Genomic DNA, 144,179 nt, shown 5'->3' on the forward strand with positions numbered 1-144,179 from the left:
TGTACTAATCAACACTGCCCTTTGCTTCTCTGGTCAAAAAAGTCTATAGAGGAAAAACACTTTAAATTGTATTCTAATATAAATTTGTTGCACAATTAAACTTCAACTTACTCAAAGAGTTACTGTACAGTAAACTGCAGAAAATAGAGTAGGCATTCAATAATCCGCTCACAATTAACAATTAAGCAATAGACATGAATAAAATATAGCATGTATTACTTATTTGTTAAACCTCACATTTATAATGAGCAGATGATTTGTCATTAGTAGTGTCTGGTTTCTTACGTTTTAGGAGACACCAGATCCAGGAACAGAAGTTGGAAGTAAATTAATGAAAGTTGATTCTAGAAAACATCTCCTTGGGTCTGAGCCAATATGGTATTTCTTCCATACTTGGGCCAGTTTCAACAGTCTAAAAACGTAGGTATTAACAAACTGTATTCTTCAGGGGGAGAACAAAGAGACACCACTTTCTAGAGCAATATGTTTTGTTTACATCTCTAGGTAGTACGACAGAACTAGGACATAGCAAAACAGAGATTTATAATATAATGAATGATCTGTTTTAATCTAATACTATAAGGGTAGTCCTATCACTTGCACTAATAAAGAGCAATTTCGAAACATGTTTAAAATGAAGAATTGGCAAGTCCTGATCACATATACACTAGATTTAAACAGAAGGATCTTCTCTGACATTCTGTGCTTCGTGATCCCCAACCGCAACCTAGCATTGAGTATTCAGGAATGGAAAAACTGGTAAACCTTTCCTTGAAAAACTGTTTTAAGTGACCTGTAATGCAGGGAAAATAAGGCAATTAACTGGAAGTCTGGCTGTACTTTACATGCCTAGTTGGTAAAACTGTGAAAATAATTTTTGCCCCCTCTCTATAAAAAATATTACCCCATTTGCTACCCGGTGTGTGCTAGAGACAGACAAGCCTGCCACGTGTGTTTAAAAAAAAAAAAAAAAAAAAAAAAATGGTAACAGGCCCTGGGGGAGAGAAAATATATTGAAACATTCTCCTGTCCTTTTCTGGACACCCCACTCTAATTCTTTAAATATACACCTTTCTTCCTTGACTTATAGTAGCTTAACCCCTCAGGAGGCGCTGTGTCAGTCTTATGTTCTCTATGAAACACTGGGTTTTTCATTAAGAATTTTTTTAAAAAAGACGGAAAGCTACAGCAGAGTCTCGACAGCTGCCACACTTTGCTCAGTCAACCACAGACACCATAAAATCACATTTTACAGAAGTTAGAGGAGAGCAGAACCACGGTTCAGCAGTCTTCAACCTGGCAAGGAATAGATCATATCCTATTTTCCTTTCAGGACTTCATACAATCCCAGGATAGCACCTTTGTATGAGCTGATCCATTAACTAAACCAAAGCTAACATTCAACACTGCCGTTCAAGCTACCATCACTCAGTTTTTCCTCTGCACTGTGTCAGTAACACGCATCCTGCAAAGGGTACAGGAAGAGTTTGAAAGAAGACGTCATCTTCAGGTTACAGAACACAGACTATAAGGAGCAACAAAACCCCTCAGTCTCACTTCCGGAGGCAAGTCAACTGCTGCTGCAGGTGACTCTCGAGCATGATGTGCCTGACTTCCTTTCCTTATTTGTGCCACTCGGCCATTAAGACATCTTAGTTTAACGGCCTGTCTTAAACTGCTATTCAAAACATTGTAATTAACAGCTATTATTACAAACCATTTAGTCTCTTTAGTTATATCACACAGAATGATGCTGGCTTGATGTGACTCCCCCTCAAAGTGAAGCAGTTTTTTCAATAACCACTAGTAAGACTAACAAAAATACGGTTGATATCTATTTTCAAATCTGTCCTTAAAAAAAGTAGAACTCTCTCCACTCACTTCCACAGCCCCCAAGAAACAGATACATGTACTGGTGTTAAAAACGAACAAGCAAACATCAGAATATTAAAAGACAGGCTCCCCATTGCCTACCTGCTCCGCATTCTAGTACTAAGTGGCCAAGAACTTTTAAAATGCCATTTTGATGCAACAGATTTTGCTAATTGTCATGAAAGACATTTACAAGTTAGGAATTACTGTGCAGGACCCAGTAAACAATGACTCCTCTGGGTTACCGATTTCCTTCTACGAAACAGTAGTAAGTTACAACTAAAAGTCAGACTAGTTTAAAACGCTTTGGAGTAAAGAACTGAGCTGTCTATTAAATTGCCACAATGTCACGGGGGCTCATCTTGGAACTGCAAATAGACCGTGTGTCTTTCAGGAGGGCTGGGCTGTTCCATGGAACAGCCTCATCATTTCCCATCACAATCGTGCTGGTGGCTGGGTTTTCCATTAGTCATCACCAACTGCAATGAGAGAAAGTCAGGCGGCTGGCTGAGCCCTGTGATAACAGCACCATAGAGCACATGTGGGGGAGAAGGAAGCGCGTGGACTGCCTTGGTCATTAGCGCAGAAACTGCACAGTTCACTTAGTAACAACCGTGAAGGTTCGCCCCCTGGCACGCTGGCTGGGACGACAAACGACGGAAGTGAGCCACAGGCTAAGTGTGGCAAGTGACGGCACTACCTGGAGAGGAGCTTGTCGATGACTATGGGCACAGAATATTCACAGACTGCCAGCAGGCGGGCAGGATCTCTGGTCCTGGGTCCCACTGCACCCCCGAGAGAGAGAACCGGTCTGCCCCCCACTGCTGCTCTGACAGCAGAGAAGCACGGAGTGGGGGGCTGTGGGCCCAGCAAGTCTGTGGGAAAGTGTGTTTGTACTTGCAACTGCTTGAAGAAAGGCCTAGGCATTAACTCTTTTGTTCAGTATCTTTCCTCCGAAAGTCTCACGTGCTAAATTACCGTCTCGGTAACGCGTCAGCTCACCAATCGTGAGGATGTCTCGCTGGACTCACTCCACTCCTTGGGGACCCACGACGTCAGTCCCCACGGGTAGCTCCACAAACGCCCAAAAACACACCTTGACTTTTTTTTCTTTATAAAAATGTTGCTTTGTTTTTTTTTAGTGGCCGCTGTCCATTCACATGACAGCGACTGCGGAGCTACGGGGAAGCATCGCATGTGGTGAAGGCGGCTGCTGGGAAGGCGCAGACCCCGTCAGGCTCCCGGATCAATGTGGAGAGAAGCCGGTCGCCAGGCTGCAGCCCACCACGGGCGTCATGTCCCAAATCTGCAAGAGAGGGAGGAGGCCTGGAGCGGCAGCACTGGTCACGGGGTCCGACAGGAGGCATGGGCACGGAGACAGACTTCGCGAGCTGTGACACTTGCAAAGGGGTCAAAATAACTCATTCTCCTTTTACTACAAAACCTTCTCAAAGTAGAGAGTGCCTAAGCAACACAGTTGGCTAAAACATGAAAAAAGCTTATAAGCAGTACTTCTCTTGACCCTTGCAAATTAAATCATCGTAAATGTTTTACTATAAATTTAATTTTGTTTTTAATAAAGAGCCCACAGGGAAAAAAACTCATTTTTTTTTTTTTATCGTGAAATAAACTGCCTTAGTTTCACAACTCAGAGTGGTACGAAGTATAAAACACCCACTTTTAGTTTCTGTGTTAGTGACTCAGGGATTTAATGGAAAAACGCTTAGTTATTTCTTTCAAGTGGGAAGCCTTCTGCCCAGGAGGAAAGAAGCATTAGCAAGGGATGGAGTGACCAGAGAAAGGGGTCAGCTGAGGCCGGGCAGTGGGAGGGAGAACCCTGGGGCTGGCACAGCGTGGAGAGTGATGGAGGGGTGCCAGGCCCTCACCAATGCCACAGAGGGAGACGCCATGGGAATGAGCCACCGCTGAGGGCGCAGAAACTCACCACCACGCGGGGTTTCCAGCTGGCTATTGGCTAGCTGCTTATGAAAAGGGAAGGTGAGCCTGCCAACTGGAAAGCGAGACTGGACCAGCAATGCCTCACACACATTCACAGCACGACAGTGGAGCATCCTACAGCAAGGAGCTAACTGGGACAACGAGCGGGTTACCTTCACCACGCGGTCGGTCCCGCAGGTCACCATCAGGCCCCTAGCGACGTCCATGGACATGTGGGAGATGTTATGTTTTCCTTCATGAAAGGTTGCTAGAGAAGTCCGACTAACAGAGAGAAAATAGACCATTTAAAGTCACATGACCGTTTCCAGAGCTAAGGGATGAGGGGTTTTTTTGAGGAATATAAAGGAAATACTTATGGTAATAGTGTCAAAATTTGCTCCTAAAAAAGTGACTGCAGTTTTGAAATCTAAGTATAATTAAAGGATGACAGAGAGCATAAGTTGCTATACATACTACTATACATAAAAGAGATAACCAATAAGGACTTACTATATAGCTCAGGGAACTATACTCGATATTGTATAATAAGGGAAAGGATTCTGAAAAAAGAATATACATATTATATAACTGGTGATAAATCACTAGGCCATAAACCTGAAACTTGATATTGTAAATCAACTACTTCAATTTAAAACATTTTTTTAAAAAAGAAAGTGTAAGTTGCAAGACTGTTTTATAAAAGACTTTATAAAACTCTAGCAACTGATTTTTTTTTTTTTTTAGTGGAAAGGCTGATATACTTCTAGACCTAAGAACATGACCCTTTAACAGAGAAGAGGAACTACACTGCATGAGATCACAGGCTACAGGCTCCCCCAGGAACCCCTGGTGTCAGAAGCCACATCCCCCGGGTGGCGCTGGTGCTGCCCCTGCTCTGAAGCCTGCATCCCAGGCCCCAGCACCAGCTCGCAGACCAACACCAATGGTGCCGCACTCGCTTTCTCACTTGGGCCTCGGCAGGGTGTGCCAGTCTACTGCTTTCGAAGATGATTCAAAAAGAAACGAAAGATAACGCCGGTTCTGCCCTAATGGACCTGCCTGAGTCAGGCAGAAAGGGGGAGAGACAGATTTGTCTTACACGCGGTCATTTAAGAACAGATTTCAGGCGTTTGTGGAAGAGAGAACACAGGTCTCTAGAATTTCCCCACAAATAATTTCCATGCATGTGTGGGTAAAGGTCGCAGCCAGGATGCTTTTGGGAAGGCCAGTGCAGGTGTGGCATCCTTGTGCATGAGGCCTTGACCCTCACAGCATCCTGAGCGGCGTGGGCTCGGAACGTCACTCAACTGCCGGCCTGGTCTTAGCAGCATCAGTCCTCACAGTGTTTGGGTGAGACTTGAGTCTTAAACTCAGGGCAGAATTCTCTCTTTAGAAACTGTTCACAAAACTGAGAAGAGTGGGGAGAGATACTGCTGACCCTCTAACTACATGGGCCCTCTTACTCCAGATTTTTTTCTGACAGTAAATACCAAGATGCTACATGATCCGCAGTTGGTTGAATCCTCGGATGTGGAGCAACCGCGAAAGGGAAGGGCCAACTCTCTAAATTAAACCCAGATTTTCAACTGAGAGGAGGGTGGTGCCCCAACCCCCTAATCGTTTAAAGGCCTTCTGTGTACCCTATGCCACTTCGCAGGTTCTCCCACTGCGGAAGACAAAGGTAAGCAAAGACTCACTCCTCGTCCTTGATGGAGTCGTAGCAAGAATCACACACGCGGACCTGGAACTCGAAGCCCATGACAGGGTAGCTGGAGCGCTTGCTGCTGCACTTCCCACAGACAGCCTGCCCGCACTTCCTGCAGTGATGCTGGGGGGAGCGGCGAGGGAAAGGGAGAGCTTACCTTCTGCTTCAATCCACGTGGTCTCGCTTCAGAGTAGGGGAGTGGGGTTGGGACATGCGCCTTGAATTATAATCACCCCCAAGTTAATGTGTCAATTAACACACATAAGGCAGACGATTTCAACACCTGTCAGGGATTTCCAAATGTCCCCGCCTTGTTGGTGGCCAAATACTGCTTTTGATTTATTCATATAATCTATCCAGATGACAACAGACAATACTAAAACCAGGCTCGAGCTAATTTAGGAGTCTCCAATGGCTAGAGACTACAGGAAGGAAAAATTTATTCCTGTAAGAGAGAAAAGGTTTTTGGGTTTGGTTTTGTTTTGTTTTTTGTCTTGTCTTTTTCTAGGGGCACACCCACGGCATATGGAGGTTCCCAGGCTAGGGGTCCAATCGGACCTATAGTTACTGGTCTACGCCAGAGCCAGAGCAACGCAGGATCCAAGCCGAGTCTGCAACGTACACCACAGCTCAAGGCAACACCAGATCCTTAACCCACTGAGCAAGGCAAGGGATCGAACCCACAACCTCATGGTTCCTAGTCGGGTTCATTAACCACTAAGCCACGATGGGAACTCCAAGAAAAGTTCTGAAATAAAGTTTTACATGTAATCTGCCCTCATTAAGAAATAAATATCCATAATTATGTTTTGCTATTTTATTCTTTCAAATCGTGATTCTGCAAATAAGCTTCAAAAACATTCCAAAATAGTCCAGTTTTTATTACTACCTGTGACATACACTTTTTCTGTTAACCACTGTAAGCTTTGTGACCTCCTTACTTCTATTAGTTGTTAACCCCTAAGATTAAAATTCATTGTTCACGTTTCCTTCAGAAGTAGGGATGGCTTCACCCATCAGTTACCAACACACATGCATTGAGAGAACTAGGCTAAGGATAGAATTTAGGTGCTATTTCCAAGCATTAGAAAGTTATGAATGCTAAAATAATTCCTTCATGGCCTGCCAGTCTCATATCTGACCTGCTGTAGAACAGCTTTGTAAGTAAAATCAAAGAAAGTTTATTGACACACACACAACTTTTGGCCAATCCCTCAGGGAAGTACAAGGAATAAAATCAGCATTATTTTCTACTTACCTGCACAAATTCATATTCAATCTGAGTGAGTGGCTACCTCCATGGCTGTTGCAGAAATATGTTTTTTTTGCAGAACTTTAGTATTATATGAATACCTAGTGATCAGTGCGTCTTTCAAAGCTTTGACTATTTGGGGCATGCATCTTTAATTAATTAAAAAAAATAAAAAACAGTTCATACTTGAAACATGCTTAATAGAAATGCTCCAGGTACACATACATAGAATAATTTAGGAACAATCTAAATTTCTTCTGTGTCAGAGTATTGCAGGAAGGGCTAACCTGTTACTTTTTATCTGTTTGGGAAAGCATAAGGCTTAGACACCCCCCCCGCCCCCGAGTTCATTCTAATTTTGTGCTGGGCTAGGATAAACACTGACTTTGAACAAGTGACAGCTCTGGACACAAAGCTCTGTCATCTATTTACAAACAGGCTCTCAGGGGACTCTGTGCATCTCTGCTTTTCCAGTGCAGGTCAAGCGATGGCACAGCTTGGTGACAGCCTCACCACTGTGACCACAGGAAAAGGTCTTACTCATTATCAGTCACACAGTGATGGCGATACCACAGATGTAGGAATTAACAGTATTTACAGAGAAAAGTGTGATTCCAAACAAAAGAACAGATTTATCACACAAATAACAAGATACATGATTAAGAAAGGATGATGCAAAGTTGGCCACTCACCTGTCTCAACCCCAGTGTCTTCGTGTCCCACATCTGCTTTATATTCCAGAAAAAGGGCTGCTCACACTTCTGACAAGAATCACTTTCTAACCACTGAGGAGCCTGGAGGGAAAAATTCAAACCCAACATCAGAGCATCTGCCTGTTTACAGTGAGTTTTCAGGTATTAATACAACAATTCTAGACCTTCTTGGGGTTATCCTTTTTTTTTTTTTAATTCGTCAATATATTAGAGCTGTTGTCATATCCAATATTATGTTTGTGTTTTGAGTAATCTTTACCATTTAAGCAATGTTTACAGGATTGCTCAGGAGGGAGTAATCTGATTTGCATTATGAACTCTCTTTTTTTTTTCTTTTCTTTAGGGTTCTACCTGCAGCATATGGAAGTTTCCGGGCTAGGGGTTCAATCGGAGCTGCAGCTCCTGGCATACGCCGCAGCCACAGCAACATCAGATCCAAGCCACATGTGCAACTTGCACCACAGCTGGTGGCAATGCTGGATCCTTAACTTACTGAGCGAGGCCAGGGATTGAACTCAAATCCTCATGGATACGAGTCAGGTTCTTAACCCACTGAGCGACAACAGGAGCTCTGCATTATGAATGCTTATGAGTTGTCTTTACTTCTTTCTCTCTCTCTTTTTTCGCCTGGCACCATTTTTTTTTTTTTTTTATTAGCTTCTCAACCACCATCTGGCAAGAAAACATTCTAGAATAACGTCATTAAAAATGGCTCTGATAAAGCACAGTCACTGCTACATATCATAAAGCAGGTACAAGATATGTCACATTCTCAGAGGTATGAAACAGTACTGTCCTACGTCTATAATACTAGAGGATATACTTAAAAAGGGATTATTCGAGACTTGATTCTACTTTTCCAGCAGAGAGCCCAAAGGATGCTTATGACACAGCTCTGTACAGAAATGCATCTTCTTAGATAGAATTTCCTTTCTTTAGTGGCACAGCTCTAGGTACTCACTGCTCTTCATGAACATCAGCTAAAAACCGTTTTAAAAATAAACAAAAACCCACCATTGGATGCGTACAAAGATGACTCTGTAGAGGCAAGCAAGGCTCAGGTAACCTAACTAGTATTTGCCCAGCTCTGTTGTTTCTGAATCTTTCTTTTTTTAATGCCAAACTTGTTTGATACGTATATCAGTTGAGTAAAAAACCCTTTCTTGCAGAATCCGGTGAACGATGAGCACTTGGAAAGGCCTGTAGGGTCACGAGGTGACCAACAGGAGTTGTTCTGGGTGGGCATCCTGTCAGATAGACTTGCCACCCACCACGTTTCCAGCTATTGGGAGTGGGTCCCTCCCTCCCTCCCTGCGCTCGCAGAGCAGCCTGGAGCACCCTATGCTAGCAGTGTTCTTTCCACACATTAATTCTTTTTATTTATTTATTTATTTTGTCTTTTGTCCTTTTAGGGCCACACCCGTGGCATATGGAGGTACCCAGGCTAGGGGTCTAATCAGAGCTGCTGGCCTACACCACAGCCACAGCAACACCAGATTCAAGGTGCATCTTCGACCTACACCACAGCTCACGGCAACGCCGGACCCTTAACCCACTGAGCGAGGCCAGGACTCGAACCCACAACCTTGTGGTTCCTAGTCGGATTCGTTTCCAATGCACCATGACAGGAAGTCCCTCTGCATGTTACTTCTTGATACACATCACTTCCTCCCAACCCCCTTAACTACCCTATGAGTTATTCATTGACCTTTTCATCTTTAAACATGTTCAGCCTGTCACAGGGTAGGTTCTCAATGAATTTTTGTTGAAACAGGGCAATTAGGACTCAAAATTATTTTATTGAGAACTTGAAAAACATTTCTTTTGTTTGTTTGTTTGTTTTTTGTCTTTTTGCTATTTCTTGGGCTGCTCCCGCGGCATATGGAGGTTCCCAGGCTAGGGGTCGAATCGGAGCTGTAGCTGCCCGCCTACGCCAGAGCCACAGCAACGCGGGATCCGAGCCGCGTCTGCAACCTACACCACAGCTCACGGCAACGACGGATCGTTAACCCACTGAGCAAGGGCAGGGACCGAACCCGCAACCTCATGGTTCCTAGTCGGATTCATTAACCACTGCGCCACGACGGGAACTTGAAAAAACATTTCTCTAAGAAAAACATTACAAATTGTACTGCATTACAAGATGAATCTGTTAAACGCCTATCTAACCTCAATTACTTTTCATCATATGCACGCAATAAAAATAGAAAATACTTATTTCCATCAAATTAAACCAAAGATTATAAAGTTAGAAATAATCTTGTTTTGATCTTGAAAGCTAACACCTGAGAAAAATTTATCTGATAAGAGGAAACAGTGATGGGAGAATCATGGAAACCCAATGACAATGACCCTTATAAAATATGCAATGAAGGCGGACAGCTTTACAGAGATTCCAAAGGGGACTTCTGGTGGTTTAAAGAATGAGTGTCCCTTTTTTTTTTTTTTTTTTTGGTTCCTATTGCATCAAAACCTCTGGCTTTCCTATTTCTTCTTATATATATGGTATTAGAAATATGTCCATATAGACAGCCCCCACAATGGCCTTTCTTTTGAGGGTGGGTTAAGGTGCTCGCCAAGAGGATGGAGTGGCCTGAGACAGAGGAGCGCTTTCTTTAAGTAACTGGGGCCACACTGGAAATGGGAAGGGACGACAGAAAGGCTAGAGAGACGTGTGCCCACGTGAGGAGGAGTACTCCTCGATGCAGAGTTACTCCTTTGCTTCTGTGAGTGAGGGAGAGAGAAGGTGGTTTGAGAACCCTGCCTGTGAACAAGGTCCCCGAAGGAGAAATGATGACCCAGTGACACGGCTGCCCACAGTGTGGGGACGTTTACTCGCGGGGGAAGGAGAGCAGGCACCACTGCTTAGTCTTATGCTTGAGACACACGCCAGTCTAACTCCTGCAACACCACACACATGGGGGACAGGCAGGTGGAACAAAAGAGCACAGAAACCTTTTCAAAATGGTATACACCGAACAAGACTGTGAGGGTGCAGTTCCTGCTGTGGTGCAGTGGGTTAGGAATCCGACTGCAGCGGCCTGGGTGACCGCAGAGGTGTGGGTTTTATCCCCAGCCCAGCACAATGGGTTACAGGATCTGGTGGTGCTGCAGCTGTGGCTCAGATTCAGTCCCTGGCCCGGGAACTTCCAAATGCTATGGGTGTGGCCATTTAGAAAAAAAAAAAAAAAAAAGATGTGAGAACTAAATAATATTTGCAAAGTACTTTGCATAGTGCCTGGAATACAGCAAGTGCCAAATAAGTCCAGCAGCGTGCCAAGGGTTTTACAGGCCTTGTTTTGCTTAATTTTTTAATACCACCCTAGGAGACACAGAGCAACATTCTCTGAATTTTACAGGCAAAGAAACTGGCTCAGATCCTGAAGCCACTGTCCATGGTGGGTCAGCAGGTGGACCTCCCAGGAGACACAAGAGTCCAGCTCACATCCCTGCACTTGTCCACTGCGCTCCATAAAGCCTCTGGCCATGGTCCTATTCATTTCAACATGGGAGGGTCTCCCGACGGGCCTGGAGTATGACAACCAATGAGACTGAGCTCCGGTCTAAGGGAGCATAACCCTGTCTAAGGGTTAGGAAAAACTCCTTGTGCTGAGCTGGACGGAGAGGGGCACAAGAAAAAAAAAATATGCTGAAAATAATCTGAGATAACAAACTAAAGCACAAACTCAGAAATAAACAGACTTTCCTGGAACATATTTTAACATAAGGAAGAGCCTCACCTTTGTTTCTTTTAATAGGATTAAGTGTTATGCTCCATAAGCTATTAAAAACCATCCTTTTAAATGCTTATTCTCCAAGGAGAAAAAGTTTTCTTTTATGCTGGGAACAAAAGAGCAAAAGAGAACACTGGTCAAGTACTCCAGTTCACTCTCTCTTCTACATCTTGTTCCATCTGCACAACCTGGACAATGACGATATAACAAGAATAACCCCAAATGTACTGCTGCTGCTAATGGTACACTAACGTATAAAACAGTATCCACTCTGTGATCCAGTAGCTTCGAATAAAGTTCTCACTTCCAAAGGATTCATCCTAATCATTGTTACTGGCTCGTTTATTTTTTATGCCTACTTCCAAAAGGAGTCCCTCTGATTACAATCTGTCAGGGAGGCAGATCTGCAAGATCCAAACTTGCCAGTGTGGTGGCCAACAGCCACTGTGGGCTGGAAATGCTCTGGTCAGTGTTTCCAGGTGACTGAGAAAGAAATTCCAGGCACGCACTGTGGGGCGGGAAAATCTAGGATCAACCCTCTACACGTGTCCCTAGGGAAGAGCTACAACTTCACAAAGCCCTAACACAAGAGTCAGAATCTACAGACAGATCAGAGGCTTCCTACTTTTGCATGAATACTTACTCAGCTGGTTTTAAAAACTAAAAACGAAGCATCTTTTTGACACTAATTTTTTTTCCCACCAATACTGCCAACCACTGAGACAGATAAGCTAGCAGGGGCAAAACGTGTTACCCAGCCGGTGTGCACAGGATTTGGGGTAATCGTCCCTAAGTCACCAAAAGGAAAAGGGTGGCCCCCACAGGAAGCACCCTGAATGACCAGACTGTCTCTTCTTTCCCTAGAGATACAAATAAAGTCCACTCTCACATCACCTCGAAGGTGAGGACTTTTTACTTCTTCTAAAAGAACTTACAAAGTATGAGAACAGTGGATTGAAATCCAAGTGGTGAAGCCTCTGCAAGAGCCACTAGTAGCTTCGGGCCCAGTGGTGTCCTTCCTCACAATCCAGGGAACACAAACTCTCTCCAAGCTTCCTGACCTTTCAGAAGAAGACTGAGAGCAACAGGCCAAAAGTCCAGGAAAGAGGACGGTGCACTAGCTGCTGCTGTTGCATATAACTAGCAGTTGATAAATACAAGATGCAGTGCAAATAAATCTTTGCAAAGAAAGTGACATATTCTGTAATACTGAACCAATGCTACATATGTTTAATAACAAATTTCTCTAAGCCTTACCAAAAGATTTTTAGAAAATTCAAAAAGAGAAATTAACCAGTAGACATGCAATCAAGATTTGCTCTATGTGACCTATCTTACAAAGTCACTAAAAAACTAGCATCAGTACTTCTCCAGATTATGGACTGAACTTTATTATTTATAGGGTAATCTAATTCCTTCATTAGATTACAAGCTTCTTGCAGGCAAGAACATTTGGTAATCCATAAAGTCTGGAAGTGAGTTATTGTCACTTTTTTTTTTTTTAATAGACTGAACCCTTTGATTAGATCCCCTAGGGTATGCTAAAGATGCAACTTTATTCAATGAGAATCAGACCCACAAGTAATCCGATGCAACACAGAGCAGGGGTTGCAGGGGATGCAGGAGTTGTACCGATTGGTGGGAATGCTGCATTCACACCTGGCATCCCACGCAGTGGTGAGCAGCATGCTGGCCCAAGCATTATATAAAAGACAGCACGTGGAACACATCACGCGATGTCACACAACACAGTATGTACTGCAATGTAGTATCATTTGAAAGGCACATTTGGGAGTTCCCGTCGTGGCTCAGTGGTTAACGAATCTGACTAGGAACCATGAGATTGTGGGTTTGATCCCTGTACTCACTCAGTGGGTTAAGGATCCAGCGTTGCCGTGAGCTGTGGTGTAGGTCGAAGACATGGCTCAGATCTGGTGTTGCTGTGGCTGTGGTATAGGCCAGCAGCTGCAGCTCTGATTCGACCCCTAGCCTGGGAACTTCCATATGCCACCGGTGCGGCCCTAAAAAGCAAAAAAAATAAAATAATTTTAAGTTTCCAGATTCTATCGCCACCCTTCAGGTGCTCGTTAAATGTTTCTGAAGTTAAACTATATGTCTTTAACACCCCCACATACTCTAAAACCTTCTCTGGAATCAACTCCCCTGTATACATCACAGGTTGGAGACACTACTTGGAAAAGACAGATAACAACACCTGCACTGGCAGAGACGAGAATGGAAATTGTCTGACGACATCTCTAAAAAGCCTTGAGAATGTATATACCCTTGACCCACAGGGTCTATTTCCAAAAATTTGTCTGAAATAACTAAACAATCACAAAATGACAAGGTCAGAAATGTCTGCTGCAGCACTATTTAAAATAGAAAAAAGGAGAGACTGTTTAGACAGAGTGTCTGAAGAGCTGGAAGAGACTTCAGAAGTCATCTCATTCAACGATTTCACTTTATGGAAGAAGGAGGAGGAGTTCCCATCATGGCACAGTGGAAACAAATCTGACTAGGAACCATGAGGTTGCAGGTTCAATCCCTGGCCTTGCTCAGTGGGTTAAGGATCTGGCATTGCTGTGAGATGTGGTGTAGGTCGCAGACGTGGCTCAGACCCCAAGTTGCTGTGGCTGTGGGGTAGGCTGGCAGCTGTAGCTCCGACTGGACTCCTACCTAGCCTGGGAACCTCCATATGCCACAAAAAGCAAAAAAAAAAAAAAAAAAAAAAAAAGGAAGAGACTCAGGGAAATTCAGAACTCAGGTATCCTGAAAAGAAGACTATGTGACATGGATGCAGTGGAAAATAAAAGAGAAAAGAAGTATATTGTCTCAGCTACCTCCCTGGTGCGTCTCAGGGATCCCAGGATAGGTGTGCCTGGGGCCCCCCTCAGAGCGCCTCCACGCAGGGCACTCCTTGGACGCACTGGAGACCGTCTCCAGTGTCATCGCCACGTACTTCTCTGTGAAAATCAGCCGACACACTACGCAGTCTGTGTGTGCTGCCTGTCACTGTGGAAATTCCCCAGAGAGTAGAGAATGCAGTGCAACGTGACACACAGGACACCCTCAGACAGTAACCAGTAAGCACAGCAGTGAGGACCCGGGACTGCCTGCCCCGCCACTGGCATCTCCAGGGAACAGGTGGAAAACGGAGAGGCACGTCTGAGGGTCTCTCCAGGTCCGTGTGCCTTGCTCGCTCTCTCTCTCACCTCCTCTCTGCTAACGTCCATGTTCCACACCGCGATTCCGCCGTCCGAGGAACAGGAGACCAGCTGCCTCGTGAGCTGAAGGTAACACAGCGACTGCACCCTGTCACTGCAAAGAGCACAAACACCAGTCACGTGTCTCAATGAGGGCAACACAGAAACTGTCTTTGTGCTGATTCCCTGCAATCAGCAACTGGCATGTCATCGCTGATTATTCGGTACAGTAACGGGGACCCCAGTATAAACTTCAATTGGCATTCTACAACTCACTAGACGGAAAAAGAGTTTCTAAGAAGTAAATACCACTGCTTTCAAATCAGCCATTAAGAACTGCGGGTCAGAGATGACATGATGACTGTGCTTTTCCAGACCGATCACCCTTCCTTCCCGGGTGGCACAAGACTGTTTCTGAACCAGGAGGTGAATCCTACAGGAGGGCTAACCCCCTGACTGGAACAAAATCCGTAAGAGCAAGTAATCAAACACTGTGGAGATGACTGGTGCACGTGCGCAGGTGCACACACGCGCACGCACACACACACACACACACACACACACACACACACACACACGGATGGGGAGAAGCCCTGCATGCGTGTCAGCGACGCCCCTGGACGCCCTGCAGGCCTGTGTGGAGACGCTTTCCTTGGCTACTTTTCCACCCGATTCAGCTGACAGCTGACAGCACAGTCTAGTCGCCACCAAGGAGAAAAGGGTTCCCTGTCCTTCCAAAGCCTGAGTACCAAAACATCATAGCTTCTTCTGTGGTTCAAGTCCTCACCTGTGCTCTCTAACCCAAGTCTGCCTGAAGGAGATGTTTCAGGGGCATGACTCCCTGGGAGAAAAAGGTGGGAAGTGGAATTCCCACATGGCTCAGTGGTTAACGAATCCGACTAGGAACCATGAGGTTGCAGGTTCGATCCCTGGCCTCGCTCAGTCGGTTGAGGATCTGGCGTTGCCGGGAGCTGTGGTGTAGGTCGCAGACGTGGCTCGGATCCCGCGTTGCTGTAGCTGTGGTGTAGGCCGGCAGCTACAGCTCGGATTAGACTCCTAGCCTGGGAACCTCCACATGCCGAGGGAGCGGCCCTAGAAAAGGCAAAAAGACAAAAAAAAAAGGTGGGAAGTGCTCTCTGGTCTGAGCAGAAAGAAAACCCTGGCCTCCATTTTTGCTAGAGCGCACCTGACACTCACGCAGGACTAACAGAGAAGCGGTGAGAGGGAGACTGCACGAGCCCCCACACACGGCCAGCTTAGAAGGTGGGGCTTGGAGGAAGGAGCCTCACGATACGAAAGGCTTCCCCGCCACCTCGCCCTGCCTCGGATTCTTTCCCCACCCACGCCAACAGCCACGCACTGATGTCCCTGGAGCAAGAGCGTGCGGCCTTTCCTTCCTCCGATGTCCCACATGATGATGCTGTTGTCAGAGGCTCCCGAGAAGAGCAACCGCTGAATGGGCTCCCACCAGAGGCAGGCGATGCCACCTAGGAGGGAGAGAGGGCGCTTGACGTCACTCTCCAGCAGGGTACACACACACCTTTGAGAAGAGAAGAGGCAACCAGGACCAGGTGAGTCTTTAAGTTGAAACCTGTCTTCGTTGTGCAAAGAGGGGCTCCACCCGTTACCACGAGTCCCAGAGAAGACACGGCTCATCCAGGACCCCCAGCTCCCAGACTAGGATTTTCAGTGGTACATCAAACTACTCTGAACATAAACATGCTTAAAAATGATCTTCTTCATCTGTACCTAAATGTTTTTAAATAGCTATCTATGAGGTGAGAAAAAGCTTTTGAAGAAAAAAAAAATAGCTACTACTATTTAATGAGAAAAGACAGTGAAATTTTTCTGTGGTTATCGTATGCAAGATAAAAATCTAGATTATTCCAGGGCTCTGGGACCTTGTAAGTGTTTTATCCCAGAATGCCTATGTTTAAGAAAATTAAGTCTCAGGGAAAAAAAAAAAAAAAAAAAAAGACCTGTAGGTGTACCACACACAATTATGCCAAGAATTTAGGTTAAAAATGCAAACCCTATTTTTTACACTCTATTTTGGCTAAACGAGCAAATTTGATACCCTTGGGAAAATCTTTCTACAGATTTCTCTTTCAACAGATCTATTCATTGTTCCACTGATTGCTACTTGCCTAAAAAAAAAAAAAAAGAAAGAAAAAAGAAAATTGAACCAGTCACACAAGCTAATAATATTTTTGGTGGATATACAGAAAATAAAGCCATAGTCAAAAGCAAACAACAGAGACTAGTTTCTCACAGAAGCTTAACAAAAGTGAAGAAAGAAGTATTGTGCAAAACTGGCTTCAGGGATCAGTTCTGCAGAAACCCTGACCCTGTCTGATCATATGCCCCACGCACTTCAGCCAGAGGCCTAACAGCAGACAAGCAAGGTCTTTCTACAGGAGTCCTGCTAAGTAGTTATCAGTGCCCATTCTGTCCTTAGCAACTCGGGGACTACCTAAGAGCCTGGGGATCATGAGACCATTAGTCATAAACAGGAGGTGGTTTCTGCAGGGCCTGTGCTTTCCTGCCCAAATCTATTCTAACATATTGTCCTTCTGTCTCCCTTTACCTCTACAAGGTCCCTTGATCTGAAAGACTCAGTTTCACCTAAATGGGTCAGTTACAGAGGACATTTAATTGGTTAGACTTAAAAACACTATTGTGGGGAGTCCTTTTCATGGCTCGGTGGTTAACGAACCCAACTAGGATCCACGAGGATGCAGATTCGATCTCTGGCCTCACTCAGTGGGTCAGCGATCTGGTATTGCCGTGAGCTGTGGTGTAGGTCAGAGACTCGGCTTGGATGCCGTGTTGCTGTGGCTGTGGTGCAGACTGGCAGCTGCAGCGCTGATTCGACCCCTAGCCTGGGAATTTCCTCAGGCCATAGGTGTGGCCCTAAAAAGCAAAACAAACAAAAAAACCCACTATTTTCATAAATAAGACCTTTTTTTTTTTGTCTTTTTAGGGTTGCACCTGTGGCATATGGAGGTTCCCAGGGTAGGGAGTGAATTGGAGCTACAGCTGTGGGCCCACGTCACAACCACAGCAGTGCAGGATCCAATCCAAATCTACGACCTACACCACAGCTCACGGCAATGCCAGATCCTGAACCCACTGAGCAAAGCCAGGGATCAAACCCACAACCTCATGGTTCCTAGTCGGATTCGTTTCTGCTGTGCTATGATGGGAACTCCAACAAGACCACTATTAATTCCTTCAACAAACCTCCAATTCCTCAACCTGAACCAGATGGCCTCAGAGCTTCTCATTTGTTACTCAATATAGCCAACTGAGTTTTAAAACCTTTCTACGAAGCCCTGCCAATTCACCAACACTACAGAAATAATAAAATTCTACCCAGTTGTTCCTTTCCCTCGGCCCCTCCCAGGGGAAGTTTCCCACATAAGATACCAGCCCCAACATTTCTCCTACTTGTACTGACTTACCAAGTCTTGTTCGGTGTCCTAGAAAGTGGCAAATTTAAAACAGTAATAATAACATTCTTCCAAAGGTCTTAACATTTATAAGAAATTTTAACAGGTCTTCTGAAGATAATTTAAGAAGGTAAATAAAACAGAAAGTATTACCCACAATCTAGAAGGGATTCTGACAACAATGAAACTCAGCCCAACAGTTTGCCTTCACTTAGTTTCCACACTTTGAGATCTCTTTGAGACTTAAATCCCTTATCTGGCCGTTCAAGCTGAAATCTGACGGATTATAGACAGATCATTTGTGAAACCACAGAGCTGGGAATTAAATCTCGATGGCCAAATTAGGTGAAAAACAGCAGCGATTACACAGCCTACCTTCATGTCCTTTAAGGGTTGTAATAACTGAACAGGTGTTCTGTTCGAGCTTCAGCAAGGTGATCTGTCCAGAATAGTCACCAACAAAAGCATACTGAGTATCAAAATCATATCTGTGAAGAAGCAGTCAAGGATATTCAACACAATCCATCTCAAAGGGATGAAACAGAAAATGCACATTCTAAAGAGAATAAGCACGAACCTAAACGATGAGAAAAGCAATACCCAACTGAAAATCATACATGTAAATATTGAAGACAAACATGTTTTAAGCTAGAGTTATCAGGAAAATTAATATTCATTCATTCAACAAGAATTGACCAAGTCCCTGTTACTTACTATTCCAACCAATATCCTAGGAACCAGCAATAAAAAAGAGTTAATAAAGACAGACATGAAAACAAGTAATTAAAATGAAATTATAATAAAATACTCAAGGAGTTCCCGTCATAGCACAGCAGAAATGAATCCCACTAGGAACCATGAGGTTGCGGGTTCGGTCCCTGCCCTTGCTCAGTGGGTTAACGATCCGGCATTGCCGTGAGCTGTGGTGTAGGTCGCAAACTCAGCTCAGATCTGGCGTTGCTGTGGCTCTGGAGAAGGCCAGCAGCAACAACTCCGATTAGACCCCTTAGCCTGGGAACCTTCTTACGCCGTGGGTGCGGCCCTAAAAAGGCAAAAAAAGGAGTTCCTATTGTGGCGCAGTGGTTAACGAATCCGACTAGGAACCATGAGGTTGCGGGTTCGGTCCCTGCCCTTGCTCAGTGGGTTAAGGATCCGGTGCTGCCGTGAGCTGTGGTATGGGTCACAGACGCGGCTCGGATCCGGCGTTGCTGTGGCTCTGGCATAGGCCGGCAGCTACAGCTCTGATTAGACCCCTGGCCTGGGAACCTCCATATGCTGCGGGAGTGGCCCAAGAAATGGCAAAAAGACAAAAAATAAATAAATAAATAATAAAAATAATAGTAAAAAGGCAAAAAAAAAATAATAACACTGAAAGCAGTAAGAAAGAATGGGAAGAAAATTGCTTCTTGTGAAACTTCTCTGGAAATAATGTGAAACTAACAGCAAATACGGACGTGAACCCATCTTTCTTTGCGGCCTCGATGATTTCACTTTAAGTGAAGAGGGTGGTTTACTTCAAATTGCTGTGGAGAGTTTAATCATCCAAAAGCAGTTACTTGGGGTAGCAGTAAATTTATGATTTAAAGATATATTAACTACCAGAAAGCATTCATCACTTTCTTGGTCATTTTACGGCTGGAGAAATTCTTGGCAAATCAACTCGCATACAAGGGTTAACTATTATTTCAATTCCAAGACAAGGACCGTAGGAGGGCCCTGATTATGTGATTCTATGCCCTTTTCTATCAACCCATATGAAAGCTTAATATACAACAGAAAAGCCTATTCAGCACACAACACATCTGAGTATTTTTCCCTTATTTGATCCTAAAGTGTATGAACTATTTCAAATATCTCATGATGTGCATTCGTTCACAGCAAACATGTTCAATAATGACTTTCAGTGGAAAAAAAGAATTGTACTACACCAAAGGTCAGCCCTGAAACAAGCCACGATGGGCATTTGCCTGCAGCTGACAGCTGTGATCCTGCCATCAACAGATACACAGCTACACACCCAGCCCCGAGCAAGAGAGTGCTACGTGAGACAAATACCACGTAGCAGCAGAAAAATCTCCAAATGGCAATTTCGTAACATTTTGGGGATCCCGAGGCACCTCTGGGAGTATTATAAGGATTATTAACTTTCTCTAAACACACAAAAGACTACAAAACTCCTTGTAGCCCACTTCTGAATTCCAGAGCCACCCACCCTTATTATACTCTCTTATAGGGTCTACAAATAACTAATTACTAGAAGATTTATTCCTTTTTTATTTATACAACAAAAACTCTTTTCTTTCACTTTGGAGAGGAAAAGAGTGAGGAGAGGGGTTTGCATTAACGAGGTTTAGGTTTTCCGAGATTTTGTATTAAAATACATATGTATAGCACTTCCCAGCAGAGAACGGCAAGTCATTTGATTATTTTGTCTTGTTTTGTTTTTTAGGGCCACACCTGTGGCGCATGGAAGTTCTTAGGCTAGGGGTCAAATCAGAGCTGCAGCTGCCAACCGTGCCACAGCCACAGCCACATCAGATCGGAGCCGCATCTGTGACCTACACCACAGCTCACGGCAACGTCGGATCCCCAACCCACTGAGAGAGGCCAGGGATCGAACCTGCATCGTCATGGATACTAGTCAGTTTCATAACCTGCTGAGCCACAACAGGAATTCTCTAATTATTTATTATATTTAATAAACCAATTTTATACCAAAGAAAAGTAGAGACGGAAAGTCTCGGATTTTATGTGAAACATTTAGGCATCACCCAGTCTTGGGATCCCAATTGGCAACCCATGATCAAGACAAGGAGGTAGGGGCAGGAGCTGGTCAGCCCTAGGAAGGATACTGTAAACACGAAGCCCAGGAAGTGAAGAAGTGCTTCCCGAGCATGTTTCCACTGCGGGTGCACATCCAGCTGACACACTTGTCGTGGCCAGTGCTGATCACCCACTCCGCAGCCAGGCTGAAGATAATCGCAGACACCCGGTTCTGATGAGCTGTGGGAACAGAAAGGGAACATCTGCGCCTTTTGGGAAGAAATGTCACCTCTGGCCTTCAGTGTCTAACGGGTGAGAAGTGAGCCCGCCCTGCCCTCCTCAACCTGGTCCGCCCGCAGACTCAGAGGCGAAGCAGTCCTATCCTGAAAACACCTGCACTCTGAACAAGTCTTCAGAGAACCTGCCTTCCCCCAACCCATAATCGCCCTGCCTGTGCCTCTCTACAGAGAGGACAACCAAAAGCTAGAAATCATTGAAGAGAAACTCTCAAGAGAGATTCAAATAACATATAAGAGAACCGATTAAACACACACACACGCACACACCCCACACTTGACTATCAGTGAGTTCCATATGGAAAGCAGCAATCTTTTCTTTCTTACATTTTCTTACAGTATGCAGAAGTTCCCAGGCCAGGGACTGAACCTACACCACAGCAGTGACCCAAGTCACGGCAGTGGCAATGCTGGATTCTTAACTCACTAAGCCACCAGGGAACTCCACAGCAATCTTTTCTTAACAGAAGTTTTCCTACTGTCTATAGCTTTAGTGTTTTGACCTTTTAGAAAACACTGGCACTATAAAAAGAGAAACTAAAATGTTCTGAAATTTAAAAATAATGTAAGCATTTTGTTTCTGGAATAATCTGTCTGTAACTTTTAATTATTTGTAAAATGAAGCATTTTGATTATTGGTAAAACAAAGTTCCGTATTCCAAAGTAATAGCTGAGAATGAGGAAGGTGGTTCCATGACCTAACTTCTGGAACATTTGTATTTTCAGGTCAATTTCAAGTCACACCAGGGCAGTAACCTATCTATTCCGCCATATATGACCATGCGTGCAACAAGTGTTTAATAAATGTCCACTCTGGTGAATGAGGGCAAAGGCTAAACAGAGCTCTCTCTCACCTTGTTCTCAACTGTTTAGGCAGGTTTAAAAAAAATGGAGGGACATTTTCTTATAAATTAATTAGGAAACACTACAACTCCCTGGGAATATAGGCAAATTCACCAACAGGTATTCATAAAATGCAACAAATGGCCAACATGAAATAAAGCTTAAATAACTGTAAAACTGAGAACTATTTTTACTATCAAACTGGCAATAAATAAGAGTTCCCATCATAGCTCAGTGGTAATGAATCCAACTAGTATCCATGAGGACTCAGGTTTGACCCCTGGCCTCAATCAGTGGGTTAGGCATCCGGTGTTGCCAGTGAGCAGTGATATAGGTCACAGATGCAGCTTGGATCTAGCGTGGCTGTGGCTGTGGCATAGGCTGACAGCTACAGCTCCAATTCAACCCCTAGCTTGGGACCCGCCATATGCCACAGGTGCAGCCCTAAAAAGATGAAAAAAAAAAAATGACAATAAACACATAAAAAGAGCAATGAAGACTTAATCAACAGGCACTCTCAACCATCACTCATTAAAAAATTTACACTATTGCTGGAAAGAACTGTGCAAAATAAATCTAGAGTATTAAAAAAAAGGTTTTAAAGTTTGGCCCAGGAGTTCCCGTCGTGGCTCAGTGGTTAATGAATCTGACCAGGAACCATGAGGTTGAGGGTTCAATTCCTGGCCTCGATCAGTGGGTTAAGGATCCGGCATTGCCGTGAGCCATGGTATAGGTCACAGGCGCAGCTCGGATCTGGTGTTGCTGTGGCTGTGGCGTAGAACAGCGGCTACAGCTCCGATTAGCCCCCTAGCCTGGGAACCTCCATATGCCGCAGGAGCAGCCCTAGAAAAGGCAAAAAGACAAAAAATAAATAAATAAAAATAAATAAATAAAGTTGGGCCCAGTTATTCCACTTTTAGGAATCTCTCTTAAACAGAAGTGATCAAAGTTACAGGATCAGAGTCAGAGTAAACATCAAGGACACACACACACACACACACACACACACACACACACGTATGTATAAACACATATAGAGAAATACACACACTCACTGATATACATACACACCATCATATATGTTAATATGTTATCAAAAAAATGGAAGCAGTAGACGTTTTCAAAAATAGAAGAATGGTTAAATTAAATCTGATACATGCACCCAACGGAACAGTATACAAAAGCTTAAATGTTAATAAGCAGGAAAAAGATCATAAATAAACTCTAAAGAGCTAACAGCCTCTCACATAACTGGGGGTAACAAAACTTCCAAAAGGTTAAAGTGGAAACCTAATTTTGAACAGAAGCCATGGTGTTCTAGTTTTGTGTGTGCACATCTATGTGTATATGTATACGAGTAAATATCACAATTACCTGGGTAGGTCTTGATAAAGTTCATTTTATTAAAATCTTCAGAAATATGAAATTCCTAAAAGCAAACACATGCAATAAGAAAAGAGTTATGGTTCTGGAGTTCCTGTCGTGGCGCAGTGGTTAACACATCTGACTAGGAACCATGAGGTTGCCGGTTTGATCCCTGGCCTTGCTCAGTGGGTTAAGGATCCAGCGTTGCCGTGAGCTGCGGTGTAGCTTGCAGATGTGGCTTGGATCCCCAGTTGCCGTGGCTCTGGTGTAGGCCAGCGGGATACAGCTCCAATTAGACCTCAGCCTGGGAACCTCCATATTCTGCGGGTGCGGCCCTAGAAAAGGCAAAAATACAAAACAAAAAAAAAAAAAAAAAAAAGGAAAAAAAAAAGAAAGAAAACAATTATGGTTTTAAAAACAACAGAAACTTAACTTTCAAAAGGAAGTAAAATCCAAAATTGGTCAACACCAGCCTTGAGACTAGTTACATCAGAACACTATGAATTGCTTCTTTCGTCAGAGCTGTCCGCAGGACACCATTTCTTTTGGCACCAGACAAATAAAGGAAGTGCTGCTGAGCAGCACAGCATTTTTGTCCAATTCTTCCTTTACAAATGAGTGCTCTGCATTTCCTCTTCCTCTAACTGCAAAGGAGCCACTCTGTTAACTGTGCTCCCTTGTCTTCACTAAAATTCCCTCAAGATGATACATATAAAGCAAAACTACAAAGATTCATTAACAGCAGTTCTCAGCCCCAGTGAAAATAAGGCATTGGGTATCTGAAGCAACACAAGGGGCAACATACAAACACACACACAAAAAGGTAAATTTAGAGACTGTGGATGGTTTTCTTTTTTTATATACACTTGTATTTTCCAAAATTTTTAGAGACTATGTAATACTTTATAACTAAGGAAAAAATTAAGGCGCTCCCACTGTGGTGCAACAGGATGGGCGGTGTCCATGGAGCGCTGGGATGCAGATTCAATCCCAGGCCTGGCACAGTGGGTTAAGGACCCCTCACTGCTGCAGCTGCCTGCTCTGGAAACTCCCTATGCCCTGGGGTGGCCACAAAAAAATTAGAAGTATATACTTCTTAATGAAAAAGTTAGCCTTAGTATGACAGAAGTTCCCGCTGTGGCTCATTACTAGTGGTTATGAACTCGTCTAGTATCCATGAGCATGAGGGTTTGATCCCTGGCCTCGCTCAGTGGTTAAGGATCCAGTATCGCCATGACCTGTGGTGTAGGTCACAGACGCGGCTCAGATCTGGTATTGCTGTGGCTGTGGTGTAGGCCGGCAGCTGCAGTTTGGGTTCAACCCCTAGCCTGGGAACCTCCATATGCCACAAGTGCAGCCCTAAAAAGAAAAAGAAAAAAAAAAAAAGCCTTAGCATGAAATCGAGAAGATAAAACTCTGAAGAAAAAGCATTAATTAAAATTTCTACTGATAAATGTTAAATTGATAAGTTCTTAAGGGTCTAGATAATGTGGACATCATGAATTATTGATTGGTCAGAATTAAAAGAGAAAACCTGCAAAGGAATTACCAACTCCTTGTTCTCCATCTTGGTTTTACAAAGTACAAAAATGTATCAGCATTTTACATACATTAATCTCTGTTGGGGCAAAAAAATCAATAGATCAATACTAACTAATGACAAATTGAATTGACACTGCCTCTTTCCACTGAAGAGCTGTAAGAGTTTTAATACGCTCTCCTACAACCGCAGAGCGTACCCCTGTACCAGGAGCTACAAGAAGAGGCCCTGTGGAAACAGCTGTGTGACCACTGCCACCACTAGAGAGGCTATTTGAGGCTAGCACTCATTGCTTCTTGTTATATCTGAGTATGCACATCACCATACTATTCCCAGAGAACCTTCCGAAGGAGAAAAACAACACCACTGGCATTTATTACTACACAATGTATTTACAGCAGCTCCAAGCTGGTGGGCACTGACTCCCCAACCCCAGAGCCCCCCAGCCCTCGACACCTGCCTACTGTTGAGTGAATTGCTTAAGCAGACAGCCTGTCCTTTCTCCTGGCTCTTTCCTTCTTGGCCCTTAAACACAGTCAGGGCTCCTTCTCCTTTAATTTAAAAAGCAAAAGCAACAAAACCCTCTCGGCAATACTACAACCTTCCTGGTCCCCTCCTCAGCCAAAATCTTCTCTACAGATCATCCCGCTCTCGAAACATTCATGCTCTCTAGCTCCTCACCCCGTCACTCATCAATCCTCCACACCCCAGGGCACCATCCCCACAGCATGGAAAGGGCTCTCCCTGCAACACCAGCTGCTAACCGCCACCCCCAAGGTCATGTTCCAGCCCTGATCTCATCCCCTCTCTGCCCTCCCTGAAACTTACTGCCTCTCCGGCCTCTACGACCACACTGTCCTGGCTGGCCTTCCTCCCACTCTGCCTATTATTCTGTCTCCCCTGTGGGTTCCCAACCCCTGGACTGACATGCCCCAGTGACTGTGACCTTGGCCCTCCGTTCTTCTCAACCTACCTGCTATCCCTAACTGACGCCAGCGACCAGTGTAGCCTCCACTGAGACTTAAATCAGAGGACTCCCAACCCCGGCCCACACCAAGCCCTTGAGATTCAGGCCCATGAACCCAACTGTTAAAACTGAGCCCATCACGTTTCCCCTCAAGATCAGTATCTTTTCTGTCTCCGGGAGCAGCTAATTATTTGCCACCATCCAGGCTAGAAGTCTGGAATCTGTCCTACACGTACTGCTCTCAATTAAACACCTCCGCCTAATCAAACATTGATTGTCTGTTACCCAGACAGTTCTAACAGCCATCATTTCATCTCCATCACCATCCCCGTGTTCACAGTCTCATACTGGGGTCCTCTTCCGCTTCCCAAATGGCACCCCACTTTCAGCCTGGACTTCCCAAACCCACTTTCCACATATCAGGACTCTAAGCTAACAAGACAGACACCTGGCCCTTCCACAGCCCTGCCTGGTGCTCTTCACTGGCTCCTATCGTGCAGTGACTCCCTAGTGCACTCGATCCGAAGGGTCACCAAAAGGACTTGCTAGAATACAGATTCCCAGGCCCCTCCCCACTGGTTCTGAAGCTGCGGGTCTGGCATGGAGCCAGAGAATGCGTATTTTAATAAGTTCCCTAAATGATGCATAGGACTGACTATGCGAGTTTGGGAAGCTCAGCTTACAGGATGCAGTCTACACTCCTTAAACGCACTCAGGATCATTTCCCCTTCCTCCCTGGCAGGCCTCCCCATCAACCCCACTCCTAAGTCAGAGTCATTCAGGACTCAGGCCCGCGTCCTGTCTGCTCTCCCCTGGTGATAGCAGCTCTTCTTACAGCTTGAAAGATACCTTATGTGCAAATGACTCCCCAGCCCAGGCTCCCCCTGGGCTCCAGGCCTGCAAATCCAACGCCAACTCCACATGGCCACTGGGCATCTCACTGTACATCGAAACTGTACAGGTGGCCCCCCGTGGTCCTCTTTCCCTCCACGGCCCTTCTCCCCACACACCCCCACGCCTTTCTCTTCTCAATAAATGATACCACTGTCCATCAGTTACTCAAGCCAGAAAGCTCTCTGTCACCTGACTTGCTTCTCTTCCTCCCTCCCCGCAGCCCATCCCTGACAGATGCATCTCGAGCCACCTGCTTCTATCCATCCTCACTGCCACCACCCTCTCCTGCCTGTACTGCCATGACACCTGATGTTCCCGCCTCCACTCTAATTGCCCCTCATCCGCTGGGCAACCAGAGGGATCTTTCACAAATACAAATTACATCACACCATCCCTCTGCTGAAAACTCTGTCAGAGTTCCCAGCAGTGTTTACAAAACTTAAAACTCCACCCAGACCTGCGAGGGCCTGCATGACTTGGCCTCAGCCCACATGCCCCATCGCACCTTGGGCCTGCCCCGTCACTCAGCACCATGCAGCCAAGAACCACCCTCTGGTCCTCAGGCCCAGAGATCTTCCTGCCTCGAGCCTTCACGCATATCCTCACTTCTGGAAAACTTACTCTGGCCCTGCCTGGCTGTCTCTTGCCCAGCCTTCAGGCATTAGCTGAGTGTCACAGCCCTAGAGCAGCCCTCCTTCCAGAGGATGCTATCCGAGAGGGGGTGGGGGGTGGGGTGCACACCCCTGTGCGGGCCTGTTCTCACTGCACCTGTTCATTTCTTCATAGCATCTACCACCACTTGTGATTTGATGTTTACCTGCGTATTACCTATCCCTCCCAATAGGCCACAGAGCCCTGAGAACAGGGCCCTTGTCTACTCTCTTCCTAAATGATCACTCTGCACCACACCTAGAGCGGAACAGGACCTGAACGCAAGGCTCTCTAGGACCTGCTCCAGCCGCCCCTTCAGTCTCCAGTGTTTAATGCTGCAAAGCTGCTTCATTCTCCTTCCCTGCATACACTCTGACTTTAAAACTTCTTGGAGTTCCCGTCTTGGCGCAGCAGAAACGAATCTGACTAGGAACCATGAGGTTGCAGGTTTGATTCCTGGCCTCGTTTCAGTGGGTTAAGGATCTGGTGTTGCCCTGAGCTATGGTGTAGGTCACAGATGCGGCTTGGCTCTGACGTTGCTGTGGCTCTGGCACAGGCCGGCAGCAACAGCTCCAGTTCCATCCCTAGCCTGGGAACCTCCATATGCCGCAGGTGCGGCCCTAAAAAGACAAAAAAAAAAAAACTTCTCTGTCTCTGCTCACACTGTCCTGTCTGAGGTCCTCTGCCTCCCCCTGCGACTCAGCATAGCAACAGGCCAGCTGAGAGCTCCCGCCAGGGGTAGGCACCATGGCAAGTTCTCACGGCTCCCGTGTGCACTCACTATGGCTCTACTTACTACACCACTTTACACGTAATAGAACGTCACTAGCTAAATCTTGTTTATTGTTCCCACTGCCAGTTCCATAAAGCAGTACAACTCAAAGTGCGGTCTTCAGACCACCGGTCCTGGTGAAAGGAGGAGAGAAACAGAGAATGAGTGTTCAGAAACCTGTTTTTTACTTTCAACACAGTATGCCATCAACTACTTAGATATTCAATACTTGCTATTACAAAATAGACTTTGTGTTAAGTGATTTTGCCCAACTGTAGGCTAATGTGAGTGTTCTGAACACTTTAAGATAGGCCAGGCTAAGCTATGACATTCAGAAGATTAGGTGATTCAAAATATATTTTAAACTTATGACAGGTTTATCAGGATATAACCCCATCATAAGCCAAGATCTTAAATCAGGGAAGATCTACAGTTTACAATTAAGCACTAACTAAAAGCAATCCACTTTTAGGTCTAACTACCTTTTTTTTTTTTTAGGGCTGCATTGCAGCATATGGAGGTCCCAGGCTAGGTGTGGAATTGGAGCTGTTGCCACTGGCCTACTCCACAGCCACAAGCAACTCGAGATTCAAGCCAAGTCTGCAACCTACACCACAGCTCATGGCAACACCAGATCCTTAACCCACTGAGCAAGGCCAGGGATCGAACCCTCAACCTCATGGTTCCTAGTTGGATTCGCTTCTGCTGAGCCACGACGGGAACTCCTGGTCTAACCATCTTGATGAAACATTTTCTAACGCCAAACAATCAGGCATTTATTGTTAACTTTATTTAAACTGTCAACACGAAGGAACATGGGGAAGTCAGCACAATAAATGAATACATTCTGGAAGCTACCTACCATCACGGCTCCGTTATCCTGGCCCACAAATATCCGTCTGCTATCATGATGGTAAGCCATAGCAGAGCAAGGAGCTGCCAGAGAGACAAAGACCACATTACCAGCAAAGCTAATGTTAATTCACTGTTCAAGGTACATTATTAAAAAGAGCTACACAACTTAGGTTAAAAAAAAAGTGGGCAATTCTCTCTCACCTGAGACCTTCCACATTCTGTCTATGGAATGGGTATCTCTCTAAATAAACTTGCTTTCACTTTAAAAAAAAGAGAGAAAGGGCAAAAATGTTGTATAAAAAATGCCCTTAAAGTTCTTTCTGTTGCTTTAGTTTAAAATTTTAATCTCAACCATCTTCCAAGTTACTTTAACTTTGGGTGAAGTGAGCCAGCATGAAGTTTCATCTGACTGAAACTTGTACCTGTTTCTGGAAAGGTCTGGGGACCTGTGCTTCCAGTGGGTGATTTGCTACTCAAAGGTGGCAGGTCGTCTTGCCCCTCCCCCACTTCCCCAGCACAGGTAAAACAGCGGCTGGCATCTGTGGCAAGAGGGGGTCCCGGCACCACAATTTCCACTCTATGGCATGTGAGCAAGCTGGGGAAACCACTTGTCTCTTTTGGGATTACTTGTCTCTTTTCCAATGGCCAAAAAAAATTCCGTTTTGCAGTGACACACACAACCCCAGTTTGTGGTAACTGGAGTTGCAAGAGTAGATGTGCTTCTCCATCCACAGCAGTACTGTGTGACTGGAACAGCCCTTGACTCGTCTCAGATACACACCTCTTCCAGGTTCTACCTATTCTTCCAGAAAGCATGGGTCAGAGAATGAGTTTCAGAAAGGAGAAACTCTAAATCATCTCCTTCTGCTAAGAATCAGAATTAAAGTGATTTATAAAGTGGAACATTTGGAAAAAGAAACGTTTGGGTTCACTTCAGCCTTAGGAATCTTAATTGACCATGGAAAGAAACGCACGCCAGGAAAAAAGCAAACGAACTTGAGTTTACTTTTCAAATAAAGCTTCTTATAAAAAAGTAAAAGGAAAAAAAAAATCTTATAAATGAAGTTACCATTTGAAAATAGCTTAAAGTTCTCTGTCCACAATGGCTGATATTCTGTACCAAAGCAAGAAACTAAACTACAATACTGGATTGTACTCAAAGGCAGAAACATGATCCAAAGATTAAAGACTACTTCAGCTGCATTCAAAGGACTATCGACTTGAAATGCAGATTCCAAAATTGTCTATACAAGAAACAACTAGAATTGAATACAAGTTTGTATACTTCTATCTGCCATATTGATGTTTGAAACTACAAAAAAAAGATCATGTTTAAGAATTATAACCACAGGAGTTTCCTAGTGGCCTAGTGGTTAAGGATCCAGTGTTGTCGCTGCAGTGGGGTGGGTTCAATCCCTGGTCTGGGAATTTCCACATGGGTGTGACCGGGAAAAAAAAAAAAAAAAACTATAACCATAAATATATATGTATCTTCATACAAAGTGCTCTTTAGTAATCATGCATAAAATTATCCGACAAATCAAATCTTTAATGATTTTAAAGTTTCGCTGTCATCATTTTTAATTGCTTTTCTGTTGGTACTAAATCTTTATGCTTTAGCTTTAAGGTTCTTTCAATTCTTTTTATGCCCAACCCTACAATTAACTGTACATAAACATGTAACAGCTCTCTTCTGTGTAAAAATTATAATGTGCTGAGTAATTTTATAAGGCTAGAGAATTCTCACATTTAAAAAAGAAAAAAGGAGTTCCTGCTGTGGCACAGTGTGTTAAGAATCCTACTACATAGTGGTTGTACCAGCTTACATTCCCACCAACAGTGAAGGAAGGTTCCCTTTTCTCCACACGCCCCTCCAGCATTTGTTATTTGTGGACTTATTAATGATGGCCATTCTGACTGGAGTGAGGTCAATTATGATGGAACACGTAACGTGAGAAAAAGGAATGTATACATGTATGTGTAACTGGGTCACCATGCTATACAGTAGAAAAAAATATATATATATAAATAAATGATATTTAAAAAAAAAAAAAAAAGAATCCTACTGCAGCAGCTCAGGTCACTTCAGAGGCACAGATCTGATCCCCAGTCTGGCAGAGTGGGTTAATGTATCCAGTGTTGCCACAGCTGTGGCACAGGTCACAGCTGCAGCTCAGAGTCAATCCCTGGCCTGGAAACGTCATATGCCATGAATATGACCTTAAACCACAAACCCACCGCCCCCCAAAAAAAGAAAAAAGGAAAAAAAACAACTTCTGTAATTTATTTGGTTTGTATCTAAAAATGTTGTGGCTTTTTTCCTAGAAGGGAAGCTTCTAGTGAGATAAATAATATACTTTTTCTTTTAAACACAGGGTTTTATGGAACCTCTTTCATTTATGTATTCTTTATGGATGCTTTCACACTGCAATGGCAGAGGTGAGTCGTTGCCACAGAGACTATTCAGCCAACAAAGTCTAGTATCTTTGCAGAAAGAAGTTGGTAGGCCCCCCCACCCCACCCAGCCCCGCAGCACTGTGGTGAGCCGGAGTCTGATGGGTATGAATTAGAATTCCAATCTCTGGCCTGTTTCCTTGTCTACTAAACGGTGAAAATATCACCTACCTTGTATAGCTCTTGTGCTGATTTCATAAAACAGTGCCCCCCCCAAAACGCATGAGGCATATAGCAGATACAGAAACTGAGAGTTACTTTTCTTCAGCTAAAGCAGATTTTGAAAGTTATTTCTGTTATGTGAGGTAATGTTATAAATCATAGTTGGTCCATGTAGAGCAATATTCTAAGGTCTCTCTTATTGATCACCTCTGTTAGGCCATAGGAAATAGTTTAAATTGGTGGATGACCACTAAAATGTCTTCAGCTGGGCAAACTGCAGATAGTTTTTAAAACATGGCACTTTTCTTCTCATATTTCGAATTTACTTTTAAAATAAAAGTCGTCCTAAAACACAGTTATTTCTCAAAATTAATTCATTCTGTTTTCTTCCGGCAGTGTCCTTGTGGTTTTATCAGCAGACTGTGCTCCAGATGGAGGCAATAAAGAAGCATCTGGAATCATTCGTGTAGCTACACGAGGGTGTCAGTCACCCACAGCAGAGATGCTGTGCCTGCTCTTTCCTGGTTTTACTGGTCTTTGCAACTGAAGCATTCTGGGAGCTACTTCCAGAGGGTCCTGTTAGGCCAAGATAGGAATGGCTGGCAAGAGAGAAAGCAAAGCCACGTGCCCAAGCCCTAAAAGCCAAGGAAGCATGTGCACTGTTCCTGCTGGGTTCTGGTGCCCTGGGAGAGAAAACAATTACAAAGTGAACTAAACATTTGGGGAAATGCAAGCCGAGGAGTCACTGAACTAAATACTGGACAAAAACCTATCTCCGTTTCTCTCTATTCTGAAGAGCATGAACTCCAGGGCTGAGGACTCAAGGAGATTAAGCTGTGGCCAAAATCTAAAGTGTGGGGGATGGGAGCGGAGGGAGGAATAACCGCAGTAGCATTAACAGATCTGTCCGTCCACAAAGATGGCAAGACATTCCCCAGCACTGGCAGCGGGTCCCCAGGCTGTTGCTATTCTGAGCTCTCAGATCTATCAATGGCTCTTGGATGTAAGGAGCTACCTGTGTCAGAGAAGCCGGTTTCTGCCCCCCACTGGTAAGGGGTAAGCGCCGAAGCCCAGGGCATCTCACCTACCTCTGCCCTGCTCTCCAAAAATCCCAAAGTAAATTTATCAAATGGGCTCTATAAGTGCATTTACTAAAATGTAGGTCACTTCACATTTTGCACTGAGTAAGCAAGGTTACCCGTCCACAAATACCCGCAGACCCAGGATAGGAGATATGACTGCTTGGCACAATAAACCATGATTAGGGTTTCAGGTAGTCTTAACATACTACGCATTATAAAGTTTTATGGTTCTTTTTATAATAGTTATCTTTATACCAGTATTCCAAAAGGTCTACTTCATTTTCACTGAATGGTTATCAAGACAGAAAAGGTGACCAGCCAGCCCAGGCTGTCTGTGGAAGGTAGGTTAAATGAAAATCCTAATCATTCTTCGTGAGAGTCTTTACAGGAACTAAATCGTGCGTGTACTCTGGATTATATGGGCAAAGGAGAAAGTGCCAGCCAAGAAAGCAGGTGCTTAGAAGATGACCCAAGCTGATTATAGGGAATTTACTGAATAACGCTGCTCTGTGTTTGTAACAAACCCCACAGGCCCTGGAATAACTCTTCAGGAGGCTGTGAGCAGTGTCAGTAAGTGTCTAGAACTGGCAAGCACTCTTCTTTGGAGAACTTCATAACAGTCTTTAGCAACAAACCATCAAGCCTGCCCCAAAGCCTTCTGTCTTTTCCTAGGGGGTCCTCTGATTAATTGAAACCTTAACTAAGGAAAACCCCTCATTAAGGACCAAAACCACAGGAATGTCAGCGGCTATGGATGCCTTCCCTGTGGCTACTGGGGAGCAGACAGGACTCAAGCCCAGCTTGGCTCTGGCTGGTATCTGGGCACTTTTTTTCCAGCAAAGATGAAGACCAGTGGAAACAAAGGATGCAAGGCTGCTTAGGTTTGCAGGACACGCAGAGTGTAAATGCAACGTGACGTCACTACCTCTCGGGGCTGTTCTAAAATCTCCATGCAAAAGCTTTATCTTCTGAATTCATTTTTAAAACATATTTGACTACTGAGAAAATTCTCCATTTAGAGAATTTGTGCTGTGCCTTGGGCCAAATCTCTCAACAGTACTATGAAAACTGAGGCAAAAGGCTTGTTGTAAAGGAGAAGAGTTTTCAGAGCCCTGTTTTAGTGTCAGTATCAGCTATTACTATGTACAGAGTTACTACTAATGTAAATTGGCAAAATTAAGACAAAGAAAAATGGGGAGAGGGTGCCTTTTTCTTTTTTTTTTTCAAGTTTTGCTCAAGTTGGCTTCAGTTAAGCCAAGAGACCCAGCTTCCTTTGCGAGAGAAAGGGAATTTTCCTGAGGTTTAACACAGCCCGTCGGATGTATGAGGCAACTGAGAAGCTCATTTTGAAATCCAGTAGCACTTTCGAACCGGCATTTCGAAACTGAATTTTTCAAAGACATCAGAGACATCTTCCTCGGGGGCAACAGTTCAGCAACTGGAATTCCCATCGTGGCTCAGCGGTAACAAACCCAACTAGTATCCATGAGGATGAGGGTTTGATCCCTGGCCTGGCTCAGTGGATCGGGGATCCAGCATTGCTGTGGCTTTGGTGTAGACCAGCAGCTATAGCTCCAATTCGACCCCTAGCCTGGGAACTTCCATACACCACCGAAGTTAAAGATAAAACAACAACAACAACAACAAGTTAAAAAGATACAACGACAACAAAAAGCAGTTCAGCTACTCACAAGCCATCGTGTGGTAAATGCTGGGCCAGTACTGACCGCTGTCTCTTTTCAGCCATACTCGGATAGTTCTATGGAGAAAAAGAAAAAAAAGAGAGTAGTCTTTCGTAATTTTATCTTCTTTTCTGATTCAGGCAAACCTTTTTATTTTCAATAGTATTTTCCAATTGATTTTAAAACGTTAATCGAATGGACAAATTAGACACATACACACGCAGTGCGTGGCATATTATATTAGTATACGTGTATACATAGATACAAACACATATTATATACGGTTACCTACAATGTGACCACATATGGTAAGCTATGCAATAACTAGGAGTCAGGATTCCAAGTAATTTTAATAACATGGAAAATGCTCATTATATAATGACATACAAAGCAAACTGAGAACCATTAACTGCTTGTCTTGATGAAAACAAACTGCAAACTTGGTCACTTGGCTGTCTCGGCCAAATGAGGAGTGTCGTGGACAAAAACGGCAAGAAAATGCTTCTGGGCAACTGGGCGAGGTGTGCCCACAGGGCAGGGCCCACACCACTGCTCGTCCACCGACGGTTCCCGCTCATCCCAGCCAGGAGGAAAGCCTCCCCCACCAGCCTCCGGGCCTCACCTTTCATCAGGACACACACAGGAACATGAGGAAATCCTGTACATACGCAGGAAAATGACACAGGACCAAAACAGCCAAGGTTTAAAACTGTGGCTTATCACCTCAGAAGACCAGTAAGGAATATCTCTCCTCCAGTCACAGAAGCTCGTGGGAGCTCTGGGCTGGCTCTTCAGAGCAGGACACCGCTGCCTTTCCCAGCACAGCCGGGCTCTGCCTTCCCAATGACTCCTAACTCTCTCATTGTCCCTTACTGTCAGCTCTGTCACAATCACTCTCGTATTTCCAATAGCTACATATATTCTGACACACGGCCAGCACTGAATTAACGTTTATAACTTTGAACTAATTACATTAAGACTTGGGATTTCCTGTGGGATGCAGTGGGTTAAGAATCTGACTGTAGGAGTTTCCCTTGTGGCTCAGCAGTAACAAACCTGACTAGTATCCATGAAGACACAGGTTCGATCCCTAGCCCCGCTCAGTGGGTTAAGGATCTAACATTGCTGTGAGCTGTGGTGTAGGTCACAAATGTGGCTTGGATTGGCATTGCTGTGACTGTGGTGTAGGTGGCAGCTGCAGCTCCAATTTGACCCTTAGCCTGGGAACTTCCATATGCTGCAGGTGCTGCCCTAAAAAGAAAAAAAAAAAAAAAAAAAGAACCTGACTTTAGGGGTATCTGGGAAGGCACGGGTTCAATCTCCAGCCCAGAACAGTAGCTTAAAGGATCCGTACTGCCACAGCTGTGGTTAGGCCTATAGCTGCAGCTCAGATTCAATCTCTGGCCTGGGAACTTCCATATGTTGCAGGGTGTACCCATTTTAAAAAAAATTAAAATTACATTAAGGCTAAATGCTGACACTCTATGTTTCCGTTTTGTTTGAAGTTCAAAACAAATAAGACTGGTCTGTGAGGATAAAAATCAGAAGAGCGGTTGCTTCTGGGGGTGAGAGCAGAATGCAAAGGGATATGCGGGAATTTTCTAGGGTCATGGCAAGGCTCTGGGGAGTTGGTGCTGTGGGTGTATGCATTTTTCAGAACTTGCCCAGCTGGACTTAAGATCGTACAGATTACTATAAATGATTAAACTGTAATTTAAAAAATAAAGACTAGAAGTTCCCGTTGTGGTGCAGTGGAAAGGAATCTGAATAGCAACCATGAGGTTGTGGGTTCAATCCCTGGCCTCGCTCAGCAGGTGAAGGATCCAGCATTGCCGTGAACTGCAACGTAGGCCGGCCGCTATAGCTCCAATTCGATCCCTAGCCTGGGAACCTCCATATGTTGTAGGTGTGGTCCTAAAAAGCAAAAAAAAAAAAAAAAAAAGACCAAATATTGACCTTCGTTCATCCAAGTAAGATAACGCAGCAGCACAGCAGGCACAATGCCATTTTACATGTGAACTGGATACAAGCCTTAGTGTGGCAACAGCCATTTGTACAACATGCCCTGTCATCCGGCCACTGCTTACTGGTCACAACGGAACCTTTTCCAAGTTGAATCACTCAGAATTTTTCTCTACATCCCACCCTGGCTCACAGCTGGCCAGACCAGAAATGGGGTCAGTCAGTTCCTTCCCTGGGAAATGGAAACTGAGAGACAGAAACAGATCAGGGTGCCTCCAGGAGTTGAAACGACTCTTTCTGGTCTCGTGTTTCGCAGTTTGGACGAGAGAATTCCGTACGTCAAAAAAAGGGGGAAGAACGAAGCTGACGCGTGGAGCAAAGCAGGAAGGAGCTGGAGAGCGTCCCTCCTGGTCCACCCCGGGCCTGGTGACCACCAGCCACATCTCCCAAGGAGCCACGCATTTCACTACTCCTGTGCTTAGAGCCCACCAGTGTCTCAAAGCAGGGACTTCCAATTCCCAGACCCAGACCCTCCATCCCAGCAAGCTGTCATCCTCAGGTCCCCAAACATGCCGAGCTCGGGTCAGGTCCTAAGTCTTCCTCCCTCACCAGGAGCTTCTCTCCCCAGGCAGGAGTTCATGCGGGCGGCCGACCACAGGATGGTACCATTTCAGCCTGACCTCCCTCACCTAAAATGATCAACAAAAGCTTATAACGATGACCCTTAGGCTTGAGCTACGAACACACGATTACATTTTGTTGATTATATTTGCTGTGACTCAATACATAGTATTTACAGATACATGTTCATTACTTATGTTCAACATAGGTGACCAAACAGAATGAGTTACACTAAGTTACCAGCCAACTCTCCTCAAAGCGTTCAATCTGCTCAAGGATTTTATTCCACCTGCAAAGACAGGACAGCAAAGGCCAACGCCCTCGATGAGGGCATCAGGCACTGCCATCATTTATACAAAGGTCTCAAAAGGATTAAACCTGCTAGTAACCTGCCTGTCCAGTTTTTCTTGAAGGGTCTAAAGACCAGAATGTTGACATATTCTAAAACCCTCCAGACAGTACTAACTCCTAACACTCTAGCACTCTCAAGAAAATATGCATTAAACAATCGTTATGATTTCTACTAAGTAACACAGAAATTTGTTTTGTGTTGAATTCAGAAAATGTCTCCCTGTTCTAAAAAATAATTGTAAAAACTGGCTTAAGTTGGGCTGTTTTTTTAAAAAAAAAATCAACAAATTCTGGAGTTCCCACTGTGGCGCAATGGAATCGGTGGCATCTGGGCAACACTGGGACTCAGGTTCAATTCCCCCCTCTGCACAGCAGATTGGGGAATCCTCATTGGCATTACTGAGACTGATACTTAGGTCACAGCTGTGGCTCAGACCTGATCCCTGGCCCAGGAATTCCATATGCCACAGGAAAGAAAAGAAAAAAAAAAAAAAAAAAAAAGGAAAAAAGAAATAAAAAAATCAATAAATTCCACAGACTAAAAGAACTCACGATTCAGTAAACTGGAAGCAAAAATCTACTACTCCCAATAATACATAATAGGAACAGGAGCAAACTATTAAAAACTCTAGGTTGATATTAATAAGCCATGTAATCACCAAAATGTCAAGATCAGATGGTTTTATTTTTACAAAAACCACAATAATGTCTAAACCACTCTCTGCACTGAGATAAAATAGCTTAACTATTCCTTCACTGTTTTGACAACTTGACACCCACTCACCTAAACTCATTTTATGTTCTGCTTGCTGCTTATTCTGCTCGTTTTTCTAGCAGAAGGATTTTCTTTGATATTCCAAAACCATGTCAATCTAAAAAAAAACTCTTTCCTTAAAACCAAAACCTTAGAAACACGTGCATCTTTGCCAAGCTCTATTTTTAAGTTATTTTTAAAACAGAAGTCTGCTATTTTTCCAAAAGGTACTTGGAAAGGAAATGTGTCATTTCTTTCAGAGCCTACGTAAGTGTCTCTCAAACTTCCCCATGCTACTGCTGTCCCTGTGGAGGGCTCCACGACCCACTGGTCTCCTCTGCCCTCCTACTTGGAGAGGCCCCGACTCACATAAGGCTGTGGTGTTCTCCTCAGGCAGACAGGAAGCAGGATCTCTCCGTAAGACTGTCAAGTGATACACACGCCACCCCACTGTGTGCACACTGCTACCATCACCTCATATTCATCTCGCTGTTCAGCACAGTGGCGAGTCCACTATATTCAACATAAATGGATTGTATTTTTTTTTACTTTAAATATTTTGGTCTGAAATGTGTTTAAAATGTATTGCCAGGCTGGGCGAAGCCAAGGAAAAACTGAAAACAATAATAATATGCCATTTCTAGGGTTCTCATGACGTTGTGGCAGCACTATACATTTGAACTAATTCTTTGGCAAGAATTTTGTTCCATATAGTGAGAAACACATTTCCTGCCCAATAATAATAATTACAACCACCAGCACTACCATAAATTGACTTAGGAATTCCAGGCTTGGCAACTGATTTTGAAGAAATATTTTAATAGAAGGAAATCAAAAACTATATGTTTTTAAAAGTTCATGTCAGCATTATTCAAAGGAGTAATATTAAATAATAAAAAGGGTTAACGACATATTGGAGTTCCTGGAGGCTCCGTGGGTGAAGGATCAGTGATGTCATCACTACGGCTTGGGTTCAGTCCCTGGCCTGGGAACTTCCACATGCCTTGGGCACAGCCAAAAAAAAAAGGTTAAAGACATATTAATTAAATAGTTTATACTGCCATTAAAGTTAGTTATGAAGACTATGGAGCCATGAAAAAACTGTTTATGATATGCTGGGTTTTTTAAAGGATAATATAAAATGATAGAACTAAATTCCACAACTACGTTGAGCTGGGCTGGGCTGGGCAGGCGGGGAAGCTGATTAGGGGCAGGAAGGAGAGATGGCTACAACGTGCAAGGCCAACAGGCTCCTGGCGGGGGTCTCCAGAGAAAAGATGTGAAGTGGCCCAGAAGCAAGAGACCAGCAGGGCCAACAACCATTAAACACCTCACAGCACACAGCAATAGCTAACCGTTCCTCGCTATCTGTTCCAAAGAGTGTAACTTTAAGAATATTCAGGAACCTGGCCTTTACCGAGTGCCAAGAATTTCAAAGTACTTCACAAACAAATAAGTCTACTTTAACTTTTAACTAAATTCTGGGATCCTCACTTTGCTCGGATTCTAATTCGATTCCCGAGAAACTAAAGAAGTTATTATTGTAAAAGCATAAACAAAGTCATTACTCTTTACTGAACACTGATCCATATTCTCCATCCTGTCTATCTAGAATGGTAATTCGGTATGTTCTTTTACCTTACTACAGTAGATACATAAAAAGCAGACTAAAAACCATGGGTCTGATGAAGTAAGAAGTATTTATTCCAGGGAGATTAATCTGTGATCTGTTCAAAGACTGGCCAAATGATCAGAATAAAGAGGCTCCTTTTAGTTCTTCTGGTCCTTTTGTTTTATTCCCTCAGAGAACTGACTAAAAGCAACTTAATAACGTACTTTAGGAAATCGCCAAGTCTATAAAGGCTCGCCTACAGTACAACAGAGCAGAGCGAAGACAGATTCAAAGCATGATTCCTTTTTTCTGAAAAGCACTGGCTCTTAAACCAGGAGGCATCTCGGGTGAGTCATGATTAACATCATTTTCAAACCTATCAACCCTTGAGAACATACGTTTGGATTCAATACATATATTTTTTCTTTTTTTAGGGTTGCGCCTTCGGCATGTGTACGTTCCCAGGCTAAGAGTCAAACAGGGCTGTAGCTGCCGGCCTACACCACAGTCACAGCAGTGCCAGATCCTTAACCCACTGAGCAAGGCCAGGGATCAAACCTGCGTCCTCAAGGATACTAGTCAGGTTTGTAACCTCACGTGCCACCACGGGAAGTCTGGGTTTCAATACATGTCCTTTTCCAGTATGATTACCTTGAAAATCATGTCCACACTTCGATAAATAGATTCAAATAGCACACAAGTGTTTCTATAAAATCGCAAGGCCAAGTTCTACCTCACCTGACATATCAGCATTTCTGAAACCAGATCTTTTAAAAAAAAATTTCTGGAGTTCCTGTTGTGGCGCAGTGGTTAACGAATCCGACTAGGAACCATGAGGTTGCGGGTTCGATCCCTGCCCTTGCTCAGTGGGTTAACGATCCGGCGTTGCCGTGAGCTGTGGTGTAGGTTGCAGACGCGGCTCGGATCCCGCGTTGCTGTGGCTCTGGTGTAGGCCGGTGGCTACAGCTCCGATTGGACCCCTAACCTGGGAATCTCCATATGCCGCGGGAGCGGCCCAAGACCAAGAAATAGCAAAAAAAAAAAAAAAAAAAAAAAAAAAGAGCAAAAAAAAATTTCTCAAAAAAAACCCCTAATCATCCCAAATAGCTACATTAAGCAACTTAACCATTTTTAAATTGTAAAGTGATATACAGGGATTATTAGTCGATTTCAAAGACTATAGATAGAGTATACCACATGGTACAAATTATACCCCAGGCATGATTTCTTTTAAACTCTACGCAAACAGTAAGGCTGAGGAAATATGATTTTCCAGTCACTCTTAGGATTCCTGATGCTATTTCATATTTTGGTAAGTCACCAAACGCTTCTGTTAACCTGCCACAAAGGATATTTTTTCCTAGTCTGACAGTACCTCCTTGGTTACAGACAAAAAATGTATAATTCTGGTAGCTGGGGTAGTTTCGATAACATTAAGATATTAGCCTAAAAGGGACAGGAAAGGATACGGCACAATCTGCTTTTATCAAATAAATAACAGTTTCCTTCCAGGCATGGCTCCTGAACTCTGCCCTTTTCATTACTGCTGCAGAAAGTAGCCCTTCTCCTTTGATAACAAAGGGAGGAAACACTAGGTTTATATTGAATTGATTATCTAAACTGAAAGGCAGCGAAACCAGCCTCTTGCTATGAGGAGAGTTAGACTGGTCTAGAAAAACAAAAATATCCATCTCCTTCTACAGTCTAGGGAAGGAGACCTGGACACCATTCATGATGAGGGTGACTCTCAGACTTCTAACTTCGTCACAGGCAGATTTTTATCCTGCATGGAAGGCCACTTGTGTGGTACCTGCACCAGCCCTAACTGAACAATGTTGCGCCAGAAGCCAGATGGCTGGTCTTCTACCTGCAGGTATTTTCTATTTCTTTTATGGCCATACCCACAGCATATGGAAGTTCCTGGGCGAGGGACTGAACCCAAGCTGCAGCTGTGACCTACACCTCAGCTGCAGCAACACCGGATCCTTTAACTCACTGCACCAGGCCGGGGTTGAACCTGCACCTCTGTAGTGACCAGAGCCGTTGCAGTTGGATTCTTAACCCACTACACCACAATGGGACTCCCAGGTATGTTTTTTTCCCTTGAGGAAACATTCCTGCTATTATCTTTTCACTAGTAGTGTCAAAATTATTTTTTGTGACCTCTGTGCCACCAAGGAGGGTAAAAGCCATCACAACCTCTGAGGAGCAGGAGCAATCTAGCCAGGATGGAGTCCATCAATGTATGGCCCATGCAACACTGATTCTTGAATTAAAAAAAAAAAAAAAAAAAAAAAAGGAGTTCCCGTCGTGGCGCAGTGGTTAACGAATCCGACTAGGAACCATGAGGTTGTGGGTTCCGTCCCTGCCCTTGCTCAGTGGGTTAACGATCCGGCGTTGCCGTGAGCTGTGGTGTAGGTCGCAGACGCGGCTCGGATCCTGCGTTGCTGTGGCTCAGGTGTAGGCCGGCAGCTATAGCTCCGATTAGACCCCTAGCCTGGGAACCTCCATATGCCGCGGGAGCGGCCCAAGAAATAGCAACAACAACAACAGACAAAAGACAAAAAAAGACCAAAAAAAAAAGTTTCAAACTCCGTTTATAGTTTAGAAGTCTTAAAACCCAAGGTTAAACAAACCCCAAAGAAACACAGTTGGAGGCAGTAAGGAAAGTAGCCTGTTTTTCAATTCCGGTCCATGCTTCTTTATTCCTACTAAGTTTGTTTATTGATTCGCTCTAACAACTGAGGGACCAGTGACACCTGCTTTCCTCCTGGGAGTCTGGGATTTTGGAGCCCTAGAGGCAGAGGCTGCCTTCATGAGGGCCCCCAGTGAAAGCCTTGGGCACGGAGTCGAACCAGCCTGCTGGCAGATAGTACTTGACACAGGTGGTGTAACTCACTGTAGGAGGAAGGAGCACCTCCTGAGCGACTCCTCGGGGCCAGGACTCTGGGAAGCTCACACGGGGTTTCCTCTAGACCTCACCTGTCGGTTTCATTCTGTGTCCTCTCACTGGACTACATCACAGCCGTGAGAATGACCCTAGAGTGGCAGCCCTCCTAGTGAACCAAGGAACCTGGCCGTGGTCTAACAGAGCGAGGATTTTTAATAAGGGGAAACTTATGACTGACTTGATTTGTAAGTGCTCAAATATGGCAATGATGAAAAGGCATGACCTGAAGATAGTTACAAGAACTTCGGTTTTTAAGTGACCCCTAAAATGGTACTGTCCTATTCCGGCAGGAAAAATGTCATTCCATTTAGACACACACACATAAACACACACACAGAGAAACAGAGACAGCTTTAGCTTTTGATGAGATTAAAGCAATTAAATGGAAAATAGATGGGAATGAAAATAAGTATAGCCAAGACCATACGGAACGTTTTTCCTGAGCCAGGCAGTCTTCAAAGCGCTTTGCATCTGAATTTGTCTCATTCTCACAAAACCTTATGAGGTAGGTGCTGTTACTGTTTTCATTTTACAGATGAGAAAACTAGGATACAGAAGAGAATGAGAAATCTGCCCCGACATCACAGGGCTGCATTCAAACTCAGGCATCAGGGATCCAGAATCTATTCTTAACCATGCTATAAAAAATGAAATTCTCTTGTGGTACAGAGGGTTAAGAATCCTGCATTGCCTCTGCAAGGGCTTGGGTCGCTGCTGCAGTGCAGGTTTGATCCCTGGCCCCCAGAGAACTTGCACATGTTGGCATCACACAGCCAAAAAACCCAAACCAAAACAAAAAACTATGCTATAAAAAGAAAATGATCCTAAGAGTGAAAAACTACTCTTTAAGGAGAGAGGAATAAATGCTTTCCCACCCTGGCTTCCTGCCTTCTCACTTCTTCACTTTATTTTATAACACACTGTAACAAAGAGTCTATTTTTAGGCACTGCATGACAACAAAAGCAAAGCAGTCAACATTCTGGTTTTCTATATATACAAGAAACTTCCAGCTAGGCCAGGTCTCCACCTAAGCATAACACTTAAAAATCAAGTTGTTTATGTAAGATTGTTTCCATGTGAACAGTTAATAAACACACTTTTCCTTCATACCATCTTAATGCGCTTAGAAATGTCTAAAAGGAAACAAATATGTTAAAAGTAAGTAGTTTGTATGACCTCCCCCCAAAAAAAGCAAAGCTACCAAAAATATTTTACAAGTCAGTTTTCTATAATCTTTCTTGTTTACCAGCTTAATTGCAACATCCTGCAGATCTTAAAAACACAGGAGATGTCTTTACCAACTTAGGCCAGAAATCAATGATTTTCTGCAGAAATCAATCTTGGTTTACAGGTCCCTGAAACAACAGCATTAGCACACGTCTCTTCAAACACTATTTTGCAGAAATGAAGACAGTAGATTCCCAGCCTTAACTTACTTACAAGGCTTTGTAATAAAGATTTCACTTAAAAAAAAAAAAAATAGATCCTTTTCAACCAACTGACTGTCTAAATGTTTGGTGTAGTCCACAGCAGAGAAGTTCAAACAGCAAATGCATCTAGGTAATCAATTCCTGCTGTCTCACCACATTTCAGTTCTGCTCTGAAAGCAGACTCATTTTCTGTTTCCCCCTACCAGAAAAAAATGACCGTTGTCATTCAAATTCTGAAACGTAATACTGAAGCGATTACTTTCATTTGTACAGTTTCCTGACTAGAAAGAGAGTCATACTCCACTGATTCAGGAATATTCTTAACTCTACAAACGCATTGTTCGTATAATTTGCATGCTCACATATTCTAGTTCCAGAGTGCAGCCAAGAAAACTAAAATTTAAAAATACTAATTAAGGCGTTGCAAAGGCTTAAGTCTAAACAGAAGAGCTTAGGGCCTTTATTACTTCAGCGAAATATAAATGAATGCACAGAGTAGAGTTGTCCTCTGTTAACTCTTTAAAGGCAGAGTAACTGCTGAGAGTTTCTGATTAAATCTCTAAGCCCCAAACCATTACCAGTGACTCCAGGTATGATAGAAGCTGAATATTCCACATTGATTTATTACTCCTTGGTGTAATTAGCTGTATTTAGTGCCATTATATATAGTTTGGTTGTACCGGGAAATAGGTAAGTACATACAAATGACTCCAGGCAAATATGGCCCAGAAGCAGGGAAAAAAAAAAAAGAGGACAAAGTGTAAATAGACTTCTCGCCCAGCAGATCTCCACAGGTAAGCACCATGAGCAATTAACACTCCTTTCGTGACTGCAGCGGTTTTCAAAGTGTAGTTCTTGGACCCAGAGCATCAGCCATGGGCACCACTGGGAACTTGGCAGAAATGCAAACTCTCAGGTCCCACCCTAGATTTACTGATGTCTGGGGTGGCCCCAGCTATCTGTGTTTTAACAAGACCTACCTCCACAGGACTCTGATGTACGTTCACGTTTGAGGACGACTGTCCAGAGAGACCAGAAAAACAAGCACATTAAGCCTGGACCAGGGTTTCTCCACCCCCACACTGCTGACATTTGGGGCTGGATAATCCTTCTCAAGAAGGACCGTATTATGCGCTATAGGATGCTCAGCATCCTGTACCCTCTACATGCCAGGTGTACCCTCCTCCAGTTATGGCAACCAAAGTGCCAAATATCCCATGGGGGGCGGGGAATGGTGGAATTCTAGCATTTTACACTTGCAGTCAGAGTAGTCAACCATTGATACTGCCCAGGCTCAGGTTCTCCAAACGTGTAGAAAAACTAGGTGCTGGCAGAAAGAACGAGGGCCTCGGAGCCAGACTTGGGTTCAAATCTTAGGCCTATCATTTACTGGCTGTGTGACCTTGGGTAATTGCTTCAATGTGTTTTGAGCCCCAGTTTTCTAAATGGTCAAATCCAAATAAGATGCCTGCACCATATGTTCCATAAAACTCCCAGCAGGCCTGGGACACCACCTGCAATTAAATGCACTGCTATTTCTGCAGTAAAACAAATGAATATTCATACCACATGGGATAAATTAAGATTACAAATAGTCTCATCTATGCAGACCAAGTTTTAGCACCAAAGAGTTTTCAGGCCTAACTCCCCAAAATGAACAAACAAAAAACACATCTGATTTTTAAAATACCTTGAATTTTGGAACTGCTAAGAAGAAAAGGTGACTTGTATCCACCTCACCAGGACATGTGAGGACTGGATACAGTCACATACATTGTTCCAATTCTGTACTGAGAGAGGGAAGGGACTTTATTCTTTTTTCTTTTTTTTTTTTTTTCTTTGCTTTTTAGGGCCCCACCTGTGGCATATGCAAGTTCCCAGGCTAGGGGTCAAATCAGAGCTGCAGCTGCTCGACTACACTATGGCTCACGGCAGTGCTGGATCCTTAACTCACTGAGCCAGGTCAGGGATCAAACCTGCATCCTCATGGATACTACTCAGGTTCATAAGCCACTGAGCCACAATGGGAACTCCTGGGAAGGGACTTTTTAAAAGGTTAACTGTTGTTATTTCCAAAGTACAATTTCTTTTTTTTTTTTTTTTTTTTTTTTGCGTTTTAGGGCCACACCCACGGCATATGGAAGTTCCCAGGCTAGGGGTCGAATCAGAACTGCAACTGCTGGCCTACACCATAGCCACAGCAACATGAGATCCGAGCTGCATCTGCAACCTATACCACAGCTCACAGAAACACCGGATCCCTAACCCACTGAGCAGCAAGGCCAGTGATCGAATCTGCACCATCATGGATACTAGTCGGATTCACGTCTTCTGAGCCACAACAGGAAATCCTAAAGTACAATTTCTGATCACGTTGTTTGCTTGCTTTGAACTCTCTGATGGCACCCACCCCCCGCCCCCACTCCGCTGCTTGCAAAGTAAAGTCCAAATCCAAACTCTTAACACTGGCTCACAGAGAAAGCCCTTCTGATATGACACTGTGCCCTCCAGCTCCTAGCACACCTTCTGCTCTTGGGTGCCTAGAAATAACCGTGGTTCTGTACCCCTCGCTAATCCTTCTGTCCTTTCCCTCTGCCTGGACCAGCATCACACAGACCACTCCTCTCTCCACCAACATCTCCTCCAGGAGGCTTTCCTTGAAACTCAGCCCTCGCCCAAGGATCCACCTTCCACTGTGTCTCCCCAGCACCTGAAAAGCTGAAAGCACAGAGCCATCTCTTCTTCACTACACCATCCAGCCCTTTGGAAACAGCAATTGCAGCATCAGTTTTTTCTACCCACAGGTCAGGAACGGGCCCGGCACATAATAAATGTCTAACAAACGTTTGTTTGATGAATAAGAGTGGTCAGTGTTCTGTTTCCTCAACAGGCTGGTTCCACAAGGTCAGGAGCCATTAAAATTAATGAATCAGAAGGTATATAAAGGCAGGTGCTGTGACTTTTGATCCCTGTTGTATCTCTAGGGCCTGGCACTCAATATGCACAGCATCTCTAAATACATAAACAAGTGAGTAAATAAATGAAGACTATGATGCATGTTTATGACAATGTAAAAACCACCACATCCAACATCAACCAAAAAAATCCTTAACCACATGCTTTCATACATCTCATAAAGGGCAGCACCAGCTGAAAAGTGTGTCCTACCTTCCAGGAAGTTCTATGGGCCTGAAACACAAATTAGAAACCCAAAGCCCCAACCTTCATGGATCCAGTCATCTGCCAGGCCCTGCTGTGCCCCAGGGGAAAAAAAATGAGCTGATCTAAGGCTCCCCCAGAACATTTCAGTCCCAGAGCAGCCAAGTAATCACTTTCCATAAAACATTTCTCAGCACTGCTCCTGGCCAGTAATCTTAAATATTCAGCAATTTACCCAACATGCATGAGTCATGAATAAAATACTTTACTGAATAAAGACAGCTAAGATGTATAAAGTGTTGTCTGCATCTACGTGCAAACTATATCATGCAAATATAATTACTCTGTCCTTGGCCTGTTTTTACATTCCCCTCTCTCCCCCTCCCTTCCTGGAGACACACCCACACCTAGGTCATACCAATTACCCCCCACCTGGTCTGAGGTCAGCTACCTGTAAATTGCCCGCTCACAATAAACTCCCTCAAAATCCAAATACAAAGGTCAAGGAGGCATTGGGAGCTTCAGGATTCTCTTCCCATTCAGGATAGGCTCTCAAAGCCACAGGACTTCAAAACACAGGTTACAGAAAGGCTAGATTATGCCTCAGCCTTAAGAGAACATCAGTACCTTCCTTCTTCCAGAAAGCCCTCCCACTTTTGCAGTATCACCGCTGAAGATCACTCATTGTAGCAAAGAAAGTTTCACCCAACGACATCAGTCATTTCCTCTAAATTCCTACAGTAAAGTCATTAACCTTTTAAATTTTTCGGATTTAAAAAATGCTACAGTTTTAAAACAAATAATCTCTGGCAGAGTCTTGGGAAGACCAGAGAGAGCTGGACTGGGGAGTCCTGGGGTGCATTTCTGGCTTCCGTGTCTCTGTGCCTCTCCATGGGCTCCAGTTCCCTCTTGAGTAGAATGGCAAAATCGAATCAGATCAGTTTCCCAAAGTGTGGTAGGCACGACATCTTGTTATAAGATAGAGCTGACTTTTGAGTGCAGACAGACGTTTTAGCTATTAGTTTAACTTTTTATGGCAAGCGATAACTGCTTTTCCATTAATGGTGGAAACCGCAAACATCCTTAAAAAATAAAACTCTTTTACCATTTTTTCCATGAGTCACTTTAAAAAAAAAATTGTAAATAAGAATTCAGGTGGTTCGAGCAGCTGGGGAAAAATAACTGATCTTGGGACCTGGCGTTGCTCGAAAGGGAGGTGTAAACCTCAGCGTGGAGCAAACAGAAGTGTGTGAAAGCTCTGGAGATTTACTGCAAGAAAGGCATCCCCAGCACTCGGTCCCGCGGTAACCCGCCAGCAGTCCCGGCTCCCAGAGCAGGCGGCTAGGAACTGACCGCGGAGGGGATGCTTCCAGCTCTAGGCGAAATCCCACAAAGGAGAGTCGGGAGCGGGGGCCCAGGGATAGAAAGGTACAGAGGGGGTCCAGAACTGGAGCGACACAGCGGAGACCAGGGTAGCGAGAAGGCGGAGCGCAGTGGACGGGGTGGGACAGGTGTCCCGGGCTGGAGCTGCGAAGCAAGGACCTGAGTACCAGGCTGCAGGAGCGAGACCGGGGTCGAGACTGGAGGACCCACGAGCGGGAACCCGGGGCGGGGGGGAAAGGGTCCCAGTGGCCAGAAGAGCCGAAAGGGGCGACAGGCCGCGGGACAAGGGGGCCGTGGACGCCCCCACGCGGAGAGGGAGGAAGCGGCCGCCTCCACGGTCGGTAGCCAGCGGCAGTCCCGGCCACCCCCCGTGGCGCCTCGGCCCCGCGCACGACCCGCCGGCCCTACCTGTCCTCGCTGGCAGTGATCACGCCGTCCTCCTTGGGGATAAGCTGCGCGGCCGTGACAGCGTCCTGGTGCCCCTCGATCTTGCTCAGCAGCACCGGGCGGCTGCTCTGTGGCCTGGAGTGGATCTCGGCCGCCATGTTCGCGCGGCAGCGGCGGCTGCGGCCTCCGCGGCGAGCGGCCCATCAGCTGACGGCCGGGCGGGCGGGGACGCGCGGGTTCCGCTTCGGCTCCCCGGGCCGCGTGGGGGCCGCGCCGCCGTAAGCTCCCGAGTGCTGCCGCCGCTCCCGTATTGGCTGAGGTAGCCGCGCAGCTAAAATTACGTGGCTGGGAGAGAGGCCTGTTAGAGGCTCTCGCGAGAAGTGGAGAAAGTTACACAGCTTGGAAAGTGAGGTCATTCACTCAGGAATGGGTTGAACGGTTAGTGACAAAGAGTAATTGTCACCCAAACGGAGCCTTTCGAAAAGAATGATACTACATTATATCCATTCTAAGAAGCCTTTGGACCACACCTCCGTTTCAGACGAATGGAAGTGTGAAAAAATAAAGTGCAATTTGGAATCTTTGAAAGACACTCTTTGGTGACTATACACCGAGAGCTAGTCTAATTTTACATGGGTTATCTCAATACTGATAACAATCTTAAGAGGTGGAGAGATAAGTGCTCCCTTAGTCTCATTTTGGAGATGAGAAAACTGAACCACAGACAAGTGGAATCACTTGCTTAAGGTCACAAGGCTACAAGGAGAAAAGCAGACCTTGACCTTGACCTTGACCTGGCCTGGCACTGAGCTGGCTAAGTGCCCACAGCTTTTTCCTGTGGAACGCAGGTGTTACGGAACTGAATTTGGGTCCGTTAGCCTGGAGCACCACAAAACCAATCCACTGACACCAGGTTGTGGTGAAGGAAAGTACAGCATTTACTGGCTGAACACCAAGCCAGAAGATCAGCCAGCTCAGGTTCAAAAGACCCAAACTCCTCAATGGCTTTCAGGGAAGGATTTTTAAAGGCAACATTTGATGTGAGGGTTGCAGCTTGTGGACTTTCTTCAGATTGGTTGGTGGTGAGGTAACGGGTTATGTTTCAGCATCATCAGTCTTCTGGTTCCAGCTGGTCTGCCGCTGTTGGTCAGCCTGTAGTCACCATCTTCCACATGGGTGAGGAGGTCTTTGTTTCTGCAGAACAACTCCAAGATATGCCTCAGATAGCTCTGTCTACCCTTGAGGATGGCAGTCCGTCACTAGGCTATTATTTCACCTATCATTACTTTTCTTGCTTGACTGCTTTGCCTTTCTTTCTGCATTCCCTCACTTCCCTAATTAGTAACCAAGTCTACTCTTTGGAACTCAGGAAAGGTTTAGGAGATTAAAGCCTTTTTCTACAAATAAGAAATGGGGGACATGGAGGGGCCCTACTTTTCCTTGCTACTCCTCAATCCTGAAGGGAATGGGGGCAAGGAAGGGAAGAAAGTTTTAGATACAGAGGTTACTCATAAACTTTGCAAGGGAACTAGATTTAGGGGGGGATTTGGTTCCATAAACATCAGATAAGGCCACTTCATATGCATATCTAAACCCAGCCAAAATATAAACATTGTTTAAACCACAAAAGTGACCAAACCTCCCCCATCCTGGCTGATATGAATGGATCCTGTTTCTTTACCAATTAGACCTTTAGCCTCTTCTTGCACCCAGACAAGATTTATAAAGACATCCAGGAGTTCCCACCGTGGTGCAGCAGGTTAAGGATCCAGCCTTGTCTCTGCAGCAGCCTGGGTCACTGCTGAGACGAGGCTCAATCTCTGGCCCTGCACAGTGGGTTAAGGATCCGAGGTTGCTGCAGTTGCAGTGTAGGTTGCAGCTGTGGCTCAGATTCATTCCTGGCCTGGGAACTTCCATATGCTCCAGGGGCAGCCAAAACAAACAAACAAACAAAAGACATCCAATCATAGAATTACCCTGACAGCATTCAATTTAAAGTGAAGCCCTTCCTCTTTAAACCCTCCCCCTCCATCATCTAACACAAACCTAAATCCTATAATAAGTCCTTTCTAGTACCAACTCCCCACAGTTCCCTGGATGTGCTTTCTTCCTCCAACAATCCACCCAACTTGTTCCACTACAGGTATGTTCCTGGTGGCTTTTGGCTGGAGAACATCAACAGCAGGTAAGTTGAAGGATCATGACTGGAACCCAGAAAGTCATTGACTCCAGAGACCTCCCCTCTCCGACCCACAGCCTCCCATACACTATCTCATTCTGCCTGTTGATTGCAGAATTGTACTACAGTTGCACTGTGCACATGGCTATCCAGCACATGAAATGTGACCAATCGGAATTGAGATGTGATGAGTACACACCAGATTTTAAAGAGTTAGTACAGGGAGTTCCCATTGTGGCTCAGCAGATTAAGAATCCAACTATATCCCATGAGGGTGCAGGTTCGATCCCTGGCCTCACTCAGTGGGTTAAGATCTGGTGTTGCCACAAGCTGCAGCATAGATTACCGTTGCAGCTTGGATCTGGCATTGCTGTGGCTGTGGCATAAAGCTGGCGACTGCAGCTCCAACTCGACCCCTAGCTTGGGAACTTTCATATGCCACAGATGTGACCCTAAAAATAATATAAAACAATAAAAATATAAAAATAAATAGTTGAGGGAGTTCCCGTTGTGGCACAGGGGGTTAAGAATCCCACTAGGATCCACGAGGATGTGGGTTTCATCCCTGGTCTCCCTCAGTGGGTTAAGGATCTGGCGTTGCCACAAGCTGTGGCGTAGGTTGTAGGATCAGCTCAGATCTGGCATTTATGCGACTGTAGGGTAAGCAAGCAGCTGCCAACTCCAATTAGACCCCTAGCCTGGGAACTTCCATATACCTTGGTTGTGGCCCTAAAATAAAAAAGTGAAACAGAGACAGAACAAAAAAGTAGGTAAGCTCTTTCATTAATAGTTTTTATACTGATTACATGTTGAAATGATAAAACTGAGATCTATTGAGTTAAATAAGATATTAAAATTAATTTTGCCTGTTTCTTATTTTTTAATATGACTAATCAATTTTACATTACATATGTGGTTCACATGGTTCTTCCATTAGGCAGTACTATACTTGTACTTTCTTATGATGACGTTAATAATATCTGTTCATGGATATATTTATTTATCTATTCAACAAACGCCTAATGTATATCTACTATGGGCGACATGCTGACAAGATGAATAAGACAGTCTTCCTGCAAGACTTGCACAATCTAATTATTAGACAAACAACTGAACGACTTTCTTCGAACAAGAAATATTTATCACATGCCTACTATGAGCCCAGCACAGTCTTAAAAGCAGCCATGCTCAAAAATCACCCCTCTGCTACCATTAGAACGTGTATTCCAGGGAAAGAACCAGAAATAAATAAAATAAATGAGTAAACTACACAGTGTATTAAAAGATATTAAATGCTGCGGAGGAAATAAAGCTGGGGAGAGTGATGGGGATGATGGGGGGGTTGCAGTTTTAGACAGGATAGTGCAGTAGAGCCAGAGACGTACTACTCAGCCCTACCTTCATGGAAGGAGGGCTGTCAGCAGACTAGGTTGAAGATTTCGTCTCCTTCAGAGCCCACCTGAGCTGCAAAAGTCACGGTGGCTGGGCCATGCCCTTCATGAGGGGACAGCCTGAATTCAATAACTGAATGAAGAGTTCCTGTCTTGGCTCAGCTGTAACAAACCCAACTAAGATCCATGAGGATGCGTGTTCAATCCCTGGCCTCCCTCAGTAGGTTAAGGATCCAGTGGGTTAAGGATCCGGCATTGCTGTGACCTGTGGTGTAGGTCGCAGGCAGTTCGATCCTGTGTTGCTGTGGCTATGACATGGGCTGGCAGCTGCAGCTCCAATTGGACCCCTAGCCTGGGAACTTCATATGCCATGCGTGCAGCCCTTAAAAACAAACAGACAAACAAACAAACAAAGAAAAACCTGAATGAGACAGGGATATAAAGGCCAGGCCATTTCGCCCTGACACAGGGCACTTGCTGGGCACTACTTGCTCCAGAGCTCTCTCCTGCTGGGTCAAGGCTTTGTCAGGCAGTGGAATTCTCCAGCCTAATCCTGTTATACCCTCCTCCTTTCACAGCTGCTAATTCCTAATGAGTATAGTGCATGCCAACTTCCGTCTCCTAAGAACACAACTTGAGACAGGTGGCCAGAAATGGCCTCACCAAGAAGGTGACATTTAAACCACGAAGAAAGCAGTGTGGAAACACGGGAGAAGTGCCTCCAGGAAAAGGGAACAGCAGGTGCTAAAGCCCTGAGGTGAGGGCATGCCTAGGGTTGGCTAGGAATGCAGGGCAGCCAGGGCAGCTGGAGGAGCATGAGTGAGGAGGACAGACAGAGGTGAGGACAGTGGGGTCACCAGGCAGCCCGAGCCCTGAGGCCACTGTAAGGACTTCGGTTTTTACCTTATGTGAGAAGAGAGCCACTGGAGGGTTTTGAGCAGAAGACTGGCTTAATCCTTTTTTTTTTTTTTTTTTCTTTTTAAGGCGGCACCTGTGGCATATGGAATTTCCCAGGCCAGGGGTGGAATCATGGCTGCATCTGCACCTATGCCACAGCCACAGCAATGTGGGATCCTTAACGCATTGAGCAAGGCCAGGCATCAAACCCACATCCTCATGGATACTCGTTGGGTTGGAAACTTGTTGAGCCACAACGCAAACTTGCAGAAGACTGGCTTAATCTGTCTTCAATTTTACAAGGATATCCGTCAAGAAGCTAATGAAATAAGGCCTTTGGCAGTGTGTCCTGAGTTGCCCAAGAAGCAGAGAAGATGAATCATCACCCAGCATGGCTCAGTGTATATAACAAGGTCCAGATAACTCTCACCTTCAAGACTGCGGTAGACACAACATTGTAAATCAAAGAAACTTTAATTTAAAAAGTTAAAAATAAATACAAAATAAATATGCAAACCAAAAAAAAGAGACTGCGGTAGACTGACCAAAAGAGATGAGAAATTGGCCCCTTTATTGAAAAAGCTGCTGCTTCTGTGTGATTTCTTCCAAAGATGCTTGTAAAATTATATACACAGCTGTAACATACCTTGCAGGCAACTTACATGAGAAAATTAAAAGTTGAGTTCACCTTCATGTCACATTTTGTAAAATCAGTGTTTAGATACAAAATGACTCTTTAAAAAAGATCAAAAGCAAGAGTTCCTGTTGTGGCACAGGGGAAACAAATCTGACTAGTATCCATGAGGATGTGGATTCGATCCCCGGCCTTGCTTCGTGGGTCAGGGATCCAGCATTGCCATGAGCTGTAGTATAGGTTGTAGGCTTGACTCAGATCCCTCATTGCTGTGGCTGTGGTGTAGGCTGATACAGTTCTGATTTGACCCCTGGCCTAGGAACTTCCATATGCCTCGGGTGTGGTCCTGAAAAGCAAACAAACAAACAAACAAACAAAAACAGATCAAAAGCATATAGACAGCAATTAAATACTGTAAATAAATGACAGTATTTAATGACGAGGGACAAAGACTGAGTCCTTGGAAACATCAACATTGAGAGGCATGCAAGAGAGGGAGGAGCCAGAAAGGAGACTGAGAAGGAGCTATTGGGAAAAGGCGGACCCCTCCAGATTGGTAGATGGCAGTTTTAATAAGCAAGGGACCTTACACATCAGCCTTGTCTTGGATGACCACAGGAAGAGCAGATCTCTTCACCTGCCCCCTATACTGTCTAGATGCTCTCAACAATGCATTTCTCAATGCGGAGTCGCTGAAATGGCTCTTCGTGTGGCAGCAGTGGGTAGCACATACATTCCAAGGATAGCGAAGGGGGCCAGTAGCTTCAGGTTACCTGGGTCCACAGTAGTCCTGCCCTCTTGATACCCTCTTCCAACCCGAGCCACTATAAGCCAGGAAGAAATGGAATCAGTGTGTGCTGTCACGAGGCCAAAGAAGAAAGGTGTTTTCTAAGGCCGAAGGAGGGGATCCTTTAGATTAGTCAATCAAATAACTGGAAGTTTCCATAGAACTGCAGGGGCAAATCCTGATGGGAGTGGGTTCAAGTGGTAATAATAAAAGATCTCTTGTGGAGCAAGGGGTTAAGGATCCGGTGTTTTCACTTCAGTGGCTTGACTGGCTGCTCTGATAGGGGTTCGATCCCTGCCAGGGAACGTTCCCATACCGCAGGCATGGCCAAAAAAAAAAAAAAAACAAAAAAAACATTAACACTGTTCCTCAGAACTGATGGACTCTAGGTCCACAGATAATTGATTTCTGAGCTGCCCTGCCCAGTCAGAAGGCAGAGGCTATTAATACTAATACTGTTCTGCTGTTGACAGCTACAAGCCACATAACCCTAACAATGAACGAATGTGGCCTTTAGAGTCAGAGAACTTCATTGTTTACCAGCAGACAGATCTTTGACAAGCTAGTTAGCGTTTTTACCAATTTTGCATCTCCAAAGTCCGAAACATAATTCCTTTTATTGGTGATGTATAGAAAGCAGAGATTATATATGTACCTATTATTGCTAACTCAGTTTCTTATTTCTTTTTTGTCTTTTTGTCTTTTGAGGGCCGCACCCGCGGTACATGAAGGTTCCCAGGTTAGGGGTGTAATTGGATCTGTTGCTGCCGGCCTACAGGGCCAGAGCCACAGCAACACCAGATCCGAGCCGCATCTGCAACCTATGCCACAGCTCATGGCAACACCAGATCCTTAACCCTCTGGGCGAGGCCAGGGATCGACTCTGCAACCTCATGGTTCCTAGTCAGATTCGTTTCCACTACGCCTTGACGGTAAGTCCTTTAACTCGGGTTCTTTACCTTGGACCTGGTAATCTTTTTTTTTTTTTCTTTTTTTCTTTTTAGGGCTGCACCCGAGGCATATGGAGGTTCCCAGGCTAGGGGTCGAATTGGAGCTACAGTTGCCGGCCTACAACCACAGTCACAGCAAACGCCAGATTGCCAGATCCAAGACAAGTCTTTGACCTACACCACAACTCACTGCAACACTGGATCCTTAACTCACTGAACTAGGCCAGGGATCAAACCCGCAACTGCATTGTTCCTAGTCGGATTCGTTTCCACTCTGCCACAAAGGGAACTCTGACCTGGTCATCTTTAAATGTCTGTCCTGCCATCACCTTCTATTACTATCAGTACCTATATCTTATGCTAAACTTCCTTGACAGGATACTTTATAATTTTATTACAATAATAATAAATAAATATGTATTTCTTTTAACAAAAAGTTTTTACCTTTTCATCAACTAAAGTATGTGTGCTGGAGTTCCCATTATGCCTCAGTGGAAACGAATCTGACCTGTATCCATGAGGACACAGCTTCAATCCCTGGCCTCGCTCAGTGGGTTAAGGATCTGGCATTGCTGTGAGCTGCAGTGTAGGTTGCAGACTCACAGACTCGGCTTGGATGCCCCCACAGCTACAGCTCCGATTTAACTCCTAGTCTGGGAACTTCCACATGCCAAGGGTGCGGCCCTAAAAAGCCAAAAAAAAAGGAACAGTAACCCATTAAGCAAATACAGTTTATTTATTTATTTTTGTCTTTTTAGGGTTGCACCCAAGGCATGTGGTGGTTCCCAGGCTAGGAGTCAAATCAGACCTGTATCTGCCAACCTACGCACAGTCATAGCAATGCCAGATCCAAGCAGCATCTTCAACGTACACCACAGTTCACTGCAATGCTGGATCCTTAACCCTCTGAACAAAAACAGGGATCAAACTAGCATCCTTATGGATCCTAGTTGGGTTCATTACCACTGAGCCACTGTGGGAACTCCATGGACTAGTGTTCTAATTTGTCCTTGACTTTTCCACTCTTCACGCTCTTGATACTTTAAGTGTAATAACCATGCTGGTCCTTTGCCTGTTTGCTCTTAGATCCACGAGCCCTCTGCCCTGCCACACTCACTCTTTATTGCAGGAAGCTGACTTCTGCAAACTACATTTCCCAGACTCCTTTGCCAACTTGCTACCCCAAAAGCTTGCATGTACTCCTGAGCCAATGGTGGGAGATTAACAAGCAGGAAGAAAGCAGAAAACAGGCTATGTATTTTTCCCTCGTTCTCTCTGCTTAGGAGTTGGGTCTCTTCTGTGGTTTCCGTTCCCAGGGATGTAACTTCTCTCTCCTGTCTCAGCTGTCTGCAGGGCAGTCTCTGCGGGGGTTCCAGCCCCATGCTGTGCTCTGGTATCACCTCTTCCTTGTGTCCTGAGGTTGCTAACTCTCCTTTACCCCATGGTCCCTCTTTGGCCTTTTGTTTTTTCTGACACCTTTGTAACTAGTTCTTTGTATTACATTCCCTCCGCTGAACCCTCAGGTGTGAGTTCTGTTTTCTTGATTGGACCTTGGCTAATACAATTGCTGCAATGCTGATGCTTAATGAATAGCATCATGAGGAGCAGATAGCAGAACTCAACAGAAATATAACATTTTATAAGCAAATTATAAGGAAATATTTAGCTAATTAAGTATTACAAATAGATATCAACAGTATGACCAATGTAAGTGATATCGCACAAAGAATAACTTATTCATGTGAAGTATCCAGATTCTTTAATATGCAATTTTAATGACCATAATCTAGTTAACTCTAATCAAAAGGAAATACTTTAAGAAATTATCAGCATCTTTCAACAGATGTTATAGGTAACTAAGCAGCATTTATCTGTTCAAAACATACCAAATCTGTGGAGTAGACTAAAAAATAGAGTCTACAGTGATTTCTTGTTTTGGGACAAGTTCTATCTCCTTGGGCTTTGCCAAAAAACACTGCAGACATGGTTACATCCCTGAGAGATTTGATGATCCTGTCTAGCAGTTTTTCTCAGGATTCTTTTAAACAGTTCTCTGAGTTTTACCCAAGCTGACAGTGTGGTAAGCTTAATAACCTGATGACAAAAAGTTCAAACCACTTCTACAATACTTGATTTATTTTTTTTAAAGGGGGGGTTTTGAAGTTTAAGGATTCTAACTATAAAGGTTGTATATCTTTTTCTTTCTTTCTCTTTCTTTCTTTCTTTCTTTCTTTCTATCTTTCTTTCTTTCTCTCTTTCTCCCCGCCCCCTTTTTTTAGGGCCATACCTGCGGCATATGGAGATTCCCAGACTAGGGGTCCACAGCTAGCCTACCCACAGCTATAGCCATGCCAGATCCAAGCTGCATCTGTGACCTACACCACCGCTCATGGCAATGCTGGATCCTTGACTCACTGAGTGAGACCAGGGATCGAACGTGCATCCTCCTGGATCCTAGTTGGGTTCATTAATTGCTGAGCCACCATGGGAACTCCCAGAGGTCATATCTTTAAAGGGTTATTTTTTAATATCACCATTCAAAATATTCCCCTTCTTATTATAGGTCTCCTCTCCCACTCAAAGTTCTTTTCCCTCCTTAAAGTTTTCTGGGGCTGAGTCTTGGAGCCAAGTAATCCTTTTAGTATGTGTTTATTGAATAAATGAACAAATGCATGCATGAATAAAAATACTGGTTAATTCCTGAGCTCAGTGAGTTAAAACATTAGTAGAAGAAATTTCTTGAGACTCTGCATTTTTGGTCTAAAGATGATATTCCCATTGTTGTATTGTTGAGAAACTTTCAATACAGAGACACTTCATTTACCATTATTGTGCTCCAACTAGTTTATCGAATTATTTATCTCAATAAATATTGCAGATATAACAGTTCCTTGTGCTTTCTTCCATTCATTTGATTGATATCGAATGAATTTTCAGTACTTCACATGCAGTGTTATACAAAGGCCAATCACAGTCCCATCTCTCCTCTTCTTAGAGCACTTGCTTCACCCAGAAATTTCATCAGCTTGTTTGTGATATGAACCAAATTCCCCTTTTCCTCTCTCCCTTCCCACAGGGAATCCTTTTCCAAGCTGGAATGAACTATTCAGATTCTTCCCCTTGAAAAGTTAAGCTAAGAGATCTAAACAGAGTCGAATGACCTGTCAAGGAAAAACCACAGTTGGACAGTAGTTAACAACACATTTTATTCAGGAACTATTGCAATGGGGCAAAGAGACCCCAGCATAGAACTGGGCTCAATCCTTCATAAAGCATGGGCAAGCAGGGATCTATAGTCAAGAAGGAAGCTGGGTGGGGGGTGTCAGTGGGTGGAAAAGTACCAAGAGGAAGCATCAGGGGTAATAGGGCATTCTTGCAAGAATAGTTGACAGAATTCTTGCTGAAGGCAGGCTGGGGTGATCAGACATCACTGGGGGATAGTGAGTAGTAATGAATTTGATTAGATATTGGGCTGGGGGATTCTCTCTAAACTGACCTAACAAGATTCTTGCTGACACTGGGTGATGCAGACATGACAAAGACAGACAGACTGAAGCCTAAGGTCAAAGCCTCCTTGAGAAGAGGGCTTGGAGGAGCCTGACAGAAGTTTGATCAGCTGCTAACATTGGAAATTCTTCCTCTTTTTTTTTTTTTGCCTTTTTTTAGGGCCATACCCTTGGCATATGGAAGTTCCCAGGCTAGGGGTCAAATCCGAGCTGTGGCTGCCAGCCTACACCACAGTCACAGCAATCCTGGATCTGAGCTGCATCTGCAACCTATGCCATAGCTCATGGCAATGCCAGATCCTTGACCCACTGAGCTAGATCAGGGATTGAACCTGTGTCCTCATGGATACTAGTCTGGTTCATTTCCACTGAGCCACAATGGGAACTCCCAACATTGAAAATCCTTGACCTAAGTAGTAACATGCTTGGGTCTGTGTTTCATCTGGGATATGAATGTAGGTGAGATGTGTCCAAGAAAGAGAGTATAAGACACATTACTTTGGAAGCTAATTACAACAACCTGGGAGGGAGGTAGGCTAGCCATCAGGTAGCTGCTTTGGAAATAAACTGAAAAAGAACTTGACAACTGGACAAAAGATTGGAAATAGGAACCACTGAAGACATAAGAACCCAATCTGGGTGTCTATATCGGGGCAAAGAAAACACAGAAGAGTGTCCTTTTGAATGTCCAGATGTTCAGTAGGCAACTCAAAACTAGGAATTCAGACAAGTCTTCCTTTGTGCATTAACGTTAGGTATTTTTTAAAAATCACAGTAAGGTTAGTGGGAAAGCAATATAATCATATTGCTATAGAATGAAAGAAAAAAGACCTATAAGTCCACTGTTATTTATTTATTTATTTATTTTATTTATTTATTGGTCTTTTGTCTTTTTAGGGCTACACCCATAGATATGGAGGTTTCCAGGCTAGGGGTCTAATTGGAATTACAGCCGCCAGCCTACACTACAGCCACGGCAATGCTGGATCCAAGCCTCATCTGTGACCTAAACCACAGCTCACAGCAAGCCAGATCCTTAACCCACTGGGCGAGGCCAGGAATCAAACCCAGAACCTCATGGTTCCTAGTCTGATTCGTTTCCGCTGTGCCATGATGGGAACTCCTATTTTTTTTTTAATCCAATGATTTTTCCCCCCATTATAGCTGGTTTACAGTGTTCTGTCAATTTTCTACTGTACAGCGAGGTGACCCAGTCACACATACACATTCCTTTTTCTCACATTATCATGCTCTATCATAAGTGACTAGATATAGTTCTCAGGGCTATACAGCAGGATCTCATTGCTTATCCATTCCAAAGGCAATAGTTTGCATCTATTAACCCCAAATTTCCAGTCCATCCCACTTCCTTTCTTTGATTAATAAAAACTGGTACTGTTAGATTTTTTTTTTAAGTAACAATTTTAATTTGGGTAAGTCAGTATCTCTTATTCTAGGTCTCTTGAAAGAAAGGCTTTTGGAGATATGCCAGGTAAATATTTGCACATAAACAGTGTTTCGCTTGATGGTCTGGAACTCTAAATAATATGTTGCTAAGAAGTGTTTCCTCCCTTTTGAGAATGTGTTTTCTTTTTCTTTTCTTTTTTTTTTTTTTTTTTATTTTCCCACTGTACAACAAGGGGGTCAGGTTATCCTTACATGTATACATTACAATTGCGTTTTTTCCCCCACTCTTTGTTCTATTGCAACATGAGTATCTAGACATAGTTCTCAATACTATTCAGCAGGATCTCCTTGTAAATCTATTCTAAGTTGTGTCTGATAAGTGAGAATGTGTTTTCTTTAAACGTGAATCTGTTCTTCTGTTTTACATTAATGAAAGGAAGGAACGAGAGCAACCAACAAAACGAAGCAACTTCGAGAAATTTCTGGATCCAAACGGACCTCAAACCAAGTTCACCAGAGTAAAAACCAGGTGAGCAAACAAACCAACCCCACAGAGTGTGCATGCGCAGTAAAACAGCCTCGGCTGTCTGCTGCCCCGCTCTGGCTCCGCTCCACCTTCGCTTTCCACCACCAGTTCCGGGGGGGACGGTGTTACCGGGGACACTGATCCGGCTCTTTTCCTTCCGCCCTCCATTGCTCTCTCCCCTGCGATGGCATCCGGGCTGGTGAGGCTGCTGCAGTGGGGACCTCGCCGCCTCCTGGCACCGGCCGCCCCGACTCTCGCCCCGCCAGTTCGGGGAGCAAAGAAGGGCTTCCGCGCCGCCTACCGCTTCCAGAAGGAGTTGGAGCGGTGGCGCCTCCTCAGGTGCCCTCCGCCGCCCGTGCGCCGGTAGGAGTCGTCTAGGGAAGGGGTCAGGGTGGCTGTCGAGGACCCGGCGAGGTCTCCTCTGCGGCCTCGGCCGGGCGGCGGCGCGGGTTGCTCGTCGTTAGTGCGCCCCTGGCTGGCGACGAGGAGTTTGTGCGGTGGAGGCACCCGCGGGACGGACATGAGTGGCCCGAGGCAAGGGAATGGATTTCTGCCGAGGGGTTCCGACACTTCGGAGCTCCCACTTAGAATCCTGTCAAGTGAGAGTTACGAGAAATAAGGCCGGCTGGGTCACCTTCATCTGGGCTTGGGTGCTGTGGCCCCTGTTTTGTCTTGCCTGAGACTTCTTCGGGATTTGGGGCAAGGAAAAAGATTAAGTGTACAGTCACAAGTCCACTGTCCAGAGTAAAAGGAAAACGGTTTGACGTCTGGTTTTTGCCTTGATTAACCTTGCTCCAGTAGTAGAAGTTCTCGTAGAAAGAGATGCAGATCTTTATAGCTACCCCCCCCCGCCCCCCCAAAAGATCCTATTAGACATGAGGTTTTGCATCTTTTTCTCTTTAATAATGTATCTCTGACACGTAGTTGTGGTCGTATAGGTAAATGAACCTCACTCTTTTATGGCTCCATTTATGGGTGTTCGAATTCCATGTTACTGCTGTCACCACTGATGTAACAGTGAATAGCTTTGAAGTTATTACTCCTTTGGAAATTTAGTATGAAATTTTGATAGGTACTTTAATATTGCCCTCCCCTCTAAAAAAAGTTGATCTGGTTTACATACCTAATTTAGGAATATATGTGATCATAGTTCTGTACTCTTTAAAAGTTCTTTCAAAAACAAAATACTAAGTTCTTTTCCTAAAAAGAATAACAAAATAGTGTTTCTTAGTTCGCATTTCTTTGATTATTGTTGAGATTAGGCTTTTGGAGTTGGAAGAAACTTTACAGATTATATACATTTTGATTTATAATCCAGATCTTTATAGTTTGTTGCCATTTTTTACTTAAAAGAGTTTTCTTTAAGACCTTTTAGTCACTCTTGAGAATGATTATGAACTTTTAACATACTTATAATATTGATACTAGTTTATTTAATTGCTCATTTAAATGGATGCTATCAAAACTTAAATCAGTAAAATACTGGGTAAATAAAATGTGCTTACTGTTTATGGCTTGAACCTATGAAATTATACTTTGTATTTCATGTCTAAGTATAAAGTAGGTCTGTGGTTAGAGCAGAAATAAAGAACCCAAAAGTTAGGATAATGTTTTAGTCTTTGATACTGAAAAACCGTTTCGATGTGGCGGTTGATTTAGGGAAAATTAATCCGGCAAAGAACCACAAATAATCTTCGGACTTGAGTTTTAATTTTCAGAAAATCAGAGTCTGGAATTAAAATGAAAGTCAGTCTTTTAAAATTTCCTTTATATAATGAATAAAATTGCATCACAGTGAAAAATGTTTGCGTCATAATAGCATCTTGTTCTCTTTACCTACTTTTTCTGTCTTCTGTTTTACATTTTCAGTTCAGAGAAGCCCAACTGGGATTACCATGCTGAAATACAAGCATTTGGCCATCGGTTACAGGAAACCTTTTCCCTAGATCTTCTCAAAACTGCATTTGTTAATAGCTGCTATATTAAAAGTGAGGAGGCCAAACGCCAAAAACTTGGAATAGACAAAGAAGCTGCTCTTCTGAACCTTAAAGATAATCAAGAACTATCTGAACAAGGGATATCTTTTTCACAAACTTGCCTCACACAATTTTTTGAGGACGCCTTCCCAGACTTGCCCACTGAAGGCGTTACAAGTCTAGTTGACTTTCTCACCAGTGAGGAAGTTGTGTGTCATGTGGCTAGAAACCTGGCTGTGGAGCAGTTAGCGCTGAGTGCAGAGTTTCCTGTTCCCCCGCCTGTGTTAAGGCAGACTTTCTTTGCAGTGATTGGAGCCCTGTTACAGAGCAGTGGACCAGAGAGGACTGCACTTTTCATCAGGGTAAGTGATTGGTGCTGGGACCTCCTAATTGCAGGTGCTGGGATGTGCTTGAGGTGGACAGAAAGAAAAGTTGTCTTTTATCCTGAATTTCTTGGCAGGTTACCTGTGAAATGTTCTCCCTACCCAAACTGAGAAAGACCTAAAGCTTTTTTATTATGGTAGTGTCTTAATTTTTCCAGTTGTCTCTTACTGAGGACAGCATCAGAGGTGAATATTGAATTTTGGGTTGTGAGTTATAAGGACTGCAAGCCATGTCTTTAGTTTTATATCCATGAGTACAAGGGTAGTGCCTACCCGTAGATGCTCAGTAGAAGTCTGATGAATGAGTGAAGGACACTATTGGAGGGCCAAGTGTGGTTAGGGAGCACCATGCTTAAATACTGGCTCTTGTTCTGCTCTTTTAAGTGATAAAATCTTGGATTTCTGATGCCTGTGACATATACCTAGCTTGTTGTTAGCCAGTAGTTTAGCTAATTAAAATATTTAAATAATTAGTATGGCTTAATTCCACTGTTGTTTTAGAATTTGTTAGCTGGAAGATGTTTTATCCTTTGCTTTTGGATGAAAACATGAGTTTTTGAATTCTTACATAATGGATAGTCAGGCAGTCACTTCAGGTCACAAAAACAGTCTTTTTTTTTTTTTTTTTGGTTTTTATGGGCCACACCCATGGCATATGGAGGTTCTCAGGCTAGGGGTCCAGTTGGAGCTACAGCTGCCACCCTACACCACAGCAACTCGGGATCCAAGCCACATCTGCAGCCTACACCACAGCTCATGGCAAAGCTGGATCCTTAACCCGTTGAGCGAGGCCAGGACTGGAACCTGCAACCTCATGGTTCCTAGTCTGATTTGTTTCTGCTGCTCCACAACAGGAAATCTACAAAAACAGTCTTGATTCAGACCTTGGAACTCAGGTGTTTTGAACCAACATACCTTACTATCGAAATCTATTTATTTAGTTTTGAAACTGAGTTTGATCATTTTGATTAGGAATACCTGTCTTAACCAGCATTTGGACATCATTCCTAGATAAGTCCTGTCTTCCTCCTTCCCCAGCCAGGGCTGATCATAGGTGAACTACCCGTCTGCCTTTGGAGAGCAGGTATGTTAACTGACCCCTCTGGGGTAGGAGCTCAGGGAAACAGAAGGGGAAAGGAAAGCAGAAGATATTGACTTGATGGCTATAAGTTGGTGTAGGGCTTTCTGAGCCTGGTCAGTATTTAAAACAGACTCTCGTGAGCATTTTGTTCCCTGCTGGAACTTTCTAACCATGTTCCTTGACGTGGGTGTTGGCTCTAAACTTCTGCTTTCTTGGATAGGATTCCTTTCAAAATCGCATCCTTTCAGTGAGTTCCACATCAGGTCTTAAGGGTTTTTATACCTTTGACATCAGGTGCAGACTTCTGTCCTACTGCTGCAGGCAGCTCCTGTCAGCCTGTAGCTTTTAAACAAGGACTGTGTCTTGGCTGCCAGTTAACAGAGCGTCCTTTGCCTCAGATTCAGAGGCTAATGGACCCTTTGAAGCTCTCTAGGCTGAGGTGAGAAGGAAGGCCTTCCCTGTCCCCTCCTCCCCCTGCAGTTAAATAGCAGTTTCTAAAGAAATTCTGACAAAATCCCCTCTTGGTTCTCTTCATCACAGTAGCTTAGAACAGTCTAAATAATTTTGGGGCACTTTTTTTTTTGCTGTTGCTTTTTTAGGTCCCCACTCGAGGCATATGGAGGTTCCCAGGCTTTGTCTGCATCCCATACCACTTCTCACGGCAACACTGGATCTCTGGCCCACTGAGTGAGGCCAGGGATTGAACCCACATCCTCATGGATGCTAGTCAGTTTTGTTTCCCCTGAGCCATGACGGGAAGCCCTGGTCACCTTTTTGCATTTTTCACAGGTAGTCATGAGACTGTTTTAGTGCTTCTGTTGACAGTTCCCTTTGTAAATCCCAGTAGAGATAGATAAGTCAAATATCTTTTTTTTTTTTTTTCTTTTTTTTGGCTGGACCCACATCATGGGGAAGTTCCCCAGTGAAGGATCGACCTCGAGCTACAGCTGTAACTAGAGTCACAGCAGTGACAATACTGGATCCTTAACCTGCTGAGCCACAAGGGAACTCCATAAGTATCTATTTCTAAGTTAAGAGCTTTGGTATCTCCCAGAGAAGAACTGACAGGTTGGAATTTTCTTATTTCATTCATTTGTCCACCTAATATTTATTGTCTGCTGTGTGGCAGGCACTGTGCTGAGCACTGGAGCTTAATAGGATGTGATCCTCGTCTTCAGGGTCCTACTCACAGCTCATTAGGCAAACAGAGTGGAATGTGGCAGGTGCTCTCAGGGGTTACAAAGGTGTGGAGGCCACACTTAACTCTAGCAGGTTAGGGAAGTTTTACAGAAGTGACACTTGCCCCAGGAAGGTCGTTCCAGGAAGAAACCTTGAGGATGAGCTTCTGCTTTGGAAACTGCAAATAACTTTGTGGTCAGATCATTTTGAATCTAGGGAAGTGATGGGAGGTGGGTCTGGACCTGTAAGTGCCAGTATGGGGAAGATCTTTTGAACCCGTGCAGCAGTATTAGCATCACTGCGAAATCAGACTCTCAGTTACCACCTCCCACTGCTGATGAGAAGCCCTGAGAGTGGGACTGGGGATCTGGTTTAACTAGGTCTCCACTTCATATTTAAATACGCCCAAATTTGAGCAGCGCTATTCTTAGCCATGCTAGGGAGTCTGTGTATGATGGTCTGGTAAAGGCTAATGTAGTGACGGCTGGAGGGGCTCTAAGTGGGAGATCTCCATGATGAGCTGCGCATTCATTTACTTACTTCCTTATTGAAGGATGGGTGAGTTATGGTGTTATATTAGTTTCAGGTGGACACTATGGTGAGTCAGTGTTTTTATAGACTATATTCCATTTAAAGCTACTATAAAATATTGGCTACATTCTCTGTGCTGTATAGCATATCCTTATAGCTTATTTATTTTATACATAGTAGTTATACATAGTAATGCCTCTTAATCCCATTAAATTTTTAATTTTTGTTAAAACTGTACTTTTGTGTGTGTGTGTCTTTTCTATAGCTGAACCCAATGCATATGGAGGTTCCCTGGCTAGGGGTGTAATTGGAACTGTAGCCACCACACCTACGCCAGAGCCACAGCAGCGTGGAATCCAAGCTGTGTCTGACCTACACCACAGCTCTCAGCAACGCCGGATCCTTAACCCACTGAGCAAGGCCAGGGATCGAACCCACAACCTCATGGTTCCTAGTCGGATTCGTTAACCACTGAACCACGACGGGAACTCCCCTACTTGGATTCTTAACCATGATGGGAACTCCTACAAGTGTACTTTGAATTATGATCCTTATTTTCCTTTTACTAATTTAAATGTATAAATTGTATTTTTATATGCAGGACTTCTTAATTACGCAAATGACTGGAAAAGAACTCTTTGAGATGTGGACGATAACAAATCCCATGGGGTTACTGGTAGAAGAACTGAAGAAAAGGAAGATTTCAGCTCCCGAATCTAGACTTACTAGGCAGTCTGGAAGCACCACAGCTCTCCCTGTATATTTTGTTGGCTTATACTGGTTAGTAAAATTTTAATCTTCATAATATTGATCAGAAACCTTAAAGACAGATTTCTCATGATTCCTTAATATAACCTCTAATTGCATTAAAAGATTTTTTTTTTAAATGTTATATTCCCATTATCATCTAGGCACTACTTCCTTTCCTGCTGGTCATCCTTAGAGGAAGGTAGATAGTCTGTGGTTTGCTAATAGAAGCTTTTGTTAACCAGCTACTCACTGTAGAATTTCAGAGTATCTGCTAATCTAAATATTTTTGTAAAAAATCTTTGACTAGTAAGTATTGCAGATTTAACCCTCATCCACACTTGTAACACCTTCGATTGAGCCTAGAAGTGGAAAAGAAAGGGTTTATTGTCCATCAAAATGTGTAAGCACTTTGACAGAACCTAAAATGCGCACATGGATTTCTTAGGTTTCTTAGTAACAGTTGACTTGCCTCAAACTGATTTCAGGTGGATTGAAGTGTTAATAGTAAACTGAACGTCTAAGATAACTAGAATAAAATTTAGGTAAATATTTTTTCTTTTTTGTCTTTTTAGGGCTGCACTTGCATCATATGGAAGTTCCCAAACTAGGGGTTGAATGGGAGCTGCAGCTTCTGGCCTACACCACAGCCACAGCAACACGGGATCTGAGCCATGTCTGCAACCCACACCACAGCTAACAGCAACGCTGGATCCTTACACCACTGAGCAAGGCCAGGGATCAAACCCACATCCTCATGGATACTAGTCGGATTCGTTTCTGCTGCGCCACAATGGGAACTCCCCCGGTAAACATTTTTCTAATCTTTATATAATGTAAGACTTCATAGGTATAAAAGCAATGGAAGACATCACAAAGGGGAAAATTTATAGTGTTCTAAGAAGTTTCACCTTTAGTTTTAATTGATGTACAAAGCAAAACGAGGTATTCTTGCTCATCAGATTGGCAAGCCTTAAACATCCTTTGTCAGCAGTTCATACACTCTGGTAGAAAGATAAAAATGGCACAATATGTCAGGTACTTCTGGTGAATATTATTGCCAAAATAAGATCACGCATACCAGTCTGTAACTGTGTTTTACGATGTACCATGTAATTTCAGACTATTGTTGGTTTTTTCCCTAGTGATAGAAAGTTGATTGCGGAAGGTCCTGGGGAGACAGTGCTGGTTGCGGAAGAAGAAGCTGCCCGAGTGGCCCTTAGGAAACTCTTTGGGTTCACCGAGAATCGCCGGCCCTGGGACTATTCCAAGCCCAAAGAGCATGTCAGAGCAGAAAAGACCATCACTGCCAGCTAGCCAGCCAAAGAGATGGCAGCCTGAAATTATGAGCAAAATGGTGAGACAGACGTCAGAGATGTTCAAAGTTGGACATTTTTCAAATTGTAAAGAAATGTGTCTCATTCCTCATACTGAGTTCCTAAAATTAAGTATTTATCAGGTCACTTCTTTTTCTTTTTCATTTTTTTTTTGTCAAAAGTCTTTTTTTGATAGTTTTCAATAAATTTTAACTAAAGTCCTTGATTTTATTATTGTATTTAACTTGTACAGTTAGGTGTATTTTATTCCCTTCTAGCTTTAGGTATCATAACTTGAATATATGTTTTACGTGAACTTTGCTATATTACCAATAAAAAGTTATTCTTTAAGTATTTCGTTGTAACTTAACTGGATATACCAGATTAGTGACTTCTGCCTCTTTAGTATGGTTTTAGCTAAAATAGTAATGTCAGAACTTTTAACCTTTGGAAATGTAAGGTGCTGATTATAACAATCAGGTGTTTACATGACCTGTAGATTCTTTCTAGGTTTAAAGTTCTGTATACTGATTAATTTCATAGTTATTCAATTTATATAAAACAAATAAATGGCAGGGAACGTACATTTTATGCTTTTAAAATAAAACATGAAAATCAAAAGCAGCTTAAAATGTTGATGCTAATGGAAAAATAAGTGTGTATTTAGCAATTTGTACTCCATAATCGTAATCCTAGTTACCATGTACCAAGTACTATTCTATTTTACCTCAACACATTTAATTCAGTAGAGGACAAGTCTTTTTTTGTAAATTTTTTTATTTTTTGCTTTTTAGGGCCACGCCCACAGCATATGGAGGTTCCCAAGCTAGGGGTTGAATCAGAGCTACCAGCTGCTGGCCTACACCACAGCCACAGCAACGCAGGATCCAAGCTGCATCTTCGACCTATACCACAGCTCACGGCAATGCCGGATCCTTAAGCCACTGAGTGAGGCCAGGGATTGAACCCACATCGTCATGGATACTAGTCAGGTTCAAAACCCGCTGAGCCACAAAGGGGACTCTGAGGACAAGTCTTAAGTGTGTCCTTCTAGCTCTTTAGTCTTTTGTTTTCAATTCAGTAATTTTCCTACTGCAAATTCCCTTTGATTTATTTCTTTTCAACTTTTTGGCCACCATAACAATTTTTAGTTTCAATCTGCTGGTAATCACTCCTGGAGGTTAATCAGAAAAGTGGGACTTGGGAATTGAGAATTAAAAAGTGGTAAAATGTGGAGTTCCCGTTGTGGCTCAGTGGTTAACGAATCTGACTAGGAACCATGAGGTTGCAGGTTCGATCCCTGCCCTTGCTCAGTGGGTTAAGGATCCAGCATTGCCTGAGCTGTGGTGTAGGTCGCAGATGCGGCTCAGATCCCATGATGCTGTGGCTCTGGCGTAGGCCAGTGGCTACAGCTCCAATTACACCCCTAGCCTGGGAACCTCCATATGCCGTGGGAGCAGCCCAAGCAATGGCAAAAAGACAAAAAAAAAAAAAAAAAAAAAAAGTGGTAAAATTTTTAAACTGACAGCACTTTTGCCATGGAATCTTTTTTTTTTTTTTTTTTTTTTAGCCATGAAATCTTTTTGTAAAGGAAGATGAAGGACCTTTGAGACTTAGATTAGTTAGGAAAGTGGACTTAATGTTATATGTAAGAGGATATGACAGCTAATGCAAAGACTGCTTTCAGAGGGGAAATTGAGAATGACCTAGTTGGCTGAATTGGTAGGTTAAATGTAAACTGTTTCACTTTTCTTTTGAGAGTAACTTCAACTCCTAATAATCAACAGGGAGGCAGAAAACCAGACGCAGTAGTAAAATGCTGCCCTTGTGCAAATCTCCCACAACAAGTCCAACATGATGTGATGAGCATCTCATTGACACCATAGGAGGGAAGATTATAGAAAGTTTCTGAGAAGCAAAAAATGGTACATGTCCTCTCAATACTTTATCAGCATTTGCAAAGTGTCAGATTCTACTTAGAGCACTATTCTAATTTTACGGTAGGAGAATATTCTTTTCAGGTCTCTAGAGAACTTGGTTGCAAACTCAGTAATCCTTTTTTTACCCCCATGAGCCATGCTGATACTTCTCCTGTTCAGAGCAGTTTACAGGACATTAATCTACAAGGTTGGAGAGGAACTAGCCTCACCCTTAGGTTTTCAAGCTTCTAGACTTTGAATGCTTTTAGATTTATAAAAGGAACCAATCTAACTCGAATTCATAAAACTTACTTTTGGAAGCAAAGAGATCCAAATCTTATAAAAGAATGTGATTTCAACACGTTTCTAAATAAAGTCCTAAATTAAGTTGTACCTCTTAAAAGCATCCATGAAAATATGATAGGCTAGAGTGCAGAAAATATACTTTTGCAGTTCCATGTGAAAAAACCTGAAACTTGGAACTATCTTGAACAACTATTTTATTTGCCATCTGAGAATAACTACTGTATAAGTTTGATATGTGGGCAAAAGAAACGTGGGTATGAGGGTGTTGATGAAAAGGGGTGTATACCCAGGGTCATCTGGTGACCATTTGGAGGACTCCTCCACACAGTGGTCATGACTGTAGGAAGTTGAGATAAAAGCACTGATACTTGACCTTGGCACCAGAGAAGGACATTAAAGTCATTTAGTTCCAAATTCCAACACCCTTTCCCACCCTCTGGTTTCCTAAGCCCAAATTATAGCACCAGTGTGCCTTGGTGGTATAGTGGTGAGCATAGCTGCCTTCCAAACTATAGCACCAAAAAAAGTTGGCTTAGTCAAAAAAGATTGTTACATAAGCCTTATTCTTTTTAGTTCACACTATGTTTTCATTATATGCATATATAAAATAGGGCATTTTCTCAGTGTTTTATGTGGTCATGAGAGAAAGTAAACTGTTCCTGGAAACTATTAAACTGTCATCCCAAGTAATAGAACAAATGAGGCTCTCTTGTGTCAATATGTTACAGATTTTGGCTACAAGATGGTGCTCTAACCCTACTTGGCAGTGAAATAGCCCGCAAAATGCCTTTATGGGGAACACTCTTTTCTCCGTCTGCAGGAAAGATTGGTTATATATGATTACAGTGAAACTTGTCTAGCTCCCCCCCCCCCATAGCTCTAATCTAGTAGCTCACCTTTTCTTCCTTCAGGATGTTAAGAATTTCTTGTCTGAACACCTTTGATGCCAAAGTATGGATGTTTCCGTTTTTTCCCTTTGGCCCCTTCTCAAGCTATTCTCTTCTCCTACGTTTCTTTTTATGATGGGAGAAAACGCACTGCAGAGGCCAGGGAGTCGCAGTGTCCAGCTTGACACTTCATAAAACCAGACGTGGATGTTCTTCTCACCAGCGGGGGTTCAGCTCACGACCTTCCCCAGCTGAGGGTGGCTGGTTAAAGGATGTCCAGCTGGCAGCATCTGCATCTTTAAGCCTGCTTTTTCTCCACCTTTGTTCCCTAGGCCCTAGAGCTGTGACTTTAGTTGGTTGGCTGTCAGAGCACTTGAAAGCCATGGTTCTCTCTGTTAGAGACCAAGAACAATTGCTAGATGGAAATGCATCTTGCAAATGGAGAACAGTTTTTTCCTTGAGAAAATTCATGAAGTTAAACATCATAATCTCAGGCACACATGGTCCTGAGTAAAAGCAAGCTGTTGTGGCGTTAGTAGCTCAGAAGAGATGAGTAACAAGGTCACTGGCAGCTAGAGGACTTTTTTTGCCAAAGGAGGAAGGGTTTACCTGATTTTCTTTTCTTTTTTTTTTTTTTTTTCTTTTTAGGGCTGCATCCATGGCATATGGAGGTTCCCGGCTAGGGGTCGAATCAGAACTACAGCCACCAACCTATGCCACAGCCACAGCAACACCAGATCCAAGCCTCGTTTGTGACCTAAACCACAGCTCATGGCAGTGCCGGATCCTTAACCCACTGAACGAGGCCAGGGATTGAACCTGTGTCCTCAGGGATGCTAGTCAGATTTGTTTCTGCTGAGCCACGATGGGAACTCCTACCTGACTTTCCCATAACGCTTCCTCTACATAAATGATTGATACCATGTCAGTGTCTCCACAGCAAGACAACATGTCACTAAGGGCAAGAGATATTTATCAGCAGACAACACAGTTAACAAGTCAAATACAGTCAAATATGAGCTGACCATCCTCAGATCAACTTGACAGTGGTGACTGGTCCTGACAACCGGCCACTAGGACTCAGGTTTTGGTCTTGGAATTGATTTTGTCTAGAAAGGACAAGCAAAGTCTTGCTCCCCTTCTCTTTACCTTTGGTGGCTGGGATTATAAACTTCAGATGAAGGAGATACAGTGTAAGAAATTAAAAACATTTCCATTTTGCTACCTCATTCACAATCATTTAATCTGCCAACAATAATGTACCTGGTATCCTGTGGAGCAGTGGTTTCTCATTTAGTAAATTTCTCCTTTAACTCACAGTATCTGGGAGTTCTCTAGTGCCTCAATAGATTAAGGATCCAGGATTGTCACTGGTGTGGCGAGGGTTCGATCCCTGGCCCAGGAAATTCCCCACTCTATGGGCACAGCCAAAAAAAGAAAAGAAAAGAGACACTAAGTCACAACACAACATCTGCTTCTTTTTTTCTTCAAGGTTTGGGAGAGTCAAAGGGGAAGCTTGGGGAAGCTTGTAGGAAATGGGGTTCTAGAGCCAGTGGTTTCTCCCACTCTTTGGCCGCCTGAAATGGACACTTGGTAGGACACAGTGTCTTTCAGCATTCACGGAGGTCAAAGCCAGAGTTGCTCACCAGCTCACCTAAACCTCCTCTCCCGGGCAGTCACCATCACTCTGTTCTTGCTGCGAGCAAATCCCTGTCCTTCCTCCTTCAGTTTCTTACATCCTTAATGTGGAGCTTGTGTGTCATTCAGGTCTTTATTTTCAGAAAAACAGCTGCTGGTACAAAAGTCACTCTTTTGCATCTTTCTGTAAAGTTTTCTTATGACTGGCGTTTTTTTTTCAGTTGCCTGTCTTCACTTCCTTTTCAGGATAAAGACTCAAAGGCCAACAAGACATAGAGCTTTCAACTTATTTGGGTCAGCGCCTCCCCTTTTTCCACTGTATCTCAGGCAGCACTGAAAGTCCCTCTCTCATCAAGTGTCAAAAGAGTGAGTTTACTGGTTGTTGTCCTCAGTTTCTCCGTAAGTTTAGCATTTTGTTACTTTAGGGAAATTGCAGCCTGTCTCAGTCCAAACTCTGTGACATCTAATCTCGGTGGAAATTGTTTCTTCAGATATCTACAGAGCAAATGAAGATTCAGACACCCAATTCCAGAGTGTGGGTTTTTTCCCCCACACCAGCTGGGTGTCCTGCAGTTCAACTCAATTCGGACATCGTTAACCTGGAGAAAGCATCAGATTCCAAGGGGAAGGGCTCAGGCCCACAAGACTGCCCCCCACTTCGGATGGCACCTGCAAGCCCAGGTTACTCCCCAGGCTTCTTACTGACCTACTGGCTGTAAATCAGAGGTTCCCACAGTCCCCTCCGCAGGTTTGATGACTTTGCTAAAGCGGTTCACAGGATGCAGAAAAACATCTTTTTGTGTGTGTGTGTTGTCTTTTTTGTGTGTCTTTTAGGGCCGCACCCACAGATGTGGAATTCCCAGGCTAGGGGTCCAATTGGAGCTATAGCCGTTGGCCGGGCCAGATCTGGGCCGAGTTTGCAACCTACACCACAGCTCATAGAAACGCTGGATCCTTAACCCACTGAGCGAGGCCAGGGATTGAACCCACGTCCTCATGGATGCTTAGTTGGGTTCGTTAACTGCTGAGTCACAATGGGAATTCCAGAAAAACATCTTATTGACTAGATTCCTGGTTTCTTATAAAAGGGTGTAGCTCGGGAACAGCCAGATGGAAGAGACAATAGGGCAAGGTCTGGGGAAGAGCGAGGGTGAGGGGTCCTTAAGGAGCAGGCCATTTTCCCTGCATCACTGCATGGTCAGCCAGGTCCCCAAGGCAGAAGCTCTGCAAACAGCCGTTTTGTGTTTTCATAAGCATGACTGATTAAATCATTGGCCGTTGGTGACTGACTGGACCTCTGGCCCCCCTCCCCTCCTCAGGAGCAGCAACAGTTACTTCATTAACCTAACAAATGACACTTCTGTGGCTCTCCTCACTTAGGAGATTCCGTGGGTCTTGGGAGTTCTTTGCCGGAAGTGAGAATGAAGACTATATATATATATTTATTATATATATTATATATATTTATTATATATATTATAATATATATATTATATATATATAAAAATTATATATATATAATTTTTAAAAATTATACATCACAGCAGCCCGGCAAACACGATCTTTTACCCCAGGGTCTGTAATTTTTGTGGCAGTCTCCTTATCTTAAATTTATTCCAGTTTCTCTCAATTTTTCATTTTATCATTTTGAAGTACGACGAGGACTTACAGTAGACTCATTAAGTAAATGAAAAGATAGAAGTTGCATTTTAGAAAAAAGATAAGTTGAGAGAAACTTTCCCAAGTCCAGAGATTATAAACAGGGTCTCAGAGTCAGCCAGGGTCAGAATTTGGGTTGTTGACTGAGGAGCAAAAAGAATAAACAAGAACCTCAATTAAATAAAGTCTGGTGACCAGAAGGGGGCGCTCTCACTCCCTGTGAAGACAGCTGAGTCCAACAAGGAAGAGACTTCTTTCCTGGCAAGGACCCAGCCAATGGGAAGCCGTGAACTTGTTTATCAGAGCCTTCCCAACTTCTTTTTCTCCTCTATACAAGCAACTGCCTTCCCTCGCCATGAGGGCGTATTGTAGGTGGTTCCTCATGGCTGTAGACTCTGAACTGTAATTCTCTGCTGATTCCAAATAAACTCATCTTTGCTGGAGAAATCTTGCATTCTACATGTTTTAGGTCAACATGAGGAAGGTCTAAAGAGGAGTTAAGTTGGGAGGATCGAATGAAAAGCAGAATATATAGTCAGAGAACCTTGATATAATGAAGCTTCCACGAGATGTTCCCATTTATATATCAGAAATTTGAAATGTTACAACCTGAAGAGACATTCAGAAATGGGACCAGATGCTTCTCAATTTAATGTGCCCAGTAAAATTTGACTATGTTTACCGGGGAGCAGACTCTGTGCCATGTAAACAGGGCCACTATATTGAAAGGCAAACTCTTCCTGTCCTTTCTGGAATGAGCAGTACTGTCAAGAGCTCAGGGATCTAGTCATGGCCCTACAGCCACTTTTATAGCCTCTCTCCTGAACTAATGACCACTTGGTCATATTTCTCTATCTTGCAAATATACCTGCAATATATTTGATAATTTGCTGGGCTAGAATTCTCTCCCCTACTGCCACCATCAAATCACTTAGGGAAAGAACATCTTTATCTTTGTACACTGGTACTTGGTACCCAGGAGGTGTACAGATGAATGAATGAATCAATCAATGAAATGTGTAATTCGAGAATTACTACTAACACTATTCTTTTTAAAAACTAGTCAAAATCATGTAACTGAATGGGATCAGAAAACTGGAAAACCAGTAAAACTACTTGAAAAAGGATTAGTAACTATTCTAGCATGTTTGCTAGAATACAAGTGGCCAGAGGTAACTCTTCAAAATAATTTTTTGGGGGAGTTCCCGTCGTGGCGCAGTGGTTAACGAATCTGACTAGGAACCATGAGGTTGCGGGTTCGGTCCCTGCCCTTGCTCAGTGGGTTAACGATCCGGCGTTGCCGTGAGCTGTGGTGTAGGTTGCAGACACGGCTCGGATCTCGAGTTGCTGTGGCTCTGGCGTAGTCCGGTGGCTACAGCTCCGATTCACCCCCTAGCCTGGGAACCTCCATAAGCCGCGGGAGCGGCCCAAGAAATAGCAACAACAACAACAACAAGACAAAAATAATAATAATAATAATTTTTTGGCATTTACTCATAAATCAGGAAAACATTTGTCCTCTTTCTCCCTTCTCTCTTGGTTAGCAACCAAGGTATCCATACCTAAACAGCTGGAAACAGCAAGATTCAGCCCATCTGACAAATAAGAATTACCAATGGTAATTTTAAGAGACTTGAATGTGAGGTTTTAATGTATAGAGAGATGGACAGAACTCACAGCTTGCCAAAAAAAAAAAAAAAAAAATTAAAATTTTGGTAAGTATTTTAAACTATTTTGATTTTTTTTTTTTCTGTCTTTTTAGGGCTGCACCTATGTCATATGGAAGTTCCCAGGCTAGGAGGTCGAATCAGATCTGCAGCTGCCGGTCTACACAGCCACAGCGATGATGGATCCTTAACCTATTGAGCCCCACTGAGAAAGGCCAGGGATCGAACCCTCATCCTCACGGATACCAGTCGGGTTCGTTACCACTGAGCCACAACAGGGACTCTACAAACTATACTGATTTAGATAAGACTAACTAAATCTTTACGAAATTAGTAAAAAAAAAAAAAAAAAAAAAAAGGTAAATCAAAAAATGGTAACTAGAATTGTGATGCGTAAAAACCCCCAAAAAACAAAAACTCACAAAGACTTGTCATTTTGAAAAACAAACACTTCAGCCGATCACCGAAAATGAAACAGCCGTTGTTCATCAGGTAACTTCTTTGTGCTCTCGCTACAAAACCCCTACCTTTGCTGAGAAGCTCAAGCCCACACCTGAGGACCTGCAGCTGAGATCAGAGACAGGCTTTTACCTTGATCATGGTTCCCCTGAGTGATCTGTAAACCGAGAAGGGCTGGGCAGGGAATCCTGTAGAGAGCCAGGTTTGGAGGAGAGAGCAGGGGGGAGGAGGGGAGGGGTGGGGATGGGGCTGCAGGCAAAGGAAGGGACGGCCTGGGGTTTCCTGCTCTTTGCCTAAGTGCAAAGGTTTATTAGATGAGGTGGATGTATTTTTAAAAGGCTCTGTTTCTTTTGTTGTGTTTTCAAAGAGCAGAGAAATGGCCTTTTTTTTTTTAAACTACTCATAACACTTTATTTTTACTTTGTACAAAATAACAAAAATGCAAATCCAGAGAGTACAGACCAGTAGTGACAGGCACACTGCACAACAGCAAACCTTGTCTAGCAAGACATTAGTTTTTTAAATTTTATTTTAGTGAATACATGCATTATATAAAACAACAACAACAAAAAACACACAAAGAGGCTAGAGATTTTGCTATTTCTACCCCCAAAATAAGGCTTACTATCAAGACTTTGGATGAGACCAAAAAAAAAAAAAAAAATTTAAAAGGCCAATAATACCTTTTTCATAAAAAAGTAAACGCTACCATAAAATGTCCTTATTTTTTTCCCCAAATCACACTGATTAAAATTTTTTTTCCTGAAAAGCCACACATAGAAACAAAACAAAACAGAACTCCTGAACTGGACAGGAAATACTCAAGAGGGCTGTTAACCTAGGTAACCACTCAGTAGTTTAAAGAATCTCTTAGACATTTTGAAGCCTTTCTATTCATTCTTCAGTACAGTGTTCTGGCCATCCTGCCCCTTTTCCCCCTTAATACCTCCCAGAATAGAAATGCTGCATCACTGATCTCTGTTCCTAAGACCTAGTTTTGAAAAAGAAAGTAACGTACAAAAATATTGAACAGAACTATGAAAGACGTGGGAAAGAGTCTTTTCTTCTGAGCAAAGGAGTCTTTTCTTTGCATGGTTCCTTTTGCTTTACTCTTCAGGGTTGTTTATCTGCCCCATGAATAAAACAGCACCTAGGGAATTAAAAGGAAACAATGTATAACTCCATAAAAAATAATTCTTAAAATAAGAGGAAAGGTATATTTAAGGGGAGGGTTCTGGGCTGTTTAACCCATTGCTCTTAAGCAGTGCTGCCCAACAGAACTTTCCTCAGTCATAGGAATGGTCTGTATTTTCACTGTCCAATATGGTAGCCATTGGTCACACGTGGCTATTGAGCCCTTGAAATGTGGCTAGTGTGATTAAGAAACTGGATTTTCTTCTTCTTTTTTTTCTTTTCAGGGCCACACCTGCAGCATACAGAAGTTTCCGGGCTAGGGGTCGAACTGGAGCTACAGCTCCCAGCCCATACGACAGCCACAGCGATGCAGGAGCCAAGCCATCTACAACCTATGCTGCAGGTTGCGGCAATGCCAGATCCTTAACCCAGTGAATAAGGCCAGGGATTGAACCCAAATCCTCATGGATACTAGCTGGGTTCTTAACCCATTGAACCCACAATGGGGACTCCAAGAAACTGGATTTTTAATTACATTTTAATTAATTAAAGTTAAAAAGCTTAGTATCCACAGTGGCTGGAAGCTCCTGTACTGGACTGTTTGTCTCTGGAGCAAGCTAATTACAACAATGAAGATGCAATGAGATAGAAGGATAAGGAACTAGCTTATGTTATTGATTAAAAGAAGAGTAAAAGCGGAGTTCGCATTGTGGCTCAGCAATAACGAGCCCGACTAGTATCCATGAAGATCCCTGGCCTTGATCACTAGGTTAAGGATCGACCGTTGCCATGAGCTGTGGTGTAGATCGCAGACACGGCTCAGATCTCACGTAGCTGTGGTGTACACCAGCAGCTGTAGCTCCAATTGGACCCGGGGCCTGAGAACCTCCATATGCCACAGGGGCCACCCTAAAAAGAAAAAAAAGGAGTTCCCATCATGGCTCAGCGGTTAACGAACCCAACTAGCACCCATGAGGACTCAGGTTTGATCCCTGGCCTTGCTCAGTGGGTTAAGGATCTGGCATTGCTATGGCTGTGGCTGTGGCTGGCGGCTACAGCTCTGAATGGACCCCTAGCCTGGGAACCTCCATATGTCTCTGGTGTGGCCCTAAAAGACAAAAAAAAAAAAAAAAGAAAGAAAGAAAGAAAGAAGAACATGCTGGAACCATGTTAATTTCTACTTTGTACCAACACAAAGACAACCTCTCCACAGAGACAGTCTTAATTATTTTTCACTGCTGCCCTGGGAGGTAGGAACTACTGTTATCCTAATTTTTTTTTTTTTTTGTCTTTTTGCTATTTCTTGGGCCGCTCCTGCGGCATATGGAGGTTCCCAGGCTAGGGGTCGAATCGGAGCTGTAGCCACCGGCCTACGCCAGAGCCACTGCAACGCGGGATCCGAGCCGCGTCTGCAACCTACACCACAGCTCACGGCAACGCCGGATCGTTAACCCACTGAGCAAGGGCAGGGACCGAACCCGCAACCTCGTGGTTCCTAGTCGGATTTGTTAACCACTGCGCCACGACGGGAACTCCTATCCTAATTTTAAAGATGAAGCCAAAGGATAAAGCCAACTCTGAACCCATGACTCATGAGCAAAGACTGACTGAATTAAAAATTCTCAGGTCCTACCAGCAGGGTGCTCTTGCAAAGGTGGAAGACTTGTATTGTAGCTCCTGGCAAAATTTACCTACTGAATTTATTTAAAAAAACCCCAATATCAAAATGCCCCAAAGAGCTGCAGAGCTCTCTAGATGTTAAAAAACAAACCAAACCTAAAATCCTGTCTTTAAAAGATGCCATCACACTATAAAAGCAGCCTGATTTTTCTCTCTCTGTGAGTGGTTACATGATTCAAAGTGTTGGCACTTGATGCGTGGGGCAAGCGTTCAAAGCAGCGCTGCTGGAGTTAACTAAGAGCTGGTGAACAAGGCATCAGGAGGACCACTTACCTGTAGGATTATGTCGGATGAAAAATAGAAAAGGTCTGTCTACTATAAACCAGGGAGGCGACGACCTTGCAATCAGAATCGCAGCTGCGGGAGGAGAAGGAAGACGCACTGTACACCCAGCCTGCACGAGGCAGCATGTAATTCCAGGCAGGACAGAATTCCTGTCCCATAGGCTGGCCGTGTCCTCACAGTGCCAGCGGTGACCACTGACCTCACACCAGCCATGGACCAGGCCTTTTCCATCCTGCCCCCTTTAGTTCGCACAAGCAGCATTTCCTTTAATAAATGTACTTACTCCTTGCAGGGTTTTTATAAGGATTAAATGAAACGTTACAGGTCTTAGAACAGGGTCTGCCACTAAATAAACACCCAATGAATATTCACTGTTTTATGAGCTGTTTTTCATTCCTGCCATCCGGCTAGTGGATAAAAGGGAACCTGGTCTTTTTAGCCTATCCTTTCTCTGGATCAAGGACTGGCTCACGTCTCACCCGTTTTGTCTGTGCCTTCTTTGGGCACGTCATCTAGATCTCTTCACACTGGCAGTGGAGACTGTTCATCTGGGACTTTCCATCTTAAACTGCTGTTCAACTCATCTGGTGCAGACACTGGACTTAGAAAAGCAAACCTATTTAGGCTTATGGTCTTAGGTATGTTTACCTGCCCCACTTACCAACGGGAGCTTTGATTTAATAAGCCTGCGACAAAGTCTCGCGGGAGGGCAGGTGCCCCCATAGCCACCCCACAGCTGCGGCCATGACCCAGTCTTCTTCCTCAAACCCCTAGGAAGCATGGATGACCTGAGCTTGATGTAATAAGGGAAACACCTGCAGCTATGCTGGGGTAAATCACTCAACCCAGGGCTCTAAGTTTAACTGAGGTCATGGAGGTAGGGCTCTAATCCAGCAGGACTGGTGTCCTTATAAGAAGATAGGGAGACAATACCAGGTACGTGAGCTCATAGAAGAAAGGCCGTGCCAGGACACACTGAGAGGGTGGCCATCTGCAAGCCAAGGAGAGAGGCCTCAGGAGAGACCAACCCTGCCAACACCTTCATCTGGGACGTCTAGCCTCTAGAATGGTGAGAAACTTCTGTGGCTGAAACCTCCTAGTCTGTGGTACCTTGCAGCCTTGCAGACTAATACAGCAGGGCTGGCTTCCAGGACATGTGACCTTGGCTGTCACCGAGAACCCCACATTCACAACAACCTTGCACTTGTGTTAGTGCTCTGCTGTTGCCACCTTGAAATTCTTAGTTAACAAGGGGCTTTATATTTTCATTTCTCACAGGGCCCTGCAAATTATGTAGCTGGTCCTGATAGTTACATTAATTGGCAAAACTGGTCAATAACTTTGGCACAATTTAGATGTCACTTTCTGTGTTTTTAAGCATTATTTTAAAAGAGTAAGAATTAAATGTTTATTGGCAAAAGGCACTAAAATGTCTCTTTTGAGTATAAATGGAACCTTTTATGATAAGAAATAGTTGACCCAGTTATAAGTATAGCTAAGATACTCCTTGTATGAGTTCACAGTTTGGCCAACCCATTCATCCCCTCACATGTGGATAATTAGGGGGGTATAAAAACCAACCTAAGAGTGTTCTATTTTCTCCTTCATTATATAAGCCATTGAGGAGAAAGCAAATGTGGACCGTCTAATTATTACAGAAGGCCGAGCAGCAATCCTGCTGTCATTTAACAGTGGGTTGCTCATTCTTCGCTTCATCCTGGACAGACCTGATTGGCTATTTTCCATTAGGAGATGCTATCATTTCAGGTGTCAATATAAAAGGCTCTGAGCTTTGTGGACGCGTAACCTCCTAAATCTATCACGGTCTCCTGAGGGTCAACCCACAGCCCCTGGCTAGAAAGAGGGCTCAGGACATAACACCTATTTGATGAGGGAACCGGGAGCACTGGCCCCCTCACTAGGGCCAAGCGCTGCCTGGTGACCCAGGGCTTACTTGTTGCTGCGGAAGCTTTCGTTCCGTCTTCGCTGACTTCAATTTTCGCTTTTTGCAAGATGTGAGAAACATGAAGGTTTTCTGATCCTGTTTTCAGAAAATACAAAGAAAACCAGCATTTGTTTGATTTGCAGGCTGTTGGGCTGGTGGGGGTGGGGGGGAGATAACCTCAAGGCCATGGCCAATTCCAATTCTTAAAAGGTGTCAAAGAAATGACCTCTTACAGTCCCGGTGACTGAAGGCTGTAAGGTTCATCTGCAGTGAATTTCAGGCTCTGCTAAGTGAACTGGGACATCACTTCAGAGGAGGTGAGGGGGTCCTGGACCCCAAAGTGTTAGTGCCTCTATCAATTCAGCTCAGCTCTGATCACTAATAATTTTATGAAAAAATAAAGAGTTGGGAGTTCCCTGGTGGTCTAGTGGTTAGGACTTGGTGCTTTCACCTCGGTGCCCAGCACTGGATCCCTGGTCTAAGAACTGAGATCCCACATCAAGCTGCTTCATGTAGTGGCAAAAAGAAAGAAAGAGAAAGAAACTTGGAAGAAAGAACTTTAAAGGGGGAGCCCAGGTTTCCAGAAGAAGCAAGGCAACAATACTATTTTTCAATTACAGAACGTCAGATCCAGAGAAGATATGGTACGGACTGATGGGCAACTGGGGCCCAGAGTGTTAAGAAATGTCTCCCAATCACACGGCTAATCAGCAGCAGAGTAAGTGCCGTCTCTCCGTCTCTCAAAACAAAAAGTCACTCTTCTTACGGGCACATTAGGGAGAGAGGAATCGGAGCAGAATTTAGACTGCTGGCAAAGGGGAGGCTCAAAAAAGTGTTGGACTTCCTAAGGAATTCATTTTCCTGGTCAGCAAATCTCACCGTTCCAGCAATACTCACTGGGGGTGGCATTCAAGAAGAATGCAAACGGGAATTCATGTGGACCCAGATGGGACACAGGTCAGGTGCCAAGGGGAAAAGGGCTTTTTGTGTTATCTGTTTGTACACTGTCTGCACTAAGCCTGGCTGGAATATGACTGGTCATGAATGAGGCACGCTGATTGCACCCACACTCCTGCAAGGTTGAACACACCATCTCAGGAGCATTTCTGACACCCAGTTCCTCCTCTCAACACCTGTGAACTCCCTGAGACTGCTATCTAGTATTGAAGCCACAGAGTATAACTCTGAAGGGGAAGAGCAGATTAAAACTGTGCTCGGAGTTCTCTTGTGGCGCGGCAGGTTAAGAATCCGTGTTGTCACTGCAGCGGCCTGGGTCAATGCTATGGCGTAGGTTTGATCCCTAGCCCGGGCAATTCCACATGCCTGGGGCATGGCCAAATAAAAAAAGGAAAAAGAAAAAAGAAAAAAAAAAGAAAGAAAAAGAAAATAGAAAAAAAAAAAAAAAAAAAAGCCTGTTCTTCTCAAACTTCATTGCGACAAGGAGTCTTGTTAAAGTGAAGCTGCTGATTCTGTAGGTCTGGATCAGACCCAAGACTGCATTTCAAACAAGGTGATGCTAATGCAGCTGGATGAGGGAGCAAGGGACAAAAGCACTTCACAATATCCATGGAGCTGCAATTTCACCAGGCGGGTCATGTTAATCCCCAGGACGGGATGAGTTAATCCGCACTCGCGGGCAACTGAGGTTGGTAATGAACTGTTTTCTTATCACTCAAGGAGAAAAATATAACATGGAGTATAAACAATGACTAAGCCATGTCTTTAGAAGGAGGTGACTCTGCACTAAATTAAAATGACAAAGGACTGACTGTGCAAATATGACTCTAGGAAAAAAATGACCCTTCCTGGCAAAGGAAGGGATATCATACCAGCTGTGTCCCAGATGGTCTGGCAGAGGAAAGTCCTAATCAGACTCTTTTGAACTTACATTATTTCAGATTAACGGGCATGAAATGTCACAAGACATATCTGAATATAGTGCATGCCTGCTATTGTTTGATGGAGAGTTCAAAAATCTTGATTGTTCAAACACAGGGAAAAAACCTGCGTTTGAAAGAAAAGGAGACATATCTAACTAAGGGCCAAATTTTTAGGTAATAGAGATAACATGTGAAATGCTCCTTAAAAATGAGTGGAGTCACGTGGGCTTCCCATTGAAAGGTACACCTGAAATGCAGGGATGAATGCTTTATGCTGATTGGTAATTAAGGCTCAAAGTGATAGATCAAATTCAACTTTGGAGAGTTCTGAACAAATCAGGGACTCGGTTTGTAACACAGTCTACAAGGTTAAGAGGAAGTTTTAAACTGAACATACTTGTTATTTTTGCAAAATTTGCCTTTGATGGATCAAACATCTCGGTGACGCCAAGAACCTTCAGGGGCTCCTTCAAATCTGTTTGTGCTACAGCTGTGAACCTGGAAGGAAAGCAGAAAGTGGGGGGGATCATTACACTATTAATGTTATAGAATGATAATATCATCAGCGACAGTGGAAAAACATTTACAAACAGATCCTTTTTAAGGACACTCTGAACACCCATATAAATGTATCTTAAATTTTCATTCCAAGACTCAAGTACCAGGTAAGTAGAGAACAACTCATGGCAACCAGTATGTGCCAGTATGGCATGGGAACAGCAACCAGGGGTGTTCTCACCCTTAAATGCAATAAGCTTCTCATTCCAGTTCTAGGAAGGTCTACAGAAACGCTTTCTCTTATGCTGATGGCAAGACTCAGGGTTATTATAGGGAAGAAACTTTCTCTTCTATTGCAAGTTAACCGCTGAAGTTGCCTACAAGCTTAAATTATACATAACGACCCATCTCAGGGAACCCTGACTCCTAGGTAGTGAGCATTAAGCTAGAATACCCTTAACTCACAGGAAATATCCAGACCAGGCCCACCTGTGCATGACTGCAGGAAAGAAGAAATGAACACATCCCCTCTGGAGACTGACCAGAACCAGGAAATGTTGGACTTTATTCTCTCCCTTCTTAGTATAAAAGAAGCCTGAAATCTAACTCAGGCAAGATGGCTCTCTGGGGAGTTCCTGTTGTGGCGCAGTGGAATGAATCCGACTGGTATCCATGAGGATGCGGGTTCCATCCCTGGCCTCGCTCAGTGGGTTGGGGATCCAGTGTTGCTGTGAGCTGTGGTGTAGGTCACAGATGCAGCTCAGATCTGGCGTTGCTGTGGCTGTGGCTCCAGCAGGCAGCTGTGGCTCCGATTTGACCCCTAGCCTGGGAACCTCCATATGCTGCAGGTGTGGCCCTAAAAAGCAAAAAAAAAAAAACATAGTTCTCTGCGACATGAGTCCACCATCTTCTCGGTTTGCTGGCTTTCCGAATAGGTGCTATTCTACTTGCTTCAACAACTCATCTCCTGATTTGCTGGCCTGTCATGTGGCGAGCAGAACAGGCTTCGACTCAGCAATAGGGTGTTGACAAGTGTCTGGTACTCTGGAATAGTTACAGTTCTTCCCCTTAGGCAACCACAGAGCCATCATTTTGGCTGCTGTTAAGAACCACCGTCCTTACTGACGTTGGGAATGGTCAAGCCTACAGCCACACCACACTGAAGGCGTCTAATCTCGGAAGCTATGCAAGGTGAGGCCTCATCAATACTTGATATGGAGACTGGAGAGGGTCAAAAGAGAAGAGATACATTCTTGCTAGTTTGTGTTGGGATTCTGGAAACATTCTGCCATTAGAACAGGAGCAAACGTTTAGGAATGGTATTACATTTGGGTATAATAGGGATTTCTTGGATATTTGTGGACTTGCTGGCATTATAGTTATACATAGGTAAATGTCAGTTATTAAATCTATCATCAGAGGATGTTCTGCTAAATGTTATCATATCCCGTGGGTGAGCAGCAAAGGTACGTGAGCAGATTCTCATCACAGGTGGGCTATAACGGTAATTTACCATTATAACTATAATTTATGTGCATCATCAGCTTATTCATTTATATCAAGCATTGCCCATGTGAAGGCTTATTTTGCAATAAAATATAGTCTTGGGAGGATTACTAATACTTATTATGAATGTACTTATCTGATCACTGAACTCAGTGACTGAAGAAGTAAAAGCTACTAAATTGGAAGGTACTGCCACCACCACTGGGCAGTACTAGAAGCATAGGTGGTTAAAAGCCCTGGATACTGTAATGTTGAAAAGTTCATAAAAATGGGACATTTAAGAGTTCCTGCTGTGGTGCAGCAGGTTAGGGATCTGGCAGTGGCTCAGGTCACTGCTGAGGCAGTGGATTAAGGATCCAGCATTGCTGCAGCTGTGGCATAGGTCACAACTGTGGCTTGGACTCAATCCCTGGCCCAGAAACTTCCACATACCATGGGTGTAGCAAACAAACAAACAAACAAACAAAACAAAAAAAAAACCAAGACATTCACTGCGTTCTTCATAGGTCTGGGCAAAGTATTCCCTGACCCATTAAAAATTTAGGATTCAGAGACAATTTGGGGTTACTTTTCCCTCAGTTTCAAGTCATAACAGCTCAAGTTGCATATACTATTTTTTTAGGGTATAACAGAAAAACTTCCCTAGATACTAACGTAAGAATAAGGCATGGGTAGGTAATGGCAATGTGGGCAAAATATTTCCTTATCACCTAGCTTTTGAATCTCAGTCTTAAGCAGCTTCCAGCTAACACATAACTAAAACTAAACTCCTTGGAGTTCCCTGGTGGCTTAGTGGGTTCAGGACCTGGCATTACCACTGCTGCTGTGGCTCTGGTTACAGCTGTGATGTGGGTTCCATCCCTGGCTTGGGAACTTCTGGATGCTGCTGGTGTAGCCAAAAAAAGGGGGGGGGGAGGGGAGAAACTCCTTATCAAAACACACAGAGCACTACTAAACTTTCTTTTTCAGCATGCTATCAGATGACATGCGTGTGCTTTTCAGTGTTTTGACAAGTTTTCTTTCTTTTTCTTTCTTTTTTTTTTTGTATCTTTTTAGGGCTGCACCCATGGCATAGGGAGGTTCCCAGGCTAGGGGTCAAATCAGACCTGCAGCTGCTGGCCTCCGCCACAGTTACAGCAATGCAGGATCCGAGCCGCGTCTGTGACCTACACCATAGCTCACGGCAACGCTGGATGCTTAACCCACTGAGCGAGGCCAGGGATATAATCTGAGACCTCGTGGAAACTAGCAGGGTTGATTACCACTGAGCCACAATGGGAACTCCCAGAATGAGACACATTAAGAGCTCTAGCAGTGGCACCAGAACTTGTGGAGGCTTAGAGACCAGGCTGCCTTCTCTCCTCCCCCATCATCACTATCCTGCCTCTACAAGGTGCAAGGATTAAAAACCAACTTTTACAAAAGGCTTGTGTTTCCACCATGCAGTCTCTGCAAAATAAGAGCCTCTTGTTGTCCAGCACACGACACCGTCACTCCCAGGGATCGAGTGCTCCTGCCGTTTCCGCTTTTAGGGAGGGGGCTACTCACTTGGGCAGGATGACCTGCACCCTCTTGGGCACCATGGTGCTCATCCAGCTGTCTATGGTCTTGGTGCTGATGTGAGGGATGATGGCTGAGAGGGGGGTGGAGCTCTCCGTGGGCAGCGCGATCAGCATGCTGATGCTTTCCCCGTGGTAGGGCAGCTCGATGAAGTTGTACCATAAGTCACTGGGGGTGCTCGTAGACCCTAAAGAAATCAGAGGCATGTTCAGCGCATCCTTGATAACTTCTCAAAGGGGCATGAGTGGCTGCTGATCACCAGGGTAGCTTCAGAGGGAAGACAGCTATTCAGGTTGAGAACTCCCCTTTTCCAAAACTAGCTTCCTTAGAATGTCCAAGTAAGAGCAACTATATCGTCCTTCCCTGGTAAAGCATTGCTGTGCTGGTTAAATCAGAAGACGTATGTACATAGGGCTTAGCAGGGCCTGGCCCATGGTGGCTGCCCAGTGAACGCTGGGCCCCTATTCCCCCTCCTCTAAATCACTCAGAAGGACAACATAGTTAAAGAAGGAGAGAAAGAACACGCGTTTCTCTTATGATTTTCCTTTGGCTTTTCTTTGGGGATGAACTTGGCTAATCACTGCATTTGAGACAACGAACTTGGATAAGCCAGTTCTCCACACATGGGGGTTGGAAGAGAAGAAATGATGGAGAGAAGGAGACATCGAGTTTGTCTTTGTAACATAACAAATACTATTAGCTATAAAATATGATAAATATCCTGACGCGTGGCGTTCCCGTGGTGGTGCAACAGTAATGAACCCGACTAGGACCCATGAGGATGCAGGTTCTATCCCTGGCCTCCCACAGTGGGTTGGGGATCCGGCATTGCCGTGAGCTGTGGTGTAGGTCGTGGAAGTGGCTCGGATTCCGTGTGGCTGTGGCTGTGGCTGGCAGCTGCAGCTCTGATTCGACCCCTAGCCTGGGAACTTCCATATGCTGCAAGTTCAGCCCTAAAAAGTTGAAAACAAAAAACAAAACAAAATTAGAATACATGACACTACAGAAGGATGTTACAGCTTCTTAAGCAAGAAACACACCGTCAGTTCACGGACAGCTTGGTGTCCCTGGTTGCCACAGTGTGGCCCTTGCCTGCAGGGCTATTCAAGCCCAGGGGGTGGGCTAGGGTGGGGGGGTTGGAAGAGCAGCCTCCATTCAGGGCACACAGGGACTCACTCCAACCCGGATTCCGTCCCAGGGCTGGGTGAGCATCCCAGGTGGGATCCTTCATCTTTACTTTGACCCCGAGTGAGCAGATGGCCTCAGCAGAAACTAGAAAGTTGGTAGGAAAGTGAGAAGAAAAAAAAAAAAAATCACTTCTGAATAAGCGCTTTATTTCTCAAAGACAACATGAGATTCTGACTCTGAGAGCGCTAATTTTTAGAAACTGGGAGATGGGAAACAGTTCAAAAATAACTGCTCCAAGGCAGGACATAAGGAGCTGGAGGCATTCACTAACCACTTCTGGAAACATTTATTGCCCTGATACAAAGGATCAAGGTCATGAACAATGAAAAGCTAGGAGCCCGGGTGTCTGCAGTGGGGCAGGAGCTGCCCCTTTTCCCAGGGAGTTCAGCCTCAAGGGAACCCATCACTAACCGATCCGTTAAGGTGAATAACTGGCCATTTTGCATCTAGTCATTCACACCTGCCTGACGATCCCTTTCCCCCCCGGCCATCCTCCTTGTGCTTCTGATCACAGGAGGTGATGACACAAGTCAGCTGGGCTGACTCTGTACACACCTTCCATGCTTATTTTGACTCAAGGGGCCAGAAGACAAGCTAGCACCTTTCCTTCTCCACCTGCCTGATCACCAAAGTACTGCTTTCATAGCATAGTTTTACAGAGGACAAAGCTTAAAGACATAAGACCTGGAGTTAGAGGACCTGATTTATTTTTTTTTTTAATTTTTTAACTTTATTGTCTTTTTAGGCCTGAACCCACGGCATATGGAAGTTCCCAGGCCAGGGGTCAAATCAGAGCTGTACCTGCCAGCCTACGCCACTGCCACAGCCACACCAGATCCGAGCCACGTCTGTGACCTACACCACAGCTCATGGCAATGCTGGATCCGTAACCCACTGAGCAAGGCCAGAATCGAACCTGTGCCCTCATGGTTTCCAGTCAGATTTGTTTCCGCTGAGCCATGAAGGGAACTCCCTTAATTTTTAAATTTATTTTTTATTTTTAAATTACTTATTTATTTATTTTAGGGCCACATCAGTGGCATATGGAAGGTCCCAGTCCTTAGTTTCTTTCTCTGTAAAATGGGCTAACAGTCCCTACCTTACAGAGCTAGTGTGAAAATGAAATGAGATGACAGAGGAACCGAGCTTAGCCCAATGGCTGCAAAAACCCTTCCTCTTTGAGGGTGAGCAGCTTTGTAAGGTACTTCATTTCTCAGTGTCACAACCATCCACTGAGAGAAACCACACGGGCTGCAGCGGAGAAAGCTTGGAGGTTGAAGGAACCAGGCAGGGGCGGGGCATTGGTAACCCTGTGTCAGAGCAGGGAGCCCTGCACTACTCCAGACCCTTAGTTTTTTTGTTTGTTTGTTTGTTTTTTCCTGCTTTTCAGGGCTGCACCTGTGGCATATGAAGTTCCCAGGCTAGGGGTCGAATTGGAGCTGCAGCTGCCGGCCTACACCACAGCCACACTGATGCCGGATCGGAGCCGCATCTGTGACCTAAGCTGAAGCTCATGGCAAGGCCAGATCCTTAAGCCACTGAGCGAGGCCAGGGATCAAATCTGCACCCTCACGGATTCTAGTCGGGTTCTTAACCTACTGAGCCACGATGGGAACTCTGTGATCAACAAAATCTTTAATGAGAAATAACAAGGAATCAAGTACCGAAACTATGGAGAAGATTTAGAACTTTCTGTGGGTGGGGATGGTCCGGTTTTTCTGGAAAGCCCCCTAAAGTACTGATTCCTACTTTACGTCCTATCAGGAGGAAGGAGCTAGGCTTGCTGAAATGTTAATAAGAACACTTCTTGGCCTGTAAAATTAGAAGGAATGTTTTCAATATATGTATTTCTTGTCTTTTTAGGGCCGTACCTACAGCATATGGAGGTTCCCAGGCAAGGGGTCGAATTGGAGCCACAGCAACACAGGACCTGAGCCGTGTCTGTGACCTACACCACAGCTCACGGTAACGCCAGATCCGTAACCCACTGAGTGAGGCCAGAATCGAACCTGTGTCCTCATGGATGCTAGTCAGGTTCATTTCTGCTGAGCTGCAATGGGAACTCCTGTTTTCAATATTTAACATCAGGAAAGTCTTGCAGATGAAAGTCCCTCTAACTACCTCTGAGCACAAGCAGCTTTGTGGAGTTCTGAGCTCTTAAGGAACTCTTAAGTTGATACTTAATATAGCCATTAAGTGTAGACTGAAATACACTACTTGAAAAGAAGCCCTCAAGTAGATCCACTGAATTCAGTGGAGTCTACATTCAGGCTGGAGCAGAAACGGAGTCTGAGGCGAGCTGGTGGGGAAGGTGATGTGGTTTCAAAGTGGGTGAGTATTGGTGTCCTTTGCTGAGGGAAGGAACTCTGGGGGGAAAAAACAGATGGGCAGGGCAACCGCATATTGACCTGTGCAACTGGCACTTAATAGACAGCTAAGTAGAGACAAGCTATGGATACGGAAGTACGAGCTAGAAGCTCAGAGGTGACTGGAAGCTGGAACCAGACCATCTATTCAGAGACACACATGTACACATACATACATGTATTTTGAATTCCTTGTGATCTTTTATTTTTAAAAAGTCTCTAAGTCTACATTCATAACCATAAAACCAAAAAAAAAAAAATGTATAACAACTTTGACTCAGCAGTTCCTATTCAAGGAAATTACCTTTAGAAGTTCTGACATGAGAGAGTTCCCGTCGTGGCACAGCAGAAACAAATCTGACTAGGAACCATGAGGCTGCAGGTTTGATCCCTGGCCTCTCTCAGTGGATTAAGGATCCGGTATTGCCGTGAGCTGCGGTGTAGGTCACAGATGCAGCTTGGATCCTGCATTGCTGTGGCTGTGGTGTAGGCGGGCAGCTAAGGCTCCAATTAGACCCCTAGCCTAGGAACCTCCATATGCTGTGAGTGCGGCCCTAAAAAGACAAAAAAAAAAAAAAAAAAAAAAAAAAAGTTCTGACGTGACTATCTAAAGATTTATGTACAGGAATGCCATGGCACAGAAGAAACTAATCCGACTAGTATCCATGAGGATGCAGGTTCAATCCCTGGCCTCGCTCAGTGGGTTAAAGATCTGGCATTGCTGTGAGCTATGGCATAGGTGGCAGATTTGGCTGGGATTCCGTGTTGCTGCGGCCGTGGCCAGCAGCTGTAGCTCTGATTAGCCCCCCAGCATGGGAACTTCCATATGCCTTGGGTGAGGCCCTAAAAGCAAAAAAAAAAAAAAAAAAAAGAAAAGAAAAAAGAAAGCTCATGGTAGTGTTGTTATAGGGAAAAGTAAATGGCCACCCTTAGGATATTATGATACACTTATAAAAATAAAAGGATCAAGGAGTTCTCTTGTGGCACAGCAGGTTAAGAATCCGGCATTGTCACTGCAGTGGCTTGGGTTGCTGCTATGGTTATAGGTTCAATCCCTGGCCCAGGCACCTCCATATGCCTTGAGGGAGGCCAAAAAATAAAATAAAATAAAGATCAAATAGACCCACGTGAACTGACATAAAAATTTTCCAAGATGGACCATATAATGAATAAAGAGGATTACAGAATAGGAATTATAGTGTAATTCTATATGTGCAAAAAAGTTGCATAGACGTATTTTACGGATCCATAGAAGGGGTCTCCAGTGAAATACCTAGCACTTAATTGGGGTTTTTGTGCTGGGAAGTGGGACCGATCGTAGGGGAACATTTACTTTCTGCCTTCTATATTGCTGTATTTGAGCATTTTGCAATGAGTATGAAATACACTTCTACTAATTTTAAGGCCCTCTTTTTTTTTTTTTTGCTTTTTAGGGCTGCACTCGCAGCATATGGAGGTTCCCAGGCCAGGCCAGGCATCTAATCAGAGCTACAGCTGTCGGCCTACGCCAGAGCCATAGCAACACCAGATCCGAGCTGTGTCTGCGACCTACACCACAGCTCGCAGCAGTGCCGGATCCTTAACCCACTGAGCGAGGGCAGGGATCAAACCGTCAACCTCATGGTTCCTGGTCGGATTAGTTTCCGCTGAGCCATGATAGGAACGCCTAAGGCTTTTTTTACTAGAAGAGTTTCTGCCCTTGAAGTGCTTATACTTTTTAGGACTTCATTCAGAAGGGGTTTCTCCTCCCATTTTCCACCCTCTCCCTTAATGTAACGAAGTGAATCCTCTCAGAGAACTTGGTAACATCTTGGGCGAAAGTCAGAGAATTCAAAAATGGCGAAATGGAACAGCAATGACTGGCCAAGTGACCAGGCACGGGAAGGCTTGCCTGAGGCCCATGAGATGCTGGACAGGTGACAGCCAGAGGCCGTGTGATTAAGTTTGGGCGTGCTGGCCCATCTCAGCTGGCACCACCTCCTTTCTAGCCCCAGATGGTCAAGCTGGCCAGACTGCGATGAGACAGGCAGCAAACGGGTGGCCAGCTGGGTGATCTGCAGTCAAGATAACCAGTGCCTGCTTGCGGCCACCACAGACTGCTGGGCTTTCTTCACAAGACGAACCTGCTCCATCTTTCCATGAAAAGCTGCTTTGACAGTCAAAGTGGGAAACCCAGGAACAGACGAAGCCATGGGACTCTTGCCCTGCAGCCCTTGGAAGGAGCCGGGTTCCAAGCCTGGGCTACTCAGTAAAAACCGGATGGCAGGCATAGAGAGGAGGGCGGGTAGGGCGGCCCCAGACTGCCCCCAGGGTTTACCTGGGAGTGAAGGGAAGGGCGCAAGGGGACTTTCACGTTTTGTTCTGGATTCAGATCAGTAGAGTCTGAAAGGAAGCGGCCAGGACACCAAACTGGGTCACTTAAGCAGAGTGTAATGAAGGGACCACTGATAAAGCAAAGGAAGAGTGTGGAGGCGCCATTAAAGATGGCACCCTGGGCTACAAACAGTGGGGCACCATGACCAGCCTTAGACTGGGAGGGACCGGGGGACAGGTGGTGGCCTTGGTGATGCAGGGAGATGATGCCCACGCTCTCTCCTCCTTTACTCTGTCACCCACTGGTTCCCCCACCCATGCAGCCCACTGGGACTCAAGAGGGTGGAGGAGGGAAGGCATGAATCAGGGAAGGTGGGGGAGGGACCGTGCAGCTGTGGTTCACTGTGCAGTGGAACCTCTGACCAGGAGAACGTATTTGCATCCTGCTTTCTGAAAAGCACACACATATCCAGTTCTTAATTGAAAAGCCACCTGGAGATGTAACTCCCTCTCTGGGAATATCTTATATTCTCAAGAAAAGCATACTCCATCCCTACAAACATTTTAATCTTTCACAGGAATGTCTGTAGCATCCTTGCCTTTTAATTTTTGCTGATTTATTAGGTATTTTTCAGCAACAGAAAGAACACAGTAAATGAGGCCCCCTCATATTTTGTTTTATTAGAATGTGTACAATGATTGGCCTTAAATAAAATAGTTTTGCTTCGGCTATGAGCTAGTGGTCATGTTAGCATTCAGATGGAGTCTGCCTGGGCAACGTAACCTGAGAGTGACTTCTGGGCAGAAAGAATCTTTTATTGTCCTCAGTTGCTTATTAGCATAATATCCATTTGTGGGACTTTTATTTTATTTTTTGGCAGCAGAGTGCAGCAGCTTGATGTGGGATCTCAGTTTCCAAACCAGGGATCGAACCTGGGCTGCAGCAGTGAAAGTGCTGAGCTCCAACCACTAGACCACCAGGGAACTCCCCCATGGGACTTTTAAATACTTATTATCTTAAAAAAATGTATTGAGTCAATGCCACAATTTTTCTGGGAGGCTTGAGGAATGACAAAGGAGAAGGAGAGTGATGTTTATTGTGTCTCTCCCCATGCGTCATTCCTTAGTTTAAAGAATTGAGCAGCTAGTGAAATATTGAGTGGAGCTTGAAGCAAATATACTCTGTATATTCAAAGGGAATACCTGAGGCCCACACATGCACATATAGACTGGAGACACAAAGGATACCTTACAGAGGAAAAGTGTAACTTCACCTGGGCCACAAGTACTTCAATGAAGGCAGATTTAAAACCTGATCACCAGGGAGTTCCCGCTGTGGCACAGCGGGTTAAGAGTCTGACTGCAGCAGATCAGGTCACTGTAGAGGTGTAGGGTCTAATCCCTGGCTCAGCACAGTGGGATAAAGGACCCGGCATCGCCACAGCTGTGGCCTGGATTCAGTCCCCGGTCTGGGAATTTCCATATGCTGTGGCTGGGGTCATAAAAAAATAAAAACAAACAAACAAAATGATCACCAGCCTTAGTTTTCTATGCGGTATGACAGCAAAGATGGGTCATTTTTTTCTTGACTGTGAATCTGACCCGTGTTCATTTAAAAACATTTCAGGAGTTCCCGTCGTGGCTCAGTGGTTAACGAACCCGACTAGGAACCACGAGGTTTCGGGTTCGATCCTTGCCCTTGCTCAGTGGGTTAAGGATCCGGCGTTGCCGTGAGCTGTGGTGTAGGTTGCAGACGCGGCTCGGATCCCGCATTGCTGTGGCTCTGGTGTAGGCCGGTGGCTACAGCTCCGATTCGACCCCTAGCCTGGGAACCTCCATATGCCGCGAGAGCGGCCCAAGAAAATGGCAAAAAGACCAAAAAAAAAAAAAAAAAAAAAAAATTCAAACTCAAATAAAGAAAAACAACCATTTGAAATACTACCACCTAACATTTTATTGAACATCCTCCAGGACACGTCTGCGTAGATGTATGAATATATGGAAAGTATTTTACACAAATGAGATGAAACAGCATCTGTTATTCTGTAACTTGTTTTCTGAAATCAACCACATATTATATAACTTTCTACTTATAGACATCTAATTATCATGCGTGTTCCACTGTAAGTACATATATGGCTTTTATTTATTTGCTAGCGTGTGATTATCTTTAGATTATAAATTCTTTGGCGTGCGACTGCTGGAGCAAGGCTAGAAAGTCCTCCAGACCACGGCTCCTCACCACCGAGAGCACCCAAGGCACCCACTGTGCCCCCTATGCCAGAGCCACGATTGGGCTTTGTCAATCTTCATAATTTTTGCTAATCTGGTTGGTGGGAAAAAAAAAAAAAATCTAATTTTTACTTTTATTTTTGATTTGGTCCTGTAAGACCGCTCATGATGAGCTGATAACGCATTCATGTTTAATGTTCATTTATACTTATTTTGTGCATTGCCCTTTTGCTTTTATTCATTTTTTTTTGGAAACAATTTTAATCATTGAATAATGTGTTATATAGATGTACCATAATTTATTCAGCTTTTCTCCTACTGTTGACATTTAGCTAGTTTTCAATTTTCACTTCTATATCTAGGTCTCTTTTTTTTTTTCCTGTTGATTTTAAATTTCAACCTAGGGAGCTCATGTGGTGGCTCACCGTGTTAAGGACCTGACATGGTCTTTGTGAGGATGTGGGTTCGATCCTTGGCCTCACAGAGTAGATTAAGGATCCTGTGCTGCTGAAAGCTGTGGCGTAAGTTGCAAACGCAGCTCGGATCCTGTGTTGCTGTGGCTGTGGTGCAGGCCTGCAGCTGCAGCTCCAATTCGAACCCTAGCCTGGGAACTCCCATATGCCACAGGTGAGGCTGTAAAAAGAAAAAAGAAAATTCAACCCAAAGCCCTATGTGCATTATATATTAACACATAACCTTTGTGACCTTACCATGAGCTTTTAAAAACTCCTGCCCTCCCCTCCTGGGCCCTTTATACAAAGTGAAAAGGCAGACTTGCCCTTGGACTAAGAGAAAACACTCAAGAGCCTTTCTGTGGTTGGCACATTCAAGAAGGGAACCTTGCCAAGCATGAACTTACCACACCGGAACACGGAGAGCTGGGCCAGCATGGGCACTTGGTAGGACTTTCCGTCGGCTGCCACAAACGTGCGCTTCTTTGTGTTCTCTGGCTGAAACCTCGATTTCCACAAACCCTTAAAATACACCGCATTGACCAGAACCAGTCTGGTGAGGACACTGTCGAGAAGATCTGGGGACAGCAGGCTGTCGATCATACCTATGCAGCCAGAAAACAGACAGGGAAGACACTCAGGACCAGCAGTCCCTTTGAGGGCAGAAGGCAGCTGGGGGATGTGGAGGCGGGGGGAATGAAAAAAAAAAAAAAACAAAGCGATGTAAGAATTCAAAAATTTTAAAAAGAAACCTTTTTACCCTATCTTCTTACTCTAATTTTTTTCTCACTAAAAATTAAAAGTTGAAAACAAGTTAAAAATCAGAGAACCAGGGAGTTCCCACTATGGCTCAGTAGAAATGAACCCAACTAGTATCCATGAGGATGCAGGTTCATGCACTGGCCCTGCTCAGTGGGTTAAGGATCTGGTGTTGCTGTGGCTCTGATTCGACCCCCTAGCCTGGGAACTTCCTTATGCCTCAGGTGCAGCCCTAAAAAGAAAAGAAAAAGAAAAAAAAAAAATCAGAGAACCAAAAAAGACTTGAGAGACCCTCTCTGTAGGGTTATCCAACTTTACATCAAGAAATCCTTTTATGACTAAATCCCCATAAGTCCCATGTTTTAAGGGTGTTTTACTCATCTGCATAAGCTATACTTAATGAACTTCACTGTTTTTGCTATTAACTGACACATATAACTGCCAGGGAGTGCTTGTGGTTGGCACAAGATAAACAGTTGTCCTACTGCTTTGTTTTAACCACTGGGTTGATTTAATTTCAGCCAAAAATAAAGGAGCACGTCAGCCTGTTATCAAAGGCAAATGCCTAATTCCTCTTAAGATTGTAGGAATGTTGAGCATTAGTTGGGAATCCCAGTTATGACAGAGTTACTCGAAAAAGAGTTGAGACAAAAACTGGTGTCTGTATTTATGGGTCAGAGATCCATTTAGGTTCATGTTTCAGAGATAAATAGAAATGGGTCTGACCTCAAACTAATTCTGTTTTTTATTTATTTTAAATGATTTTTATTTTTTCCATTATAGCTGGTGTATACTGTTCTGTCAATTTTCTACTATACAACAAATTGACCCAGTCACACATTCTTTTTCTCACATTATCCTCCATCCTGCTCCATCATAAGTGACTAGATATAGTTCCCAGGGCTACACAGCAGGATCTCATGGGTTATCCATTCCCCTCAAACTAATTTTGAAGGAAAATGCTCTTCACAGGATATCAGGCTGGTCCAGCTTGTTTGTGCAGTTGTGAAGGAGCAAGCACAACTGTTGGTTTCAGGATGCTTGTGAAGTCACCAAGATCCATCCAAGTGCTATCTGTGCTTGAAGCTTTGGTTTTTCATTTAGGTTCCTTTTACTCCATGTTTGAAGATGAAATGCTGTGTGTGTGTGTTTAAGAGAAATCACTACTACAAAGCTATTAAAAATTAGTTCAAAATCACTCCTACCAAAGCTATTGAAAATTAGTTCAATGCAGCTTTTTGCCCAACTTTTTAAAAAAGCGTGTACTATGGAAGTTCCCGTTGTGGTGCAGAGGAAATGAATCCGACTAGTAACCATGAGGTTGCGGGTTCGATCCCTGGCCTCGCTCACTGGGTTAAGGATCCAGGTTGCCATGAGGTATAGTGTAGGTCGCAGAGGCAGACACAGCTCGGATCCTGTGTTGCTATCTATGGCTGTGGTGCAAGCTGGCGGCTGTAGCTACAATTTGACCCCTAGCCTGGGAACCTCCATATGTTGTGGGTTTGGCCCTAAAAAGCAAAAATAAAAAATAAAAAGTGCGTCCTATAATTTCAAGCTGTAATACATAAAATGGTGAGAGTAAAACCAATGGTTTCTAAAGAAGCAAGAATACCTAAGTCAACAGAGAGAGGTTTAAGTCATTTTAAAGGAAGTTCAAGGAGAATTGGATGCACAAGTTACAAATGTTTCGGTAAGTTGTAAGTCACTGTCAAGAAGCAAGCACATGGGGGAGGAGTCCCTGACCCACAGGGTGCCCCAGTTAAGTCAATGTCGTCATTGCTCATTGCTTACACAAGGGGGCGCCAACCACCCTTCCATCAGGATGGCTAGACCTAGCCATCATTCAAGGCAAGCCAGCTTCTGTGAACAGACTCTGTCCTGCGGAAAGCACGGGAGAACTCTGTGCTTCAGCCACAGCTAGCTCTTGAGCATTGGCTTCCTGGTAGTGAAGGCTGCGTCTTGCCTTTGCTAGGACCATTACCCAGTCCAACGCCTACTCGCCTTTAAGACAGAGCTCAGTGGTCCCCTCTTCTTATATCCCTTCTCTGACCCTCCTCCCAGGGTTTCCATAAAGCTCAATGCTCAGCACCACTGTTCCACTGTAGTGTTTTATTCTAGCCAAATTTAATGTCTGTCTCCCTCGACTAAACCGTGAGCTGGACAAGATCGAGAACCCTGTCCTTCACTTTTTTTTTTTTTTTTTTAAAGTCATGCCTAGCCCTTTGTTCAGCACTTTGTCAGTGCACACCAAGTCTCTTCAGCCCTATTTTCCCTGAGGTGAATAAAGCCTCTTATTGCCACTGGTAGAACTAAGATATAATGAGGGGGCAGAAAGAAATAAGAACAGATAAAGAGAGACATGTAAGAAAAAGAAAAGAAAAGAAAAATAAGGTTTAGAGGCAAGCAGGCATGGGGGGACCTGCCACCAACAATTGCTATAAACATGGATCCACCATCCGTCTACCCACCCGTCCACCTGTCTACTTACCCATCCATCCATCTATCCATCCACTCACCTACCCATCCACCTACCCATCCATCTACTCATGCACACATCCAGTCTTTGATGCCTACCTACTATGCACCAGGAACTTTTAGGTGAGAAAACAACAAAAATAAACCCTGCCCCTCAAGAAGCTATATATTAGAGGGAAATGGAGGCTGGTATAAGTGACTCAGAAAGGCAATTGTAATAAATACCTTGATGTGAAAGTACTTAAGGAGTTCCTGCACTGGTGAAATGGGCTTGGCAGCATCTTGGGATCACTGGGTCACAGATTCGATTCCCGGCCTGGCACAGTGGGTTAAGGATCTGCGTTGCCACAGTTGTGGCTTAGGTTGAGACAGACGCTTGGATCTGACCCATGGCCCCAGAACTCATATGCTGCCGGGAGGCCAAAAATTAAAAAAAAAAGTACTTAAGGATGTGTGGGCAAAAGACAGGGAAGTCCTATCTGGTCAGTAAGGTCAGGGATGGATGGGTTCCTTGAAAAAGTACTTGAGCCAACAGCTATGAAAACAGCTCACATCTGTCAAACATTTGCAAAATGCGGACCACTTTACCAAATGCTTTCTATGTATTGCTTCTATTCCCATAACAACCTTAATGTTCTTACAATTCTAGTAGGTACCACTGAGGCATCACCATTTGATAGATGAAGATGCTGAGGCACAGGGAGGTTAAGTAACCTGCCTAATGCTAGACGACCAGTAGGTGGCAGACCTGAGATTCAAACTGGGCACTTAGGCTCTTAACTATTACACCATCTGTGAGACTGTGAAAGTGAATAGGCAAAGGGCAACTGGAAGGAAAGCATTCCAGACAGCAGCATGCACGTGCGGCATCTGAGGCTGGAGAGAGGCCGGGATGAGGAGGAAGCCCATGTGGCTGGAGCTGAGGCCACAGAGAGGTGGCAGGGCAGCCCCGGCCAGGTCAGCACCATATCCCTGTCTCACTCTCTGCAGGGCAGGATCTGTTGTCTCTTTGCTGTGGTCTTCTGCACATGGACTGTTCCATCTCCAGGGTCTTTCTGAGACCTCGCATGCAGGCAAGCGCCTCTCTGTGGGGTGGTTTGGAAATTTGTGGGAGTGTTTCTGGTTGAGTGGCCAGGGGCCAGGGATGCTGCCTGTCCTGCAATGTTCAAAACTGTCCCACACAATGAACTGCCCTGCTTCCTGCAAAACTTTCAAACGCCCCACTGCACAGTCATGTTGGTGAGAAACCTGCTGTCCTGACCATCTGAGCCCAGAGCCCCACTGTTTGTCCCGTGTAAATACTGAGTATCTTTTATTTTGCATACTTTTAATGTAAGCCTTGAAGTTGCCAGCAATGTAATTTGTCCAAAAATTTACCAAGAATTTTGCAGCATTTTAGAAAAAAACTGCATCAACAATGGCAACACCGCCTGTAGTTTTTGTGTTGCCAGCGCTGCAAGCCCTCCTCCGCTTTTGCGGCTGTCAGTTCACCTTCGATGTGCATGTCAATTCACACGTCGATGTCAGTTCTGACTGCAGGAAGAGCTGTACCAAGGGTTTACCTACTGAACTACATATAAATTACTTCTGTTTTTCTCTGCATTCGTTTGGCATTATATTAATTTAAAAAATTTGTGTACATGTGTGTAAGGTTATGTGAGCTATAAATTTCATTCCAAGATAGTAAAGAGAGAAGGAAAATCCTTGTTTAAAAGTGGGAGTTAGGTCTGCAGGGTTGAAAAGCACTTTTCTAGCCTCACTGCTTTCCCTTCCCTGGATGCTGTGGGCGATTCATTGAGTTGAATGTGCCCAAGTGGTCTGAAACTGTCCGGTGGCAACTTAGGGCCTTACTGCCCCCTTACACAGTAAGGAAGGCTGGGCGCACGCTGGCGTGCCACATCATACAGCTGTGCCACATCTGAGCGCCGTCAGCTCCTGCCTCTGTTCTTAACCCTAGAGGCTCGGAAACACACGAACCCTCTCCCATTTATTAGTTTCCTGATCATTTCATGGTTTTTAGGAGGGGAGTCCAGGTTGTTCCATCCAGGACCCTGCTGAGAAGGCATGGCCTGGGTTTACCAAAACTACCCTGGCCCCCTCCACCCTCTAGAGCATTCCACGGCTGTCTCCTCGCGAGTCCCTCACACGGATCGCAAATGTTCACATTCATGAGTCTGGAGGGAGACTGTGGGAGAACCTCCTGCAGTGCAGATCGCTGGGCCCCTGCACCAGAGATGTGCCTTGATAGGCTGGGGTCCAGGTGGTTCTGATGTGGGCACCACATGAACCAGGCTTTGAGAGATATGAGCCCAAAAGCCAGTTTCCCCATGTTTGGTCTTTGGGCTTATTTTCCTTCTTGAATCTCTTCTGCTTCCTCTCTTGTGACCGCAACCCCCCCCCCCCCCAGTGAACAATGGTTCCCAAATCTCTACTTCTAGCCTTAACTTCCCCCTGCCGTCCTGGACCCTCCTCTCCTCCTGAAAGTTTCTAGCCGAACCTGCAATGTATAAATGAGCAGGTGGAAAACACTGACGTTAGACATTTCTTCAGTGTCACGGGAGGAGAGATGCGCGTGAGCAAGGCATCATTCACGTGGTGTGCAAGTGCTCGAAGGACGGGCACGGTAGTTGGTGATCTCGTGCCTGTCCTAATTGGTGGGGGCACCTACTTCCTGGGATGACAGAAGCAAGAGGCAAGGAAGGTGAGGGGAGAGAACCGGGGGTAGGGCAATGTAGAGGTGGGGGAGTTTTGCTTGTTTGTTTCTTTGTTTTGAGCCGTACCCACAGCACTCGGAAGTTCCCAGGCCAGGGATCAAACCCTCGCCACAGCAGTGACAACGCTGGATCCTTAACCTGCTGAGCCACCAGGGAACTCCAAGGTGGAGGATTCCGAGGTGCAAACTATTATGTATAAAATATGCTACAGGATGTCTAGTATGACACAGAGAAGATAGCCAATATTCTGTCTGTTTGTTTTTTGGCCACATACCCTTGGCATATGGAAGTTTCAGGGCCAGGGATCAAGCCTGCACTGCAGTTGGATCCTTAACCTGCTGCACACAAGGGAACTCCCAGCCAACACGCTGTAACTACAATGGAGTATAACATTCAGAAACTGTGCACTACATTCTAATGTAATTCTAAGGTTACTTTATACACCAATAGCTTATATATAGCAACTACACTTCAATGGAAAAAAAAAATTAAAGAGGCAAAGAAGGCGTGGGGGGAGCTCAATCCTGAATCTTGGAGGCTGAGAAGCACATTCTGGGCAAAGGGGATGCAGATGCAGAAGCAGAAAGGAATGAGCAATAAAACCTTTGAAACAGACCAGGCCCTGTGGGCAGTGACTCTGGAGGAGAGACATGCCTAGGAAGGAAGAGTGCCTGCAGGGCTGCGCTCGGCTCTGCTGCCTGAGCAGCGGGGAGAGGAGCACCCAAGGGGCACAGCTGGTGACAGCAGGCAAAGGTGAGGACGCAGACTGTGTGGGGCTGCCGAGAAAGAATGACCAGAGCAGTCTGTTGGGTCCAGACCTCTCACAACGGATGGGCCGTGGGACTCACAGTCCCTGGTTAGAACCTCAGGTGAGAGCCTGCCCCACGCTCCCACCTCACCAACTGGTTCCCAGGAACTGTGGCCACTCACCCCGGGTTTCGTTTCGAACCCACAGGTTGATGGAGTCACAGGCAGAGGCTGGATCCTCAAAGTCCGCGTTCCGGACCTCACACTGAAACACGTCTTTGTTCCTCGTGACGAAAGGCACTTCCATTTTGAAGCCATTCTTCACAAACACGGCGTTGGCCACGGTCACAATATCTTTATTCTTCTTGGAGACGATGGCCTTGTTGATCTTCTTTAACACTTTACCGACTCCTAAGGAGAAAGGAGGAAATGCAACAGTATTGCCACAGGAATTTAGGAAGGTTCTTTTTTTTTTTTTTTTTTTTTTGATTTTTAGGGCTGCACCTGCGGCATATGGAGGTTCCCAGGCTAGGGGTCGAATTGGAGCTTCAGCTGCCGGCCTACACCACAGCCACAGCAACACCAGATCCGAGCCGTGTCTGCAACCTACACCACAGCTCACGGCAACGCTGGACCCCCAACCCACTGAGCGAGGTCGGGGATCAAACCACAACCTCATGGTTCCTAGTCGGATTCATTTCTGCAGTGCCATGATGGGAACTCCCTAGGAAGGTTTTTTTTTAAAAAATACCTTTTAGGGAGTTCCCATCGTAGCTCAGTGGTTAACGAGAACGACCAGGAACCATGAGGTTGCGGGTTCAATACCTGGCCTTGATGGTGGGTTAAGGATCCAGCGTTGCCGTGAGCTGTGGTGTAGATCTCAGACTCGGCTCGGATCCGCGTTGCTGTGGCTGTGGTGTAGGCCGGCAGCTCCGATTCGACTCCTAGCCTGGGAACCTCCAATGCTGAGAGTGGCCCTAAAAAGAAAAAAAAAACACAAAAAAACTTTTATATCACGGCAAATAAAACAGTATAAACAAGTATGAGGAGCAGAGACCAAGTCTTCTGCTTTCTCAGTGGCCTTCTGTTAAGAAAAGTGTGGGTATCAGAGTTTCCTTGAGGCTCAGTGGGTTAAGGATCCAGCATTGTCACTGAACTGGCTCAGGTCACTGCTGTGGCACAGGTTCAATCCCTGGCCTGGGAACTTCCATGTGCCATGGGCAAGTCCAAAAAAAAAAAAGAGAAAGAAAGAAAAAAGAAAAAGAAACCGGGGCATATAGCATATAATGAAGTATAACTATTAATAGATCAACTATTAAAGATCGATTGTGCTTCTAGCCTCAGAACAGGCATCTCCAAGGCTGTCTCCACACCTTCCCTGTGTAGTCCTTGCTCTCCTGGAAGACTTTCTTGGCACCAGGTCAACAGGGAGACAGGCAGGCCCTTCAGTTATGTAGCAGTGGGGGAACCAAATCAAAGGACTCTTCCTAACGCGGTCTCTCGTCACAATTTTAAGCACTATTTCCTTCCCTGCAAAGGATTTAATAATGTGATTTCTCTTCTCTGTTTTGGGAAAAAAATGTATAAAGCGTCAGAAAGACCATAAAAAATTGCCATGTGCCACCATCCAAGAATAATGTGGTTTTTACTTGATATCAAAAGTAAGGGGATTAATTTTATGGCAGCGTAAACTTCATCTGACACGAGCCATTCATACATGCTCCATTTCATTTTAGAGTATGGAAAAGAGGGAATTAAGTTACAAGGATGAAATGTGTTCTTACAGAGACCTTGGATTACAGATCCGTCTTACCCGCTTGGGGGTCTTTGTAAAATGACACTGTTCCAAACCATCCGCAGAGTCACCCTGCTGTCAAGGTGTCCCTTGGATTCTCAAGGGCAGAGTCACCTTGCCATCAAGTGGTCCCCCGGAGCCCACTCTCAATAAGGGCAGGTCAGCGCCCCAAGGTTGGGCCCTTTGCGAGGCCTCTGGGGACTGCAACCCTCATAGGTTCTGTGGGCGGGCCCAGTGGGGGGGGGGGGGGGGGGGGTGGGGGGCAGGCACATTGTACAACCAAGGGAACAGCGGACTTCAGAGTCCAGCCCTAGCATCTGTCCCTTTCGGTCGCATGGCCTCCTGCCTGGAAAAGATCAGGGCTGATCTTCTGTCCCAGACGGTCCTGCCTCCATCCTCAACCAGAGCATCATGAGCCTGAGTTCTCAGAGGCTGAACCCAAACTAGGGCCTGAAAACCCACTTGGGCCCCCCGGATGCATCTGTCATGAGAACTGAAGTCATTCTACAACGTGACCACTAGCAATTTTGGAGGAAGGAAAGGTTGGGGCCAGGGGAAGTTGCCAAAAGATCAATCTTGTCAAAACCTTAGAAATACCATTTAAAATGAAAGTGGCTCAGTGTGAAAACAGACAACAAAAATCCAGGTGCTGTGCTGGAACAGTATTGGCCAACAGGGTCTGGATGATGCTGGGAGAGGCCAGAAGCCCTACTGGTGATTCACTACCAAGTTATAAATCACCAGGAGTTCTCTGGGCTTCTAAGCAAGGGGTGGCACAGTGTGTTCCAAGTATTCAGTCCATCTGTACTTCTAATAGGTGAACAAACTGCAAACTCATGCAGCAGTGTAATGCCAGGCAAACAGACCAGGGCAGGGTGGCATCTGGTGCTGGCAGCCCCGGAGGCCACGCTGAGAAGGATCAAACTGGAACGCAGAGCAAGGCACCCAAGTCCACAAATTCCCACCTCTCTCCCCCTCTCCCAGCCAAGGCATCAATGCAGTCAAGATTCTGACAACTTTACCGTCAGTGGGCGTGGAAGAATGTGGGTGGGACACTGCCCTTGTTTCCCAATAAAGCAACTTAAGACCCAGACCTGAGAAGTGACTGGTTCAAGGTGGAGACACATGGTGCCAAAGAAGGGCTCTGAGGCCTGAGCTGCCCCAGAGCTCTGTGGAGGCAGCGATGGAAGGGGACTCAGGTGACAAAACCTGAGTTAAACCTGAGCCACTGCACTACGAGATAGAAGTTTTTAAGTTTAAACAGGTCATGAAAACGGGGTTTTCTTTTTAAGAAAACGGCACCTTTCTATTGGGCTTTCCTTAAAAAAAAAAAAAAAAAAAACTTTTTTAGCTTTTTACTTTGAAACAATGATAGAGTCACAGTCACAAGAAGCCTGAAAAAAACACACAGGGTGGCTCGATGTGACTTTCACCCGGTAAAATCTTGCATGATTTTATTATAGATGCAACCAAAACACGCCATGGGTGCCATCCCCAGAGCTCCTTTACTTGTTTCACAGGAATACGTGCATGCGCATGTGTTTGCGTGGGCGCGTGGGCAAGCAGCTCTACGCAGCTTTATGCCCCACGGAGAGGCACGCGTCCACCAGCACAGTCAAGAGGCGTGGCGGAGCGGTTGCATCACCACCAGGCTCCCGGTGCCGCCCTTCCTGCTCACACTTGCACCTCCCCATCTTCCGATGTGGAAAGTGCGTTCACGACGGTCAGGCGTATTGAGCCCTGCACGCCACGGAGGTGGGCAAACGCCACGCAAGTTTTCTTTTTAGAAACGGGAGCACTGAGAGCTTAGGTGAGGGATCTACAGCTCCACTGCTACAGAACAAAGACCAGAACCCCATTCTCCTGACTCCCAGGTGGCACCAGCCAAAAGCCTCCTGCTGCTCTGCGCCTCTGGGCTGGAAGCAGAGGCCAAAGAACCCTCCCGATGCGGGACTCCCGCCAGTTCCCCTGGGCACACGCACCGTTCACGCCGTATCTCATCACTGTGGTAAGCTGCTTCTTGGTCCTGCCGTCAGCTCCCAGCTGCAGCATCCCCAGACCGACGCAATCCCGTGGGGGGAAATGACGATGTTGTCATGAGGCCGGGACTTGACAATCTGATTGAAAACCTGGATTCCTGTGTCGGAGCCGAGTTCCTCCAGCGACAGAGGGTTGAACTGGGAGCACACGGAAGGCAGCGTCACGGTGGCCACGAGGAAGAAGGGAAAATGCCAATTCATGGTTCCTTCCGGCAAGGACAACCTGAGAAATGAGATCCAGAAAATATTTACAGCCTACCTAAATGAACACTTTTGGGGTGGGAGCTATTTTGTACTCAGCTAGATATGATTTAATACACTCCGTAACAGAATGTCTTTAATATATTCAAGACAACTGTGTAGATTAAATTGTCTTCCTCTATATTATGTCAGGGGGATAGGGAGAGAGAGGAAGGAAACTTCCACTTGCTGGGTCCCAATTCTGTGCCAGACACTCATCTTTAAATTATTTTATTTAATTTATTTATTTTTGCTTTTTAGGGCTGCACCCATGGCATATGGAGGTTTCCAAGCTAGGGGTCGAATTGGAGCTGCAGCTGCCGGCCTACGCCACAGACACAGCCACTCAAGATCTGAGCCGCATCTGCAACCAACACCACAGCTCACGGCAACATCGGATCCTTAGCCCACTGACGGAGGCCAGGGATCAAACCTGCAACCTCGTGGTTACTAGTTGGATTCACCACAAGGGGAACTAGTTGCTGCACCACAATGGGAACTCCTCTGCCAGACACTCTTCTAATCGTTATTTCATTCTTGTATCCATCCTTCATTCAGTTACATTAGTATCTACCAAGGGGTTACTGCCCTAAGGACTGGGCACAGAACTGTAAATAAGATGACCAAGACCCTTGCCCTCTTGGAATTGATATTCTAGACGGGAGACAGAAAATAAACCAGGGAGCAATATGGTCATCTCAGAGAGGGGTCAGCATCGATGAGGCACAGAGATGAGAGTAAATGAAGGACCAGGGGTGGCGCACCGCTAGATAGGACAGTCACGGGGCCACCTCTGCAGAGGGACAGGTGTGCTGAGACCTGAGTGATGAGAAAGAGCTGCCGTATCCTGATCAGGAAGAAGGGTGTGCCAAGCAGAGGGGTGGCTGGGCAACGGCCCTGAAGTGGGAACCGAGGTGGACACTCAGAAGTCAATGTAGCTGCAAAGTAAGGGACATGGAGGGGACAGGTGAGAAAGGAGGTGAAGAAGAAGGGACCAGTTCCTGAAGGGCCTGTAAAGCCAGGTGTGGCTTTTGGATTTTATTCTAGGGGTCTTGAGAAACCCACTGGAGGGTGTGAAACAAGGGAAACGAATCCCTTGAGGTGTTATGATTATCTTCCAACTACAGGTACAAAACTTTTTTTTTTTTACTCTAAGCATATTACTTCTTAATTAAAGAACTGTTCATAAGAATAAATTTTAGCGACACTCTTAAACCTACAAGAGGGCAGAGCAATTGGCAAGTTCATCATTGTGGCGACGGCATTGTTTACACTGAAATTCTCAATTATAGTGATTTGTTTGAAATAGGCTTTCTTCCTTGATGACTGCTTACTGGGCTCTCTTTGGCTGTGACAAGTAAGGGGTAGGAAATTTACATGTGTTTGTAGAAAAGCAAATACTTTCATTAAATAAGAACTTAGAAGCGGCAGCTGGTAGAACAAAAGCAGAATTCAAGATGTGGCAATTTGGCTCCTCCCTTATAGACAGGCGCTGCTACTGATCAGCTCAAGCTCCCCCCCTGAAATTTGTCTTCCTGTCCTGTGCGCATTTACATGGGGGAGGCTGGGGGTGTCTGCGGAGGACAAGAAAGAAGGCAGCCTTTTAGGACAGGTGACCTGGAAAGAGGGGGAAACAACCTCCAAGTGCTCCAGGGAAGGAAAGGACACCAGGGCAGAACTGGCACATGGTCATTTTCCCTTGCCTTCCTCTCTACGTACTTGTCCTACTTCCCACCCCAGTAGACGTTCCATGAAACACATGTGGGATTAAACCTGATGGCTTCTATACTTTCTATTTTTGTTGATTATTTTTTATTGCATCATAATCATGTATTTTGTTTGTTTTTTGTGTAGTCTTTTTAGGGCCGGCCACACCCAAGGCATATGGTGTTTCCCAGGCTAGGGGTTGAATCAGAGCTGCAGCTGCCAGCCTACACCACTTCCACAGCAGTGACAGATCTGAGTTGTGTCTGTGACTACACTGCAGCTCATGGCAATGCTGGATCCTTAACCCACTGAGTGAGGTTAGGGATCGAACTTGTGTCCTTGTGGATACTAGTCGGGTTCATTACCCCTGAGCCACAATGGGAGCTCCACAATAATGTTTACTGAGCATGACTAAGGACATGGTTCTGTTCAGTCCTGAGCCTTGCTCACTGTTAGTGCCAAACACTTCCCAAGGAGAGTGAAATGCACTGGGTTTGGGAGAAGACTGTCTTCAGAGGCTGTTTCCCACCTGCTCCCCACCAAAACACTTAATGATGAACCTCTAAGGCCATCATTCAAGGTGATGTTGCAACTGCCTCATATATTGTGAAACAAGCACAATATAAAAAAGTTAGAACATTCAGAGTTTATCCAGAGATTAACTGTAATACAATTGTGTAAATGCAGCCTGTCTAAATTCAAAGCATGTAAGTGACCTACATAAAGCTCCCAAGTTGAGGCTTTCCTATGGCCAGTGTGGCCTCTTTTGACTTTGGCACCTTGGACTGGCTCTCATACCACAACAATCTCCTGAGTTTTTTTCAGCCTGTTGGACATTGATGGGCTCCCAAATCCTGACTATGGAAGCTTTACTCATGTCATCTAAAAATTAGACATTGAGTCCGCACCCTCTCCCTCCCCCTTATTTCTTTCTGGAAATACATTTCCTCTTTAAAATCTAATATACTACAGAGCTATCATAGGTATAAAACAGTTTATAGTGTCTTTGTGACAAATGGCCAAGTCTGGTGATGGGCGCCAACTTCGTCAGTCTGAACTGTGGACTCACGTTACGGTGGATTCTGGCATCTGCCTTCAGCATGTCATCATTTATACTCCCCAAGTAATCCTCCTGGATTAGCAAATATTTGAATAAATATTTGCATCTGCATACTCATAAAGGACATCAAATTGGTTTTGCCTCTGATAGTTTAAAAGGTGACTCACCCAAATACTCTTTATGGAACGGCAGGTAGAAAGGGTCGGTGATGCGAGAAAGGTGACAGCTCCGAGGTCTTGGACTCAGCGAAGACTGTCTCCCAAATCAAGAGCCACCTTATTTAGCAGGATTTTGCTTGGTTGTGAGTTTTTGCTAAAAGAACGGTTTCATTATAAAGTGGAGAACGGCTTCCGTGGGTGTTTTTCTTGGTTCCTTGGATGTGGGATGTTTCTGAGAGATGTCTGTGTGTGGTTTCGTAACAGTGCACTGGGACAGTGTCCGGGCTGTGGAGAACTTGGAATCAGAGCTATTTTTGATTGATGTTCTGGGCATAACTTCTTCTTGGCCTCAAAGTTTCCTCGGCTGAATGCGTAGTCGTCTAAACTCACCTGGCTAAGACTGAGCTTTTACTTCTCGCCAAAGTTCAGTAGCCAGAAGAGTGGGTGTTGATCCCTATGTTACTTTACGCTGATATCACGCTGATACCGCTAATATTGATACATGTTCATGTCTACATAGTCTTTTAACAGGAAATAACTGTGGGAGTTAAGCTTTGAAATGCTCGCTCTCTAAAAGGAGAGGATACTCGTTACGGGAAGAACGTACTAATCTCCAGATTATTTTTATTTTTTCAGAGAAATCACACTTTCACTGTTCAAATAAGGAATCAAGATGCTGCTCAAAGGCATAGCATCAGTATGGATGATCATAAATCTGTTTAAATGTTTCCATTTCTTAAATAATCTTTTCATAACAGTAAAAAAAAAAAAAGTATTTTAGGTCATCATGAGAGGGAGATCATAAACCTATGAGTGAAGCTCTTAGCTGAGGCACATCCTTCCAAACGTGGACTTCTCTTTCCCCATGTGCATCTAATTTCTCTTACTGAAAACCTTCCCTTTCCAGCGTGGGGAAGGTTTTTGAAGTAACTGGGTGCTGCTCTGAGCCTTAAGTGAGATTTAGTGCCATAAATAATAGCTTTGTAGTTTTGCAAATGCCAGCCTCAGAGAGCATCCTCTCATTTATAAAGGGACCACCTGCCAATGGCAGGTACATTATAGAAACACACTCTCTATAGAGCCCGTCACTTCTAGCATCACTTCCAGATAGATGATGTCAAGTCTGCGGCGTGAATCCTAAGCTGAATTTCAGTGCCATATTTTCCACTGTTTTCTGTCTATTTTCTTTTTTGTTTATCTTTTTAGGGTCGCACCCAAGGCATATGAAGGTTCCCAGGCTCGGAGTTGAATTGGAGCTGCAGCTGCTGGCCTACGGCACAGCCACAGCAACACCAGATCTGAGCCGTGCCTGTGACCTACACCAAAGCTCGAGGCAACGCCAGATCCGGAACTCACTGAGTGAGGCCAGGGATCGAACTTGTGTCCTCACGGATACTAGTCAGATTAGTTTCTGCTGAGCCACGATGGGAACTCCATGCCTGTTTTCACCTGCTGGTGTTCAGAACACTATCCTGGCCTGAAAAATCTTCATCAATGGCCTATGGAGTCCTCAAGTCTAAAATCTACCCTCTCCTCTTAGAGGGTTGGCTTTTGGTTTTCTTTGCTTCTCTCCCTTGCCCTCCCCCTCCCCCCAGAACACCAAGGGCTTCCCCCACCTCCTTCCAAGGCCTGTGGGAAGCTCTCCCTAATTGCCCCAGATAGGGCTAGTCACCCCCCGTATTCCCATAGCATTTCCTATGGACACCTCTCATTTTGTTTTCTGACTATGACTTTTTCTTTTTCCCCCCTCCCAACTGGTCTGGATGCTCACTGAAAGCCAGGCCAAGGTGCTTTAGCATCCTGGTGTCCAAAGGCTCTCACTTAGGGCCTTGCCATTGGGTAGATGTGAAACCAGAGGTAGATGCGAAGCCAGAGGTTGACCCAGGGGACTAATCCAGATGCACATGGGTTCGGTTTGGAGTACAGGGGGTTCTACAACTATTTTAAACAAATGAAGATTAAATGATGTTACATACCATCGAGAGTTCTTCTCAGGAAGAATGCAAATGAATGAGTGTCCTGCTCACACAGGGCCCACATTCTCCCGGCAAACATCCTGCACAGCAACCACCCCAGGGGCTGGGGCCTGCTTTCCGACCTGCCTCAGCTCCTGTGCTCCTGCTGCCTCACGCTCCACTGGCTGCCATCACTCACATCACCTCCCCAGGCCGTGAAGCTCTTGTGGCCGGACTCCGGCACTGAACAGATGCTGATCGGTTAAACAATGGGAGACTAGTAGAGCTGGTCACCACAGATGAAGCTTATTGTCAACCTTATAAATTTTTTTTTTTTACAAAACAAAATGTATTTTACATCTAACCCATCAGCAAATGATAAATAATATGATTATCTGTCAGCCCAAATGATATATATCTGTCACGTCTATTTAGAATAATAAGATAGATGTAAATAGTTTTGGGGAGAAAACACTGGAAAGACTCTACTAGCTCCAACTCTTACCCAGAAGATTCACATCTGTTTTAGGAGGACCCAGGAGTGTCCTCCTACATAGAAAATACCACATCCCTTCTTAGTCTCTAAAAAAAAAAAAATGCGTAAAGTGATATATTTTGTGAAACACGTGTATTTTAAAAATCTTTATGTCATAAAAGATTTTTCTTGGAGTTCCCATCCGTGGCGCAGTGGTTAACAAATCCGACTAGGAACCATGAGGTTGCGGGTTCGGTCCCTGCCCTTGCTCAGTGGGTTAAGGATCTGGCGTTGCCGTGAGCTGTGGTGTAGGTTGCAGACGCGGCTCGGATCCGCGTTGCTGTGGCTCTGGTGTAGGCCGGCGGCTACAGCTCTGATTCGACCCCTAGTCTGGGAACCTCCATATGCCACGGGAGCGGCCCAAGAAATAGCAAAAAACCAAAAAAAAAAAAAAAAAAAAAAAAAAGATTTTTCTTTTTTTTTTTTTTTCCCACATCCTGGGCTAGCCCAGGAGATTGGATAGAGTTCCCTGTGTTACACAGTAGAAGGGTTTCAAATACATGCAAAAACTAATCCTCAACACCCAGTATCCAGATAATTATCAACTCATAGCTTATTTTACTTCTTCTAAAATCAAAGATTATTTTGAAGCAAATTCTAGATAGAATTCAAAATACTTTTAATATTCAGTCTAAACTTAAGGAGTACACACACACATATGATATCCTTATTCCACTCAAAAATGAGTAACTCCGTAATAGGTAAAATATCTAGTCAGTGCTCAAATTTTCCTGGTGGTCCTCTAATTTTTTTACGGTTTATTTTAATCAGGACCTACATAAGCTCCACACATTGCAACTTGGTGACAGGTCTCTTGTCTTTTGAAAAAATCTTTCCCTAGTTGCTTTATTTTTAACTTTTTCCTTGGAACTTTTTAATTGAAGAAACGAGCTTATTTGTCCTGTTGGTGTTTCCCAGTCTAGAGTTTGCTAATTGCACTCACGTGATGCTGTGTAACAAGTTCCTCTCGCTTCCTTACTTCCTGTAAATTGGAAGGAAGACCTAGAACAGGGGTCCACAAACTCCTGGGCCAGATCTGGCCACACGTTGTCTCTGGCTGCATTTGTGCTCCTACGGTGAGGTGAGCAGACTAGACTACCCGGCCCTACTCAGGAAGTTTGCCATCTTCTGCTCTAGTGGCTGATCAGATTCAAGTAATCTTTGCGGGAATTATTTCAGAGAAGTATGGCATGTGGGGGCAGAATCAGGAGATGGGGCTGTCTTTGTGTGTGTGTGATGTTAGTAGTTGCTCACGATCATTGCCTAAGTGCACTGTTTTATTAAGAAATTTCCCACAACCACTTGGTTATCTTGAGGTTAAGTTTGTATAGCAAAGCCAGATTCTTTCCCTATACCGTTCTCAAAATAATGACTTGGTTACCCAGAATTCTTAGTGTTGACCACGGGGGTTTTGGTTGTTTGTTTGCTTAGTATAATTACAAACTCATGTTTTTTGGACATATTTTTAAAGGTTTTGATCCACTGAAATGTTAATACTTTTATTGATGCTCAGAACAAGCCTCTTCGGGTTGGCTCCTGAACCTTTCATATGACCCTGCAATCCCAATAGCTTCCTTGTTTTTATTTGGCAACATGTTTCAGGCTCGCTTTGCATACTTCCTGTCCCAGTTGGAATCAGACACTTCTCTAGGGAACTCTGGTGCCTTTAGTGGGAGATGGTATTTAAAGACCACAATCTGAATATCCTGATCAAATAAACCCTAAATTAACTGTGGGGATCCTAGGCAAAGAGCAATGTGGAAAAATCCAAAATCTATTCCCATCCCTCTCTGGATTATAGCCAAATATGGAAATTCAAACAATGGAAGACAGACTGCTTACATGTGAATTGGTTTGCCTCCCAGGGCCTTATAGCCCAAGGGAGGCACACTGGGTGATGAAAAGAGGGGAGAGTGAGCTGGGCATGAGAAGTTAGGCTAGGGGACTTCCCACTGTGGTTCAGAGGGTTAAGAACCCAGCATAGTATCCATGAGGATGTGGGTTGGATCCCTGGCCTCAGTGGGTTAAGGATCTTGAGTTGCTGCAAGCTGTGGCTCAGATCTGGTGTGGCTGTGGCTGTGGCCTAGGCTGGCAGCTGCAGCTCTGATTCAAGCCCTAGCCTGGGAACTTCCATATGCTGCAGGTGTGACCCTAAAAAAAGAAAGAAATTGGGCTAGTATAATCAAAACGGATCACCCTCCTGTGAAAGCACTAGTCTCCTGGATCAATCCCATCCTAAGAGTGGGCCTAACGATGCGAGCTCCAACTGGCACGCAGCATGACGAGGAGAGTCCCCCCCTTGATCTCAGGGGCAAGGTGTGACATCCAGCTCCCGCCCCTCAGTCAAAGCTGACATTTTCTCAAGTGCTAGGATACTGCTGATATCCTTCTGTCCCTGTGTTCCTAGGATCCTGATCTTGGCAACTAAGACCCTGTATTAATCTACCTCTCAATTAACCAATTCTTCTAGAGGGGCTACAGGAGGTGGAGAAAGAACAGCACCTCAGATCATATTAGAGTCACCTCCTAATAGCTTTCTCGGCAGGGCTTCTCAAGGAAATAAATTGTGAAGGAAAGGCGTTAGGCTGCCAAACTCAGACTTGTAAGTGGCCTTAAGTAAGACTCTGCTGCCCAGCCGTCAGGCCAAATGTTTCTCACCAGTATTTCGCCTACAGACGAAGGCCCAACGGTTAAGGGTGTTTGGCAAGAGGCCTTCTGGAGACCTTCGGAGCTGACCTACACAGATGAAGGCCGTCTCTACAAAGTGGCTGTAGTTGTTCATGCACAAGTAACGGCAGTTAAGCCTCAAGTCTTGCCCGTAACCATTAGGTTAACTTTTTTGTTTTGTTTGTTTTGAATGGCCGCACATGTGGCATACAGAAGCTCCCAGGCTAAGGGGTGAATCGGAGCTGCAGGCTCACACCACAACCATACCAATGCTGGATCCGAGCTGCATCTGTGACCTATAATGCAGCTTGTGGCAATGCAGGATCCTTAATGCAGTGAGCGAGGCCGGGGATTGAACCTGCATCCTCAAAGACACTATGTTGGGTTCTTAACCCTCTGAGCCACAACAGGAACTCCTCTTTGGTTATCTTGAGGTTCAGTTTGTACAGCAAAGGCAAGACTCTTTCCTTCTAGCATTTCAAAATAATGGAGAGAGTAGACTCTGGTCCCTAGACCTCCACAAACATGACTGAAATATGTCCACAAAAACCTGTGCTCATTTCCAAATATCTGCCTCATTCTCTTAGATAGAAAATTAGAGGCACAAACAAAGCTAGAGGGCATCTTGATAACCTTGGGACGTGTACAGAGTGTTAGAATGAGTTAGCGTTTTTAAGACTTCAGAGGATAAACAGGAAATGCCAACTGATAGTGACAGTAGCTTGAAACTTCTAAAATGTCTTCTTTCAGGTTACCGGAGAGAGGCTTAGAACACCTTTGGATTTTTTTTCTTAAATTTTTATCAGACTTCAGAGTGTATGCTTGATCTATGACACGAATTAATTCTGCCAAAAAGGAAGCTAAACATACCCAGGAAAGAAACATTCAGCTACTGAAATGTATGGCAACAATGTCTAAAAGGTCTCTTCAAGGAAGAGACACATGTTAGAAGCGCACTCTGACACCCAAGAGTGGCCTTTCATCCGCCATTCATTCTGAAATCTCTTTTGGGGGTACGAGGGGAAGGCTAGGAGGAAGAAGGCAAATGGGGGTTTTGTTAGTTGTCCATCGTTTTACGGCCTTTTCGAAAAATTAATTTTTTATTGAGAGTTGTCCAGCTTTTAAAATACAAGATTATGGGACATTTATTTTCCTCTAAATGTCAGGGGAAATTCATCTAAGGTTCAAATCCCAATTTTATCATCCACTAACTAAGAGATCCAAGGCAAGTCACAGTTTTTATTAACTGCAGCTTTCTCTCCATGATACTAGAAATCAAATTTCAAGGGCGTCATGGAAATTCCAAATGCACAAGCAGAGAGACAGACTGGAGCTAGTAACAGTGCCTGGCTCAGAGCAGGTGCTCAGGAAATGTTGCTTCTTGTCTTCCACAGTGCTCAAGACCCTAAATGGTCTCTTTTTATTTTAAAAAAAATTGAATATTTTATTCAAAAATAGTGATTTTTATTTCAATAGCTATTTAGAAAATCTCAAGAATCAATCCAAGAAAACAGGTCAAACACAATACTTCCACCCAGATACAGCCCTGTCTGTATCTTTTTTTTTTTTCTTTCTTTTTTTTAGGGCCACACCTGTGGCATATGGAGGTTCCCAGGAATCAGAACTATAGCTGCTGGCCTACACCACAGCCATAGATAGCAACAAGGGATCCTAGCCGTGTCTGCGACCTACACCACAGCTCACCACAACGCTGGATTCTTAACCCACTGAGCAAGACCAGGGATTGAACCCACAACCTCATTGTTCCTAGTCAGATTTGTTTCCACTGCACCATGATGGGAACTCCCCAGTGTCTGTATCTTTAGAACTTCTGTAGACAACTTCAGATACAGAACAAGATAATGCTGGTATGTTCCCCTATCTCTGTAAGAGAAAGAAGGGGTTATATTATGATAGGGGTGTAAGTATTTTCCAGAAACCTTTAATGGTTCTGAGAGATCATTTTCAGTCTGCTAGCTAGCTTGGGTCATTACATCTGTTTTACATATGGTGTCCGGTCCTACAGACATGCTTATTGACAAATCTTTAAGACATGATAGTTTACATGGGTGATTTTATAATCAGTAGCCAAGAGATGTCCTAAGATATTACCATGACATTGAGAGGTAGTTCCTAAGCTTTAAAACAAGGCAGCATCTTTTTGAGACCTAAAAAAGTATTACAGATGCTTCATGCTTAATTATATTTTTAGTCCTGGTGAAAATGTACGATAAAATGCTACCATGAATTGATAAACACTATTTAAAGGCAAATTCTTTTTATTTCTACATAACAGCATCTGGGTACATTTCAAAAAAATCATATTTTGAGATATTAATTATTCAGTCTATATTCAAAGCTAGACCAGGAACATGACTTTTCTGACCCCAGGGAATAACTGTGATGTTATCTATCTACTGGTCTTCAATTCACAGGTGAGAAATCAATGTTCTCTAAGTCACTGCTAAAAAGAAAAGGGACAGTAAGTGTTAGAAGTGCAAATTGATAAAAAAATCTTCTGAAAGGCAATTTTTGGTATACATACTCTTAAAAATGTGCATACCTCTTAGAACAGTAATATTCTTTCTATCACTCAATCCCAAGGTTATAAATAAAAGATTTGAATCTAAAAATGTTCACTATGGAGCTCTTGTTTTTTAAATTAAAAAATTCTTATTAGAGTATACTTTACTTACAATATTGTGCCAACTTCCACTGCATAGCAAAGTGACCCAGTCATACATACATATACATTCCCTTTCTTATATTCTCTTCCATCATGGTCTATCCCAAGAGACTGGATATAGTTCTCTGTGCTATATACAGAAGGACCTCATTGCTTCTTGTGGAGTTATTTCTAGGGGCAAAATCACTGCAATATTCTTTGCAAGAGATCATTGCAATCACAATGACCACTGCAACTGAAATTTCCAGTGGAGGGACACTGTGGGTGACATTTTACGGTCTTTGCAGCTTTGCCTGCTTATCCTCTAGCTCCTGTGTGCTTTGCTACTTATGGTCTGCACCTGTTACTTTCAGAGGCTTGCTTTGGAGAGATGAAGCCCATGATCTTAGTGGGCTCTAAGTGGCTGAGGGTTTAGGTACAGCATTCTGCCACCTGGGAGGTCAACGGCCTTGTCAGGACTACAAAAGCCCAGCCGGAGGTGGCACAGACCACCTGAAGATGTGACAGACTCTAGAGCTCCCCATGGGATTAGGCTGAGGGTAGGACTTCACCTGAGGTCACCCCTTGATAAGCTGCTGTCCTTCCTAATCCCCCCCTGCCCCATTCCCTTACTATTTCTCCTGGGAGCACTTCCTCAGTGAGTCACTGGCATTTTCTCCTTGACTTTGGGACTGAATCTAGGAGGACATGATCTATGACATCCAACAATAAAGGACTGTGACATCTGTCCAACACAGGATCATTCAGCAGCTAGGAAACTATCTTTGACGAAAATTTAAAGATATGGTAATATATTCCAGATATATGTTAATTGAAAAAAGCAACCTATTTATGGTGTCATTAACCATATAAAAATTCTACACAGGCACAGAAAAAAGATTAGGTAGACAGACATCAAGATAGTGTCTCTATAATTATTTCTGATGATGGGAATATGAGTATAGATTATTATTCTTTACACTGTTCTGTATTTTTCAAATTTTCTGCAATGGATGCATCACTTAAAACTTGCGTTCTGGAGTTCCCATCGTGGCGCAGTGGTTAACAAATCCGACTAGCAACCGAGAGGTTTCGGGTTTGATCCCTGGCCTTGCTCAGTGGGTTAAGGATCTGGAGTTGCCGTGAGCTGTGTGGTGTAGGTTGCAGAGGCGGCTCGGATCCTGCGTTGCTGTGGCTCTGGTATAGGCTGGTGGCTACAGCTCCGATTCGACCCCTAGCCTAGGAAACTGCATATGCCACAGGAGCGGCCCAAGAAATGGCAAAAAGGCAAAAAAAAAAAAAAAACAAAAAACAAAAAACAAACCAAAAAAACCCCTGCCTTTTTCTATTTATAAAAACACAGCAGCTGATCAGCTGAAATGCGTACTAAAGGGAAGGAGACAAGGCTCCAGAACATGATTAAATCACAGTGGTTAAATTATAGGATCATAAAAACTTGGAATAAAAAAATGGTACTTACTGGAAAATGAGAGATTTGAGAAATAATACAGAGGGATCCTTTTACCTACACTAAAATGAATGCCATGCTCCATTACACCCATGGACCATTTCACATTGAGCTTTTCCAGCAGGTGAAGGCTTTATTTTGATGAACATGATTTGACCCATTCATGTGGCTCAATCTACACATTAGATATTAATGGCAGGGATTAATTTTTTATTCCCTGTATTTAGCATAATACCTTGGATATAGTTGGAACTCAATAATGTTTATGAAATAAATGGTAATTCAGTGGAAATTAACTGTTCCCATTACTATTTTTGTTAACTACAGCAACTACTTAGAAAAATTCTAATTTGCTTAAAATTTATAGAATACACATTCTTTTTTTTTTTTTTTTTTTTTTTTTTTGTCTTTTTAGGGCCGCACCAGCAGCATATGGAGGTTCCCAGGCTAAGGGCGGAATCGGAGCTACAGCTGCTGGTCTACACCACAAGCCGCAGCAACATAGGATCTGAGCCATGTCTGCAACCTACACCAGAGCTCATGGCAACGCCAGATCCTTAACCCACTGCGCAAGGCTAAGGATTGAACCTGTGTGTGTCATCATGGATGCTAGTCAGATTCGTTTCCACTGAGCCACGACGGGAACTCCCATTCTTAAGTACTCAAGAATACTAGCCACCATTTATTGAATGCCCACTATATGCCAGACAATGTGTCTCAAGATTTATACAACCCTCAAGTTAAGTAGGCATTAGCACTTATATTTTACAGATGATGAAAACTGAGGCCCAAAAAAATTAAATAACTGGCGTAGATCATACAGATTATACAAGGTGAAGAGATGTCTAAAAAACCAACATACTTAGCCAATCTATCATGCCACTTCTTGGGATGGAGTTAAAGGGTGAACCAAGGAAACGGTGAAGAAACACTACCTTCTTTCTGCCTCTCTGTCCTGTGCTTAATTCATCAAATACTCGGAATAAACAAGTGACCACAGCTTTACAGGGCACAGGAGTTGAACAGAATGCTTGTTGCTCTAGCGCAGTGGTTCCAACCGAGAGGGAGAGTGACACTGCCCCCAAGGGACATTTGGCAATGTCTAGAGATGGTGTGGGTTGTCATAACTAGGAGGAGGTGCTATGGCTTTTAGTGGGGTGAGGCCAGGCGTGCTGCTAGACACCCTGCATTGCACCAGACGGCTCTCCCACCACAAGGAATTATCCTGTCCCAAGTATTAGCTATGCCAAGGATGCTTGCTCTAGGGCACAAAGAAAGCACACATTTCCATGCTTCTCCAGGAGTCACGTGGTGCTACAACTCACTTTCCTTAGCTTAAGAACTGAGGCTTCGGTCTGAAGTTACAGACTGTTTCTTGTCAAAGCAACAACTGCACTGACACCAATGGTCACAGTGGCTCTCCCAGAACTTTTCTTTCTTGGCCACCTGTCAGCATTTGGAGTTCCCAGGCCAGGGATCAGATCTGAGCCACAGTTGTGACCAACGCTGGGTCCTTTCACCTACTATACTGGGCTAGGGATCAAACCTGCGTCCTGGTGCTGCAGAGATGCCCCCAATCCTGTGGTGCCATAGCTGGAACTCCTCTCCCTGGAACTTTCGACCCAAGGCTTCACAGGAGAGGATCCAGCAGAGTCCCTTGGGAAGGTCTGTGCGACTGGCCTGTCAGTCCACCTTATCAAATCAGGTCCTTCTACAGCCTGGGGAAGGTCTGTGGCAGGAGAGGGGGGTGCCCGACGACACTGAGCCTCCCTCGAGGAGCATTAGGGATGGCGTTTGCATCAGGCCCAGTTGTTCCTCGCAGAATAGGACCAGCCCCAGCCTCCTTCTGACGCCACTCCTCTGGGCACCCGTGACATCCAGCAGGGAGCCTTGGCTGCCATGACCAGACATGACCTTCCCCACTCACCGCCAGCACCCCCAGCAGTTTTTGTATGTTTGTCTTTTTTTTTTTTTTTTTTTTTTGCTAAACCAAAGCCAGCTCTATCATTCTGGTTCAGGGAACAAAACTGCCAGGTACAGAGAAAAACCTAAAACATTCACACCTACCCTAAATTATCCTTAGGACTACTGTACTTACTCCCTGAGAACTTTCTGAACTAATTATACCCAGTTATGTGCTTGGCTAAGCAAAACAGCACCTAAACCTCTACTTTCCTCCCTTCCCTCATGAAAAGGGAGCAGAGGCCAGCTAGAGAGGGAAGGAGACTCGGCAGAGGAACGCTGAATTGAGTCTCCAGTAGCACCCTGTGCCAAATTACCCGAAAAATGCCACCTGCAGGAGGTTCCCTTTCTGCCTGCGGGGCTGTCCTCTTTTTCTTGGAAGGAAGGCGGATTCAGACCTGGTGGGAGGCCTCCCAAACCTGTGAATTATGGAGGTGCTTGGTGGGGGCTCTCAGGGCCCCTGTTAACAGAGGATGTGGGCTTTAATCGGGTGTCCTTATTCTGGTCAGCAGGAGAGGGAGGCACAGAAGCCATATTGAGCTCTGCAAAGAATTCTAGCTTCTGGCAGCTCGCATTCACAACGAAACCCACCTGTTTGACAGCAGGTCCTGTTTGCACATGTATCAATTTCACAAATATTAATAAAGCATGAGTGTGCCAGGCACTGGGTTGGGGAGACAACGTGGAAAAAAAAGGACTTGACACCTTCTCTCCCAAGCCCTAGAGCTGTGTTTCTCCACCTGGGCCTTGTGTCCCCCAGGGAACATTTGGCAACATCTAGAGACATATTTTCAGTTGTCACAGCTGAGTGTGGGTGGTGGGGGCATGGGGGGGAGGCGGGGTGCTACTAGCATCCAGTGAGCAGAGGCCAGGGATGCTGCTTAACATCCTACAAGGCTCAGGACAGCTGTGCACAACAAGGATTTGTCCATTCCAAACTGTCGACAGGGTTCAGGTTGAGAAACCTTGGTCCAGAGGGAAACAGACTTTGATGAAACCACCATAAATACTGAATGGATATTTGCATTCATTTTTTACATATTTACTTTGCAAGTGCTTTGACAGCAAATGGAAAGGACAACAAAGGAAGCCAAGACACACCTGGGGGAGGCGGGCAGGCAGGGGAGGTGCTCTGAGGATGAGCTTGGTATGACAATATGACAAAAGGGGAGGGAGCTGGGAGCAGGGAAGTGCGTTCCAGATAGAAGATCTCATGTGCAAACAGGCCTTCTGTTAGGAGGTACCATGGATGGTTCTGGAAACTGAGACTTTGAAAAAAAAATTTTTTTTCATACCATCATCATTTTACAGTCTTTGTAAGACCAGGTCTACCCGTGCATAACCTTGACCAACAATTCATCTTGACATTCACCAGCGTCTTAGCTAGACAGAGGCTGGAAGAACAACCTTTCACCCTCCAACGTCCACCCTGCCCCACTGGCTTCTTTCTCATGATCAGACACTGCACAATAGAAGAGGCAAGAATCAAAAACCCTATTTTAGGAATTCCCATTGTGGCTCGGCAGAAATGAATCTTGACTAGCATCCATGAGGACGCAGGTTCGATCCCTAGCCTTGCTCAGTGGGTTAAGGATCTAGCATTGCCCTGAGCTGCGCTGTAGGTTACAGATGAGGCTCGGATCCTGGGTTGCTGTGGCTGTGGTGTAGGCCACCAGCTGCAGTTCCAATTCGACCCCTTGCCTTGGAACCTCCATGTGCCTCGGGTGTGGCCCTAAAAAGACAAAAACCAAAAACAAACAAGCAAAAAAACCCCAAACAAAAAAACCCCACACAACCCTATTTTGTCTTAGAGTTGATACCAAAAGTACAACCCAAAAAAGGGAAAAACTGATAACCCAGGCCTCATCAAAATTATTTGCTCTGCAAAGACCCTGCAAAGATGATGAGAAGACAAGCTAGAGATTAAGAAGAAATACTTGCAAACTGCCTATCTGGCAAAAACGAGTACACTATCTAGACTATAGAAAGAACTCTGACAACACAGAAGTACAAAATATTAAACAATCCAATCAGGAAATGGGCCGAAGACAGGAACTGACATTTCATGGAAGAGAACATATCGGAGGCACATAAGCCCATGAAAAGATGTTCAACATCATTAGCCATTAAGGAAATACAATTTTTTTTTTTTTATAATGGCCACACTTGTGGCATATGGAAGTCCCCAGGCCAGGGACTGAATCCAAGCTGTAGTAGCAATGCTGGATCCTCTGACTCACTGCACTGGGCCAGGGATTGAACCCACGCCTCTGCAGTAACTCAAGATGCTGCAGCTGGATTCTTAAACCACTGTGCCCCAGTGATAACTCTAGGGAAATGCAAATTAAAAACACTATGGGCTGTCACTACAAGCCTATCAGCATGGCTAAAGTAAAAACCAGCGGCAATGCCAAATACTGGACAAGATGCAGAGAAACTGGACCATTCACACTGCTGGTGGAAATGTAAAATGGTAGAGCCATTCCGGAGAGCAGTTTGGCAGTTTCTTACATGCATTTAACCATACGATCCAGCAAACTTGGACATTTATCTCAGAGAAATGGAAACTCATTTGCATACAGAAACCTGCACCTGTGTTTTTAGCAGTGTTATTTGTAACAGCCCCCAAACTGGAAACAACCCATACGTCCTTCAGTGAGGGACTGGTCAAATACACCATGTTACAGCCATACCATGGAACGCTAGTCAGCAGTAAGAAGGGGCAAGCTATTTAAATACATGCCAACTGGAATGGGTCTCAAGGGAATTACGCCGACCGAAAAAAGTCAACTACAAAAGGCTCCAGGCTGTATGATTACAAAATCACAAAAATTATACAGATGGAGGACATACTAGTGGTAGCCAGGAATCGGGGAGGCTGGGAGGGAGGTGGGTGGATGTGACCATAAACGGCTGACATGAGGGGTCGTGGTGATGGAATGGTTCTGTGTCCTGACTGTGATGGTGACACAAATCTACGACACGATGAAACTGCATAGAAAGAAGTACACACACACACACACACACACACAGAGCATGCGCACGTGTACACACATGAGTAAAACTGCTGAAATCTGAATAAGGTGGATGGATTGTACAATGTCAGTGTCCTGGCTATGGTTCTTTATTGCTGTGAACTCTGGTTGTGCAAGATGATACCTTTGGGGAAACTGGGTGAAGGGTCTGTGGGATCTCTATTGTATTTTGTAACTGCGTGTGAATCTACAACTACCTTAAAATAAAAAACCTTATTTTAAAATTTTAATCAGCAAACAAATGCACCTGGAGACAGATCTTTTTATTTAATTCTTTTCCTAATATTGCAAGCACACTCGAAATGTCAATATTCTGAAAAAAAGATTAAAAATACATTTTTGCATAATTGTGCCTTTTCGTAATTAATTGTTTCCAGAGGGTACCAGTTGTTAGGATTTTTGGTCTCTGCAGGCTTCCGAGATAAACCACTCCAGTTATAATATAACCAGGTCCCCCAGCAATCACTCTATGACTCTTGACAAGTACTGAACTTCACTGTGTCTAGTTTCTTCATCTGTACAATGAAGAACAGTCATCCCTGCTTATGGGCTGTTGTGAGGAATAAAAAAGGGTGCTACATATCAAGTTCTTTGGACAGTTCTTGAACACAAGGGCTCAACCAAGCTGCCATTACTGCCATTATCATGGGGGCCTGGGGCGGGGGTCTTTGGGGGTCTCTCCTCAGCCTCTTAAGGTCTACACGCCAGTCCATCCCATCAGTTCCCCAACTGCAAAATATCCTCAAATTCCAATTTCTGAAAACTAAGGGGAATTTTTAAAGCTGTCTTTTCTCTTTACTCAAGATCTTTCATTCAGTTGTGAGCCATTTCCTTCATTGCTTAGCCACAGGAGGGATGCAACGTTCTGAAACCCTGTGACCTAGGTGGCCTGGTCCTCCTGGGGTCAGCAGCCAGACCCTGGACAGCCACCTTGAGTGGCCCTGGTGACGGGGTCAGGAAAGGACTGATGGTCATTGAGTGACTTAGAAAACAGGTGCCAGGCTCTGGTGATCTTCCTGGTGCTTCTTCTACAAGTGCCAGGCTCATGACCAAGGAAAAGTGCTTCCTACCAGCTGAAAATGAAACAGGACAGGATTTGACTAACATGATTTATTTATTTATATTTATTTATTTTTTGGTCTTTTCTAGGGCCGCACCAGCAGCGTATGAAGGTTCCCAGGCTAGGGATCTAATCGGAGATGTAGCTGCCGGCCTATGCCAGAGCCACAGCAATGCGGGATCCAAGCCACATCTGCCACTTACACCACAGCACATGGCAACGCCGGATCCTTAACCCACTGAGTGAGGCCAGGGATCAAACCCACAACCTCATCGTTCCTAGTCGGATTCATTAACCACTGAGCCACGATGGGAACTCCAGACTAACACAATTTAATAAGAGTTAGTACAGCCAGGTCAGGTAAGCCCATCTCAGAAGTCCCTATGGAAAAGCCGAACCTTGTCACTGGTTTATTTGCTTATGATGGAGGAAACATCTAATCCAGAAAAATGCTTAATGATTGCCCAAGGAGACCATTGAGAAATGATTCTGAGCCACACTGGAAGGCTTATTGACAGGGATGGAGTAGGACAGTTGCACAGGTAGCTGTGGAAGTCCCAATAAGGGACCATAGAGAGGGACTTTGGGAGATCACTGTCAGTTAATATTGCTCAAGAGGCCATCAGAAGAAGGCAGGCTCGCTTGATTAGCGGAGGTACGCCTCAGGTCATTGGGTGGGGCGGGGTGAGGCCAGTATTCAGGGTCAGATCAAGGGCAGGAATTAAAGGACTGCCCTTCAGCTGATTTGAATAAGCACCAGGACAGTCCTACTTTGACCTTAGAGGGTCAAATACTCTCTTACCAATTACCAAGGTGGAGCCACTACTCGAAGAAAGAGGAAGAGGTGGTATTTTCCCACCCTCACTCCCTAGGACTATAAAACTGTAGCCCACCTCATCCTGGGGGCAGAGCCTCCTTTCTGGCCCGCTTGCATCTCTCGCAAGGTCCTATCTTAATAAATCTACTTCTTGCCTATCACTTTGTCTCCTGCTGAATTCCTTCTGCACTGAGACACAAAGAACCTAAACCTCAACAAGTCCAGACATCAGGTGAATGATTGTAAATTAAAAACCGTGGGTTCGAGTCCCAATCTCGGTTTAGGCTGGGTTTGAGTGCTGGCATGGGGATTCAAGTCCCAATCCCCGTTCTGCTGTCAGTTTCACTCTCACGATGGTAACTGGAAGGAAGACATAGTAATCCAGGAGAAACAGCTGAGATTCTGGCTAACAGAACAGAGTCTAAAGAAACACTGGGTGGAAAGACATAAACAAGTCCCGTTATCCATTTTCTTAGAAATTCTACAATGAGAGGAAAAGTACTTCTCTCTGAATGTGCTGTTCCCCCAGGTTCTCCATCTGAGTGGGTGCAGCTCCACGTCCACCCAAGAATCTCAGCAGTAAGGCTGGGAGTCCTCCTCCACCCTCACCCTGCCCACATTTAACCATCAAGCTCCGTCCTTCTGCTTCCCAGATGGTTCGTGAACGTTATTCTTTCTGCCTCCTTTGTGCCCACTGAACCACTGGCATTCCTGGAAGAGGACGTGCATTTCCTACACCCAACCCCCTGTGTGCACTGCCCAGTGACCAGGCTGATAGGAGGGGTGGACCCTGACCCTCAGCGCCAAGACCTGCATCCAACCTGCAATGGCTTTTCTGAGCTCTTACCCTCCCACAGCCCACAACCTGATCAGCCCAGTCCCCAGTCTGGATCTGGCTTCCTTCTATAGCTACTTTCCCCCTGGCAGTTCACAGACCCTGCCAGGCTCTTTGCAGCCCTTGGCCTCCATATTCATGCCCCTTCTGATGACATTTGTCACCTCTCTGTCTCTCTGTGCCTTTGGGAAGGGCAGGGACCTTTTCTCCATGCTTCCCCAGCATCCAACATGGCACACAGGACACCAAGGTGCTCTGCATAACCAAGGCATCCATGAAGATGCCAGGGCTTCGGCAGTCACCAGGATTCACCTCACGTACTGATGTCCATTATAGAAGGCAGCATCTTACAAGTGGGCTGTGATCTAAAGAATTTGGAAGTCATTTCTTTCTTTTCTTTCTTTTTTTTTTTTTTTAATAGGAAATTCTAGAATTTCCCAGGGTCTCTAGTTCTGTGTGGTAGGAGCTGCCTTGTGGATTGTAGGATGCTTAGCAGTACCATTGGCCTCTACCCACCAGATGCCAGTAGCATCACTCACCCAGTTGTGAGAACCAAATGTCTGTAGATGTTGACTAATGTTCTTGGTGTAGGGGGGCTGCCCCTGGTTGACAACCACTGATCCAGAGAAAAATTAAAAGCTGGTGATTAAGACTTTAATTCTGCCCACAAAATGCCTAATTAACCCATGCTCTGGCTGAATCACAGGAGCAAGAATGCATTTTGACACATGTTATTTGCCTAACCACCGTTGGCAACATCATTTCTGTGGAAACATGCATTCCGAATCCCCAGGAACAATTATGAGCCAATACGGCAGGGCTGGTTGGTCCATCCTAAGAGAGTCGACCAAGCTTTCCGTATCAATGTGATGGCTCATGTGAAACAGGAGGCAAAGAACAGTGGGGAAGCAGAGAGTTGGGGGAAGGATGGGGGCCCTACACCTCTGATTTGGTCTTCCACATGTGTCCTACATGAAAACAGGAGAGAGAGACAAGAGAACTTTTGGGTCTTTGCTAAGAGCACCGTACCATGGCATCCTCTGGCAGCAGAGTGTTCTCTTCTTTCCCTGGCAAGGCACAGCTGGGGAATGAAATGTGAAGGAGAGAACCTCAACTCAGTTTTCACTTCCTGTCCACTTCCCTCTACTGAGCTGGGAGTACCTCCTCAGGAATGCAAAATGACTTCCTACTTTTACCTGCCACATTGCAACAATATTTTCAATTATGGGTTAAACTGCAAATGCCCCATGAGTCATTTAAATAAATCTCACCTGTATGAAATAGTCAATTGTGTTCTCAGAGCAATTCCCAGCTGTAAAAACAGACCCACACTCAAATGTACTTTTTTTCTGCAGCTAATTGAAAATACTGCACATATAATGCATGAGTTAAAGCACCCAGGAGGAATTTCAATTTGCATTCCTTGTTTTAAGATGTACAATCAAATGCTCTCTTAAAGTGCTCTACACATTTAAGTCGATATTGCTTGCCTGAAGCCCCAATCACTCCTAAATTTTCACACTAGGAATTGATGACCTGAGGTTTTTAATGCTCCAAGTGACTTTTAAAACAATGGATTTAAAAGAGCTGTGTTTCCACAAGAATACAAACACTTCTAGCCTTGACAGATTCGAACTTCAATGGCCTAGAGAAAATCCTCCAAAAGGCGGCAAGATGAGTTTGTAAACAAATAAAATTCCAAAGGAATAGTCAAGAAGATGACCACTCTATATTTACATGTTTTTCCCCCCTGGCAAGCAACCATCCAACCAAGCAACCAACCAAGCAACCAAGCAACCAAGCAACCAACCAAGCAACCATCCAACCAAGCAACCATCCAACCAAGCAACCATCCAACCAAGCAACCATCCAACCGAAGTTTGGCAAAGCTTAGAAACCATCAGAAGTGATATGCTTGCATTTCCAGAATAAACTTCACTTGTTTGTAGTGTTTAAAAAAAAAAAAAGAAGTGATAGGAAGCCCGATTTCAAACATGGCTTTAGTCACCCAGACACCAAGGTTCTTCCTTTAGCCTGACTTAATTTCTCATGTTAAGGTCCCCACTGACGCCTTCTGCAGGGATCCGGTGGGGGGAGGGGAGCTGTTCAGCTACTTTCCAGAAGAAACCTGTGTCCACTTTGACAAGATTATGGAATGAGCCTGTTGTCTAGTCCCAGGCCTGCCTGTATGGGATAAATCACATACCTGCTCTGTGACTCAGCCTTCCTCATCTATAAAATCAGTGATAACCTCCCTCCCCCACTCCTGCAGCACAGGCGGTTTTTTTTGGAGGATCCCATGAGACACTGTCCTGAGAAGTGATATGACAGCTCTTAATCCCACAGAACTTTTCCTCAAAGGACTAGCCTTGATACCTCCCCCCATCCAAAGCTAAGGTTTAAAAAAAAAAAAAAAAAAAGAAAAGAAAAAAAAAAGGAGTGCCCACTGTGGCTCAGTGGGTTAAGCATCCGTGAGAATGCAGGTTCAATCCCTGGCCTCCCTCAGTGGGTTAAAGGATCAGGGGTTGCCAAAAGCTTTGATGTAGGTTGCAGATGAGGCTTGGATCCTGTGTTGCTGTGGCTGTGGTGTAGGCCTCAGGTGCAGCTCTGATTTGACCCCTAGCCCGGCAACTTCCATATGCTGCAGGTGCAGCATGAAAAGAAAACAAAACAAAACAAAAAACCAAAGCTAAGGTAGAACAAGGATTTCTGAAATTAAAAATCACGGAGTTCCCATCATGGTGCAGCAGAAATGATTCCGACTAGGAACCATGAGGTTGCGGGTTCGATCCCTGGCCTCGCTCAGTGGGTTAAGGATCCAGCGTTGCCATGAACTGTGGTGCTGGTCGCAGACGCGGCTTGGATATGGGGTTGCTGTGGCTCTGATGTAGGCTGGCAGCTACAGCTCCGATTCGACCCTTAGCCTGGGAACCTCCATATGCTGCTGGTGTGGCCCTCAAAACGACGAAAAAAAAACAAAAAACAAAGACTTTAATGAAGGTTCTTCTCACTTTTGTCTAACTTCTGCTGTAAGATACCGTACTGAGGAAGCCGAGCTTCTTTTTGTCATGAAGTCACCTTTTATGGGGGGCAAGTGTCACCCCTACTTCCCAGAGTCAGTTATGGAGATAATGTTCACCCACAGTGGAGCTGGTGAGTAGCTGCACGGAGATGGGAGGGCTTTTATAAAGCTCTTCCTGTGTACACAGCCCTTTGCACACACCACCTTACTCGATCTTGCCCTTCGGGACACGGTTAAGGTCACAGGGATGCAGAGAAGTGGATCATCTACCTCATGTCACACAGCAAGAAAGAGGAGAGAGACCATAAGGATATGCCTACCACCTCGAGATGGACGTTGCCAGAGGTTTCTCCCACAAAGAGAAGAGAATGCTCCCGTCTCCTACCTCCCCCTTGTCCAGTCGCTCTGGGTTCTCTTTTATTCCCTTGGTCAGAGCTCAGGTCTGGCGCTGGACCCATCCCTGAGCTTTGCCGCGCCCTCTGCTCCGGGATGCAGATGGGTGCTTCAGCGCATCTGACAACCCTCTCCCACACTGCAAGACGTGCCCCTTCTTCCAGCATAAAAGTCTTTATTTTTTTACCTTCTAAATGCCATGTGTGTTTGAATAAAGGGTGTCTCGCCAAAAAGACAGCCCTCTTTCCCATAAGAAGATCCCAACACTTCTTCCCCAGCCTGCCCAAATTTTGGTTGACATGACTATGAAATAAACTTTAGACGAATAAGTGCAATCACATGCATTGGTGATTTAGAAATAGAACCTTTCTTTCCATTTCCACCTTCCGGGAAGCAATTTAATCCAGGGCTTCCCCAGACATTGTCTTCGTGCCTGTCGTCACTTTTTGAGTCGTCTAACAATTTTCCTGAGCACATCACCCACTTTCCTTCCAAGTTGCCTGTGATACCACACTTGCCAAATCTCTGTGTGACACTGTCATGGAAAAATCGATCCTGAGCCATGAGAAGCCCTTCCTAGAGCATCAGAACAGGGGCCCTCAAAGGTAAAAATATATCTGTGATCCTTGTAGCATATTACTGATGGAGTTACTCTTTAAAGTGACCCTTCATGGTCTTGATAAAATTTCACTTGCCAGAGCAGCTACCTCCTCAGTAAACCCACTCCCTCTTCTCCGAACACAGGGCTGGAGCCTGTGCTGTAGGTGGCAGTCAGAATAGGAACTGAAGTGATGCATGCTATGCTCAGCCTGGCCCATCAAGACCCGCCATATGCAATCTGCCATGACCTTTTCTGTTTCCACCAGCTTGATGCTGACAGGCGTTATGCTCTTGGAATCCACCTGCTAACTCAAGTGAAGCCATTCAGTGGAAAGAGGCTGGGGCACTGAATCATCAGGCTGGAAACTGACGCCCCCATTTTGGCCTTTAAGCAAGTAGGGAATAACCTTCCATCATGTTTGAGCCATGGCACATGCTCGAATATGTTTGTTATAGCAACTAGCATGACCTTACCCAATATCACACTCAACATCTGGTGACTGCGAAGTGATGACCTCAAGAATGATGACTAAGTCTGTATTGGATTCCTTTGCCTCCTTGTTAAATCCTGTTTTATCACGCGATCTTTTGCAAGCATTCATAATAAATATTGAAAAGGGGGATTTCAGGCTAATGTGCCTTTTCCACATGTTCTTATGAGGCTTGTCCATCCCGTGCTTCTGGTGAACTCTGACCCATAAACATATCAGGACCTTTGTAAAATGGAAGATTTTGTAAGAACCCTAATATACAGCAACTCCTTCTTTCCCTGAGGGACAATTTCAAGTAAATTTTTCACGTCTTAGTCATGCACACAGTTTTTAAACTATGATACTCTCTTTTTCACAGTGAGAATTCGACATTGTAGTGCCTTTCAGTGACTCATTAAGGCAGCAGGCCTTACTGCAGTTTTGGTCACTCCCATGTTTTGTAGTCCTGAGTATTTAATTAACATTAATAAAAAGCTACTGGCACGTAATGTTTCAACCTTTCCAAAGTTGTGCACTAAAACTGTCATCTTTTTTAAGGGTTCTGATCTCTCCCCCCCGGAGGACTTACCTCAAGTATTTAGCCAAAGAGAGCCTGTGAGAGACTGAACAGCCAAATCAGTCAACAGCAATTTCACCAAATTTATGGCAAAAAGGGTTTTGTGAAGAATACCATGAAAGGACAAAGAAGCCTTGCATTACCCATGAGGCTGTCTGGATATTTGTGCTTACTGGCTATGAGCCAACACTTCACGTTTGCACAGACTTACATCTCATATGCGTGCACACACGCGCGCGCGCACACACACACACACAGGGTTAATAGTGACTGATGTCTAAGAAAGTCTTAGGCATAAGGGCTTTGGCATCAGCGAGGCTGAGCCTCTCGGGTTCCTGGAAAGCTGGGCATCAAAGCCCTCCATTCACATGGGAGAAAACCAAGACCTGGACACAGCCTGTCATGTGCCCACCTTTCCCACCCTCCTGGAGCCTCTGAGTTCCTCATCCGCAGGAGGACCTCTGGCCTGCCAAGTGACCTAAGTCACAGTACTTCCTAGTCCCCTGTCTGGAACATGGGGACCACACGGTCTCTCTCTGTGGGAAAAAGAGAGAGAAAGCTGCCCTTCATTCCCTCCCTCTTTAGCTTTGAAAATGGAGCATGCATGGGGTTGGTGGGGGGGGATGGGGGGAACGCATTTTTTTGTGGCCACAAAACAGTTACTAAGTGCAGAGCAGGCATTTAAACCCAGGTTCACGTGTCTCCCCAATTAGGCTTCCATCTAGCAATGGTCTGTGGGTTCCTGCATTGTTACTCCGCAACCACTGTTTTGCCTCAGTTGTTTGCTGAAAACGATGTTTCAGAATCAAAAGTCTCCACCGTGGGACACCCCAGTGACCATCTGATGGGCGGGGATCTCAGAAGGATGCTCCACTCACCTGAATCTCAGTTTTCGGGACTCAGTTCTACCCTACAAGAGCTGTTTAGATTCAATAAGATCATGTATCCAATGTGCCTAAGAACATTGACACACTGATGAGCCAATGATCTTTCACTTTGTTCGCCCCTTTCAAGCATCATTTGGGCTCCCCTGTGTCAGGTATGGTGGGAAGAGCCCAGAAAAATAAGAGACCACAAAATCCTTGAGGTTTTCTAATGAGGCAGAAAAGACACACCTAACTAGAACACAGGCAGAGAGTAAGAGAAAAGCAAAATTTTGCCACTATGTATGTAAAAAAATTCTAGACTAGTAAGTGGTATACATGCATGGGAACAACTCTGTTTTCAGTAATTGCTGAATTAATTCACATCTGTATGATTAGCACCTTGCTGCACAAGAACTGATTCACTAGGACTATGTCGGCATCTCTAGCCAGTCTTCCAAGTTGCTAATTTAATTAACAGGTCATTAAGAAATGAACACAGGATGGGCAAGAGACGATATGAGTCTATTGGCCAAATTAATTTCAAAGAGAAAATCCACACCCTTAAAAAGAAAACTCTTTTTATAATGAAGTCATCGCACAGAATCTCATTGGCATCCCCCATCCCACTGTCCGAGCAACAGCTCAGGTGTGGGCATATACTGGGTGCTGTATAAAATGCCAAATGGCTGTTTGCCAGCAAAATCCTTTAAAAATCATATTAACGGCAGCAGAAAATACATTTCCATTCTAGGAATGTTGGCAGAGGTTAATCCAGCATTCACAGGACTCTTTTGTATATTGAAGGAATGAAGTCATAGTTAAACGGCCACGTGTTTTAAATACGTTCAGCATGTGTTTAAAATGGTTATTTCTGTGTATATGGACCCCACTGGATACAGTAGCATGACTTCTCAGTCAGAAACACAAGAACAAAAAGAGAAGATTCTAGCTGCCACACTTGCAAAGATCTAAATACTAAACCCAATAGATTATCTTTCCTACCGCAAAGGCATTTATTCTTTCTTCATAACTAAGATACAAAACAACAACACAGCAGCACCCAGCCTGACAGAGCTGGCCTGCAATGGGCCCCCAGAAAGACCTCCTGGTCACAGAGCTGCTTACATTTTCTCATACAGCTGGAGGAAAGGGAGTTTATTTCATGCATCAGCCATCCTTTGCTCCATGGACAGTCCTGGAAGAGCTGGAAGCCTGCAGAAAGGACAGACGACCAGCTGATCTCTGGGAATACTGCCCCCTGAAGAGTTTCACAGGAAAGGGGTCTGGGAAGAAAGTGTGCAAACACATACAGCAAGTCACTCATTCACCAAGTCAAAGACACAATGAAAAGACAGGTCCCACCAGAGTTAAATGTTCGCCTGGACTACTGTGACAAATAGAACCCCACTAGCACCACATGCCCTGGCAGTCAGCTCCATTCTGGTCCCTGTGGTAAGCATCTAAAGCACACACTTTTTAAACTTTTTAATGTTTTACTCTATTTTTTTTATGGCTGCACCTGCAGCTTATAGAAGTTCCCAGGCTAGGGGTCAAATCAGAGCTGCAGCTGCCGGCCATGCCGCAGCCACAGCAATGCTGGATCTGAGTCACATCTGTGACCTATGCTGCAGACTGCAGCAAGACCAGATCCTTAAGCCACTGAGCCAGGCCAAGGATCAAACCTGCATCCTCATGGACACTACACCAGGTTCTTAACCTGCTGAACCACAATGGGAACTCCAAAAAAGCATACTCTCCCCATCATCTCACAACACTTAAGATGTGGTTATCTTCATGCCCAACTCACAGATGAAAAAACTGAGGCCTAGAGAAGTTTAGTACATTGGCTTTGGCCTCCTGGCCTCCAGCTAGTAACTGATACAATCTAGATTCAGATCAAAGTCTGTTGGTCTCTATATCCTCTATACTCTTAATTACTACACTATACTAAGGAAAGGGGGAAGGAGGAAGGGGAGGAGGCAGAAGAGAGGAGGAAGAAAAGGAGGACACTACCATTAGATGTGACAGATCTTAAAATTAAATCTAAAAAGCTCTAAAAGCTATAAAAGGAAACTTGAAAGGGGATGAAATCAAGGGCTGGGATTGACATATACACACTATTACATATAAAATAGATAGGTAACAAGGACCTACAATATAGTGCTGGAAAATCTACTCAATATTGTATAATCACCTTTATCAGAAAAAAAAAATCTGAAAAGGAATGGATATATGTATAATGATTCACTTTGCTGTATACCTGAAACTAATACAACTCTGTAACGTTTATAAAAATGTTTAAAATTTTTAAAAACTATAAAAAGTTAATTCTCAATGTTCTAAGTCTCTACACATTTGTGGAGTTCAATCAGCTATCTCTTAAAAATGTTGTTCTTTGGTTGAGATTTATCCAGCTGAGCCTCAGACTCTGTTCCCTTGGACTGTGGGTATATGCACTCTACCTTTTCTTTCTTTTTCTCTTCATTTCTTTCTTTCTTTCTTTCCAGTTTCCAAGTTTTAATTTATTTTTTTAATTTTTATCTTTTAGAAAATTTTTTTAAATTAAAGTATAGTTGATTTACAAGTATGACCATGCCACTCTACCTTTTCAATCCAAAGGTCAGTACTAATTTTAGAGTTCAAGTCCCAGAAAAAACAAAAAACAAAAAACAAGTGTCTAAGGAATAACAAAGCCAAAAAGGCATAAAAACATTACTTCAAATATAACACAAAAATATTAGTCTTTTTCCATCTCCATGTTTTGGTTGTCTTACTGATGGAGGTCATACAGCAAAGTGAGAAGACAGGAGGCATCTATTGAAAGGAGGCGTATTGATTGACAGGAGTTTCTTTTTGAGAGTTTATAAATATTGAAGACTCTGAAATCTTTGATAAATTGATAAATCTTTGAAAGTTCATAGTACCAGCTCATAGCTCACATATTTACAGACCTGGGTTCAGGCTCTGGCACAGACTCACACATGTTTTATGAATAACCATGGACACCTGGCTGTTCCACACTCTTCTCCACAACTGTCCCAATGGGACACTACTAGTATCAGTCCTAGAAGTAGGCATGAGCCTGGAGGAGATAACGCAGAGCCTCTACAAGTGAAAACAAATACCAATGGCAGTTGGGGTAACTTGCCTGTGCAGCACACCCCTCTCAATTCTCCCTCCTCCCCTGTCGGCAGGCTGGAACATGTGACTCAGACTTTGGCCAATCACAGCATCCCATTCCCCTGACCACAGCATTGGTCCAGGCAAAGGCACATGACCCAACTTGAGCCAATCAGAGTGCCTCCCTAGGATGACCCACTGCAACTGCCAGGAAACTGTCTTTCCTATTTGATCAAGAGGCTGTAGGAAGGGAATCCTGAAGCTACTTGCTGTCATGGTTTAGAGACATGAGACAAGGAGAGGGGAGAGCTCCAAGGCCCTTATTCTCTGGTTCCAGCTGATATAATCCAATCAGTGACCACATCCTCAACAGAAGTAGATTCTTCTTAAGGAGATTCCTTAGTTAAAAAAAGAAAAAAATTGTTTTTTAGTGAAGATGCAAACGCTGCCACTACCTATGAAGATTTTCTCCAAAGAAAAATCTATTTTCACCTGCAATCATCTTCATTTGCCAATGGGATTCTTATTTGGTGTTAACTCTCTCACATACCCACACCAATTTCAAGATTTGACCATAAAAACTTAGGCCAAAAACAAGCAGTTAGTTTTGCTATAGTTGTATTAGTGGGCACTAAAGGAGGAGAGAGAGGGGGTGGGGAGATCACCGATGCTATTTTTAGTGTGTAAGAGAAATTCCCCAGGTTGCCAGAGTTTTCACTGCTGGGAGATGGGTGAAGGCATTACAAAAACAAAACAGAGCACATTTGCCAAGATTTGTCATCACACTATAGGAACTCCTTTCTGTTTTTCCATAGTATTTTTTTTTTTCCATTTTACATGAAAACTCCTCCACATTATCTTTCTCCCAAGAATTAACTGATAAAAATAGAAAGGCACAGTGGATTCCAGTTCTTCAATTATCTTCTGAGGCAAAGGGCAAAGTCTGAGGTCAGACTGAAGCAGGGGCATGCAGTGTTCCCGATCCGATCTTGAATTTGGGTGTCCACCCCAACTTTTGGAGGAAATGAAGGATGCAATGGGGATGAAATATTTCTCAAAATGCATGAATGGAATTACAAATAGAGGACTACTTAGACTCAGTGGCCATCCGCATGCACAAAAAGAGTCACAGAAGGAACGCCAACTTCTCTGGACTGGGCTTATATCCAGACCTAGAAATCTAAAAGCAGAATAAGGGGAGAATCATTTACTGTGTAAATAGCCTTGGCCTGTTGGGTGAAAGGTAGCATTTCTCAAAAGAGAAATAAAATTGCCCTAGTCTTTCAGTGTTCTTGGACAAATTGTGAACTACAGATAAGAAATAACCTGAAGATATAGTTTATTGCATTTGACTCCATGCCACACCTAAGGGTATTTTTTTAAAACCCAGTATTGATTTTCAGAGCAGGGCTGCCATGTACTCATGAGGAAAGATGGTTTTGGGAAGAGAAGACGGGCACATTTATGGATGGAGACAGTGGTCTACGAAGAAGATCCAAGTATAAGGGACCCAGTTTATTTAATGTTTTATAAATGCCTCTAAGCAGGAATAAAAACTAAATCTTCGTGTTGGACCTCAATGCTATTTCTGAGGCCTAAAGAGCCAAAGTGAATGATTTCTTAGGTTTAAAAGACAGAGAATTTCATGTAGGTAAACAAAACAATCCATTTAAGAACTTTCATCTAGGCTTCATATTTAGAGAAAGCTGGATCAGAAAGAAAAATAAGCCAAGAAGTTAGGGTTTTTTTTTTTTTTTTTTTTAATAAAACACCTTTGAGATCATTATTTCAACATAGCCATTGACAAGGAAATTAACTTCTAGATGGTCAACTATACAAATTGTTTGCGGCACAGTCACAGACCCTGTCCCAACCCAAGGCTTTTCCCACCAAACCCGGCTTAAGACATTAGCCAAAACACTACCCTAGAAAAATTTTTTCTTTTTTTAAAAAACAGACAAAATGGAGTTCCTGCTGTGCCACAACAGGATCGGGGGCATCTCTGCAGTGCCAGGACGCAGGTTTGATCCCTGGCCTGGCACAGTGGGTTAAAGGATGCGATGTTGTTGCAGCTGCAGCTCAGATCTGACCCTGGCCCGGAACTCCATATGCCATAGGGCAGCCAAAAGAGAAAGAAAGAAAAAAAGACAAAAAGAAAAACAAGGGTCAGCAAGAAGGCATGCATCACCATGACTGGGAAGGTTAATGGAAATAAACCCAAAGGCATTCTCCTACCTTGTACAAACCGTGAAATACAGAGCACAGCCAGTGGACTTCAAGGAAGACGGAAAGAAGCCAAAAAGGGTTCAGATGAGGGTAACTGACGAGAACACAGACACAGAAGCACTTCTGTGTTAAAATTCCACTTTTTTCCTAACCAATGTTCCGTCTTAGAAGACGGGGTTGATCAAAGATTTTTTTTTCAATGTGAAGATATATATTAAATGCTCCTCTCTAAGCCGAAAAGACAAGCACTCTTTCATAAAGCATGTGGCAAACTTACGAAAAATACGAACATGGTTTAGTTTAACATCCATTAAATGCCTCTGGGTCATGCACCACTGCTTGTGCAGATGAAACCAGAATATAGGCACAACCTCACAGCACTTATGAATCTGGTGGGTGGAGCCTGTTGCTCTGACACAATAACTGCCATCAGAGAGGCATCCGCTAGGTGTCTACCACATGTGTGCCATTGAGGATTGGGGGATACTGATCTTCGAGAAAGACATTCTAGAATAGGTGTCTTTCCTAGACTTGAGTCTTGATAATGACTGCGGAAGATGGAGAAAGAGAATTCCAGGCAGAGGTCCAATAGGAGCCAAAGCGAAGGGGCAAAGGCAGCACCATGGTGTGAAAACTCTGCAGGAACATCAGTTTTGCAAGAAAATATGGTTTGGGGAAGGGTACAAGGCAGGGAGGCGGGAAAGGGCTGGAGCAAGTGTGGACTTTGTTGGGTCATTAAAAATGGCCAGCAGCCTGGGGTGTCGCTGGTGAGGAGAGTAGAACACTATGGAAAGTTCCCTTGCTGAGTGCTGAGGAGTCTGGGTCAGGACTGCCCAAGGGCAGCTGAGTGACCCTGGGAACACACTGTATGACTCTGGGCACCATGTGAAGTGGGGTCCACCACATTCTGAGGGCTGGGGTCTCCTGGGTCAGGCCATGCCTGAAGACGTGGAATCCATCCTGCCCCATCTCTGCCCAGAGTGGCTGAGGCGGCAGGAGGGTGGCAAGTCTTAGGAAATGGTTTATAAACAGCAGAGATCGAATCTCTATACAGTGAGACCACATTAGAATTATGTGTTACCCTCCTTACAGAGGTCCAAAGGCATTTTGAGGAGTTCCCGCTGTGGCACAGGAGGTTAAGGACTAGGTGTTGCCATGGCTGTGGCATAGATCGCAGCTGTAGCTTGAATTTGATCCCTGGCCTGGGAACTTCCATATGCCAAAAAAGAACATTTTGAGAAATGCAGGTACAACATCTTAAAAGTCAAGAGAAAACTCATCTTTCAATCTGAGATACCTAACTTGTGACAAAAACGCAGCTACTGCTTCAGAGTTGAGATCTGTCCCCAAGTCAAGAGGCAGACACTGAGTTTTATTAGGAGGGTCACAAGCAGATTGGGTTTGGGGGGCTTGAGGTAAGTAGCCCCAGCAGCAATGTGGATGATGGTTTGAAAGGGGTGCACACTCATGCAAGAGACCAGGCAGGAGATGGTGCAGTCAGCCACCAAGGAGTCACAGGCTGCTGACAGCCCCCAGCCTATGGTGGCTAGCTCAGAAGACTGTGGATGCCAGGAAGCCACTGTAAATGAGGAGCACTGGCCCAGGGACCAGAAAGCATGCACTCTCCAACAAACTGGGCCCTGGTAGCCTTGTGCCCACCAGGTGCTGCCATGTGGGAATGCAGGTCTCCTGTTCCAGGCCTCCTGGTTTTTAAAAGAGGCTCTAAATCCAAGTAGCTTAACGTTCCTAAATATTAAGCTGATTTTTGCATACTTTGTTCGGGCCAACACCACATCTGCCAGCTGACAATGGTGCACGGCCACCATTTTGCCACCTTCGATCTCTAAAGCAGGGCAGGGCCACTGTGACTAGAGTGGAAGTTTATGGGATTTCACAGCAAGGGGACTTGGTGACGGTGTGGATGTAGGGGTGCTGGAGGAGTCCTGCTTTAGCACCTTGGTGAATGGTGGAGCCACCACCAAAACAGAGGGACAAAGTGTGGCTAAGGATGAAAGAGGCACAGGGTGGATGATAAGAACGACGATCAGTTCTGGATTTATTGGGGGGTTTTCCACCTAAAGGGTGTGGAGCAGCCCACTCAACTGTAAGTCACTAGCTGGGGATACCAATCCGGGACTCGATTTTGTATGGGTGAAAGTGGAAGCTCTGGGAACATGGTAACTCAAACTCTCCATGCAGAGCAGAAAAGGGGTAAGAACAGAGCCCTGGGTCACCCCAGGAGGTAACAGAGATGCCAGGGAGGCAAAAGGAAAACCAGGAGGAGGTGGCAACTAGGAAAGTAGAAAGCATCCATCAGAAAAAGAGGAGTTCCCGTCATGGCTCAGCAGTTAACAAACCTGACTAGCATGCATGAGGATGCGGGTTGATCCCTGGCCTCGCCCAGTGGGTTAGGGATCGGGGCTGCTGTGAGCTGTGGTGTAGGCCGGCAGCTACAGCTCGGATTTGACCCTTAGCCTGGGACCCTCCATATATATGCCATGGGTGTGGCCCTAAAAAGACAAAAAAATAAACCCAAAACAAAACAGGAGAGTTCCCCTTGTGGTGCAGTGGAAATGGATCCGACTAGTAACCATGGGGTTGCAGGTTCATTGCTGGCCTCACTCAGTGGGTTAAGGATCTGACATTGCTGTGGCTGTGGCATAGGCCAACAGTTGTAGCTCCAATTCGACCCCTAGCCTGGGAACCTCCATATGCTGTGGGTGCAGCCCTTAAAGAAAAAAAAAGAGGAAAGAGCTGCATCCCACGCTGCAGGGAGGTCCAGAGCACATCCTCAGGACTGCACACTCAGGAATTGTGGGGTCTTCTACTTGGGGGAAGAGTCTGGCCAGCTTGCAAAGAGCTGAGAAGAAAGGGGATTACTGGAGTTCCCGTGGTGGCGCAGTGGTTAACGAATCCGACTAGGAACCATGAGGTGTGGGTTGGTCCCTGCCCTTGCTCAGTGGGTTAACGATCCAGCATTGCCGTGGAGCTGTGGTGTAGGTTGCAGATGTGGCTCGGATCCCACGTTGCTGTGGCTCTGGCGTAGGCTGTGGCTACAGCTCCGATTAACCCCTAGCCGGAACCTCCATATGCCTGGGAGCGGCCCAAGAAATAGCAAAAAAAATAAAATAAATAAAATAAATTAAAAAAAAAAAAAAAAGAAAGGGGAGCCTGGGGAAGGTTTAACTCATCTAAGAAGCCTGGGAAACAGGTGGTCGAAGGAGGTGAGTTGGGGACGCAGGGACAAGGGAGGGGATAGCATTTAAAAAATACCATTAAAAAAGGAAAGAGTTCATCAGAGACACGAGCCACTGCCATAGGAAGGCTCTCTCTCTAACCTTCTCTATATTCCCTGACCCAATTTAATTTTTCTTCTATTATTCTACCTGATTCCTATTTTATCAGGCATAGTTATGTTTGCTTTTTGTCTGTGTGCTCCCCTAAGAATGACAGTTCTGGAGTTCCTGTCCTGGTGCAGTAGAAACGAATCTGACTAGGAACCATGAGGTTGCAGGTTCAATCCCTGGCCTCACTCAGTGGGTTAAGGGTCGATATTGCCACGAGCTGTGGTGTAGCTTGCAGATTTGGCTCGGATCTGGCATGGCTGGGGCCCTGGCGTAGGCCGGCAGCTACAGCTCCAATTAGACCCCTAGCCTGGGAACCTCCATATGCTGTGGGTGCAGCCCTCAAAAAGGCAAAAAAAAAAAAAAAAGAATGACAGTTCCAAGAGAGCAGGGATCTATATTTACCATACATCAGTGGCAAAGTGCCTAGTCATAGTAGATGCTTAAGAAAATTTCTTGGTTGTGGCTACATTTGGAAAAGTCTGTAGGAAGGAAATAGGGTAAGACATGGACAGACCACAATCTGGTGACCCCTACTTTCGCCATAGCGTGGGCCATGAGGCCACCTGCCAAACTGACAAGAGGGAAGGGAAGAGGTCTCTTGTGTTGAAGAATTGTGATGGGAGTACCAGCTGGCTGCCTGGAAGGAAGGTGCCTGTGGTGTGGAGATACTGAGATACTGAAGGTCCTGGCTGCATAAGCTGAGCATCTCTGGGTGAGCACAACACTTGGATGCAGAGGATTCAGTAGCCACCGTGGGTGGAGGTCACTGCAGTGTTGGGATGGTCAGGGAACTAGGAGTCGTGGGCATCCCCCACAAGGACAGTGTAACTAGAGGAGGAGAGAAAGCCCAACAGCCAAAGTCCCTGGTGCTGTGGGAGACTGACAGTGGTAGAGGATGGCCACAGGGAGGTGTAGCTGGGACCTGGCTAGGTCACCCCCTCATTTCCAACTCTGCCACCTCAAATAATCTCTGACTAGTATTTAATCACCCATTTAATCATGTGGAACTGAAAATGTCCTTTGGAGATTGAGTCATTTCTGTCCTTTGAAAATTACACTGATAAGTAAAATTCATGGGAGTAAAAATTTTCTGCACAGCTTTTTTTTTTTTTGCTTTTTAGAGCTGCACCTGTGGCATATGGAGGTTCCCAGGCTAGGGGTCAAATTGGAGCTGCAGCTGCTGGCCTATACCACAGCAATGCAGGAACTGAGCCACATCTGCAACCCACACCAGAGCTCAACAGCTGCGGTGAATCCTTACCCACTGAGCCAGGTATGAAACCTGCATCCTCATAGATACTTGTCAGGTTCATTTCCCTCGAGCCACGACAGGAACTCTAGATTCTTTTTTTTTTTTTAAAGAATAAAAGATAGATGACACATTGATGACCTTCAGTAATTTCCTTGCACTGTACAATATTTTTGAACATATTTTAATAAAGAATCAAAATTTGGGGTTGAAAGAAACTTTAGATTATTTAGGCTACCACCTTCATTTGCATAGCTGAAGACAATTTTTGCTGAAATACTGCAAACAGCATATAATTACTGATTTAGATATGCAGATAGCATTGAAAGTATCTTCAATTTTTGAAGTGTGCTTTAGATATACAAATTAGCAACGCTTACATTTTTCCCCCATTTATCTGTGTTCAGCTTTCCATATAAAATCTCCTAAGTATAAAATTATCATGTAAATTCTTCCTGAACAGTTCAGAGGAGTAAACTGCTTCCTGGCTTGAAAGAGGAAGGCAAACCTTCAAACACCTTTTTATGTTGATGCTAAATATAAGAACGTTCTCGGGCGAAGTAGTCAAAGCAAGACACAGCAGCATTTGAGATTTCTCAAGAGAGACACGCAAAGATTATTTTTCGCTCATTAAAACACTAAAACCTTCGATAGCATCTTCCATAATACCTGAAGGTGGAGTGCTGTCTTATGTAATAGAAGCCTTCCCTCTGCGCTCAGTTTGTAGGCAAATTAAACAGCTAATTCCGCTCAGAATTTCTGAGTACTTTGACCTTACCTGTAGACACTAATCACCATTGCAATTCCCATTTCTACAAACATTGAAAATAGCAAAGATCTGCTCTATAGGGTTAAACCTATTGCCAGAAGCCAATTTAAAGGCTCGCCCCCAAACCACTAGTTACCCTCACCCTGCTCAGGCAGCAGTAACAAGTAGGAAGTCCGTTTGTCTTTCCCTAACAGGCGGCGCACACGCAAAGTACAGGGTAGAGGACGCCCGCGAGTACCTGGGTACCCCAGATTCAGGGTCACGGGCGCCCGCTAGGATGGAGCGGCAGCAATCACGCCGGCCCCAGGACTCTCGGCCGCGGGCACACCTGGACGCCACCGCCGGCGCGGCCCCTCCGCACCCCGCCGGGTCCTATTCGAGCTCCCAGCGGGCCAAGCACGGGAGCCGGGCGCGCACGCAGCCTTGGCCGAGGCAGCCCGGCTAGAGAAGGCTGAGAAAGTTCCTCCGCTTCGACGCCTGCGCCCCCGGCCCCGCTTGCTCTGCAGCTTCCCGGCCGGGCGCAAGGTCGCAGCGCGGGGCTGGCCGCGCGCGGAGCTCCAGGACCATCCCTGGCGTGGCGGGCAGCGCCGGCCGCGCCCCTCCCGCCCCGGGCGCCCAGGATCGGCCGCGGGGCGCGCAGCCCGTACTTACCACCCCTCGCTCGGGATCCCCAGGTGGCGGCCGCGGAGGGCGGTGCGGCTGGAGCCGGAGCCGGGTGTCGGCGGGGCGGGGGAGTCGGAGGCGGGAGAACGGCGGCGGCGGCGGTGGCGGCGAGGAAGGACAGCGGAGGCTAGAGGCGGCGGCGCCTGCACACGCTGCACAGCCCCAGCAGCCCGGCAGCCCTACAGCGCAAGCTGGCCGGCCGTGGCGGCAGGGGCTTTATCGCGGCCAGCGCGGCCCCCGCCCCTTCCTGCCGCCCCCGCCCCCGGCCCGCCCCGCCCCGCCTTCCCGCCGCCTCCTTTGTGTGCCTGCGGG

General features: G+C 44.7%; 3 protein-coding genes across 3 annotated transcripts; 1 reads left to right on the top strand and 2 right to left on the bottom strand.

The window, feature by feature from the left end:
• WDFY1 (WD repeat and FYVE domain containing 1) lies at window positions 2,975–49,020 on the bottom strand. The gene is given in 12 exon segments (NM_001243647.1): window positions 2,975–3,178; window positions 3,984–4,092; window positions 5,508–5,638; window positions 7,460–7,561; window positions 14,430–14,535; window positions 15,781–15,907; window positions 18,248–18,360; window positions 20,725–20,875; window positions 23,149–23,203; window positions 28,826–28,899; window positions 34,208–34,275; window positions 48,830–49,020. Coding segments are annotated over 12 exon segments (1,233 nt in total). The 5' UTR covers window positions 48,967–49,020; the 3' UTR covers window positions 2,975–3,118.
• Window positions 61,252–68,652, top strand: MRPL44 (mitochondrial ribosomal protein L44). The gene is made up of 4 exons (NM_001243405.1): window positions 61,252–61,448; window positions 62,955–63,423; window positions 66,837–67,015; window positions 68,128–68,652. Exons 1-4 carry the CDS (start codon window positions 61,270–61,272, stop codon window positions 68,297–68,299), a joined length of 999 nt encoding a protein of 332 aa, NP_001230334.1. The 5' UTR covers window positions 61,252–61,269; the 3' UTR covers window positions 68,300–68,652.
• SERPINE2 (serpin family E member 2) lies at window positions 77,216–106,621 on the bottom strand. The gene is given in 10 exon segments (NM_214287.1): window positions 77,216–77,952; window positions 77,955–77,983; window positions 79,921–80,004; window positions 81,887–81,973; window positions 84,155–84,255; window positions 87,310–87,508; window positions 96,280–96,477; window positions 102,751–102,978; window positions 106,345–106,420; window positions 106,423–106,621. Coding segments are annotated over 10 exon segments (1,188 nt in total). The 5' UTR covers window positions 106,603–106,621; the 3' UTR covers window positions 77,216–77,946.

Source organism: Sus scrofa, chromosome 15 (assembly GCF_000003025.6).
Source record: "Sus scrofa isolate TJ Tabasco breed Duroc chromosome 15, Sscrofa11.1, whole genome shotgun sequence".
Lineage (NCBI taxonomy): Eukaryota > Metazoa > Chordata > Mammalia > Artiodactyla > Suidae > Sus > Sus scrofa.

What these genes read in the sequence shown, in the direction of transcription:
- MRPL44 (NM_001243405.1), top strand. Translation starts at nt 61,270, where the DNA reads ATGGCATCCGGGCTGGTGAGGCTGCTGCAGTGGGGACCTCGCCGCCTC. An exon ending in CCTCCGCCGCCCGTGCGCCG is followed by an intron (nt 61,449 to 62,954) that starts GTAGGAGTCGTC and finishes TTACATTTTCAG; the next exon opens with TTCAGAGAAGCCCAACTGGG. An exon ending in GGACTGCACTTTTCATCAGG is followed by an intron (nt 63,424 to 66,836) that starts GTAAGTGATTGG and finishes TTTTATATGCAG; the next exon opens with GACTTCTTAATTACGCAAAT.